Genomic DNA, 139,060 nt, shown 5'->3' with positions numbered 1-139,060 from the left:
TTCCTCCCCTCCTTCACTTCCTTCCTTACACAAATATTGAGAGAGTGCCCTGTGCGCCAGGCACTGCCTGGGCCCTGGTGTTCAAGGCAATCAAGACAAACACTGTTGGGAGTTTACAGTCTATTAAGGAGACCAGCATCAATCACACACAAGTAACCTTATGATTACAAACTGGGCCAAGTGCACCAGCAGATAAGTATGTGTTGATCTGTTGGTTGCCTTTGATTTAAGGCTTCCTGCTGAGAGAGGGAAGAAGGCAAACTTACTTTTTCCTAAAACCAGGGGCCATCCACATTTTCACAAACCTCCGAAATGGATGTATATTATACAGCTAACCAGAAATGGGTATGCTTCCTGCAAGCATTCAGGCTAATTGCATTAAAACAACTCCACTAGTTGACTGCTCTAATAAAACTTTACCAAAAATTTCAGAGGCACGAGTTCCTGAAGGGTTGCAAAGCCAACTGTCCAATTATAGAAGGTGGGGTTTTTACTAGAGCCCCTAGTGTCAAATTCCTATGGAAATGCAGAAGAACAGTGGGACAGGATCTCCAGGAGCTCCTAGAGACCCACTGTCCCTCTTAATGCCCCTGCATTTCAAAATGGAAGAGGCAGGAAGTAATGAATAATGCCTGGTAGTGCCTTACTTTTCTTCCAATCACCCTATTCTAGAGGATTTCTACTAAATGAAAGCTCAAGATGTTGGGGACAGGCAGTGGTCGCTTCAGACGAGACAAAAACTAGGTCAGCAGGAAGCAGGGCGTGGCACTAGCTCTTTGCAGCCATAGTGTCAGGAAACTTTTATGCGACTGTTAATATTCTTCACATGCATTTTGGCAGAGAAAACCTAGAAGCGTGTTATTTTTAAATAACTTTGTATTGAGGGGGAGAATCCTAGAAGGAAAATCTGCCTGTGCCGTTAATATTGGCAATCTGGGTTTCCAATTGCCTACTGATCTTACATCTTTTCACCAATGGCTTTCGTGGTTTCATGTAAGGAGTAAATAAGCCCCCACGAAATTCACCCTGGGACAGGGACAGCGGTCTCTCTGCGTACCTAAGGGTCGGTTAGGCAGACACTCCCTACGAGGCCCAAGCAGCTCATCTTCCTTCCCCTCGGCCCCTCTCCTGCCCTGGCCTGAATATCCTAGCTCTTACCAATTTTTACTTCCCGCAGAGGAAAACCTTATTTTGGAAGCTGTGTTTCAGCACACACGCACACACGCACACACGCACACGCATATTTCACAGCACACTCTTTTCGGGTTTGGGGCAGGCGTCCCAGGTTGGCGAGCGCAATGGGAGGCGGCTCGCCCTGGAACTGGTTTCCAGCCCCTCGGTGTCCTGAGGCCGCACTCGGGCCCAGCCTGGCCTGGCCACTGTGAACGAGCTGCCACCTACCTGCCCAGCCACACACACACTGCTGTGGCCCACCTGCTCCTCCCTCGCCACCCTGCGCCATGTAGCCACCTGTGATGCGCTTCCTCTAAGTCACCTACGAACTGCCAAGCATGGGTGGGTTGTTTTGTTTTTTTGCAGGATTTGGGAAAACATCAAACACCAGAAAAGAATGTCTAAGCGAGACTCTCCTGTCTCCAGAGCATCTTTTGTCCGATGAGCCTGTCACTTTTTATAAACCTTTTAAATGCCCCCAAGCAGGGAGTGAGTACTAAACAGGTGACCAACCTGGTCAAGGCCCAGGCAGAGTCGAGGAGAAACTGGGCTCCCGGTGAGGCTGCTGATGCTCGGGGACTTTACCCCCAGCCCACTGCCACCGCCACCAACACCCCTACTGCTACTACTGCCCCACGACTGCCACGCCCGTCACTACTCCTAGTACCACTAATTCCCCACCCCCGACCTCGTTATCATCATCACGGGCCTGTCATCATTAAGCGCTTTTTAAGCTTGTGGCTCTGCTGCCGTGGGGATGTGTCTGGCCTGCTGCCTCCCACCTTCACACATTTATAAATGAGGGTGGTAGCGTGGCCCCCTCAGAGAGCTGGCGCATCTGCAGTGCTCCCCCCAGCGCTAGGCACAAAGACGGGGTGCAATAAATGCGGCTCTCCCCAACTCCTCGTTAACATTTTCCCTCACGTAGTTTTTATCATCCTCTTGGGCTCCACGCAAATGCCTCCTCCCCACTGAAGCATCACAGACTGACCCCCAAGTCAAAAGTGATCACTCTCCCTTTTCACCCCGCAGGCAAGAGTTAGGCTGTGCTGTGAGTGCCCCTTTCCTTCAGCCTGATGCTGCTCATGTTCTTTGCACACCCGCTCGCCAGCCCCGCGAGGCTGCCGGTATGTTTGGGCGACACTGCTCTGTGCTTCATCTCTGGGCTTCATCCCCATCTTTGAAAACGGGGGACAGTAACTGTACTACACTCATGGAGTTGGCATAAGAATTAAATAAAATGCTACCTGTCAACACATAACAGTCTCTAGCATGGAAGAAGCAATCTCACACAGCACATGCCCAGAAAAATGTTTGTGGGTGATCGTCATGGCAGCAGACGGAGCTTCGTGCTGAGGAGCAGGCGTGCGGGTGAGAAGGTCTCAGCTTGGAGCTGCACAGTGTGTCTGTGGTGAATGCAGTCAGCAGATGTGAGGGCCACAGAGAGCTGTAACTGTCCCCACTTACGGTGGGCGAGTCTGCGGCCACACAGACGCTACTGTCTGCACAGGCCTGCGGCCCAGAGCAGGGTGCTTGCTCGCCGCAGGGCCCGCTGTTCCTGGGAAAGCCACCTCTGCGCCCGGGCCCTGACGCCGTGTGTGCCCCTGCCCCAGCACGCGTTGCCGGCTGCTCGAAGGCACAAGCGTCGCAGTTCTCCCAGCAACACCTCTGCAAGGGAACCCAACTGCCTCTAAGAGGTCAGGGCCAGCTGAACTTTGAGCAGATTCGGGGCGCGTACATGGGGAGAGAAAACCAGCCATTCCCGTGCGCGTCAAGGAAGCCTCAGCCTGCCCAGGCCCTGCTCACTGTCGTTCAAAGAAACACATTCACACACCTCCTCTGACGCGCTCATTTTCTCCAAGGTCAGCCTTTTTTTTTTTTTTTTTTTTACTTTTCGTTTGGACAATTTTAAACTTACAGAAAAGCTGCAAGAACAAGAATAGTACAAAGAATACTTATTTATTCTTTACCTATTATTACCATTTATCCTATTTGCTCTCTCATTCTCTCTCTAGATATATAGGTAGACACGCACTTATTTTTTGAAACATTTGAGTCAGTATGTTTGTACGTCCTGTTCCTTCACCCGTAAATACTTCATCGTACATTTCCCAAGAACAGGGATATCCTCTCACAAACCAAACCCATACTCCAGTTGACAACGTCGGTCAGTTCGACATCGATATTAATACTTTTATCAAATCCACTGTCCTGTTTCAATGTTGTCAAGAGGGTCAGTCCTGTTGAAATTCTCTTCGGAATAAAAAAGATGAAAGTCTTGGAGACCTATTTAATTCAAAACCCTTAGCTTTCGAAGTAAATTTTAAAACACACACAACTGACAGGGCTTGAAGCAGCCCGCCTAGGTTTGCCCGAGACCCCTCTAAGCTTCTGGGACTGTTGAGAGAGACTGCTTCAGAGTCCTGTCTGTTCGGTAGGCTGGCGTCACAGGTGGTGTAGGAAGAGAGCCCTGGCAGGTAACTGATGCCTCCGGAAATGACCGACGTGGACTGGGGTCTGCCTGAGCCTGGAGCACGCTGCAGACACAACTAAGATGGTCTCCGCCCTGAGCCTGCTCACGTGGCGGGCAAGAGCACACACTGAAAAGCAGCAGCCCGGGCGCACTGACTCGTCTTGGACTTGGGCGGGTACTGAGCGCTGAGCCTCTGTCTCGAGCTGCGAACAGGGGGAACAGTGAAAGCGACCTCGGAGGGTTGCTGCGATGACCCAATGAGAACGTCAGTCTGGTGCTGGCACCGTGCGTGGCACGTGAAAGTCCTCACTAAGGGCCAGCCAGTGCGACCGGCTGAGGAGACAGGCACAGGCAGCCAATCTTAATACAACCAACCAAATGCTCTACTGGCAGTCTAGACCGCGGAGATGTCCTCGGAGGAGGCACTTAAACCGAGACTGGAAAGGTGACACGGAAGCTGACGGAAGCGGGTGTGGAGGCTGCCAAGGGAAGGAAGCGGGAGGGAAAGGGAGGTGTCCCGCCTCCCACGCAGAGGAAACTGCACGCATAAAGCATAGTTGACCAAGAGACCACCAATCACTCCGCCGTGGCTGGCCTCAGAGCCAGGGGGCGGGGGGCTGGTAGGTGATGAGGCTGGAAAAATACCAGCGACAACCATGGCACGAGCGACCTTGCAGGTCAAATTCCTACGAATGATTGCACACCAGTGCCATGAGCCGCGCTACCTGGTGTCACTCGCGCATTATCAGGCACAGGCCGCCAGGTGAGGCGAGACCAGAGCCACCTGAGCTGTGTGTGCAGGTCGGCCTGCCCCTCCCTCTAAACTAGCAAAAAACATCCAGATGCGTTTTTAAGAAAGACACTTTTTCTGATTGTAAAATTAATAATGCTCACTATAGGTCATTTTGAAAATAGTTTTTTAAACATCTCTCCTCCCACTGTCGATTCAGAAACGCGCTCGGTAACGGCTTTGTTATCTGTCACGTTAACTAAAAGGCGGGTGAGCGGGGTACTGTCACTGGACTCCCCGTCCCGTCCCCCCTCCCTCCTATCACCTGAGCGTGCTGAGGAAACCTGTCCCCCTCCTCTGTCCTAGCACCACTTCTCACCCCCGTTTTCTTCCCAGCGTGTAGAGTCTCACTGTGGTGTGTAACTGGCTGGTTTCCCCAAAGGGGGCCCGGTGAGAAAGCCACGGGCTTGGCTGAATGTAAAACCCCAAGCTTTTAGATAAGACCCATTAGCCGGTGCTTCTTAACCCGAACTGGCAGTGGAGTGCCTGGGAACTTTTCCCTCCCACAGACATCCCCTCCTCTGCCACCTGCTTCGAGAAGACTGGGGGAGGGGCTGGGCCTGTGTTGGGGGCTATGGCTCTCCTGGAGATCACTGATGGGCAGCCCTGGTTAAGAACCTCCCCATCAGAGGCTGCTTATTCACCTCACAGTCAGTGGAGAGGGACCCCGGAGAGAGCTAGTCACTCCAAAGCCCAAAGCTGGAGTCCCCTCATTAGAGCTCTACTCAGCCCATTGTTCCTTTAAATAGCACAGTCCCCTGGAGCTTTTAAAAGTTTATTTTCTCAAAGTAACTGCATGCTCCTTCTCTTCCAGATTTGCTAAGTGAGGTAAAGTGGGTCTCTAAACCTGGCCTTGAATTGGCTCTGACAGCAATTAGTGAAAACAGCATGAAGCAGAAATCTGATTCATCCAGATTACTTGTCCTGTTAACTCTGTCTTTTAAAAATATATATATTTTTGCTTTTCTGATTGTAAACATAGTATTATATACAAATGCTAATGAAGGGGTTGTGTTCTACTTCACAAAGGGATTTTAAGAATATATAAGAGGAGAGTGCAGGTTCCCCCAAAGCTGTGGAAATCAGATGCAGTTTACACACACTGGTTTTTACATGGAATTCTTGGGGAACGCAGCACATGCATCGGAGAGGCACGGCTGCCATAGACGGGGCCTGGGTGTCCCACACGCTCCACAGTCCACCTCGTGGCACAAATGTATAGGAAGCTACAGCCTGTCCCGACAGCTCTGCCCAGCGCCTCCTCCTCTCCCCGTCCACGCCTCTTGTCCCAGACCTGGGACACAACCAGGCCTTACTGTCAGACACGCACATCTCTCTGCCTCCTTCTGATATATGTGAAATATTAACATAGAAATCAAACGTTCTCGAGAAACGTCTGACTGAATTCTTAAGAGGAATGAGAAAAAAACTCTCTTTCCCCGACTTTGTGTTGTTATGTTTAGTGCTATTTGTGGTTTCTTCATGGCAATGTACCGGAGAAAGCTCCTCTAGAATCTGTAGGCATCTAACAAGGTGCGATATCATATCCTCTGCAAACGATGACACTGCTGTCTCTTTCCAATACCCTATTCCTCTTGTTTTTCATGTCCGATTACATCGTCTGGTCTTCGTGTTGCTTCAAACAGCCAAGCCATTCTGACAAGCTCAGATGCTTTCTAAATTAACAGGTCAGCAGTAACAAGCTGGAAATGGACAGAGGAACGTTCCAACAGCAATAGAAAGTGGCGCCCGACAGCCTGAAAGGTCCTAAGGGGAGAGCTCAGTAAACGAGAAGTCGGTAGAGGTCTGGGAGGACGGACGGCGCTGCGCACCTCAAGGTCTCGAGGGCTTTACTATGAGACCACGCTGTGCATTCATCTCACCTTTTACCAAGTCCCTACTCAAGGCCAGGCTCTTTGTATATTAGTTACCTACTGCTTTTGGCTGCTAGTTACAGAGACCCAAAATAAGAGTGAGTTAAGCAAGCCCTAGGGGATATTTTTCTCTCACACATAAACAGGAAACCCAAAGGTAGGGAGTCCAAGACAGTTATGGTGACTTCCTGATTTCATTAGCGACCTTCCTTCCATCTTTCTCCTTCATCATTCTTAGCACGCTCAAAATTGCCTCACGATCACAAGATGGCTGCTGCAATTCCAATCATCACAACTAAATTCCAGTCAGCATGGAGGAAGACAGGGAAATGGCAAAAAAGGCATACTTTCCTTCTGAATCGGCCTCTTTCAGGTAGCTTCGATGGAAGCTTCACCCAGTTTTGCTTACATCTCATCAACCACCTCTATGTGCAAGAAGAATGGAAAACGTAAGTTTTCACTACAGCTCCCAGTAATACAGAGGTTCTGTTACTGAGGAAGAAAACGAGGTATTGGGAAGACAATTATCACACCTGGGCAGCACAGGTGATGCTGAGATTAAGACATAGCTCTGTATTCAAGGACCTCAGGCTTCAGAAAGAATAATTTTCTTCCAAACTGGTTAAAATAATAATTATGTCTTGAGACATAAACTTTCATCTTGATGAAGAGACTCCATAATTTAGGGCAGCACTTTCCCAGAAGACTCTAGACTGCAGAGACTTTTGCTGAGTTTAATTCTGTAAGAATTACATTTCTGCCTACAAAATCTGCGTGGACCCTGCTTCTGCCTACCCAGCGCTTACACTCCTTATAACTCTATGGTAGGAAATGAGAGAATTTCTGGCTAATAGCAAATGTCCACAGAATTTTTTTCAGATTCCCATGGAAGACAAATGACAAGGGCCACAGAAGGCACTGTATTCCTGTCTGCCCCCTCCTGCACCCTAAGCTTATCCCAGTCTTATTCAGGTTGTGGTTACGACGGCTGTGGCACCTTCATCAGAGAGGAATCCGCTATATGGGGCGTGAACCCTCTGACCACGCGTTACGTGGCTGTAACTCTAGACTCAGGGGACACGTGCTCTTCTATTTCATTCTGAACAAATCTGATATTTTCTTAGTGAATGTGGTAGGTTCTGATGGTTTTCTGCCCCAGGGAGCGGGGTAGATTCCGAGGTTTCCTCCATTTTGATCTTGGCCAGGGGCGGGGATTTCCCTTAGGCCAGAAACAGAGGAAACCGGCTTAGACTCCTCCCTGAGGCGGAAGCCGGCGGGTGAGCACTCCACGGCGGGCGCACCTTACCTCTGCCATTCGCCTGTCCCACCTGCCCACCAGCTGCTCAGAGGCAACCCACAGGCTCAGTGGTAGGTGCGAGTGTCACGAGGCGGGTGACCCTGAGAGGGTGGAGCACCACAGATGGCCTTGGGGAGTACGCAGAAGTGGGGCCGGAGAGACAGGAAGAGCATGGGCGGGGTCTAACCAGGTGCTGGAACCACCTTGAGAATGAGTCACCCATCAGTGGAGGTGTGTCCAAACTAGTTGCCATCTATTCGTTACTCACGGAGAGCATGCCTTCTGCTGGGCACGACACGAGGCACCAGACACGCCGAGTCCCTGCCCTAGTGAGTGGGCAGTACAGGTGCATGGAGAGCACCGTGGAAGCTCGAGGAGAAGCCCCCATATCGGGCTGCGGGGCCCAGGAGGCTTCCTGGAAAAGGATGCCCAAACTGAGTTTCTAAGGATGGGTCAGGCAAGCAGACATGGGAGCAAGGCGGAGGGGGAGGGACTCGCTGAGCTCGGCTGAAGCTGCCCACCCACGGGGAGGGGTGCCAGGTGAGGCTGGGCAAGACTGGATGGGAAAGGTGGTGGGGGCCGAGGTCATGGGGGACCCTGTAAGGATGGGGGCCTCGAGCCCCAATGGACTTCAAGTAAGGAAAGGCCAAGGTCTGTGTGGCTGGGCACAGGGCAGCTGTGGAGTGGGGCCTGCCCGGCAGCCAGGCAGTGGTCTAGGAAGCTGTCACTGTCACCTGTGCAGGGAAGGAGGGCCTGAACTCAGGCTTGTCAGGGCCCAGAGGCGAGGGGACCAATGAGCAGGCTGCTGAAGAGATGAAATCAACACCCACTGGTGAGAGAGGGGGTGTCAGGGGTAAGGAGTGGGGAGGACAGCCAGGTTGAGGCTGCAGGAACCTCTGTCCCGGCCTCACGTCGTGTCCAGGGTGCAGAGTTCAAAGTCTTACTGAGTGCAGGGTTTTGTGGGTCGGCTCACGGAGCCCTCTCTCCGGTGAGCTCTGGGGATGTGGCTGTGGGCATCCAGAGTGTCCAGGACACGCAGCAAGCCCACCTCTGTGGCTGCGCCCCACAGCTCTGAAGATGAAATGCAGCTGTCCCTGTGATTAATACGTAAGGCTCCCCTCGTGAACATAAGCCGGGGGTGGGCATCGGTACAGGGTCCTCTCATTACTTACACCAGGGGACACATCATTTCAGATACATCTCTTCGGAAAACCCCGACAGGTGAGTACTAGAATTACCTCCATTTGACTCGTAATGAAGCAGAGGATCAGAAATGGACAGCGACTTGCTCAGCATGACCCAGCCAATTAGCAACACACATGGAAGCAGGGCCCAGGTCTGCTGCCTCTTGGGTCTGCTGCCTCTTGGGTCAGACCCGGTGGTTAGCGCCTGGGCTTGGGGTTAGGCAGGCGGAGTCCTGAGTCTCACTTCTGGGCCTCCACCTGTGAGTTGAGGACAAGGGGCCACCTCCTTGCAGGGCCCTGTGAGGTATGCATGCCGTCACGCACGCCCCTACTGCACCTCACACTGTGCCTGGTGCCCGGAGCATCGATTACTGTCGCTGTCACTTAGTCAGGCACCTGGGGCGGTGGGGGGGGCTCTGTTTCACGGTGGATCGCAGAGCCTGACACGAAGCCTGGCAGTCAGAGGCAGCCAGTCGATGGAGCTGGGACGTGAATGTCAACCGGGCCGCTTTCCTCACCCCCTTGGATCAAAAAGCTGGGTTCGTCCTCCCTCCAAAGCCAAATGCAGGCCAGGGTCTGGGGGTTTGGGGGAGACATGAAAACCCACCCTGCTGGTACGGCTGACTCTCACCTGTGCAGCACCTGACACTCCTGGCAGACACAAGCCAGGCTCCCCCACACGCCCGCTGGGCTCGGCACTCCGGCCACACTCCCCATCCCAGCTCCCCCTGCTCGCTCTCTGCACAGTCCTCCCCACCGGCCCCAGGAATCAGACTCCATGGAGTCGGGCCCAGGAGTGGGGCGGCCCTGGGCCCTGACCACGGCTCCGGCCTCAGGCGGGGGCACGGGCGGGGCGGGCAGCGAGGGCAGGAGCGGCGTCACTTTGGGCTCTGCCTTCTGTGCCAGGGCCAGGGCAAGCAGAAGACCTGACTCAGCCCCGTGTCCTCGGCTGGATCCCTAGTCACATGTTTGTGGTCAGGACCACAGGCCCCAGCGACGACGGCGTTCAACCATGAGCAACACAGCCGACGACCCTCTCTTCCATTTCTGGTAGGGCGCCACAGGATTTCTTAAAATCTTGTTCCTGTGGTTGCTATGGACCAGACGCTTTTAGTTCTAAAGTTCATATATAGCCTTTTCTTTTCAAAAGAAAGTCAGCCACAATTCAAAGTAAACTTTCTTTCTATAAAAAGGAAAATACTAGTACTTAAAAAGAAAAGACCAAGCCCCAATGGAAACATTTAAATATGAGATGCTATACAAATATGCGCACGCTCAGAAAAACAGAGTGGTTTAGGGTTCCGTCGTTCTCTTCCTTCATTGACTATCATGGAACACCCACCAAAAGGCAGGCTGCGGAGAGCAGCGCCAAGTCAACACCGGTCACACCTCCCCTACTGTGGCAGACAACTGTTAACACAGGGGACGGATCACAGAGCTGCTCACGGCTGCGGTTTGTAGCTGCGAAACGTGTCCAGCTACCCATTCCCATTACCTGGCGGGAGGCGGGAGGCGGGAGGCGGGAGGCGGGAGGCGGGAGGCACACCTCCACAGCCCCAGACAGAGCCGGAGGATGGAGAGCAGCCTGAAGGAGCCAGTGCCCAAGGGTGCACGGGGACGACTTCAAACAGGGGGACCGTGGGGAAGGCGTGGCGTCCTGTGCCCCTCAAGGAGGCGCCTGCTCCAGGCAGACACTGAGGAAGTGTCTCCTCGAGGGCGAGGCAGCCACGCTGTGTGGGGAAGGCCTGGGTTCGAGGCCTGCTCTGCTCAGTACCTAACGCCCCTGAGTCTCTCTAAACGAGAATGACCACATCTATCCAAAGGTGTGATGCAGAGACAGATGAAAACATGCTCATCCGGCTGGGAAGAAATGTGGGCAGCCACTGGGTCACCCACTGGGTCACCCACAGGAGAGGCATTTATTTTTCTTCCTGACATCAAAGAGCTGAGAACAGGACCAAGAACAGCCAAGAACAGGAACGAACAGGAGGAGAGCGAGAGCGAGCGGGCATGCATGCGCGCCCCCTGCACCTAGCAGGCCCTCAGCGCGCCCTCGCTGCTGTTCCGTTGTGGCTCTCAGGGCGCTGGAAGGACACGGGGCAGTGCCGCTCCATGTGCCGTCTGTGTGTCTGCCCCCTTGCTGACGATCGGCCCTCGTGGGGAACGACGAAGCCACCGTTCACTAATTAGCACCTCCAGAAAACATCTGTTGTTCTTTCTGGCGGATATTTGGAAATAGAAACCACTGAGCAGCTAAACTGATCATGTGTGTGTTGGCGGGGTGGGGAGTGGGCGAGCAGGGAGGCAGCCAAGAGCAGCGGCATTTCAGATCTCCCTGCCACCCGCGTCTCACCGCCTGGCCCAAGGCCGCTGGCGTAGGGCGGGGACAGTGGTTAGGAGCGGCTGACAGGTCGGGGTGGGAGATGGCAGGGGACAAATGCCGACATGTCCGTGCTGCGCGATTTCTTTGGTGGCAGCGTGAAGGATGACAGAGGGGTCTGGGGGCCTTCGAGCACCCAGGGTGGGTTCCAGGGGCTGGTGCTGGGGCAGGAGGCGGCTGAGGGGGACTCAGGGTAGATGAAGGTGGAGACAAGCCCTTGAAGTGAGGCAAAAATGGGGGAGAGGGCAGGGATTGGGGGAGAGGGTGAGGGGGCTGAGTGAGGGGGTGTCTGTGGCCCTAGGAGCCAAGCAGAAACTCCAGCTGTGGTCTTCCCAGCCCTCTACACAGCCTGCATTTGTCACAGGTCCTGCTGGTCCAAGCCCTTTCTTCTCTCCAGCCGAGGCCTCCCGCAGCTCCCTGTGTCCCTAAGGACGTTGCACACGGACTGGCTGCCTGGCCAGGGCCCTTGTTCGGCCAGCAATCCAGTTGTCAGCAGCAGCAAGGCAGAACCACAGAGATCAGCTGACACAGTCTCGAGAGAGAACAAAGCTGGAAGCATCGCACTTCCTGATTTCAAACTATACTACAAAGCGATAGTAATCGAAACGGTATCATACTGGCAGAAAAAGACACACAGACCAACAGAACAGAATCTAGAGCCCAGAAACGAACCCACGCACACAGGGCCAATTCCTGCTTGACGAGGGAGCCAGGAATACTCAATGGAGGCAGGATGGTCTCTATGACAAACGGTGCTGGGAGAACTGGATATTTACACGCAAAAAAAGAAACTGGACTCACGTCTCTCTGACTGGGCTCCTGGGCAGCAGGAGCACGGCAGCCGAGACAGCCCCGGGGGTGAGCGGTGGCCCTCTCCTTCCTCCTCCTACCCAGCAGGGCGGCACTAACCATCGCAGAAGTCTGCTCCTGAGACAAGCAAAGGAGCTCTCCAGCCCACGAGTAAACCTTCCTCTCCCAAGTGCAGGGGGGAGAATTACATGATGCTTTATGAAGTGGATCCTCGAGTTACATTTTTTTTTAAAACCATCACTTAGGACACTTGTTTTTGTCCTTGCAGGTGCTGAAAAAAAAAAAAAAAAAAAAGCTGGAGTCTTCGGAATCATTGCTAAGGCTGCTTTTCTGGGAGAGAAAACAGGGTACCTTTCAGAATAGTAATCCAGTCAGCAATCCCGGTGTGTTTCGTGTTTCGGAAGGAGAACCTGAGATTCAAAGAGTAGACAAAACCGTCCACGGGCCACGCAGCTAGTAAGAGACAAAGCCTGAACTGGATCCCAAGTTGGCCTGACTCCAGAGTCCTCGGTCCTGGAGTTACTGAACCCCAGAATGATGCCAGAATCACCCTGAGAATGGGGAACGTGCTGAGGCTGCTGTCACGGTCCTCAGTGTCAGCCACCGACCAGAAAAGCTGGATTTACCAGGAAGCTGATGAAATTAAGCTGCAGGGCCCCCAACCTGCCCAGGCCCTTCCCAAGGCTGTGCCATTTTGAATTTGCAAATTCAAGTTTGTTTTCCTAAAGAGGACCCTCAAATATGAGCTCCGGATCCTACGAAACCTGGATTCATCTCCACTGACCAGTAACCACTTAGAGGGAGTTGAATCTCACAAGGAGAAGCTCCCAAAGCATCATCTCCGAAGTCCCCTCTGGAGTGACTCATGTTGGGACAGGGCACAGAGGACACGGCACGGATGGACAGGGCTATGGGGACAAAGAGGCTTTCCCAGAGCAGCTGTAAGGACCCCTGATGCCTGCCATCTGAATACCCAGTCTATAAATGCATCTGAAATAGCTTCCCTCTTTGCTTAACGGGGGGAGAGCTTTCCCATCTTCATTTAGGACGTTCCAGACTCAGAATCCCATCGGGATAAGCCATGTCCACGGACGGCATCCTCCCATCCGATCCGGTCTCTCGGACCAAGGAAAGAGGGCCAGGGGACAGGGCGGCGGCAGCGGGGGTGGGAACACATTAGAGGAAGACGTGTCTAAAACTCTGGAGGCTGGAGATCACCACACGTCATGGACACCGGGACTAATTCGATGCGACAGATACTGACCCAAAAATAAGTCTGAAAACCCTACAAGATCGAGCGCAACTGCTTATCCCTGAAAGCTCACGCTCTTGAGATTTTTTTGTTTGTATACATGTAGAAACCAAAATGTCAGGCGAGAGATGCAAACTGCCAAAAATGGAACACCCAGCGCTGTGCAGAGGGCCCTGCCCCCCGGCCCCCGCTCCTGCCTCCTGTCATCTGACCAGCTTCCCAGGTGCTCCCTCCGGCTAAGTCCCCTGTGGAAGCTCCGATCAGTCCCCCGCTGGAAGCCAGGCTCCTCACACGGTTCTCAGAGCTGCTTGCCAGACCCCAGCTATGCGGTTGTTGGTGGGAAGGGCTGAATTCTTTCCAGCCTCATGATGGAATTTAAAAAAAATAATGCGAGACCTTCGCAGATAACTGCACATTCACCACCACAAATGGTAGCATCACAAAGACAAATATGTAACATTTCAGAATTTGGGAAAACAGCCCAGGAGTGACCCATGCTAAGAATGGGAGCAGTCTGGCTGATATATGGCCATCCTGTGATCCAGCAGAGGGAAAAAAACAAAGTTTCTAATTACCCAGCCACAATACTGTATTTTGATGTTAAAGAGAGGAAAGAGCTGAAGTCTCTTCTAGTCACAGACGTGTCAAGGAGCCGAGTGAAAGCTTTCTGCCCAGACCACGGCTGAGCCCGCGCTGGCCACTGGCCCCGGCTGCCCCGGCTCATGCTCCTCAGATGAACCTCCAGAAGCCGACAGCACCCCCCACACCCTCATTTTGCGGCGGCACCGGCAGCGATTTCCTCCTCAAAGCTCTGTCATCCTCTTTGGTGGGGCCGGGGAGCTCAAGCGACAGCCCATCGACTCAGTAATAAACCAGTCGTAGCTCATCCGCGGGTGCCCTTCTGGTTGGGCCTCCCCTTCCTCCTTCAGTCTGTGCTCTCCTGAAGCTCCGACACATCCTTTACCTGCTTCGCCGCGTCTGAATAGCCATGAGGTCGGCCAAGACCTCCTCTGCCACTGGGCTGTGACAGTAGCACAGTCCAGATTCAGTCATGAGATATTTAGGACACGACTAATACTGCTTCTTGAGAATCTGTCGCAAGCCTCAGCACACAGTCTGGCACGAATGGACGCCTGCTTCCCAAGAATGGCCCCCCTGCGTGGGAAGCCCGTCGCTGTATCTCTGTGTCCCCTGGAACCCCCTGCGCCGGAGGGGCTGGAACCTAAGAGGACTTGCGCACGATGATCATTATTCCGCCCACTGCTGGTGAAGCCCTGGTGGAAAGTGCACTCGCACGGCTGCTGCCACGATCGTGAACTCTCTCTCTCTCGGAAAAGCAACACAGCAGAATCCGTCGGACTAACCAGTCGGCGTCCACTGTGCTGGAGGGACAGGACTCTGCACGAGGAGGAAGGGTGTGACGTCTGGGCGTTGGCTTGGCAACCCCACGGCAGGAGGAAGGCAGGGTCTTCCAATACGGGCTCCACCGCGCTTTCATGTACGTGACCCAGCCCCACCTGGGAGCAGCTTCCTCTGAAGCACTGGGGTGGGGCTGGGGTGCTATGGGGCTGGGGTGCTGCACTCCTCAGCCCAATAGCTTGGATCAAGGACAGGACGCAGCCCTACCGAAGCCCTGGGCTGGTGGGAATCAGGCCCCAGGCCCCGGACAGATGGGCCCAGCTGTGCTCAGAGCTGTGCCCTTCCCAGAGACTCTTCGTTTGCTCCCAAGCCAGGCTGTCACTGACCTGGCCACGGCTGGTCCCAGAGGTGAGAGATGTTGATGTGGGCAGGTGGGGAGAGGTGGGAGTGGAGGTTCCTTGTTAGCATAACATCCCTTCCCGAGCTGGCGTGCTCGCCGCCGCCCCTGCTGGCAACTCTGAGGACCGCACGGGGCTCTCCGCAGTCAGGTCTTGACCTCCGAAGCCCGGCAGGAGCTGAGAGCACTTCTCTTCCTAGTGCTTTGGCCCAGCTACCTCTTTATTTTGGTGGAAGCAGCACACAGATCATCTCGGCTCCGCCACTCATGCATTCTCAGGAAGCCCCTTAAACCCTCACCGCCCTGTAGCAGCCACCTCACGACGATCAGAAACATAGTGTCTAGTAAGGGCCTGGCACGGGACGGGGACTCAATAGTATTGTTTTCTCCCTTTCCTTATTTTCATTCCACCAAATTAGCGGGGACACCTCTGTGTGGTCTTCATTTTATATGATAAGGCCCTCCTCGTTTGGGCTCTACCCTCCGTCGCATTTGTCTTACAGGGACACAAACGCTGGACCTGGCCTCGTGGCCCCAGTCTCCAGCTTGCGGGTCCACCAGGGTGGGCAGGGCAGTGTGGCCGGGCTCCCCCCGAGGGAGGCAGAGAGTGGGATCCACAGGCTCGGCTGGGGCTGAGGCTGCGGCCGCACACGGGCTCTGTCATTAGAAGCTGAAGGTTTGGGGTTATGAGCTGGTGTCACCACACTGAAGACTTGAGGGGCAGGGACCTAGCCGAGGGGGAGCCCAGCGTGGCTCTTAGACTGAAGAGGAAGTCCTTCCACAGAGGAGACCAGAAGAAACCCTCTCAGGGGGAGGAATAATAGCTGCTATTAATTGAAATAAGGATATCACTAGGCGGAATCTTAAACCACTGTTTTCCCCGCGTTAAATGTAGTGCCAAACCCAGTAGCCTCAGGTCACACAGCTTCCTCCAGCACAGGGATACCCCAGCACCACGGGCTTCAGGACTTGGGGAGAGAGCAGGGCACTGTGCACAGGAGACTCCTCCGGGCAGGAAGAGGAAATGGAGATCCTGTTGTTTCCCCTTGGTGCACCATGGAGGAAGAGAGGCGGGGAAGTGATGCGTCAGACACACGGTGACACTTCCCTCTCCAGCGCCAACCCCAGGATGTGGCGGGGGCGGGGCGCGCCTGTGCTCTGCCTCTGGGCGAGGACTCTGGGAAGGGACTTCCTTGCAGTGAGCCCTTGGCTGCCACACGCAGCCACCACACACAGTGAAAACGAGACCTGGCGGGTGAGCCGGAGGGAAGGCCTGAGTTAGAGGCCCTGGGCTCCTCGGCTGGAGAAACCAGAGAGCCCTGAGTGGAGCCCTAGGGGTCAGCCGTGCTGGGAGCCGAGGGGACGCCCCCGTGAAGGCCACAGGGTCAGGCAGAGGCCGTGTGGAGCCTCGAAAGGCACCATGAAGAGCTGAGGTAGGGGCAGGTCAACAAGGGCGAACCGCGAGGCTCCAAGCCAGCCAAGACGACAAACTCCGAGTTAGTGTCCAGTGTTCATACCGGGAGGCTGGCCCGCGGAGCAGGGTCCCACCTCCACTTCTGCGTGCCTCTCCCGCTCTGGCCTCTCCTGCGCCCCCTCCACCGCAGCCACCCGGCCCTCAGGCCGTGTTCCTTCCAGCTGCAGGGCCTCTGCACACCCCTTCTCTCCGCCTCCAAACTCAGCTTCCTGGCCCAGTCGCTTTCCTCTCTTCCACACTTCATTTCGTGACTTTTGTCATTTTATGTGGCTGCAATTTCACATTCCTCCTTGCACCTCTTTGACTGACGATTGCTTTCCCAAGATTACAGCTCCACGGGCAAAGGACCGGGTCCGTTTCCACTCACGATTTCACACCCAGCACCCAGCACAGACGCGGGCAAATGACAGACCCTCAATCGGCATGTGCTGAGTGACTGGCTAAGCAAAACAGGCTGAATGAACGAAGGATCTGCCACAGTTTCTCTACGTGACAACAACTTCTCCCCACTTTCACAAGATAAAACTAAGGCAAGAAGTCAGCGGCCCAGCACGGAAGTCCAGGGGAGGCAGGACAGCAGGGGTGCAGGCCTGTGCTCAGGCCACACTTGCTTCTTCCTTTACCTCCAAGTCAGAGCATTATTTTCTTTTTCAGACAAGGAACCTAAGGATTTGTGGGGTCTTTTGGTTTGGGCTTTGGTTTTGCTTCTTCTTATGAAAATTTTCAGCATACAAGAAAATTAAGAAGTGTAATATCCTTCAGAGAGAAAATATTTTTAAAATAAATTATGGACTTTATGACAAGGTAATGTCGAATACTTCCATTTGCATCTCTATAAAACAAGGACGCTTCCCTAACTTAACCGAGATACTGTATTCACACCTAACTAAATGAACTGTAATTTCTTATTACCATCAAATACTCAGGCGTTTTCAGATTTCCCCAGTGGCCTCCAAAATGTCTTCTGCACTCGGTTTCCTGGGTCCAGGATCCAATTAAAGTCCTCACGCAGGGCAGCACGTTTTGAAAATCATCTCACAGTGTCTAATTCAGACCATACGCTTGCCCACGTGCCACACGGGCCCAGACGTCGCCCACGCGCATTTCGGCAACTTGTCCTTTCCCGACGCCGCCTGGCACTGGACAGCATGCGCGTCCGGGGCTGGATGGCCGCAGAGCTGACGGGGCTCGGCGGGCCTTGCAGAGCCAAGGCAGCCACAGAGACGACGCGCGGCCACACCACGGAGGAGCAGGGGGATGAGCCACCGGCCAAGTATTTCCCTTTCCCAAGCACCGCCAAGCCCGCCCGGGAAATCGTGACACCACCCCTGCCGGCACAGCCCCACGGGCAGGTCCAGGGGCGCAGCTGTGAGGTGAACCCCTGAAAAGTCATCCACTCGGGGAACAAAAGCACTTTCTCCAGTTCTCGGTTCTAGTGCGGCCAGCCTGCAGGCTGGCCAGAGAGGCTGCACACAGGTGCTGTCCCCAACATGTCTGGGGGTAGAGCTGGGGGGTCTGTGCAGGACTTGGCTATGCCGGTGAGATGTTTTAATCTTAATGAGAACTTTGTGGTTTTCACATTGTCCCAGGACAACAGAACTTTGGTCCACAGTCCCCCAAGTGTGTGGCTGTTAACTGTCCTGCAGCTGAACCTCTCAGGTTTCCAAGTCATACCTCTTCCCATGGCAGCTGAGGGAGCGCAGCTTGCCCCTGCCCCTTCCCTCGGCCCACAACGAGGTAGATGCTGGGAGGTTCGGCCCAGGTGGAGGTTCCCCCAACCTTCCCCCACGACAGTGGGGTTTGGACCGAGTGACATACGGGACACTTCTCAGTCCCTCTGTCCGCTCCAGAAAAGCTGGGGGCGGACTGGACACATCCTAACTGCCCGCCACAGCCTCACTCGCCAGGTGAGTGCAGATGTGGCCATTCGCAAGCCGCGCTCACCACTCTGCCCTCCAGTGCGGCCTGCGCCCTGGGTGCCATCCGGCCCATCCCCTAACACCCTCCCTGCCACCAGGCCAGGCTGCCGGTACCAGCCAGGGAGCAGTGGCGCTCAGTCGGGGTGGGGAAGCCTCCTGCTCCCTTTCTCCCTCCCGTCCCACTCAGGTTTGGGTTCTTATTTGCTATGGGGCTTGTCCTGGGAGCTGCAGGATGTGTAACAGCATCCCCGGCCTCTACCCACAGGTGCCGGTTATGTCACCAGACATCGCCCAATCTCCCCTTGGGGCTCAAACCATCCCCAGCTGAGAACCCCCGTTCTATGTCCTAAACAAGAAACTTGTTTAAAAAACCAGGAGAGTTCCAGAACTGTGTGCGCCGGCTAAGAGTTTCACAGCGTCTGGAGAGCCTCCAGCCAGGCACCCCAGTTGTCCTGCACGAGGCAGGCAGGAAGCGGCGGCCAGGCCAGGTCTAGTCCCTCCTGCATGTCCACTCGCGCTGGGGAAGCTGCCAGAGCCGTGCACATGGCCCACGGGAGACACGCCACCCCTGGGAGCGTGACTGGGGCACCCCCACTCCTCCATTCCTCCTCCGCTCTCACACCCACCCCCACAACCTAGACCCAGGCCTTGACTGTCAGCTCCTGAGCGTGGCCTCACGCCAGTCGGCTTCTCTGGCCACAGCTGGAGCGGCCGTGAGCTGCACAGTCTGACAACACATTTTCCTACTTGGTGAAAGGTGAGGGGCCCTAAAGGCAGTAATCACAGGAGGAGAGGTGCAAGGCCAGGCTGTGTACGGCTGAGGCCCCCGAAACCATCGGGATTCCAGCATTCATGCCGCCAGCCAGTCTGGCCACAGCCATGACGTGAAGCAGCGGGAGAGACGAGCCCAGCTGACGAGAGGTAGGGTCAGGCACCCGCCATGCTCGCGAGGGCCGTCCGTGGCGGAAGAACGTGACCAAGGAGACATTCCCGGTCCCTGCTAATTTACATACACCAACACGTGTGCGACGCCGAACAAGTCCCCGGCCCAACTGTGCCTTGGTCTTCCACCTACCGGAAGGGGCTGCCTGGGAGTTACGGTGATGTTTGACGGAGGGAATACTCATAAAGTGCCGAGAAATGGATTCTGGCGCATGGTGGGAGCTCAAAAAATAAAGTTTCGTGGCTTGTTTTTATATTCCCGTACGTCTTGGGTTTCTGTCGTTAAATAAAGATCTTCCAGCTCTCTGATGGCTGTAAAACACACCAGTTTAATTACGCAGCTCCTCACTGACGGGCGTCGGGCCTTCCCTCGGGGGCGGCTGTACGCAGCCACGCTGGGTACCTGTGCGCGAGCGTGAAGTCTGGAGCAGAGTTCCACGAGGCCGTCTTGGCTACAGTGTATGAGCAGTTGACGTGTTGACACACTGCACACTGGGCAGGGCCACTGCTCAACGCTGCTCCTCTGTGCAGGGCTCCACAACTACCAAAGAACACCCACGTCTGCCCAAGCTCCCTGCCATCACGGCCAGTCAGCGAGTCTCAGGCTGCTGCCACCACGGACGGACTCAGTGGGGATTCGGCCACCGCTGCCGAGATGTTATAACAGCAGTGGGGGTCTCCGCAGGAGGAGCTCTGGGCATGGCAAGGAGACAGATCAAACTGTTCGCGGGGGATTAGGAGAAAACTCCTGGGAGAGGAACACACTACAGGAAGAAGGCGGCAAACACAACTGGTTGAGTAACAGACGGAGTAAGAGTCTGAGTACAGTGAGTGACGGCCATTTGAATCCATCCCAGACTAGGCCTTGGGGGTACCTCCCTAGTCTTATGGAGAGCAGAGCGTCAGGGAGCTGATTCACTCAAAACTCCAAGGAACCCCAAGACCCAAGGCCCCACTGCTTAGAGACCTTTCTGAAGAAACATGAAGAGGAAGAGACCAAAAACGAAATTCCATCTCCGCAACCCTGGCAGGAGCATGGCTTCATGAACAGTGAGCAGCTGGCAGGGGACCAGGGTGCAGGTAATGAAGCGACAGCTGCAGAGGAGAGGGGACCATGGTGCCCCACAGGGCAGTGCCCACAGGAAGGAGATCTGATCCTGGCCCTACGTGAGATGCCCGGGGAACCTCCTGCAGCATTACTGGGAGGGTGGAGCAGCTGGAGGTTCCGCATGAGCAGGGCCAGGAGCAGAGAGGTCCCTTCAGGCTGAGTGAATTCAAGTGACCTCAGTAAGGCTCCGCACACATAAGAAATATTAACCTTTTCTGGGGAATGGAATTAGGGTTCCACTGGGGAGCGTCTGACTTGAGGACACAGTCGCCTTCTTCAGAGAAACATCTGACCAGTAAGCACCACTTTTTCTGTATCAGACACCATTCCAAATGCTAAATCCTATTTATTCTGAAAGATCGAGGAGGTAGTGGTAGCAATTTAAAAACACTTCAAAGCCTCTGAAAATAGCCAAATGAATGGGCCTCTAATTGACATTCTCGAAAGTGAAGTTGTTTTAATAAAAGAAAATATCTTTGGAAAGGGTGGCATGTAAAATGAAGTGTGTATTTTCAATGATCTTATATGAAATGTGTAACAGAAAAATCTCCCAGCTCTGATTTTTCTGGACACTCTCAAAAAAAGTAAATAAATAAATAATTAACAAACAAACAAAACAAAATAAAAAAAGATAAAAGAAGGGGAGTAAACATTTATAACTAGACATCTCCTAAGGTCACTTTTTTTGAATCAGGGCAAATAGAGAAACATCTCACGCGGATGCCCAACAGCCCCGGGCAGTTTGGTCCACTCCTCTCCCCTTCAAGGACACTCAGCAGCTCCCCAGATCTCCGTGCTGCTGCCCCCCTTCCTTGCTCCCACCGCGTCTGAAAGGCCATCACTTGTTCCTCCCCCCATCACCGTTCTGTCCAGAACGAACGAGACACGGATGCTGTTGCGACTTAAACTTTTTGTTTTCTCCTTTGACCTTTAGTCTCCAACCCTAAAATAATAGTGTACACATTTAAAAACACTTGAGAATTTCTTTATCTACTGTAAGGTGGAAGGAACTTAATTATCCAATGAGGCTTTGCAGATTTTACTTAAAATTACACCCAAAATGAATAGTATGCATTGTCATGTGTATATCACGAAGCCATTGATAATTTCAAGACATAAAAACTATAATTATAAATAAATGTCAACCAAAATCACCCAAATCTCTGCGAGTGGTTCTCACACTTGAATCTGCATTAGCATCACGCGGACGGCTTGCTGAGACAGCTTGCGGGGCCGAGCCCAGTCTGACTCAGGAGATCTGAGTGGGGCAGAGAATTCGCGTTTCCCACAAGCTTCCAGGTGATGCGGATGTTACTGGTCTGGGGACCGCACTCTGAGAACCACTGCTCTAAAACGTGTTCATTCCACAAAGACTTCTCTCGCGCTAAGGAGTACGGCATTCCAGACGCCCTGGAATGACAGCCAGGACACCTGTGTCCTCGACGTGGCTCTCTACCTGACAGAATGTATACTCTCAGCCTATTCCCTGCATTTGCACCAGGATTACTGGGCATCTACACGTGCGGGCACACAGGGCATAAACAATCGTTACCCTAGAGCAGCTTTCGGGGAAGTAAATGGGGCAGGATCTGCGCATGGACCACTGGCACACTTACCAGAGCATCCTGGCGCCGTGAAAGACACACACCGTCATAGGCCTCAAAAAACATAAGCTCATTTGTCTGGCAACGAGGAAGGCAACGTTCTAATAGAAATGGCACTGGACACTGGCTTTAAGATGGAAAAGATGTGGGACGGGTGTGGGGACGATGGGGACATTTCGGGGCAGGAAGTGGCACGATGCAAGATGATGTCAGGACTCTTGGTTGCTTGTACTTTAAACTCAAACTGACTTCAACAACAACAAAAAAGGAGGGGACGTACTGCCTCATGTAACTGACAAGTCAGGGCTAGCTCTGGTTTAAGGAACAGAATTCAGATGCTCAAAACTGTAGAAATGGGTCTCCTCGCCTGCCAGCTCTGCACTCGCGCACTAGCTCGATTCTCTGGCAGGTGGAGCCGTGTGGAGACAAGGGTGGCACAGCAGCCCCAGGTTTATGCTTTACCAGCAGAGCCACCCTAATCAAAGACGCTGCCCTTTCATCGAAAGCCCGGCAGTTGGCTCTCAGTGGACCCTCTTGGGTCACACGTCCGTTCCAAGGAGGCAGAAGGACTTGACACACTGACTGTCCCGGCCTGGATCACACGCAGGTGTGGGATGGTCGAACCCGCTCAAACCTCACGGACTGAGTGGAGATGGGGTGGTTTTCCAGAAGAGAGGCAGGGCGCTCTTTCCCAAAGGGTCCCGGGCAGGAGGACGCACTCACGACCGGCATAGATTTAAGGGCCCAGCGCTGGGCTCCTACTGGTAACCATCACCGCAGACCCGAAATAACAAAACATCCCTACCTACCTCTCGAGTCCTTTGCCAATGGCCTCGGTACGACTTGCTTCAGTCGCAGGCTGGTCTAGGGCAGTGCCCTGGTCCTGTCTCCTCTGCCTATAGCTTCTCTTCTTTACGGCAGCAGGCACCCTGCAGGGGGAACCGTTCGGCTCAGGGGGTGTGGTGGTGACTGCAGTGGAGGATCCTCTAGACCAGGTCTCTGGTTGACACGTGGTCTCCCAGTGTCTCATCAGGGAGGCTCAGTTCAGCCCCCATGCAGCTTTCTCCTACGGCTTAGGGGTCCACTGCCACTTTCCTACAGGGCTCTGGGCCCTCCCTGTCCCTGTGGCTGCCGCTGTGAGCTACTGGCCAGAGCTGGAGCCACCGCTGCTCATCGAGTTCCTCCTGCTGCGCCTGATTCCACTGGGCGCCGGGCTGCAGGCGCTGTCCCCGGGGAGCAGCACCGGCCCTTGCCACCTCGGCACCAACTGTTCTGCTCCTTGAGACGGGGCAGAGACGGCCCACCGGCCTGAGCAATCAGAGCAGGCGGAGGGCTGGCTGAGTGAGCCTGGGCTCCCGCAGTGAGGGCGTGCAGGTCTGTGCAGGGACAGCTGTGTTTGGTGGATGTGGCTGTGTAAAAAGGGCTTTAAAATTGGGCATTAAAGCTGCTTCCTTCAGAGAAATGACGAAATCTGGGACAGCAGAATTAGAGCTGTTACACTTTTTGCCACGAACCCAAGTCAGACGAAATCACTTTAGCCAAATCCAAAGCCCTGGCAGAAATATGCATATCCCGAGGCTGACAAAGTCAACCCTGACTACAACGCTCCAGCCCTGGGAGGCCCAGGTGAGCAGGGGACGGGCCTGTGGGGTGGAGAACAATTGCTGGCCCTCAGGGAATTTCTCAGGAAGGTCCAGAGCAAGGCAACAGTGGGTTGGAAGTAACTCATCTCCATTGCTCAAGATCAAGTCTTTGCCCTGCCAGCTCTGGGCCAGCAGTGTTCCAGTCGGGAGGCCCTAGCCCCCTCATTTCAGCCCTCCAGGGAGCCCCTACTGCTGCTCTGCCCCTCACACCCTCCTGTAAGACTTCTGAAGGAGCCACACTGCCTCCTTAAAGTCTGCTGCCCACAGCTGTGCTTGAGACCCGCAGGGCAGATACGCCCCAGGGTTAGAGCGCGTCCTACTCCCCATTCCTAAGTCCCTGGAAGATGCTCCCTAGGCCACAGGGTCCACGCCTGGAGGCCCAGGATCGCAGGAAACCCTCAGCCCTCCCACGTCCCCTGCGTGTGTTTGGGTTCACATTCATAATCTTGTTTTTAGAATCGGACTTTTTAAAATGTTCTTTGCCTTCAAACGAAAGATTAGTTTAACTGTTTCACAATGGAACCCTCCTAATTCTGAGTTAATACCCCATTCACCTGAAGGGCTCTCGAGCCTTATTTGGTCATGAGACAGGAGAGAAGAGAGTGTTCAAACCCAGTTCCCTAGTCTCAGTTCCAGGTGCACAGGTCAACCTAATTTCTGAAATCAATTACTTTCCTAAAGTCACCAGCCATAAATCTGAGCCAGTATAATGATTTTCAGTCTTGGACAGTGGGAGCATACCTAAGTCTGAGGCTCAGAACGTAAACATCATAAACATAACGACGCCCAAGTCCTCGCCTCTGCAGAGTGAAGATTCAGCTTCTGATGACTTCTCTGACCCTAACACAAGCCAGGCGGCAATGTCTGAAATCCCGCGTGCACTCGGGATTTGGTTAGCAGGACTAACCAAAGGGGTATGACTAAACGGGAAACGGGACCTGGGCTGTGAACTTGGATTTCCTCATCCCCATTTCATACCACATGTGTGAGAATCAAACAATTCTCTCCCTCTCCATCCCTGTCTCTCTCCCTCTGTGTACCACCTACCCACCCACCCATCTACCTATGCACCTACCTCTGCGTATCACACATAGTCATAAGAGGGTCATCATAGGAACAGTGTCTCTCTCCTCAGGTCTGTGGACACTCTGACCCAGGCAACAGCCCCCTGCCCCACCCGTGCTCCATGCTGGCCGGGAAAAGGAATTGTGTTGTTGTTGCCTATGCCTGTCCCCGAGGACAGCTGCCTCTGGCCTTCGATGCAATGAGTCCTCCAGGAGGGGGTTTTGGTTTTGTGGCTTCCTCGCTGCCCGAGGCCTGCCTATCAGTGACTGTAAGAAGCCACCCCCACTAAGAACAGAAAGCCTCGCATCCCACGCTGGGACTGAGCATTTCTGCGCTCACTTCCACTGAACTCGACACTCAGGCTATGGTCAGGGCATGGCACTGGGACAGAGGGAAGACGGTTTTCCTAGGCTGTCACACACGGATGGGTTCAGTGACTGGGGTCCCATCACAAATTACACGACAGGGTAGGTTACTCACATGGCAGATTAGCTATATCCCTTGGCCTGCCTCCTCGTGGTCATTTTACTGCTCATTATTGTCTCTCCTAAACATGGAGAAGGAAGAGAGGCATCTATCAACTTGACATGTCACTCCTCCCACACGAGCACATCTGGCAGGGCCCAACAGAACTGTAAAAAGAGCTCCAACTCTTTCTGGGCTCTGCCTCTTTTCTCCACAAAGCGTAGAGTCTAAGAATACTTTTTACAGCACATCTGGCAGTTTGAATGACGTTATTTACAAAAAGCGATAAATCGATGTGCTAGCTTTTCCTATGTTATCAAAGCTTTCGGATAAAGCAATACGTGGTACCAATACTCTCCTAATTCAGATGTCAAAATTAATTTAGACTTATACAGAGTGAGTTATCTAGCCACACTTTTCCTAGAGTCTGGGTCAATTAGATTTGACCAGTTACCCAGGGCTCTAAAGATTAAAGATAAAACACAACTAATATTAAGAATGACCTAGTTTATTGGGGGAAAAAAAAAACAACAAAAAACCATTAAAAGCAATTCAAAAACAAGGTCCGGTATGATAATTTTATGAGTTTTGAAAAAAAAAAATCCTTTTTTTTAACGGCTATAAAAATGATTAGCGTAACATCAAAACTTACGAAATCTATTTTTGACTAAATTGTATGTGTTCCTCATGTGGGGCTCTCCCTGAATGAGGCAACTGAGGTTTCAGAAAAAAATGTACAATATAGGCAATAACCTCATCACATTAGAGAACATCCCTTGAGTGAGGAAGGCTAAGAGGAAATAGCAAAGAAACTTGTAAAAAAAAAAAATTTTTTTAAAGCTAAACATATCGGGCATAACTTCCATTGAAACTTATTCAAACACGAGTGATGTGATTCATGAGTGTAAACACAGAAGGTTTAAAGGCCAACGAGTGAGCATTACGTCGATTCGCTTGACAAAGAAACCGTAAGATGAATCAGCTACTGAGAGTGACTTGGCTGAACTAACTGGAAGGTGGCTGGTCTCAAGCATGTGGTGTCTCCAAACAATGTGGAATGCTGTGATTCAGTGATCAACTACGAAGCGCGTCTAAGTGGAGGACGACCGAAGAAGGGTGACACTGTGATGACAGGCAGAGGTGCGGCTGCTCCCCACTGTGGGGTCTGCACGTCGCACCCCACCCCTGAGCTGCACAGGTGCCCCCTCCACGGCACACACCTCACTGCTGGGGTTACGCACAGGGTGGCAGGTAGTGAGTCACCGCTGCGGTACTTAATAACTCTCTGCGTTGCGCCAGAACCAATTAAAAGCTGCTTAGGAACTGTGTTCTCCAAAGTCCCTTTTCAAGTGCTTGCATGGCTTGACTTTATTGAAAGTAAACGCACACAGATAATGCAGCATAAAGAAGTCTTCCAGGATCGAACCCTGGGGGATTCTTCTTAATTTATTAGAAAGAAAAGAATCTGCCAAGAGTAGTTACTTATTTTTGCTGAGGGTTCTCTGCTTTTCTGCGTGCTCCACGATCTTTTCCTCCACGTAGAGACCTTTCCGCTTTCGCACCGCGTTCATGTACTTCCGGGCCTGGTTCTCAGAATCGGCCTTTTCCCCAAAGTGCAGGTATTCTTCCTCAGTGGTTGGCACCCAGAAGGGGTCGCTGGGAATGATCTTGTAAGAGAAGGTGACAGAATATGCGACATCAGGCAAATGTATTTTCATTTAAACGCCAACTCATGTGGTCTTAGGTAAGGAATAAAAGTTAAGCAGTGAGAAGCTACGCTTAGAGAAATAGCGATAAACCCACAGGACGAAGACAGGAGGTGGGGACAAATGGGAGCCGCCCCAACACAACCTGCAACACCTGTTATTCTTTGCCTCACAGAGCCATCACCCACCACCAAGGAACAAAGAGAACTGCTAACTTTGGATAATACAAAAGCTCCCCTTCTCAGCAGGCTACATCTGGGTTTGTGTCTTTCCATTAATTTTGCCTTTGTCCCCAGCGAAGACTAACACGTTAGGTCCGTTCTTGATTACTCTGAGCTTTTGCTCCAAAATCCAGTGGAGCGCCTGGTGAGCAGGACCAAGTGGACCACATGCCCAGACCAGGGGCAGAAACAGCGGCCCCTTTTCTCTGGGCCCACGCCCGTTTACTCTGATGGGAAGAGGCACTCATGTGGAAAAAGGTGTGCCGAGGAGCGTTTCTCCCTGAGGCTACTCTTGTGGGGAAGGGAGAAGGGCAAGGGCTTGGGCAGCGGAAAGCAGCCGGGAAAGGAAACCAGACCGGGCAGACGGGCTTAGCCCCGAGATGACGGGCCAAGTAAAGGCGTCCCAGGAGGTGTCGAACTTGGACACAGTTTCCTGAAGCCCACGACCAAGCGACCGACTTCTAGGACAAGACAGAAGATTGTGCATATGCTGAACACTGCTCCCCATCCTGCTGTGGGAGGGACACCCTTCGATGGTTTCCTTCAGAGTGAGAAAGTGCCACGAGCCTAATGGACACTCCCAGCCTCTCTGTCCTCACCGTGGTTCCCCCTGAGAGTCTGACATCCTCTCCCTCCCCTTCCACTGGAAACGAGCTGCCCACAGGAAGCACAGAGCCTGCTCCAGCCTCTGCCACTCTGCTGAAGGGACAGACGGACCGAGGCCCTCCTCACATAAGGGTCACCTGGGGGCTTCCGCATAACCCTTGTCATCTGCAGACCCACCTGTGGCCCAGGGGTTCAACTCGCCCATGTGACCCAGTTGGTAGGTGGTGTGTGCATTCACCTGGAGTGAGGCCGCCTCTGGACTCCCCGAACCCCAGCTCCTACGCCCTCTGCTCCCGCCATGGGCTTTTGCTGTGGTTTTGCCGCAGGAAGATACAAATGACTGTTTTTCTTGGAGAACAGGCATCCTTAGTGTATGCTTGATAAATGTATGTTGAGAATGAACTGCTGCATACCTGCCTTGATTACAGAAAGCTCAGCTTATTATTAAGATGGGCATTTTCTCCCCTTCTTCCTGAGTACTTGACACCTGTACAAGCAGACGAAGAGACTGGAGGCCCCTCAGAAAAAGATGACAAGGCACCGGAGCAGTGGGCGCTTCTGCCGATCCAGACATTCCCACACCCTGCTGAGCTGACACCAAGGAGCTGAGGGGCTGGCAGGAGCCTGGGGGAAGGACCAGGGCAGACGCAGGCAGGAATCTGGGGGCTGCAGGGCAGCTAAGGCCCTCTTTTTTCCCCACCACGCAGTCGCAGTCAGACTCTCATGGGGAACCCCAGTGAGGAAGGAGAGCAGCTGGGAGTGCTCGTCAGCCTCATGGACGTTTCTCTCCCCCGAGAGAGAAGAAAGGGAATGAACATTTATTCACCTGGGCAGTTGTCCTCGAAGACTGTCTATACTACAAGAAACTAGTTTTAAGCTGGTTACTGGCAACATCCCTTAACCAGCTAGATGATAAACCCACCATAGAATACCCACCATAGAAGCTACACTTTCTTAGCAAGTCTGATGAATAAGGTGACAAATTTTAGAGAGAGAGATAAATGAGGTGCTACTTGAAAGATACCAGACTCGGACTGGTCAACTGAAGACCAAAATCCTTGTTTCAAAAATATGAGACCCAAGAGTTTCGAAAAAGATCCAGTTTCGTCTGGGCCTCCAGAATATAGCTCCGGAATTTGCTCCGTCTATTTCCCGAGACTCCGGCACTCTCTCCACACTCAGCTCCACCATCCTGGGGCTCCCCGGAGACCAGCTGGAGATCCGCTCCAGACCACCCTGCCCGTGGTCCTCCGGCCTCCACAGGCGCTGTTTCTACCTCACGGCTCCTATATCTATGTGGACATGTTGACGTCTCTTGTCTCGACACGCCCAACGCACTCTCAGAATGAGGGAGACAAGTAACCCCCGACCTCGTCAGGCTCATTTTAGATCTCCTCAGCGGGGCACGCACGAGGCCACCCCGAAGTCGTTCGGGTTGTGTGCTGTGCAGAAAGGCCCAGCGAGGCCACAGAGCAGCTTTCTATCAATGTGAGAGAAAAGGTGCTTTTTTCTAACTGGCTTATTCAGAATTCATCTGCCTACAGTGAGAACATATTCTTGGCAACTCCGCAGCCTAACGGAGATGCCATACGGTAATTCACAGAAAGCAAGGCACCCAAGTGCTAGCTGTTGCCCTGGGCATTAAAAAAAAAAAAAAAAGCCTAGAAGGAAAAAGCTTTGGGAGCCCCATTTCAATTTTTTTGACCAATTTTCACCATGACTATAGCCGACAGGTGGGAAACACCACATTGAAAACACTTCTCTGGGGCCAGCGTAATCACTTCTTCCTCACCCCGCACGACCTTCAGCCAACCCTCAGGGTACTGGCAGTAGCGAATGATGCGTCTGCAGGTTATGCTGACATACATGCGCCACAGCACTGGCTGGGAATGTTTCTCTATGACTGTTATTAGCTCCTTTTTTTCCTTTTTCACAGAAGGGAAAAACATAGAAAAAGAAATTATGAGATTGCTGACTTCAAAGGTTTCCTCATGGAAAATGCCTGTAATTTTATTTTCTCTATTTTTTTGAAGCACTTTCTCTCAAAAGCTCTTGATTGTAAATTATATGGTGTGGCTGAACACAAATGGAAAAAAGTGCCTTGGAGGGAGAAGGCAGATCTCAACAACTGTGTTATTTCTAAACCTAACGATGGTGGAAAAACTGAGACAGCCAAAAACTATCAGTTCAATGACATTTAATTATAACATAGTTTTCAAGACGTTCGGAGACGTGAAGCTTTTGGGAGCAAGACCATGACAGGTGGCTGAAGACGACAGGACGGCACGGAACTGGAGCAAACTCTTCTCGACCACATTTTTCTCTGAAGTTATTAAGAGAATGATTTTTAATAACAAATTGTAACTAAGCCAGAAGCTAGTAACTTAAAAAAAATCTACTAAGTATATAAAAATCATTTTCAGCTTTTATTTTAATTTTGAAAGAGAAAGGAGACTTAAAAACCATCATGGTTTTCAAATAACAAAAATTGCCTATTTGGTAAAAACTTGCTGTTTTTAAGTTAGATATTCCTAACTATCCTTTCTCTCCTTTTTCTTGGTGGACATACAGGCCACCTGGGCTTGGGAGAAGCTGGGAGAGGGGGTAGGTATACTTTCTGTATAAAGAGCCGGACAGCAAATATTTTAGATGGTAGGCCAATGGTCTCTGAAGCAACTACTCAGCTCCACTTGAAAGCGGCACAGGAAACATGTAAATAAAGGGGCACGGCCACCGTCCACTAAATTTCATTCACCAGAGCAGGTAATGAATGGGGCACCGTCTGCTGACCTCTGATGAGACTACATTTCTCGGCGTCCTTGTCAGGTGGGACCTTGTTGGATGTGGCTACAGGATTGGTTCAGGGCAATGGCATGAGGTGCCGTGACTTGTGAACACCCATTCCGTGTCCTTAAAGGAAAAGCAGATGCCCTCCTCTTCCCAATCCCCGTTCTTACTGGTGGAATGCACATGTGACGGTGGGAGGTGGAGCAGCCACTCTGGGCCATCAGTGGAAGCCGGGCGCTGAGAAAGGGAGCTGTCCAGAGGAGCCCGCGCTCCCGCGACAGTGAACCTCACACCCGCGCTGCACCGTTGCCCAGATGCAAAGCGAAGCTTCTGCTTTATCTGAGCCACTCTGTTTCAAGATCCCTTTGATAGAGCAGCTTTACCTGTTTCCTAACCAACAGGGGTGCCAACGAGGAAACGAGAACTTAAATTTATAGATTTTTTTAATGTGCTTTATAAAATCACTTTCAAGGATAAGACTGACTAAAATGATGAGGTATTTTACGAATTCAAATATATAATTCTTCCAATAGTGACGCCACTACCACTCCTGCTATTTCTCACTGGCTTATGTTCTTATGTGAAAGGTGAATGCCTAAAATCAAAACCAAAAAAACCCCAAAAAACTAAAAGTCTGAATAAGTTGGAAATTACTACCCATAAGCTTGGGGATTAACAAACAACTAAATATTTTGGAGCTACTGTATTCCAAATAATGAAATACAGCAATGATATCAATTCACGTGTAAGCCAATAAAACCATCAAAACATCGTTTAGTTTCTAGACAAAGATACAAAACACAAGAAAAATTACATAGTAAATCACTGTTAAAATGTAGTTTGTACTGAAAAAAAAAATGTAACCTAAATCAGAACATTAATTTTGATTCCGTTAAACATTAAAAATGTGACTTTTTTTAAGGCGAAGCAGACACGACTGACTTAACTAGAACTTCACTCGTATTGATTTAGATGATATGAATGTGCCCAAGTAAAATTAAATTTGCCCTGTCCAAAGTCACATTTTCTGAAGTGTCACCTTTCTTTACTATAACGATTCACTTAACTACAAAATTCATTTTAGAAAGAAAGCTCGCTCTCAATTACTCCCACCCCCTTTATTATCTAAATTTAAACAGTTCATTTTAGTGTTCTAAAGAAAGAGGGACCCATCTGGCTAAAGAAAGTGAAATAAATAAGAGCTCACTGAACCTAACCCGTGAGTTTTGTTTGAATGGACTTTAAGGGAAAACCCTGCAGTGCCTCTGAGAAGCCCAGTGCGATGCCACACTGCTGAGAGCCGGGATGCCCTAAGAAAGCCAGCAAGAAAACCCGCTCGCGGGAACGGCACCAGGCTAGGTATCGACATGCTTTATCTCAGGGGTGACGCAGACTCAGGGAGGTTCCAGAATCTGTCCACATAAGTGGCAGAACTGGTATCCGCAACCAGGACTCCCTGACACCAAAGCCAATGTTCCTTCAGCTGACCAGCAAACCTCCAGTAACCGTGAAGGATGTGAAGTTTAGATTCCCTATAAACAGTGACAACAAAAACTGCTTCCTCCAAACCTTTTTAGTTACATCCTACAGTTTAAAAATTCTATTCCTGACCTCAGGCTTTGTCTTGAAACATAACCGATTGTTCTCTGCACACACCCTGCGGTCCTCCTCCCTGGCCTTCCATCACGTGGCACCTCCGACTCAACACCCTTCTCCTCCGTAGCTATTGGCTTCTTCTTTGCCTTTACGAATTGTTCAGGAAGGCTGGCCTGACCTCCCTGTCCTTCCGTTATTATTTCTCCCCTAAATTAAAAAAACCATCTTTTCTTCTCTCCCCAGCAATGTGTATCTGTGAAGTTTTCATTTTGATTACCGATAAGGTTCCCCCTCTAAATGCTAGAACTACTTTTCCCCAGAAGAAAAGTTCCTTAAAGTTTTACTTTCAAAAATGTCTGTGCTTTTCTTTTAAAAATCTACGATATATCTTTAGAGGGGGGAAAAGGAATTAAATGTTCTATGCCTTAACCTTTACATCAAATAAAAAGAATGAACGTGTGTATTCTAAGCCACGTTTGCTCTAAGGCTCACTCGATCCAGACGGATAAAGACCATGTGCTTTCCCCCCTGTCCCTCTGGCTAAGCAGGGCCACCAGGAGGCCAAATGGCACAGAGACCTTTGCTTGCTACTCTCGGTGTCAGCCATAGGAAGCACATCCATAGGTGAAAAGGCAGGCGTGAGGGTTTGGGTTTTTACCTCCCAATGGCTGAATACGAGCTGTGGGCTGGCCAGGCCACTCGTTCTCTTCCTGATCTCGTCGGCAAAGCCAAAGCTCTCGGCGACGGGCAGCACGGCCTTGATGATGAACACGTCCGTCCCCTCTTTCATCTCTTCTTGCAGCACCCGACCTTCTCTCTTTGACACTACGGCATAGACCCGACCTGCAAAGCCAGAAATCTTTTAAATCCACTGACATGTCTCGAGCCACACAAAGTCACGATGACTCATACACCCTGTAACAATCTACTAATAAGTAACTCTGTTCCCAAAAGTATGGAAATTTTGAAGTGCTTATTTAAAAAGCAAAGCACAATTATAGGAAAAGAACAAAAAGTGCAATCACTCCAAATTGTATTACCCAGATACAATCCTCTCAGCACGGCGTAAGAAGCAGGAGACTTTCAAAAACCTTTCGATACAATTTCACCCAGGAGCTGTTTTGGGGTACAAAATCCAATGTGATGAGTGTGGCTGGACTTTGTCAATATTAAAATATTTTAATAATTACGAGACATTATTAAAGCAACTGGCACAATGACACTTTTATACTCAAAATTAAAACCACACACAAATCAATGTTTGCTCATATATTTTTTAAACTATTTAAGTGGCACAATTTTAAGAGTTTTATTCCCTGAAAACTGATCGTCTTTGTAATTAACACCTGATACCAATTTCTACCACATCACCGGTTCTAGCGAACTCTCTTGGCTAACAGTTTTGTTTCATCTTTAGGCACAATTCTGCGGCCCTATCCTCAGGAGGGAGACATGTCTGACTGGCTACCATGTGAGTGGCTGCCCCTGGGTGCTCAGAGCACTCCTTCAACTAGTGAGCAGAACAGAGATAAACTGAAAATCACAGACAATTGTGAGGAGCTTTCTATACCAGTAGATACTCTCACAAAAGCCGCCTCTTTCCAGTAACACTTAGAAAAAACCATTTTAATTACTAAAGTCATCTATGCATACAGAACCCTTCAAAACGTACGACAGTGCAGTTCAGCAGAGCGAGAGTTCCCCGACTGCCACAATGAGACCAGGACTCCTTCCTCTTAAGTAACAGGGTGATGATGTGGTGTCTCCCACACACTTCTATTTATTTTTAAAACTGAGAACTCAGGACACAGAGCAAAAGTACCTGAAACCCAAACTTTTTCCCCTGACTCAGATTTCCCCCTGGTGGTGGCGATTAGGAAGATAAGGGAAGAAAGGGACAGTAAACGCCTGGTGTCACAAGATCTTAAGAATAAAAAAACCTTAACAACTCTGCTGAGCCTTCCTCATCTCTAGGTTTAGCTTAAAAACAAAGAAATCAAAAATTGCATCAGTGATGAAGGCACCACTTTCACTCTGGGCTACTCTGAACAAACGCTCCCCTCAGAGCGTCAACTCATTTATCATTTGTTTTAAATTATTAATTTTATGCCAGGGACTCCTGAGACTGTTTCTAAGCCCGGTCTCTCGCTTGACCTCCAATCCCACATTTATCACATTCAATGAAGGCAGGGGCCTCACCACGGCGGAGCCCAACTTCCTCCGAAGCTCAACAGGTCTAAGACAGAACACATTTCGCAATGCGAAAGGCAACACCACGCCCCCAATTCTAAACAGTCACTTGCCCAGTCGTCCACACGAGAAATCGCAGTTACAGCGGGTTAGCAGGGAACTTAAGGGTCGGCAAGTTCTAGGCCAGCAGTCACTTGAAATTTGCTCGTACACTTCTAAAACTCACTTCCTCTCAGGGAGCCCGCTTCATTTTCGGACAGCACTAAACGGTAAACAGTTCCTGAGCCCCAAATCTGTCCCCTTGAAGTTTCTAACCATCAGTCCAAGTTTTTATCACATGGGACACGCTCAGCCCTTTGATTCATCCACAGATCAGCCTTTAAACGCCTCAGAGGCAGCTCTCCAGCCTTCTCTCTTCCAGCCCGAACACTTCAGTCTTCCTGTGACGAGACCTTTCTTTCTCGCTACAGCCTGACCACTCTCCCACTTGAACTGTGATTTATTTACATTCTCTTGGTGCCTAACACTGAAACCAGCACTTCAGGTACAATGTCTGAAAAGCTCTCAGAACAGCAGAACAACTATTATCTTTCCTGAGATTTATATATTATTATTTGCCTGAGATTTATATGAGAAAAAAAATTTACTATAATAGCATGCATGAACGAGTAATCTTTACTCTGCGATCTCATTCTAAGAATAGGTCTAAGGTGATTTATGGAAGCAAATACAAAACAAGGTGTGGAGGGAGAAAGACTATGTAAATTGGGGTAAATGGACCATGAAAAGGTGGGCAGGAGGCCAGCTGCAGAGGCCAGCAGCTCCTCCCCTTCCTTCATGGGTCATGCCAGTAAGCTCGGATCAATAATTATAATTGAAACTGAATGTAATTAGTCATATAATTTTGAGCCATTCAATTTTAATTCCACGAAAAATAAACCCTAAAACTGTGGCATAGTGTTGGATCATCGAACGTAAGAAAACGGCTATAACGGAGCCTTCCGAATACATCTGACTCTCATGACAGGTCTGTCCAGTGCCAGGATGCATTGGGAGACCCTCTGACCTGCCGCTGTTATCACTGAGAAACTAGCGTAGCTGTATCAACAAGGACTTTCGATCATATGGTCTCGGACCGCGAATATCCCGATGCCCCTTCAGCGGAGTGTCTGTTCCATCACACCCCAGTCGTCTGTTCACCTGCTCAAAGACCACCATGTGTCCTGCTTTACGCAAGGCACCAGGGAAGAGGGACCCACCAGGGAAAAAAGGACGACACAAAGGTGAATTGACTGCAACCTTTGTGACCTGACTCCACTTTGAAGGACTACACTATAAATACCTCGGCCTGCACTCAAGGCCCTTTAGGACCGGGCAGGCGCCCACCACTTCAGGCCCCCGGGACTACCAGAGCATAAAGACTCAGAGCGGACTGTGCTCTAAGCCGAGGTGAGCCACTCACTGCCCACAGGACACATCTGAGGCTTTTCCACTCTGGGCTCAGTCTCTTCAACCTACAATACGCTTGGCCCAACTCGACAGTCAAATCCCTTTCATCATTTTAAGGCCATTCAAAACCCACTTGCCCCATAAAGTCTTCTGAGATCCCCAAATTAAAATAATCTCTTCGTCATTCTTCAACAAACCTAACATGTTCTTTTATGGCAGGCATTATAGATTCTTGTACATACATCTTCTTCCATTGTGAGCAGTAAGATTGGTCTACAGATTCTACTATCTTTAGACTTAGAAGTTTGGCAATTAAAGGTATAGTTGTTTTTGTTTTTCCAGAATTTAGGGAAGGAAACAGTTGCTCCAGAAATGTTTTCTCTAATAGTAAACAAATAGGAAACAATGTGAATTTCCAATTTGAGAATGACAGTAAGGAAATTATAGCATATCAAACTGATGACATATTATCCAGACTAAAATGAACATTATGAATACTGAATAGCCAAATGGAAGCATGCTTATAAAATAAATAATAAAAGTAAAAAGCGAAACATTAAACTGCTTCTACCACAAGGTTATAGTCATGCAAAATATACTATCATAGACAAAGACTATAAAAGAAAATGGAAAATGACAGGTGGATTTCCAAGGAGAAAGACCTTTCTTTCATCTTGTGGTTTCCGTTGTTGTTGGTAACACTGCAGTGTAACTCCAGTTAAAAACACACAAAAAGAACATGGTGGGCACTTCCTATTCTTACAAACCAGGTCAGACTAACCTCTCATCCTTCTGTCACAGAGTAACCATACTGCTAAATCGAGCAAGTGTGGCCGACAGGATGCAGATGGGCTTCAACCAAATATGAGATAAAGTAAGTTACGGACATAATGGGGCACGTGGGCTGCTTGCTATTATATACACAATTCAGTTAAAGATTTATAGGAAATGAATGTCAACAAGGTGCCCCGACCCTGGAATGATGTCTTTCCTTTGTGAAATGTCAGTGCTCTGTGTCCTTACTAAGATGCTCAGCGACTTAAAGATTCAGAGGGTATATCAAACCCACGGTTGGCATGAACCTGGTAGGGAAATAAATGCTGGGGCAGAATCGGGATGACCAGGTAGGGGCTCGATTTAACGAGACACAAGTTAGCATGAGTAAACGCAAGATTTTATAGCTGGGTTCGCCCAACCAAGCGTCAAGGATGAGAAAGGAAATGCTGAGCGGCAGTTCCTGCAAAACCGATGAGGGCTGAGTTTACGAAGAAAGCCAACTGAATACTTAGTTGCTGAATCCAAAATTATTCCATCCATCCAAGCCCATTTCAAGGTACAAAAACTTTCAAAAAGATCTACCCTGTTTCAAATTTTGCTAATTCCAATTTCTCATAAAATTTCACCGGAAAACCATATTTATTCATTAAAGTTACTATTTTACTTTCTAATCGTTTTTACATAATTATGCTTTGTCACTTTAACTCATGTCTCAAGGCAGAAATCACGTGTAACACAGTGTTGGCATATAGTTCCATAATTTTTTTGTTGAACTACGAAATGCTGGTAAAATGTAAGAAGAACCCCAACTTTAGAATAAGAAATGGTTTGAAAAAGTAAACAGTGCTACTTATTAAGAATGTTTCTGATATTAAGGCATCTGTGTTTCTAACAGCATATGTATTTATCTTTATATGTAAAAGCAGATAGAAGAACTACAGTAATCACAGCTATGATGAAAACTCTAACACTGCTTAACAGAAAAAGTTATTTTTTTATGTGAACTTATTGCCAAAGATAAAAACAATGAAGAACATGAATGAAAAGTTAAAAGGCTAGAAAAAGAAATACGAAAACAGACAATTTTCTAATCACATAAAATAAAAAACACAAACTAATTCAAGCCCATTAAAGGCAAATTTCATGGGTAAAAAATGATAATCAAACCACATCTTTAAGAAAGTAGATTTTACAAGTAAAGAAGGTCATTTCTTTGGGATTATTTCTCTAGATAAAATGATTTTGAGATGATTATTTTTCTACAAAATTTCCCATTCTGACCATAAGTAACTCATGCATTTACAGAAGGATTTCTTGTTTTAACAATCTGTGTAGAAAGAACTAAGTTTTTAAAAAAGACTAAGGAAACTCATTTCGCTAAATAAAAAAGACCTTAACTTGTCTAATTGTCTTATACCAATCGCTGGAGAAGTAAAGCAACTGTCAGCAAAGTCTGAGGTTTTCTCAGAAGATCTCTGAGCATCATTTACCAGACCTTTCATCGCAGAAAAGTCTATTTGTTGCTAAAGCTCTTTAGTAGTCAAGTCCCCCCTCCAACCTCATGCCAAGATTTTAACATTTATGGCCTCTGGCTTTCGAACACCTTAGAGCCTTAGTAAATGAAATGGTAATGGAGCTCCTGCGAAACAGTATAAAACGAACTTCCGTCCCAGCCTAGGAGACCCCTGCTACTCAGAGCGCCCCTCCCTCACTGCCTCAACCTCCCCTTCCTCCTCACCGAGAACATCGCCGGTAGCCATGATGTCACACGTGTACATCGCTGCCATCAGGCGCTGAGGTTTCACCTGCAGTGCATAGCGACATGCTTCCTTCATGGTGGCGATCAGCTGCCCTGACAAGGGTCCGTAGCAGTCGGCGAGTGACGACTCTCCTCTCCGGGAAGGCCCCTTCTCAGAGGGCTGGGAGCCGCCGTCCTGGAGCTCCTGGTTTCCGTCTCTGCTGGGGCAGCTTTCACCTCCCCTCCGCTCCTCTTTGACCACATCGCTTTGTTCTTCATTCTGCTTATCACCTGTTCCTTGTTCCTCAAATTCACTTAGGTCCCATTTTTCCAGAACAAAACAGACACCCATGAGAGGCTCCTCACACATGGGTCCAGAGAGAGCTGCTAGCTGGAAGCCATTGACGATGCTATTGCCCATATCTCGGTACCTACTGGCTTCTTTTGAAGCTGTGCCAGCCGGGCCTGTCCATACAGAGTTCTGAAAATCTTCATCTTTATTTACTAATATGTTGGGCCCACATTTTCTTGGGCCAAATGACCAGATTTGGTCAACAATGTTCCTCCATTTTCTCCCTGTTAGGTGTCGCTCAAGTTTTCTTTTGAATTCCCAAATTTTCTCTTGGGTCTTCTGGTGAATCATCTGAGTATTTTTGCCCTCATTCAAAGATGATGTCAACTGTTCCATAGAACGAATCAAATCACTGTTTTCTTCTAAAATCTGAGTGACTTCTTCCGGAAGGGGCATGGCCCGCACACTGAGCGTGGCCAGTTTATTGGGAGTTGTCATGGTGATCAGGCCCTCGGAGTCTACCTGGACTCCCTCAGGGATTCTGCTTTGCTCGTCTTTCATTTGGTGTATGACTGCAACTTTCTGCTGTTTGCCTATTTCTTCATTGACCATGTCCACTTTGGGGGGTTTTGTGATTGTCTCTCTGAATGGAATAATGGGTTCAGATACACTGATCTGAATCTTCGCAAACCTACGGACAAATGCAAGAGAAATAACAGAAGATAATAATCGAAATGGTCTCAAAACTCCCATAAAATATTCCACAATTGAGATTCTGAAAAATACACAGAAACATAAGAATTATTTTACTACAAAAGATCACTAACTTACATTGTATCAGAATTCAAAAACTGTTTTCATTTCAGATCGAAAAGACTACCTCTGATGGGAACACACCTTCAGGGAGGTCTTTGCATGTAGAAGAATTTCACTGCTTTGTTCATTCTCAAAACAAATAAACCATCTATTTAGATTAAGAATTTTTGAATGAAAAATAAATGTTTTAATAAGATTTGACATGTGAGTTCTTTAAAATACTATTTGCCAATTTAAATGTCTGGAGAAGAAAAGCCTAATGATCGTAATTCTAACAGACAAAGAACCACAGCAGCTGAGGACATCGAGTCAAATTGTGACCATGGATTTGGCTTTGATAATGAGGCTCATAGCAAGGCAAGCATGATCTAGCAGTTTGTCTGGGGCAGTTTCTGCAGTGATGAAAAGGTTCTATATATGCGCTCTGTTACTGAGCACTTGACACACAGCCAGTGCTCAGTAACCACAGCGCATATATAAAACTTAATGTTATTTAATTTTAATTAAATTTAAATAGCCACACATATCTAAGGAGCATTTGAAATGTGGTTGGTATGACTGACGAACTGAATTTATTTAAGTTCGATTAATTTAATTTTAAATAGCCACACGCAGGTAGTGGCTACTGTACTGGAAAGCACAAATCTTGAACTTCAGTCTGGAACCAAATTCAGAAAGCCCCTTCCTCACATGCTATCGAGTTTAGTTTCACGTCGTATTTCCTTCCAAACGTGTTTTAAGCACACAGAGGGTGGATTCTGGACACTGGTGCCGACTGATTCTGATGACAATGAAATGTGGTCTTCCTTTTTCTCTTACTTTCTGTCTCCCTCATTCCCAGGTGACACCGAAGCTTTGGTCTATATGGATATATGTATAAATGTACGTACACGTATGCGTGTGGGTACACATATATACTACGTGAAATTTTGGGATCTTGGAACAGTATTTTTCCCTGGGAAATATTATTCAATAAGGGAACTAAATACTAAAGGTTTCTGAAATACTTTCATATGAGTCTATATTTGTTTCTGCTTTCTATATTTTGTGGGTGACAGGTATTTGAATTATCTGATTTTATACATTTTGATAAATCTGAAAACTCAGTCAATGGGTGATTTTCTAAGAATGTTACCAAAACTGATGTTAGACTATAGAACCTGAAGAGACAGTAATGTGTGAAAGAAAATAAAAACGTCATGAAAAAAAATTATTTCCAAGAAAGGTTCTGGTTTTGCCAGTGAGCCTGTTCACTTTCAAGGATTAGCTTATTTCAAATGCTACATAAATTCCTGTATCTAATGTATTAATTTAAAATTACTGTGATGCCCAAACCTGTCAAAGAAAGCATATAGAGACAAAACTGTAATTCAAACTTACCTAAAAATTCAGATATAAAATCTAAGATAAAATAATAACGAAAAAAAGGGATAGATGTGTCTTCATTTATTTACTAATCGTTTATGTATGAGACACTGCGCTAAGTGTTTTACATATAGCTTTTCCTTAGTAATTGTATTATTATCCTCGTTTTGTAGAGAAAAAACCAGGTAAGAAAGATTATCTTCTCCAAAGACACAGAGTTAGTAAGTGGGAAAGCTAGGGTTAAATCTGAGGTCAGAATTCACCATTTATGGCTTTGCCTTTCATATTTTAATACAATACACCTAGAATAAATTTCTGAGTACGGCATAACATGAGAGGTCAAGTTTCACTTCTTTCTATGTGGATATCCAACTCGTGGGCAACCATTCATTAAAAAGTCTGTCCCTTTCTAATCTCTCTGCAGTGCCACCTATTCCTGAACTCTCTATTCCGGTCCATTCATCTGTCTGTCCATCCTTGTGTCAATTCCATAGTCACTTACTATAGCTTTAAAACATTTAAGCTTTGATTTCCAGCACAGTAAGACCTTCCACCTTGTTCTACCTCTTAATAGGTTTTGGCTATTACTGGCCTTTTGCATTTCCACAAAAACATACATGTAAAGTTAATAAGATTTTGACTGGGATTGCTCTGAACATATCATCAGTTTGGGGAAAACTGACATTATAATACTGAATTTTTCAAACCATAGAAAAGGTGTATTAACTTCTTGTATATCTTTTAGTTTTTGCACAGAGGGTCTATAAACATGAATATATTTTTATTTTGAGATATTTGATATTTTTATCATAAATGGTAACCTTAAGTAATTTTCATTTTCTATTTGTTAATGGCACATAGAAATGCAATAGACTTTACATATGAATTTGAATACAGCAACCTTGCTGAATTTACTTACTAATTCTAATAGTTTCTACAGATTCTTCTGGATTATTAGTACGCAATGACATCATCCACAAATGATGTTTATAATTTTTCCTTTTCAATTTTCATAGCTTCCATTTTGTGTTCTTCATAATGCTGCCCAAGACCTACCTCAGAATGCTAAACAGAGCCTGTGACGGGGGCGCCCTTGCCTTGCTCCCGGTCACAAAAGGAAAGCTTTCAAAAATTTCACCAGTAAGTACACATTTGCTCAAGTTGTTCTGAATATAACTCATCGGTTTAATGAAATTCCCTTCTACTTCTAATTTGCTGAGTTTTGATCGTACACAAATGTTGAATTTTATCAAATGCTTTTCCTCTGTTCACTGAGGTGATTTCTTTTTGCTATGAACCTGGTAATTGTACGTTGATTGGTATTTTTAATATTATTCGACTGAATTCCTTTGGTAGTTACAGGACTATCAGGTTTTCCATTTCTTCTTGGGTCAGATTTTTCTAGAAATCTTTTAATTTCCTTTACAATTTAGTGCTATAAAACTTCCTAATATTCTCTTACCTTTCTTGGCCCAGGACAAGCTACCTAGTACCTAACCCAATTCATTAAGATGCCTGAAACTGCTACATGACACCGGGGTACTTGCAAAGGCCTTTTGTCAATACCACCTGACCCAGCTTCCTCAGGGTTCCAAGACAGCACCTAAAAGTCTGCTGCCTGGGCGCCCTGTGGAGCTCTCCCCTCTGCTCCCCGCACCTGGTCCACCGGACTCCTCTGCCGACAGCCCAGACAGGTAGAAGAGGGAGACCCTGCCCTTCCTGCGCTCCAGTTAGTCTCCGAGCTCCGACAAGAACACTAACTGAGCTCCAGCTACTCCTCCTTCACGCCAGCCCCAGTGCGGAGGAATCCTTTTTTAGTGGGAGGTGTCATTGCTTTCAGAGATTGGAATTTTAGAAAAAGCAGTTAAATACTCCAGAACTTGTAAAGTATCTTATTAAAGCAGTATATATGTTTTGAAAAACAAATGTGTTATTTTTATTATTTTCAATCAATCAAAATTATTTTTAGATATTTAGATATAGTTTCTAATAAAAAGTTTACATAGAATGTTTTCCATAATGAGTTATTTATTAACACATTTTAATGTCATGTTAGGGGCATATTTCTAGAAAACTAATTTCTCTTATTATATAGTTTTTCTTCTCCTGAGATTAAAAAGTACCCATGATGAAAACCACGAGATAAAAATGAAAAAAGTCTAAACAAAGAAACAAATAAGTAATTCAATTAAAATCAGTTTCAGGCTTAAGGAGGGGAGGGAGTATTACTTGAAATGTCATTCTAAGTACCAAAATAAATTATTTTTCAAGCTAATGGCCCGAGAAATATAGGGTTAATTAACATGGATTTTAATTGGCAGCAAAGAGTGTGAAGAGAAAAGAATTTAGTTCAAAGACCCCCCCGAAAATAATGTTTAAAGTTTTTTTTAAAAACCTGAGTTTTTATTTTAAAATCTTTATGCATTATGATTTATCCAATTAGCATTACTCTCTAACCAACATTAGAACCTTCAGAAATGCTAATACAATGGTAATGACAAGAAGGAGATGGAAGATCTGCCTTCTGATTTTGTACTAATTACAGCTATGAAAACGTTTCGAGGAGGAAAAGCCAGACCCCGCACTGACACTGAGGAACGGAAACGGCCAGTCCGGCAGGAGTGTGGACACCACCGCGACTGACGGCGCCAGCGCTGGGTGATGCTCGCCGGTCTGCCACGGCCACAGCATCGCTGGCGCCCCCTGCTCCTCCCACCGACTTCACTGGGTTGTTTCAAGGGTTCAGTGAGACCGTGCTCAATGCAGTGGCCCACAGGAAATATTTCGTATATAAGTACATTAATTATTTATAATTCTTATTTTAGCTATGATTATTGGAGTCCCAGAAATTCTAAAAATAAAAAGAAAGAGGGCTGTTACAGGACAATTCATTAAAGGAGAACTACTGATGGCCAGTAAACACACACAATAAATCTCAGTATCATTAGTAAGCACAGAAAGTGTATATTAACGATGAAGTGCCACCTTTGGAGCCAGCAATAATACTTCCAGAAGTTTATCTTAACCAGTCAGAGCTGCGTATACCGTATCTGCAGACACCTGCATGTGTGTAGAACAGGCGAGGGATTTGCGAACCCAGATATAATGGCGGTTCTCTCCACATGCTAAATGAATGACGCTTCCTATTCTTCTGTAGTTTCTTAATGGCTACAATACACATACTTTTCTTTGGAATAAACAGGAAAAGTGATTTTGGACGCTGATGTTATGGCATGTACAAATCCCCGTGACAGAGGAATATCAAGAATTCCTGACAGTTCACACTGCAGAGACCACACAATGAGGAAAGAAGTCAGCCCTAACCACACCTAAGTTTACAAAAAATCATTGTGTTTTGCTGTCCTGATGTGCTGTGTGTGTACCTAAAGTAAAATACACATATGTGAAAATATTTTTGGACTCAAGCTAAAAATGTAAAATTATTCGAGTACAGATAGAAGTGAATGCTATTTGTCATTCATTAAAAATTAAATCTATGATCCAATAACTAGTAACAGCTCATGTTTCAGGGCATTCCATTTTTCTTCAAAAACAAACTAGAGTCTACATTCAAATGGTTTAGGAAACACAAAAACATCCATCTCTACCACCAGCTAACCTTTCTTTCAAGTCATCCAGGCACCGCTGAAGGTGGACCTCCCCTGCTGTGACTAAGACGTGCTCTCCCGTTTCCTGGATCAGAATCTGGACACAGGGGTCAGCTTGGTTCAACAGTTTCATTCCTTTGACCAGCTGAGGCATTTCACCTAGGTTCACAAAAGGAAATACTGATTAAATATAACGCAAGGACTAATACAATCTAAAGACAATTCCATGGCCGCCAAAGGGAAAAGAACATCAAATAAGCTTTTAAAATAACAGTTTTATTTTCCTTCCAAATAACGCGGTGATGTGAAGAAAACAGCCTTCTGGTAATTTATTTGTACAGAGAGCTAATGTGAGAAGTTCATCACCAAGACACTCAGCTCTGGGCTGTGCACTTCTTCAGAGACTCAACACATATGAACTACCACCATATACTTGTGAATCCACCTAAACCTTATTATAAATGCACATAGTACACGCCCAGAAATGTAACAGAATTCTACTCCAAACAGTACCTACATAAAATTAGCCAAAAAAAGCATCTGATATGATAATCAACTCAAGAAACGGCTCCAAAGCCTTATATTTAATTATTTGTGAAACTGCTGACAGAAGTGTGGGCTTCAGGATGAAGCTGCCCTTCGGGTCAGCTGTGACACACTAACTGGCCACCTCACTCAGTGAGTTCTGGCACTGTCTGCATTCTGTTCCGCTTGTGCTCTTGGTACACAATGACTTTTACCCAGACGCTGAGAGTGGAGGTGTGGATGGGGCTTCTGATCCACATTTTGGGTGCGGCTGCTTTTTCTCCCCTTTCCATAGGTTCGGCAGCTCACGGTAAGTCAGTATGAAAAGGGCCCTGGGATACGCATCCCGTTCAGAAGTAAACAACACATCTGTCCAGCACTTCTCAGGAGCAGTATTACTGGGGAGCCTTGGGACAGGAGGGCGGAACATCGCAAAGTCATTAGAGCCACAATCGAGGAGTGAGGGGCTATTGCCCAAGGTAAGGATGGGCCTAAGAAACTAGGGCAAAGAGTAAACACATGGTAAATGTCCTCTGAGGGCCCATGGGAATGAGGGCAGCATAAGAGAAGCAGTCCCAGACACCCTAAGCGTAAAAGAAGATGCCGACACTGTAACAACCAGGATGACCGAAAAATGAGTGTAAAAATTCAGACACTGAAATACGGGAATGGGGCACTTCAGTGACACGATTAGGAATATTCATGGTCAATCAGGAAAAACAATATCCAGGATGGCAAAAAGTAGCAGCACTCTCTTTAAAATTAGGAAAAAAAACTGTGTGTCCCTTCTAAGCATTTTAGTTTATCTTTTACCAAGATCAGAAAAAATCTAATGAAACACATATAAGGAAATAAATGCTGGCATCCAGATTGATAATCCTAAATAATCAGATTACCTGATTTACAAAAACAGAGTCTGCTGCAGGACAGGAAGTAGCTGGGAACAGGGACCCCTCACCTCATGAAGCTAACGCTGCACAGAAGCTGGTTCTGCTGCCCTTTAAGGCTGGGCTTTTACTCAGCTTGGATAACAGCATGGAGTAGCACACAACCATCAACCAGATGTCAAAAAGTAGAAATTTCTATTAAAACATTATGGCTTAAATGATCATTAATTCCTATTTCAAAAATTTAGATCCAAATGGAATAGAGAACAATTAAGAAATTAAGATATAAATGCTAGAAACACATAAGAATAGACTATGGATACCAGACTCAAATGGCACAACTTCCTTACACTACATGCTTTAGGGCTGGAGGCAACTGACAATGGCCAGAGCCAGCCCAACAAGCAGAATAAAGAACAAGCCAGGAGGGTCCAGGATCCAGACAAGCCCGCAAAGAGGAAGCAAGCACAACACAGAGTGGCGTAAACTGTGTCGCACCCAAGGCACCGCCAGCCCAGCGGCCACCCGGGAAGGAGGCCTGTCTCTCAGCCCCAGGCACAAAGGCTGTTTACCAGGCCCGAGCCCGTGAGTCGGAGACGCAGTCCTGGAGTATCTGTTCTAGCGCCCGGGGCTCCACAAGGGCTAGGCATGTGTCTCAGAACTCGAGGCAGAGACAAGCTTTCGGAAGGCCCCGGCTCTGGGGAGAAGAGGGACATACAGGTGCTGGGGCAACAAGGCCATTATACACCTCAACGGAAAACTACCGTTTCTACACTTGGTCGCTGGTTCCTTCAGACGTTCTTCACTGACTACCACGAAGCACTGAGAACAGCAGAGTCGCAGGGGACAAGGGGTTAGTGGGAGTCATGGAAGTGAAATCCAAGAGCTAACGAGGCCTGGCCAGGCAAATGGTATAAACCAAAGACTAAGCCTCAGTCACTACAGGGTCTGGCATGTGAGTGTCACATACCAGGAGGAGATGTCCAGGAAAAGCTCAGTGTCCAGATACTGTAGCAGACCTGGAGGGAAGAGACAGATGATGGATTCTGAACCAAGGAGTTTGAGCTAAGATGCTAAGGACCAATCACACAGAACACGAGCTCTGCTGAGGTGCCGCCCTATGCCAGGGCTCTGGGGGATGCAGACAACCCTGTCTCTGCCATCGAGAAGAATGTGCTCTCCCTGGAGAACAAAGGCGTCTAAACATGCCATGTTCCTGAGACAGGGATTGGACTTCCTCGGAAGAGCTGGTGGTCTGTATGGCTCCTTGGCTGGGAACACTCCTTCTATTATATATCTGCATGAAAATTCACAGTATACTGCTGCCACGAACTCTGAGGAACCGAGTCTCAAATGCAGGCATTTAAAAAGTATCGTGAACGTCACATGCTTTTAAAAACAAGGTGATCTTACTTGGGTGTTTTGGTTCAACAGCAACCCTCACAATAGGCGCGGCTTCAAAGCTGAGCGGTATGAATGGCGGGCAGGACGGCAAGCTGCACAGCGTTGCAGATTTCAGCACGAAGTCTTGAAGGCCCCCTATTCCTGCAGGGAGGCAGAGATCCATGGGGTCAATAAAAGATGATAAATCTGAACTTACATTAGAAAAACAATAGCATCGACCCAGCATGCACGTCACAAGAGAAAGGAGCATGGATCGGCGTTCTTCTTTCACAGAGAAACAATTAAGGAGAGGAAACCGCTTTGCTGCCTCCAGCTGACACATGGGTGTACAGGAGCAGGGGCGCTGGGATGCCGCACAACTGACCTTCGGCCCGGCGGGGGGAGCAGAGGCTTCCGACACACACACTCGGAGGCGGTCGAAAGGTTTCTTTTTACCTAACCACACGGTGTGGCACCCCCTGACGCCCGTACCCGAATGCATTCAGAATTCACCATCTCAGACGTGAAGGGGCAGCTCCAACTGTAAGGAAATCTTCCTCCCATTATGCTAAGACCTGTTTTCTCCATCTTTACACATTCTTAATTCGGTTCTCCAAAGGGCCTCAGAAAACGTGCTGCTTCTACTTTGCCAATTACCCTTTGGATTGTGAAGGCATCTGTCACATCCGTTTAACCTTTCTCTGCCTCACACTAAATATCATTAGGTCCTTTAACTGCTCAGCTTTTTAGACCTTTTGATTACTTGACCTTTCGTGCGCAGGAGACCCTCTTCAGACTGAAGTCTCCGAGGTACTAAATCCAGTCCCTGAGCCTCCACAGTACTGATCTGGTCATGGTCTAAGTTTATTACCAAAGCTGGTGGCCCAAGACACAGAAAGGTCTGTACCTGGCCACAGCATCTTGTTAACCGGCCCCGCTGGTACCACAATGCAACAGATCCAGGTCTGCCCACGTTTCTACCAAGTCAATTAGAAATAGCATCGCCCGTGAGGCCAGGCATTTGGGAAAACCCCACAATAAATACTCTCCTTCAAAACCTCAGCCCTCCTGCTTCTGACCTCTGAGCAGCATACATTTCCTTCCTGCACACACAGCACACGGTTCCAGTGAAAAGCCGTTCTCTCTGTGCCACCGGGGACACAGGCTGCAGATGGTCAGCAGACTCTGAACGTTGTCTCTTTGAGCTCCTGGTTTACACTTTGCTGTTCAAATTACTAAATCCGCTCTTGCTATTTAGATATGCCCAGATTTGTGAACACGATTATAATTCCCCTCAAAACAATAAAAGAACAAAGTCAACACCGCAGTATTCTTAGTCAAGATTAAAAATTTATGGAAAAAGCAATGCTCCAAAGAATCAAAAACTCACTACCTGCACTACATGCCACCATTTTACTACTTTAAAAATATAATTTTAAAATCTAGGAAAGAGCTCATTAGGATTTTTGGGTGAATCATCAATGGTGATTTAAAAATCACTTTGAGAATTTCTCGATACAGTATCGGACAATTAATAAGTGTACAACTTGGTATTATACAAAACAGTTTAAAACAAGGTTTTTGTTTTAAAAATGGTATCGAATACAATTAAAAAAACAAAAACAGTATCCCCATAATCACACTTTTAATAATGCCACTACTTTCATTTTGATGTTTCCCCTTTTTCTCTCCTCCTATTGGCATAGTTAACAGATTATATACAACGTCCACACGACGTTTCATCCTCTCACTTTTACCTCGGTTGCTTTATAACTTTTATAATTGAGGAGGAATAATTCCTTCATGTAAAGTAGATTTGCTATAGTATCTGTCCACTGGGACTGGGGAGTGAAGGGCATGTTCCCTCAAGGGAATCATTTCAGACTTTATGGGACAGAAGTGATAGTTCAGGAAAAAAGAGAAATCCAAAATTAGCATGGCACTGATTTGTTTCAAGGATTAAAGAGGGTGTAGGCTTTTTATTAATGTTTATCAAATAAGGGCATGTGGCTTAAGTGAGAGAAAACAGGTTGAGAAAACAGGAATATGGTGTGACAGCAACTTACTAAACACCAAGAAATCTAGCTTGTTTTATATAAACACCAGTCGCTGTTGTCTGAAGATAAATGACCCAAGTCCTCTCTGGTCCCGATTCTTCTCTACACAAGTACAATTTGACACACTAGTGTGTGGACTCCAGCTCAAACACTGGAGAACAAATGACAATACCCGAGTAAACGCTGAGTTCTCCCACTGGGCACAGGCCCTTCAAATGCTTCTTAATAAAAAATCCGCATTGTACAAACAAAGCCAGGCCAAAATCTTTTCCCAGCTCGCCCTAGTGTCTCCCTGCAAGGAGCATCTTTTACATTTCATCTTTTACAATATGAGACTGAAAAACTGTGTGGGGCCTGAGAGATAGATGGCTTCCTACTGACAACTTCTTTCTATTCTTAATAACTTCCAGTTGAATCGATCTAGGATGAGGTCACGCTGGCAGGCAGAAAGGTGGCAGAATTGTTACTGCATTCCAACACTACTTCCTGGGGACAAGCCTGTTTGCTATCTGGACAGAGAACAGCATCACCATCTTCAGCAAAGCTTGGATTCGTAAAGTGTACTTTCATTGCTGGCATAAAAACATTACTGGAATAAAAAAAAAAAAACTATGGGAAAATATGAGAACGCTCTAGCTAGAATATGGTCTCCTAAGCACTGAAGTTGTACTTCAAACCAACTTTAACACTGCTATACCCAGCAACCATCGACCATCAACCGTTCCGCTTAATCTGTTTAATAAGCCTGAATTAGTGAATTCCTGTAAACCTTCACAGCAGATGAAGTTACATGTCATGGACATCTACAGAGCCTTAGGCCTGTGACAGCATGAACACGACTTTGGTGGGGACAAGAGGATTCAGACGAGTATAACACGTTTTTTTTTTAAAGTACAGGTCCTCAGGGTGGTAGGAATCTGGAACCCTTGGTGTTGGAAGATCACCATCTGTTCTAGGACCTTCTGTCTTTGCATACCAAAGAAGCCCCTGTCCACTGCCCTTAATTTTATGCCCTTATTCTGTATCTTTCACCGAAACTCAGATTCTGCTGTCTTTGACTCGACTACAAAGGGTACTGGGGAATCCACACACTTTATAACTCTCGTCACAGAGTCAGGCAGGCAGGTAGGTACATAAATGTAAAACAGGCCTTTCCAAGCCTGCTTGGCCAGCATCCCCAAGTAGACTGGAGCTGCTTAGCTAAAGTTTTCAGATGATTGGGTCAATCTGTCTGGGATGCTAAACAAGTCCATTAAATCAACAGCCCTTTAGCCTCTCAGTGTTATAGGAGGCCCTAGGGAAAAGTCTTGCCACGATGACATCACTACGTCAGATTTTTTCTTCTTCTCAGAGGAACAGATGGAGCTCATAACAGTTAATAATGGTTCTTAAGCAAGTTACATTAAGATCTGGGGCCCCTTTCTCAGAAAACAGACCACAGAATATGAGAAAAAGTAACACCTGAAGAATAAAAAAAAATTTTTTTTTTTTACATATGCGTAGGCTTGATATCTTTGTCTATACCCAAGAAAAGGCAGAAACTTGCCCTTCTGTGTCCTGAACCAGGTAAGTTATAATGGTGTCATTCTGGGGTCTCCGTTATGCCGCAAGAAACGATCGTAAGGGAGTCAGAGCACCTCCATTTCTGCGAGAACAGACTGACGTGACAGCGCCCGGCTCTCGCCAAGGGAGTCACACAGCCAGGGCTCTAAGACTGAATCAGTGGAGGAAACTCCATGTTGGCCTGGAAGCAGAGCAGAGCACCTGCATGTGCTGCAATGTTCATCTCAAAGCAAATGAGAGGGTGGTGAGTTCAAAACACCTTCTGGCTGCCCCTCGCTGCGTCACAGCGGGACAAAAAGAATCCACAGCGGCGAGTCCAGGGGAAAGGAGGTAGCACATAATTAAAATATTTAAACACAATGTTTTCTATCAGAACAGAAAGAGATGTGAAGAACGGACAGGAGTAAGTCCTATAATGTGGGGAAGGGAATGCTGGGCCAGGGACACAGCAGTACAGAGCCCTGGAGCGTCTGGGAACCCGAAGTAGTTCGGAACACCTAGGACAGAGTACGACCGAGGGGCCAGGAACACGTGAGGCTGACGGTAAAACGGCGAGGTTACTAAGACTTGCATACCATGCTAAGCTGAGACTTTACTCAGAAGGCTGTCAGGGTGGTGGGGTGCAGATGCATTAGGAACAACTGAGGTAGAGCTGTCAAGTCTTGGTGGCTACTCAGGAGTTGGAAAGAGGGGACAAGAACAAGAAGAAAATGCAGATTTCCGACAGAGGAAACTAAGCAGATGATTACTTATTCAAAATGGTTCTCTACTCTTCTTTCGGGTTTATATTTTTTCCCTATCATTTGTATTAGTTCTTTATGTTAATAACACTTTCATTCCTATCAGACTTTTCCTCCACGTTATAGTTCCCCTTTTTATCCTGTAACTATTATTTCTCTCTAGTATCTTTTTGAGCCTTTTCTACTTGGTGTCTAAGCTTAAAAGCTTAGAAAGTCATGCCTTCAAAGAACTGATAAATATTTACTCAACTTCCTGTCAGTTTTCCAATGATTTAGTTTTAAGGCAAATAGGCACTTCACAAACTTTCTTCAATAAACAAGAGAACATAACACAGTCATGTCTCCAGAACTTAAACTCTGGAGAGAAACAAAGGCAGATAAACAGGCAATGGTAACATGCTGAACAGTATAATGGGGGAGCACACGGTTTGTCTATGTGGAGAGAGGAAGTGAGAGGTTCCAGGCTCCTGGAGAAGCTGACGTGCAGACAGGCGCACGGGGCTGCCTACGCCCACGTGGGAGGGCGCAGCGGTGGGGAGCGGCACCCCTGGAGGCCCAAGTGAGAACCCACAGTCCGTCTACAGCCACAGCGCGGGGCGCGAGGCAGGAAGGAAAGGACATTTATTTCCATCCCACTCATTTCCGCTTCCCTGGAACCCTGCAACTGCCATCACTTCTTTTCTTTGTCGTGCATTTCTGTGACCTTCCATATGGAATCTGAGGAAACAAACCTAATTACAGCGCCACCCAACGCCAGCTCCCTAACTTCTCCCAAGTTTTAGTGTACACATATATCCCACGCAAGGAAACACATGCTACTTTCACAGGATTACAGGAAGACAGTCACAGAGCGGGTGCTAAGTCAATGGCACTGGTGGAGAGACAGTCATGGTACTAGTAGTAGTTGTTTTACTACTAGATATGGTAATCAACTTAGAGTGTTCTCAGCGTATGATATGAATTGCATATTATATTTTTTATACATAATATTAACTAGTTAACTGTAAAGAAGGTTGTAATAACTGCTCTGAGGCACGAATTCATATTCATAATCATATCCAACTGTGAACTTTGTATCCTAGCCCACTGACCTAAATTTGTATTTTATGTAATAACACGTGGTTTTAAATGATGCTCCTTCGAGATGTGCATTCCAACTCAAATGATTTAAATAGATGAGAAACATGCAAAGTTTAGCAGCTAAGAAGCATAAAATGCCTAGTATAGTTTAAAGTAATCCTGGAAATTTGTTTTAAGATTTAAAAAAGAAAAGAGATATGGCTTTACACAACCAGGAAAGTAGAACTAGATTTCTTCTACCTTTAAACTTGAAATATTTCCAATTAAAAATAGGAAGGAGAGTCACTTCTGGATGAAATGGAACTTCATCACAGGTACACAAAACATTCTGACTGAAATGATCAAAGAATGAAAATTGAGAAAAATCTGAATGAATACTAAAACTGGAGAATGACACTTCAAACTATGAACTACTTCTGTTAGCTATGTATCAGATTAAAGAAAAATAGCAAGGGTCACAACTCCTTTCTTGAGAATGTAACAAAACTTAAGAAAAAAACAAAGCGAAAAGTGTAGTAATGGTGGCTGTTTGAAAACAGACCCGTGGAAAGGAACAAAGAGCCCAGAAACACACATGTGGGATACGGGAACAAGAGAGGGGCGACATAACAAAATATAAAGTTAAAAATTACAGAACAGACATTTTCAATGCTTAAAGGAGACAAAAGATTAGTAAGCATAATATGTAAAGAACTGGTACAAATCAATGAAAAAAATGCAACCCAAGGGGAATACAGGCAAAGAATACAAGCAGTTCCCAGAATACATTAAAAGGGACACAAGCAGTCAAAAATCAAACAAGCAAACGACAAAAAATCTTCATCTCATTAATAAGGTGAATGTAAATAAAATAACGAGATGATACTTCACACCAGTACTACTGGCGGAAGCCGGAAGAAACCACGTGCTGGCAAGCACGTGCAGGAAAGGTCGATCTGCACGGAGATGGGAGTGGGCATCTACAACCACGAGGGAGAACTAGCCCGCGATTCCGGCAGAGCCCCCAGACTGCCGACTCACCAGCCCGCGTTCCAGCCGGACACGCCGGCAGTCCCGAGAACAGGCACGACAGTGTATCAACAGTGTCCCACAACCACAGCACAACTCCTACAGTACCACCTCAGCAAGCGCCAGCTAGAGGGGCATTTCTGACTGGGACCCGCCACTGGCGTTGAGTGGGCAGGGCCAGGGACCAGAGCCTTACAGCATGTGGAAATGTCCCTCACACGGAATTTTCCCAAGTTGCACAGTTGTATTCTGCTGGACAAAACTGTTTATAATGATCTGAGCTTAAATTCAACTCTATTTTAATAACGAAGTATTTTTTTGCACAGTTTAATATACACTGAATCTTCAGGAATTTTGTTCTGAAAATTAGCTATTCATTTTCCTAACGGCCACCCATGGCTGCTGAGTCATCAGTACTCTATGTCTACATCCAACTGCATCTGTAGCTGTCCCATTTATGGTGGCTTCAAGTATCCGACTTGATTACGCCAGCCAGTGTAGCAAACTGGAACATTTACATACTGCAACAAACGATTCGATTATAAATTTTTCCCTTTTATGTATCCCTGATATCAGTTAAGCTACTGTATTGATGTTTTCAAAATTAGGCTGGCAGGTAAATTTATTTTTCAATTTCATTTCTAGGTGGATATTCATGATATTATATACTATTGTGATCATTATAAACAAACTTAAAAAACGGTCCTTCCGTGGCTTGTGCCTTGAATGCTCTCATTGTTTGAATTACCACTCAGCAACAAACCCTGGGATTACGCTGTAAACGCACTACGTTCGCATTCATCAGTTTAGAAACTGAAGCTGTGCTCTCCACTCTGAACTGCCAGGCTTGGATTCCCCGGGGCCTGTTGTCCGCACTGGGAGTCTTGGATTCCTATCTGATAGGGAGCTGGAATGTTTCTTGAGGTGAATCAAGGTCCTGAGACTGAGCAGTCTGGAAGCCTTCGACTGAAGGTCCTGTTCAATCTTAGTTTCACAGAAAAACTCGAATCTCCAGACCCACTCACAGGCCATCCCAGCATTAGTTGGGCCTGAGTCACCTGACGCTATCGCTGTGTCACTGATCATTTACCACTGCAAAGGCTGGTATTTTCGTCAAAGTCGACTCAGGAATTACAAAATCTAGAGGGTCCTATAGAACCTTATAGTCTGATATACCGTGTTTTATTTGAGAAGACGGCTCAAAGCAACTGGTGAAGAAATATTTCATAAAATCGGTGCTTTTTTGGATGTTACCAAATATCTACTGACCACCTCTGTTTAAGGGTCTGTGCTGAGCACTGAGAAGGAGATGGCGACGAAGGTCGCCAAGACTGCACACTCCGCCTCCTCACGCGGTTGCTGTCAGTGCTCCCAGAGCTTTCCCACGACTCGGTCACATCGCTGCTGTAAGGTCTTCCAACTCCTGAGCCTCGAAGAGCTTGACATTTTTAAGACTATGACCACATGTCTCTTGATGTGGCACAGTTACTAGGGCACAGACACAGCTTATGCAGTACTACAACTTACTGAAGAAATATAATTCCTAAAGGGAAAGAGTAACATTAGGTTGTTAACTAAATTTTTAAGCGAACATTGGTCATTTGAATTCAAGCCAACATTCTTCCCAATACATGCCTTACTTCCCTGTGAGAAGCAGCAACTTTCAAAGCAGTTCTGTTATTGTGGATTGAACACTTCATAGATCAGTGAAATAAGAGTGAGAACTATAGGTTGAATTTATGTTACTATCACTTTACATATTAGTGGTGTTTTACATCACAGTAGTGATGGGTCCTGAAAGCACAGTTGGTGAGTACTGGTATTTTAAACTAACCAAGCCCCGTTATAAAGTACAAAAGGATCGGTACTAGAGGGTTAGATGAATGGAGATGCCGATTAAAGATGGGGCCCCAATGGGTAAATCCATTCTCATGTGCTACCCACCCTCTTGTTAAATGACAGATCGATAAATTTCTATGAGATAGCAGTTTTCATCACTAAGAACATCCTAAATGCTAGCAACAGAGGACTGGCTAACTAAATATGCTATACCCGTCAATGAAATACCATTCATATAGCCCTAATAATTTACATTTAAACACAGATAAAGCAGACTACAAAATACCATGTAGATAAAACTATATAAAGAGAAATATAACTAAAACTGAAAATTGTAAAAGTGTTAATATTGAGGTTATGAATGATATTATAAAAAAAATTGTAATTTTTACCATAAAAAGGTATTAGACACAAACTACAGGAACTTTTGAGTTTTTTAAGAGCTACCACTAACAAAATCAAATGACTGTAAGCTACATAAACTGATACATGGCAAAGGGGACACTGCAGTGATAATGACTAACTCAACGGTATATCCGCACAGAAAGAAACAGTCTGCTTCCCACCTTACAGCACTGGAAAACCAGTTCAGGTGGATTACAGGCCTAAATCTCCTAAGTAAAACAGAAAGCTCACAGAAGAATATCACAGAACTTTATGACTTTGGGGTAAGCAGAGTTCTTCAATGAGACACAAAAAGCACTAATCATTAAAATAAATGATAATTAAACTATACTGAAATTAAGAACTGCTATTCATCAAAAGATACCATTAGAGAGCAGAAAGGTAACTCATCTGTCATAATTATATCCAACCAGGGACTTTTATGAAGAATATATAAAAAATGTCTACAAATCAATACAAAAAAGGCAGAGAACAGTGGACAAAGACTTAACAGGCATTTCATAAATGAGTAAAAATCAATGGTCAATAAACACAGGAAAAGCAGCTTAACATCACTATCTTCAGGGAAACAACTAAGATACTACTCCATACACATCAAAATGGTGTGACAAAAACAGAAACAAGTGTCGGCAGAGATGTGGCACGCTGGGACTTTCAGACACTCCTGGCCGCAGCACGCACTGGTACATTCCCTAAGCTCGACCATACACTGACCCTCCAACACAGAAACTGTTGTTCCAACAGCAATGTGCACAAATAGGCAGCAAAAGACATCTACGAGAAGAGTCAAAGCAACAATATTCCTAACAGCCAAATACTGAACGTAGAACAATGTCCACTCACAGAAGAGTGGGTAAATTGGGACAGTCACACAATACCGCAATGAGAATGACTGGTCGCAACCCTGTGCAGTGACACCGATGAATTTCACAAGAACGCTGGACAGAAGAAGCCACACACAAGCAAATGTATGTGCTCTATGATTCAGTTTATACGAAACTTAAAAACAGGTGAAATTAAGCTGAGATGTTGGAAGCCAGGAGAGCTGCTACCCTTAGGGATGGGGCGTGCAGGCAGCAGTACCTGGAAACGTGCTCAGCTTCCGGGATGCTGGTAATGTTGCTTCTGGATCTGGAGGCTGGCCACACTGGCTCGTGTGCCGTTTATGAAAACCTACCAAGCTATGGTTTAAGATTTGTATGCTTTTCTACATGCCTATTGCGCATCAATAAAAATGTTTAAAATGTTATTTGACACAAATTACATGGGTAATTAAAGTGCGTCTGAGTCTTTCAGAGACACCATTAACTGCGAATTAAAGATAAACAAGTTCAGAGCCTTGAAAAAAGAACTGGCAACGAAAGGAAGAGAACGTGGTCCGCCTCCTTCCATCTTTCCCTCCGCATCACCCAATGACTAACAAAACGTGCCTCTCCACACCTCCTTCCGACACGTCTGTCCTCAGGCAAATCACTTCCTTACTCGCACGGGCGTAGCCAGCCTCCCCCGGCTGCTTGCTTCAGTCTGCCCTCTCTGGTCCCTGACGCTGCACTTCACTCAGAGGTTGGTCCTTCTAAATTCCCACCGGAAGATGCTTAAAAGGGTTTCTTGGTTTTTGGTCTGTTCCACTTTTCGGGAAAACAAAGCAGCCCCCAGCAAACATCACACTACTCTACTGCTATCTTTACTTAGAAACAACATCCAGCATATTACCCGAAATATTTCCAAGTGTCTCCTCCAGGTTTAGCAGCTCAAACTACTGAAACCCGACACCCACGAGAGGAAAATCACCTCAGCTCACATCATGGGAAACGTTCCTTCAGCTCTAAGAACAGAGAAAAGTGCTGCAAAGAGCAGGTCAGCAAAATGCCGTGCAAGTCGTTCAGGCTGACTGTGTCCATGCACGGTCCAGGGAGGCCTGCGCACGTGAGTCTCTGCGCAAACACCCAGGAGACCTGTGAGGTGAGACGATCGCTTCTAACTGGCCCCAAATGAGAGACCCATGAGGGGATGTCAGGAGAACCTCCTTCACTCCACCGGGGCACTGGGTGTTTCCTCAAACAAACTCTGTCCCCAGTGAAAACTGTTACGAAGTAAAGAATTCCACTGTAACACGAAACAGAAATGCTGACGGGGCATCTGTGAAGAAGCCTTCATCTGACAGACTAACGCAAACCACTGGTCAAGGCTCCCCAGCCCACGCCCACTAGTGGAGTTAGATAACAATAACCAACCCCAATAACTCTGTCCCCACAAGTTCATAGAGGGCCTGATTTTGAAACCTGTCCATCACATTCTCTGGGCTGATCCCAATGAGCCCAGGAGGCATTGTTATGGTGCCAAAACTGTATCAAGGTTCCTGAAGTAGGAGAAATGCTTCTCCCACATGCTAGACTCTTATCAGAGAGGGTGAGACACTACTGGTGACCCAGTGTCCTACGGGGGTCAACTTTTCTAGGTTTCACTCGTCTTCCAAAGGTCCTGGATATGGGAGCATCGGGGTTGAGCCAAAAGGCAAATTGAGTGACAGGTATCATCACACCAGTCTGCCCTCTGCAGACTACGCTCGGCTATCGGATTTTTCTGTCGCATCTGGGTTCCTGTCCTCAGAGGTTGTTCCCTTGCAGGAGGCACCCTCAATCACCTTCAGGGCCTGTTCTGCCAATTCCCTGGACATGCCCCACACCTGAACCCGGACGATGCAGCCAGGCTCACGCTGACCCTGAGTACTCTGACTTGGTAGTCTACGTTAAGAAATGGCTCCGGAAGAGGGAGCAGTGCCACTCCCGAGTACACTAGGGTAGCGGGAAAAGCCTTCAGGGGGATACGGAGGCAGCCAGGTTTTCAGACCCAATACCATATCAGGTTTGTAAACACATTATCTGGAAAATAAAATCATCTCCAAACCAATCTGTTTTAGTTAACATCAAGGGATTTATTTAAAGCTTTGCAAACGTTTATAGCTTTCTTGTACAATAGCCCTGTCCCTGATTTAATGACAGAAACACAAAACGTCAAGTCCTCAGAGCTCATCCATTTTACAGATGAGGAACCCAAGGGGTACAGTGGGGAAAGATGTATCCCGCGTCACACAATCCCTGGCAGTTCTGGAGAGAGCTCTGTTTTCCTAATGCTCAGCCATTCCATCCATGCTTCCGCAGTGCAGTCCAGATAAGTCATATTTTTCCAAGACCAATAAATAATCCTAAGAGTTCTGCTCCTTTCCAGAATCACTGAAATCTCATTCACATGCCTTTCCTCCACTGAAGGAAAAGTGAAAATGCCAGTTCAGGTAGAGAGGAGAGAAGAGGAAGAACTGGGGGCCACGGAGAGGCAGTGGGTGACCCTTTCCCCTGCGGAGCCGGTCAGCACACAGGAGCAGGGTGTGCCCGGTGGAGGGGATGAAGCAGTAATCCCTGCAGACCCCAGAGTCTATGCCCAGGCTGATCCTCAGAAGAGGGACAAAAGGTCAGGGAAGTGAATTCCGGGTGCCCTGCCCACAGTTACCTTCAAACTGGTGGAAAAGGTTTATTTAAAATGAACATCAACTGGACCTTCAAGGGACAAAGAGGGGGAACGTGCCTTGGGAGCCTAAATGGGATCACGTGAAGAAATGGGGAGAGAGCACTAGCTGTGTTCTATCCCAGCCCCGACTCCTCCACGGGCGACACTCAGAATCTGAGGTACCACTGATTTTTCCTTTTTCTCTTTTATTTCTTTTAGGTATTTTGAAGCTGGATTTTTTTGGTTAGCAACTTTATTTTCTGTCTTTTCGTTTAAGAAGATAGGCATTATAATGAATTAAGCACATCAGCAGTGTATAGAGAAAAGTTAATAGTTCTTTCTCCTGACAAATATCTTCACTAGTGTTTAGGGTGTGTTGCTTATACAAACAAAAATGCATACATATGTCACTTCTTAATCCCTCTTGATCTTCATTGCAGCTTACCATGTTAAGGTAGACCTGTAATGCCAGCTTTATTTTTTTATTTTCAAAAATAGGTGACCTAATGTCCAACCCCATGAATGAGGCGCCCGCACACACACACACACACACACATCACGCTCAAGAATTACGTGTGTTCTGGATGGGGCAGTATCTACGTTGTGACTTCAACTCGTAGTCAGAACTCACACTGGCTTTGTCTCTGAGAGGTCACTGTGGCCAGAGACAGATTTAAAGGGAGATTTCTTTTCCTTCACTGGCCCACCTGCTCCATGTTAGCACAGGCTGGGGAAATGGCAGCCTCCTAATTTTTTAGCTAAACGGTGAAATTATATTATTCACCCTACTCTTTAAGTTGTTCTTGTCCCAACGTCCTCAAATGAGAAAATCTGATAATTCTTTGTTTTTATGATCACAGAAATTTTGGCTATAGACTGTTTCGCCCCATTTTATCCAATAACCCTTCTTCTGCCAACCTCCGAGTAAACTGGGAGTTAGGAATTTTCATCCTCTTCCTTATGATCTCCTCACCTTCCATTTTTCCCGAACGTCGGGAAAACTGCCCACATCACATGCGGGACACAAAGCGCTGGAGACACCGCGGCAGGCACGAGCACCAGTGCCCACCTGCGCCCGCTCGCACAGCTCCCTTTCCATCCCTTTTACGATGAGGGTTTAGTGTGCGTGGGGTCAGTCCAACTGGGGGGTAGGACTGGGCTCTGACTTAGAGTCCCGTGTGACTTAGCGAGCAGCAGGACAGGTCCTTCTCAGGGAGAAGCACGCCGTGGTCATGAACTCCCACCTCCAGCAGGATACTGAGCTCAGTGGGTCACAGGTCAATCCGATTGCAGGGTTTTGCCCTTTCCAGGTTAGAATAACTTTTTTGAAGCTGACCACTGCTCCTAAACCGCCCTCCGAGGTGGCTGTGCATGTGTGTTAGCAGTCACAGTCACGGTTCGCACCTTCCTGATGTTCCTGCCGTGTCCTGTGGGCACCAGTGGCTACTATTCTGCACCCCGCACATCGCAATGGCCCGTGTCCTGCACGGTAACAGAAGATCAGCCCCCTCCCAGATGAGCACTCACGACGCCTTTCCTAACCATCAAAGGCAGAGTAACCAGACTACGAAGAATTATTAACCACTGACTGCTATGAGCTGTAAGCTTGAGTCACTTTTCTTAGCCACTGTTCTAGCCTGCTTCCCATCTCTCCTCACCTCGGAAGTCCTAGAATGCCACCGTCCCACAGAGAGTAAACCCAAACCATGGGGATGACAGCCCAACCGGCTCTAGCCACCCTTGAAAGGTGAGCCCTGCATTAATACTGCTACTGCTGGAGTGTTTTGCTCTTGGACTCCTAAAATCACCTGACATTGCTCCTCCGGGCAGACTTCCAGTTCTTAGGGAATCCTGTGCTTGGTTTTGTTTTAACACTGGCTGCAGTAACTCCCTAAGAAACTTAACCAGCTGCCAACTGACCCTATTCACAAACAGAGAACACAAAGGCCTATTGTAAATCCAGTGATAATATTCAAAATGGCTAAAAATCCAGCGCCTCAGAGCTACAGAATAAATTTTGCTGGACCATGCCCAGAACCTTTGTTATTACATTTCTTCCAGGTCCTTCCATCAGATTTAGGGAAGGTAGGTGCACACTTATCACTCAACCTGTCCTCTTCAACTGGTTTCTTACAAGAAGTCTGTTTCAAACAGTCCTGTTGCTTTTGTTTGAAAAGCTGTTGTTTTTCTTTTAAAATGCTGTATCTTTCTATATGTCCACTGAGTCCCTCTGCATTGATCCAAGAGAGGCAAGTGTGCACGTTTGTTCTGTGAGTGACAAGGAGCTGTGCTGGAGAGCACGAAGGCTTCTGTTCAAGTCTTAAGTCTTCACAAAAAGGAGGGGGAAGATTTTAGATTTACTGTAAATTTCTTTGCTGCTGGGGCAACAGTCATCTATACATCATTAGGCAGTGTCGGCAGGCAGTCTCAGGCCTCACTTCTGTCTCAAGTTGAGTGAGTTGGTTTTTAACACCGATTTAATCGTGTGGGTGTGTGTGTATGTGCAGATTATTTTTAATGTGTGTGGAACATTTTTAAAAGACATATTAGGTCAGAAGCAAAATCTCAATAAAGTCTCCAAAACAGATACGGCTCAGCTACTATTTTATTTTATGACTCTCCATAATCTTTTCCACCCTAGTCTGCACCCCTACTGTGATCAGAAAAAGAGGAATTTTTCTGTCATGAAAGTTATTTAAAATTCGCTTCCACCATTTTAGGTATTTAAGGAAAACGGAAAGTTTTCTTTGCATCATCTTTTCTCCTTGGCATGTCCACATCTTTCCGTACATGTATTATTATTCATTATCCACATCTCAGTATACCTATTTATTATAAAAATAAAGAAGAAAAACAGCGACAATAACCAATGAGTTGAAATCTCTGGGGCTGTTAATCTCTAAGATTAGTTGAAGCAGTAAAGTTTTCCTTTATAGAAAAGAAAGTTTAAAATTTCATCATTCAAATATAGCCTATCTAAAACACCTGGAAATGATTTCAAAGTTTTCAAAGTCACTATTCTAATAGTATTACTTCCAACCTAACCATTACTGGCCTTTGAAATATAGAAGCTAAAAGCAGACTGGACAGATCAAATACTACAGATAAAAGCATTTTGAAAAGCATACAGTGCTATAAAAACATAAGGTGGTAGTATTAAAAATGGATTTGGACGTGAAATCCCAAACTCATTCATTTCAATGACTCCCTTAAATCTTGGAGAGCAGAAAACGGTGAGACTTTAATCCACATCCAGTTCTGCATCTTACTGGGATCATTTCAGGCCAGTTCACTGTAATCGAATTACACTCCACACAGGATTAGAAACAAACTGAGAAGTTCTGGGCAAGTGCCACAGCTTTTCATGCAAAGCCATCGTGCGCACTTTCTTAGAGGACATTTGGAAAGTATGTGATCAAATTTGAAAGTAACTTCTCAAGAGCTGCACGTAGTAGTCTTTCCGACAAAGAAGAGTTTTATATTTGTGGCAAAGTCAAAATCTCTGGCTGCAGCGAACTAGTGGCAAGTTGGTGATAAAACAGTCCCAAGGACAATGGGAAGCCCTCATGTGAACTGATAAAGGGAATAACAACAGTAATGAATTTGAAACTGTGTCAGAAGAAACTGATAAATCGCCCAAGGGCAGAGATTATAGGCACCCACGGGTGCGTGGGCACACAGCACCTCCCAGTGCGCTGTGAGCAGAGCTCAAGGCACAGCTGTTGAACTGCACCGAGCTCATAACATATTTAATACCAATTTTATAAAACAAAGGAAAGAGGCAAAAATTGTGTGCACGTATGTGCTGTATAAGGAAAACCTATGGAAGGATACATGCCACTTTGTTATCAACGGTTACAGCGAAGAAGTGGTTGACAGTTCTGTATTGTTTGGATTTGTACTATAAGCATGTATTACTTTTGAAATCCGAGTGAATGGAATCAAAATAACAACACACTATTTAATTTGCCAACAAAGAATATTATTTTTAAAACAAAGAACAACTCAAATTCTATGTATATGTGTGTTTATACATGTATATGTACTTTTTCCAAATAAAAGAAAAAAGAAAACATCCTAGGATTATGCTATGGTTTGTAATTAACTACTGGATCCTGAAAATGGAAGAGTGAACATAATGACCAAATATACTTGGAGGAAAAAAATATAGACAGATTCAACTAATTTTTACTGAGCATTAATCACATGCTCAGTAGTTATCAAATAACTTTGGATTTAGAGAATATTTGCCCTCAATTTATCCATAGCCTTCCTTATTTACACCCATTTATAGCCCCTTCTAGCTCCGCAGATAGCAACCCTTACATTCTGAACATAAAGTCAAAGATTACTTTCTCATTATCAAAGGTTTTTATTCATGAGAATGTACTATTACATGCACTACTGCATGTAAGAACACTTAAGTTGTCCATATTCTGCTTAACTTTGGAGGCGTTTAGCCAGAGTAAAATTTGGCAAAGCCTTTTAAAACAGACTAATTTTCCTGGTGCTGTAAAACTACTTATCAAAGTGCAAGGGTATATTTTGCAACTTAAACTAAAAAATGGGCATTCTTCCTGCCTCTGGCTGTTATCAAATACACCTTCCTTTCAAATTAAGAAGCCAAACCTATTCTTCAGAAATACACATGGCTCAATCAACTGAACACGCTCATAAAAATGTTTGGCCTCTTCCAACTCCTGCCACGGCTCTCCAACTCTTGTCCTACTTGGTCTCCCCACTCTCTTAGCCCCAGACACAGCTGTCACCAACACTGCTGGCAGCCTCAGTGGCTGAATCAAGCTACTTTCTCTCTGCCAGGACACTGGAAAACTCTTGCCTTTATATTTAGTAGCAATGCAATCTTTGAGAAAGAACTTTAATTGACAAAGAGTTTACTGAAAACTTGTTTGGGAGTCCCTAGGTAACAAAACAAGATAAGTGGACTTTCTTCCAAAATTGGGTTTGGTTAGCGGTGCTGTGGGGGCCAAATGGATGCTCAGCCTCCAGCTCGATCCCAGCTCCCTCACCTGAAATACCCTACACTATTCTCAGACTAGATCAATTTCACCTTCATTCTGTAAGGCTGAACTATGTCCTACGATTGTTCCATAAACATTTCTTGAGCATTTATTTAGTTCAAAGCATGTTACTAGACATTGTCAGAGATACAAAGATGAATCGGGTAAAATTCATTCTGAAAGAATTGAGTCTAAGTCTTAATCTGGTGGGATACATAGGATAACATTTCAGCGTTGACTCTTTTTTTTTTTTTTTCAAACGCCTACAGCACCTTGTATTCCTAGGTGGTCTCCCATCCAAATACTAACCCAATGTTGACTCTTAAATGTTTAAAGAATAATTTGAAAACATGATAGACAGCCATTAACAGGATTAAAAATAGGAGATGCCTTCCAAAAGATCAGAGAATCTAAAAATACAGAAAAATATAGTTTAAAACATGCACTAAAGAAGCATTAAAATCAAAGCATAAAATAAAATAATCAAGAGAAAAATATATCAGTTGAAACTAGAGTGACCACAGAAATCATCACCCAAACTCGAGTTTTCAGGAGGAAGAGGGGCACTAGTAACACCTTCCAAAATGACAGGCATACAGCATACACCAGGATGTAGTGAGCAAGCAGGCCGTGAGGTCTTCCTAGTTATAAAAATAGATCGTTCCCTTTATTAAGAAAGGTGGAGTTAATGGGTTCAAATGCTCATCTTCCTCTCCACTTCCCTAGAGCCTTGTTTTCAGAATCTAAAAATCGATAAGGCACACTGAAGAAAATGGAAAAAAAGAATAGGATATACAAAAAATATTCCATGGTGTATGCAAAGAACAAAGCAACAGATGTTACATTTTAAAATAAATTTAAATTTAGTCGTAACGTTTGAGTTTTGCAAATATTTTTTATATCATTCATAGTTAAAATCAATAAATTCAAATTACCTATAGCTATATCAGTAAATTAAGATCTTTTACTTGTTTGGACTTTTTTTTTTTTAAGGCAATTTTATACTTTAATACCTGGTTTCAGTTATAAACTTGTCTAACCTCATAAAGGGAAGTGTTTTTCAAATTTAGTATCCAAAACACAATAGATATATTAGACTTATGTAGAAAATCAGACTTTTATGGTCCAAATTCAGAAAACACTCAAAGTTACTCCAAAAAATGAGATTTTGAAAGATCTGAGTAAGACCAATGTTATATTACTTGGAAACACGTGCAGCACTAAGATATCCGGCTGTGGACAGCCCTATGGTATCTCACATCTGGGAGAATATCTCTACACATAAAAGACACACAGCCACATGTGCGCACACACATCCAGCCTAGCTATCTACTCCAATATCTGTACTCAGATATAGGCCGTCGGGAGAAATTAATTCCTGGTGAACACAATGAACATCAGAAGCAACAAAGGAGCAAAGCAGAAGCACATGACTGGTGATCATATGCTGGAAATTCAAGTTCCTAGTACAAGCTGGACCTCCATTCTCCCTTTCTGATCTGTACTCTCTCAATTTTCTCATATATAATCTAGAAGCCAAACACCAGCAAGCTGATGAGTAACTGTAACGATACCTCCTAGAACTTCCATACTCTTTCTCCTGCTAACAATTCCGTTCCACCTCTGTGCTCAGAAGGAGCACCTGGGAGGGAAGTACACAGTCATGCATCTATCCCCTCGCACCGGCACTGGAACACGTGTCCTGGTAACATGCTCACTGGGTAAGGGGCCTGGCTTCAACACCAGATATGCCCGAAGAATGACGATCCCTGCCCTGGAGCTGAGAGACACCAACGGAAAGCACGACCAATGCGATGGAATCCATGTTCTAAGATAAATGGATTAAGAGTATAGAAGAAACTCAGAGGAAGGAGCCAGAAGTCTGTGCCTCAGAGCAGCTGGGGAAGCCTTGGAAGAGGGGCGCTGGGGCTGCGTTCTGAGCCCGACGTGGCCGGGCAGAATGCGGAAGAAGAACGCTTGAGCAGAAGAGTCAGTGTGCGCTGAAACAGTGTGAAAACCCTGGAGCAGCCACTGCTGAAAGCCACTTGGAGCTTCCTCAAGTAATAAAACAAGAGCTACCATGCGCCTCAGAGATTCTACCTCTCCGTGCACACGGAATGCAGGGTTTCCAAGAGGTGCATGCACTCCAGTGCTCACTACGACATTCTCCGCAACAGCCAAGATAGGGAAACAAGTAAGGTGTCTGCCAACGATGAACGTATAAAAGACCTGTAACGTGTACACACGTACACACAGTGGAATATTATTCAACCATGAGAAAGGAGGAAATCCTGCCATGTGAGATACACGGATGGACCTTAATTGAGTTGAGTCAGACAGAACAAGACAAACACTGAGTGATATCACTTGTACACGAAATCTAAAAGAGCCCAATCTATAGAAAGAGAGTAGAAGAGTGGTTACCAGAGGTTTTGGGGCGGGAAATTGAGGATGTGTTGTTTTAAGGTACTAAATTACAAACTAGGAGATAAACAAGTCCTGGAGAGCGAATGGCACAGCAAAGTGATTATAGACAATACTGTATTATAAACATCGAAGTCGCTAAAAGACTAAATCTTAATTGTTCCCACAACAAAAAAGCGATAATTATTTGATATGATAGAGGTGTTAGGTAACACTAGTGTTAATGATATTACAATATATATCAAATCAACATGCCCACCTTAAACTTACACAGTGTTCTATGTCAATTATATCTCAATAAAAATAATTTTTTAAGAATCCTGATGTATTCAAGAGTGGTGAGAAGTGAAGCAGAGGTGGGGAGAAGCTGCACACGAAACCAGTCTAAACTACAATATGACATCAGCGGTGAGGAAGTCTAAGGAGCTACTGGAAAACCTTTCTCCCTGGGAATGAGATTGGGGGTGGGGGTGTCTCTCATTCTCTCTCTAGAGTGTCTTTTTTTTTTCAAACTGGATAAAATTAACAAATTCTCATTGTTCAGCTTCTCTCTTCTCCCTTTTGAGAGCAGCTAAGCTATTTCCTCTCCAGTCCTTCCCGAGTCCTCTGCCCACCCACCCCGCCTCCCCACCATTGCCCAGAAAAGACCAGGGTTCTGGTTTCAACTCTCACAATTCAGGCTCAGAGAAGACCCAGTCTCTCTCAGAGTCTCAGATTCCCTTTATATAGAAGTGGACTTCATGAACTATGAAATTCAGGGCCTCCATAAGCAGAACGTCAAAAATCACAGCATATTTTCATTTTAACAATCATAGAAAGGGAGGGGAATCAGTAGAGAAGCATTTAAAGGAATCTCAGCTATACAGTTGTATAGAAAACAAAATCTAGTTAATAAGGGATGGTTAGAATAGTGCAATTAGTTGTCCAAGTCAAAACCTCCTCAGTCTCAGTGTTCTTGTCTGCAAAATGAAGATAAGTTTACTACTAAATTTGTTCTGAGTATTAAATAAGAAACATAAACAAAAGCAACTCACTGAACACGTAGAACGCAATAGGTGCTAAGTAAACTTTGGTTAAATCTAGTTTGCTATCTCTCTCAAATGCATTTATAAATGTGGCATCTCTTAGTTTAACAAAAGACATGCAAGTATTATGACGTTACGTAAACTGTTCAGAAAACGGAATTTTACAATTGTCATTTTGGAAAAATTGAAGGCCTGTGGCTTTGAACAACTATTATACAATAAATCTAATAACTGCTGCTTCTGTAGAGACCTAAAAGAAAAATGTTCCTCTCTCTACCCACTCCCATTCCCAGAAGACAGGGTCTTTGCCTTTGATTTTCAAAGCATATCTGATTTCTTCCAGCCATTACAGAGTCAAATAATAAGACGGGTTTAGATACAACAGTGAAGGAATAACAACTCTTTCTTCGATTCTGTACTTAAGACCCAAATCCTTTGAAATATGATCATCAATGCAATTATGCACTGAACTGCGGTAAGTTAACAGTCATCTGGGAAACATAAAACCAGTGACAATGTGCTTCTAACTACATGGGAGATCAGGATATTAGTGATATTTTATATTCTGCTTCACTGCCCACTAAGCAGCATATATTTTCATAATAATACTCTTTCCAAGTAGAAACAACTCAAGGAGTCATAACTCAATTTCCAAGATGAAGAGGAAACCGAAGGGAAAAAACATACGCGTGAAACAATGCCTCTAGTATTTGAAGACGTAGGAGGGGCAAGAGAAAGAGAGGTCCAAAATACATTTAAATGACTCTCTGAAATCATTCTTCAGGTTTAAACAGCATGCTAAACTCATCTCGACTTCTGTTTTAATGACTCAGACATCTCTGAACGTCCGATAAAAAAAAAACCACACGCCTGCCTGCCATGTGCAGGACTCTGGGCTGGACAAAAGAGTAGTTTTTAGTACCTCCACAGAGGAATACTGCTGTGTGAATAAACTTCGGCCCAGCAAAGCACACAACCCCCTCAGCACTCATACGCCTTCGCCCAACAGCTGAGAACCTTTACGAACAGAGTTAAAGGTTACTAATTTCACACGTGGGCTCCGGTGCGGAGCACAGGCTCCTGCAGGCGAGCAGACACCCAGTCTTTGTTCCAGTTTTCAGACAGGATGGAAACCCACGGCAAAGGCTGCCCCCTTGTGTTCTCAGCGTTGCCGTGGCCCTCGCTAGAGCTGAAACAACTGTCTGCACAGTAAGCCTGAACAGCCTGTGATGGCTCGGAGGGCAGACCCAACCTCTGCCCAGAAATCGAGGCCGCTTACGCCTTCAAAGAACACTCTGAGAATGTGGCAATGGTCGAGCTGGCTCAAGTCTGAGAAAGCCGTCTGGACCTCTCAAGACACAGCCATGTGTGGCTCGCTGGTCCTTGCACATCCACTCAGAATGAGGACTGCTTTTTTAAAGCTCCTGCTTACGAGAAAAGATCTCTAAGGGTTGGAATTCCTTTCTGTCCAATGCCCTCTGGGCCTCCGGCTTTCTAAAGGTTACCTGCAGCAAGCCGTAGGTACAGGGGCAGGGAGGAGGGCACTGAGAACAGCAACGAAAGGAAGCAGTACAGCACAACGAAAGGCAGTACAGAAAGTTCTTAGAAAACCGAACAAGAGAGAAGGAAAGGCCACAGAGGTCACCTGACCCAACCTTACTTTATAAGCATATCGAGTCAGGTCTGGAAGTCCCCACAAAAGTGGCCAACTTGCCGGAAGTCTCACCTGGCAAACCCAGTGCTGTTTCTCTCATAAGAGGCTACCTTACTGGTTAGTTTGGGATCAAAACTATGATGGACTGAGAAATAACCTAGAAGATTAAACTGAAGTAGCCAGCATGAGAACTCTAACCTAGTGGGTAGTATAGAACCAAACACATAATCAGCGCGACATGCATGTATGTGAGAGTGATTAAGTTATAAAAGTAAGCACGCAAGGCCTGTCTTTTCAGAGCAAGTAATAGTTCATTACATGTAAAAAGAAGAAAAAAACCCTGCATTTTTTGTTTCTTTTGAGAGACTGGAGCCTGAGAAAGGAAGGCTTACTAAAGACATTGATATCCCTTCCTCCTTTCTCCAAATCCTCCACCCCTAAATCTCAAGCAAAATGTCCAAAGAAAGGTAAAAATTAAGACAAGGCCATGTCAACACAGGAAAAGGTCTCATCCAAATGCCAGAAACTTTGAAAAATGGAACCAGATTAAAGTTCACCCGGTCAAACTAGAATTAACTTATGCCACTGAGAACAGCTGGTCTCTCCAGGAGAGCCCCCAGACCTCCTGAACACCCCAGAGTAAGAAGGGAAAGGGCAGAAGTCTTGGAAGATCCTGCAGCAGAACAAGTAACTCTGGCTGCTGCCAGAGGCTCAGTTTTGAGACAGCTAGGCCTGGGGCTACAACCAAGGACCTTGTACGAAAACCAGAAGGCCTTCTCCCCAGAAGAGACTACTGCTGGTCTAATTTAGTTGTTTGAAATCATTTGGTAATGGTAAAGCCAGAAGGCAAGGACAACACAGTGCTGGTTTAAGTCCATCCCTTTCTTAAGCTCCCTTACACTAGAAATGGCTCAATACAGAAAAGATGCAGATTCTTCCTAAGTGAACTTATAAATTCACACAAATAAAATCGTCTTACTACGGGAACACATGTTATGTATGAATGCGTGTTTACACATGGATAGAAATTTGGAAGAACATACGTTACACTGGTAACACCTACAGTAATTAACCGTAAGAAGGTCTCTTACCTATTTTTTTCCTACATTATTGGGTTTATAGTAATAGAGAGTGATCATGATTTACTTGTATTAGTAAAATAAAATGTCTTAACATAGATATTTCATGTACTAGAATAAGATAAAATGATATCAAGATAATATGGAAGAATAAATGTCTAAGAACAGCCAACTATTGAAATGAATAGTGATAAATAAAACTTAAAAATGAGTTATTGAAACCACCAGAACCAAGCAACATAAAATGGCAAATACATCAAAAATGAAAACAGAGCCCAGCAACAAACTAGTATTTGTAGACATCTGCAATGACAAAAGTGGTGACAAAACGGGGGGTGGGAGGAGGTTTACTTGATAAACTGTGCTGCCACGACAGCTATGCATCTGGGGGAAAAAATGAACCTAACTATCTATACCTTCCAGGTAACCTGGTCCATGCCCTAGAACAGCTTAGATGAGCCCATGAGGTCTACATAACATAAAACATTCAAAGAACAAACAAATGCCAAAGCACGTAATCGAGAATAAGAGAACTGACAGAAAAAAAAAAAAATGGTCGGTGGAGCTTAAGTCCCTAACCTCACACCTCAGATGACAACAACTGGGGCAGTTAACTCTCTAACTAGGAGGCAACTGAGCCCTGCCTTCCCTTGGGAGCACCCTTAGCTCAGAAGACCAGAAAGGGGCTTCAAGTGACTCCTGGGGGCAACTCTGGCCTTAGGAAGCCTAGGATAAAGCTCTCCTCATGAATGAACCAAGACTAAGAAAAAAGAGCTCAGACTCAGCATAGCTGTGCTTTTCCGACATCACACAGCCTTGCCTTTTTCAGCCCAGGATTCACCTGCGTGCCTCCAGAACACCTGGGACACACTGAGAGGAGGAGAGAGCGATTCGTTTCCGTGTACTGCGTGTAAGCAAAGAATTCCAAGGGGTAAAAATTGCCTTTGCTCTGGGGGCCTAGATAATCTTATCACCTTAAAATGTCACTATCTTGATATCCTTTAATAAGAACTGTTCAGACTAAGAAAGAATTTTGCTCATCTATGAAATTCCAAAATATTCATAATGAAAAGCAAATGTGTTTACTTCTAAAAAAAGTGTTTTCCGCACTTTCTAACTTCCTTTTCTACCTGAGAATAGTTTAAACTATGAAGAAATAAATGGTGAACACTAAGGCGCTCTGGCTGTTCATGTGTTCTCCCAACCTAAGCTCTGTGCTCTTACTAACTGATTGATTCGTTCAACCAATACTCACTGAGCGCCCAAAGGATCTTCATGAGGAGCAATGAAATGTAAAGACTTCCGAGGTAAAATCTCATTTGCAAGAAGGAGATAAGGTGACCGCTCCTGAATAAACACTAGTAGTCTGGCACACAGGCAGACACTATTTGATGTCATTATTATAACCAATACCAATACCAGGCTCCAAGCAAATGAACTGAATAATCAATCTGAAATCTATGATTATCTACGAGAGCACGTAGTACCAAAATCAACATAAGGAACAGTAAAAAGAACCTTGAAGGGATAACAAATGATAACAGTAACTAACAATTGATAATGTTATCAAATCACAACCTGGACAACAAGCCAGGGATATAGCTGGTTTCATGGCTGTTAACACCAAATTTTTTAAGGACCAGAAAATTCCTGTGCCATTTAAATGTTCCACAGAATAAAAAACAATGAAAACCACCCCTTAATTCGTTATTTATTTCATGAAACTAGTATAATGCTGATACCTAAATTCCACAAACAAATTTATCAACATGAAAAATCTGGATAACAGAAAATCGAATCTAACAGTGTATGAAGAGAATATGCAATGATCAAGTGATGTCCTTCTCCCCCTAGGAATGCAAGGATAGCTAAATAATCAGGAAATAATTAAATATAATTCAGGACATGAATTATAACAAGGAGGAAAGCTCTACGACTTTGGCTTCAGATGCTGAGATCGCATCAATAAAATTCAGTATCTATTCCCGAATTTAAAAAGTTTCCTAGCATAATAAGCAAGCACTATGAATCAACAGGCAAATCACTCAGCAAACCTGAAACTAAAATACTAGGAATATTTTCATTAAAGTCAGGAAGAAACCAGACAGAATAGCAGCTACAATTATTATTATCAGCCATATTTTTATAGGCAATATAACAATAAAAAGTCACATATCTATTAGGAAATATAAGACTAAAATCATGATCATCTGTAAAAGAAAAATTATTAAAATCAGTTGAAACTAAATGTTTAGAAGGGACTACTTATTTACTGACTAAAATAGACTCTTTCCAAATTGAAATACTGATAACAAAGTATATTTAAAAGAAATTCATTAGTAACTAAAAGTTTTACATAAGTACCACAAAAGGCTTAAGAATCACAAACTTTTGAAATTTCCCTTGAAATAAATCAAATTAAATATGCTAGTAAAACTCTTCAAAGACTTCTGACCCCTCAGGTAACCCACATTACTAGGAAACACACACACTCTCTCATTCAAACCACACCGACTTCCTATCCACCCAGCAGTCAACCATGGCGGAACTAAAACCAGTTCAGATAAAAGCTAAATATCATTTTCCTCATGTTGTAAAAAGAGGAATATCATATCTCTTCTTATAATATATCCCTGAAATTTTAAAGATTTAACCATATGGAAGAGATCTGAAAGTGTATTAAGAAAAGGCTAAAGATTTAGAATCCTAATTCAATTTCCCCTCACATTTTAACAGGAGCCTGTAGCAAACATTTACTTTCAGAGAGATTCTCAGTAGAAAACTGAACAAAAGGCTATTGTGTGTTAAACATGTGAGGACTTTCTGGCCCCGTCTATGCCAACTTTTCAAATATCACACTGGAATTAAATTACCTTAAACTTTAAATCAACTGTTTCTAGACCACAAAATCTATTCCACACGTATTAGTGTGAGTTCTCCAAGTGAGTAATAGCTGAGTTCAAAAGGGAAATACACATTTTTCAGGTGCCAGTGCAAGTGCTTCCCTTCAGACCTTGCCTATATTCACTGACTTGTTCAAGAACGCCATGAGCCTTCACCTCCTCCCCCGACAAGAGTTCCTCTCTGCATTAGATAAATCTGATTCTATCATTTCTGATGAAAAACACATGGGTATCAGTCACACCATTCTCTACTTTTTTCCTATCAAATAGGAATTACAACGTTTTCTCTAAGTTAACAGTTAAAAAAGATGAAATTTACAGGCCTGTCCTGGTCACTATAAACATCACTATGTTTTAATTTGTAATTTGTGTCTTATCACGGGCCTACTAAAATATAAAAGGAAATGAGAGATTATAATTAGTGGTATAGTTGTTTTAAACCATGTCCACAAATTCTTTGACATGTCTCCATCAAAAGGTGGCGTCAGTCCCCTCCCTCTGGATATGGGCCTGCCCTAGTGACTCACTTCTAATAAAGAGAATGTGGCAGAAGTGAGGCTGAAGGCTTTGGAGCTGATAGAGCTTCCTCCGGCCTCTTCCCCCTGGGATGCTCACGTGCAGAACCCAGCCACCAGGCCGTGAGGAAGCCAAGCAGCCATATGGAAGGCCACACGTTCCAGCCCCAGTCACACTCTCAACCAAGGTCCCAGCAGACAGCACCAACTGTCAAACACGAGTGAAAAGAGCCTTCATATAATTCTAGCACTTTAGCTGTCCCACCAAACCACTCCCAATTACAGATTCATGAGAAAACAAAAGGTGTCTCTGTAGTAAGCCACTAGGCTTTGGGTGGTCTGTTATGCAGCAACAGATAACTGGAACATATAAATTAGTTCAACCAAATTCAGCCACCCATCTTATGCTTCCCTCTCATTTCAACACCCACCTCCAAAGGAAGCAAAACTGTTTTAAGTTTAAAAACAAAACACCCAAAAAACAAAAACCCAAACTGTGCTGACATACCTGGGGCCTCAGACAAGTCAGCGGAGCAGCCTAATGGCTGGAATGCCAGCCTCCATTACCCTCAGCGGCCAGCTGGCTTTCTCTCGAGCTCTTTGCTTTTCACTTAGTAACAAACCAAAATCCTTGGCCTTCTCCTCCATTCTGCCTTAAACTTACTGCTAGCTTTGAAAAGTTGCTTTCATTAAATACCTGGTTTATGAGATTATTGCTACTGCTACATATGCTCCAGTTTTGAAATCAAGAAACAAGTGAAATGTGTCTAAAATGGTAACTCTGACTCTAAGGCTAAAGGAACCCCAGCTTTGAGTGGAGATGACTTGAGGAGTATTTTCTTTTAAAACAGAACTACTATAATTCACAGCAAGTTACTGATCTATGTGCTAATTACTCAAATGCATGAAGTTAACATCTAAGAACACGAGAAAAGAAGACCCCAGTCATTTCCTTCAGAGATTTCACTACGGTTGTGACCAGTCACGTAACCCCTCAGGATGGAGTACACATGTGACACACAGCACCACCCTACCTAGCACGTTTCCTGGAGGCACCTCTTCTAGGTCTTCCAGTTCCCTGCCCATCAGAAGGTACAGGTGTTCCAGAGTGCAGCATGCCATGTGGGGGACGGAGGGCAGGTCGTCCAGTGGAGCTGAGAAGCCTAATGGTACCTGGGCAAAGAAAAATGGCTGAAGGTAAGTTAGGAGGCATTAAATGAAAACATTAAATAATATCTATAGCATTATTAATCTTCATTAGTAAGACAGGCTGCAGTCACATTTCATGTCAACCTGAAACACACAAATCTGAATTGGTGTTACATAAAAATACATCTAACATTAAAATCTGAACTAGTAAAATTTCTCAAATATTTAAAAATTATCAGGAATCCCACACAATCATGAGCTTTATGGCGAAGTAACATAAATTCTGTTGTAACCTGGTAGCACCGCATAAGCTAATAAACAAAAACCCATGTCACCCCTTGCTAGGATTCACGCGAATCATGTCACACACTAGTTCTGGTGACAACTATGCTATTATTTCAACACTCATTACTATTATCATTTAAATTGATTTAACCTCCTTGTGATGCTCTTCAAGCATTCAAGAGGAGCTGGAGCTCTCGTGCTGGTAACGTGAAAATGAGCACTCTGGAGGAGCATTAAATGTCGACACGCTACAGGATGACACATTTCTGAGCTCCCCGGCATCACATTTATTCTTGAGGAGATATCGTCTCGAAATACTCAAGTTTTGTCGAGAATTATTCAATACCTTGAAAAATATTCAAGATATTTTCTTGAATTATTCAGTGACCTCCACATAAATGCTAGTGCCCTGAAAGCATTTCAATCACCAACTTATCTTTGGGACCCACAGGCCCAAGGCACTGTGCTCGTGCTATGCGGAGGAAAAAAATGTTAGGATATAACATATATGAAGATAACTAACATCACAAACATAAAGTGAGTGACAAAAAGCAATGCAGGCAGGTAAATTCATTAAAGCTCAGAGGAGGGAGAAGCTGTTACGTTAGGTTAAACATGAAAATGATGGCCTTGCAGGCATATATTACATTTAAGTGTATAACTTCTGATTCAATGACAATTCTGCAGGGTGCTCTAGAGATAGGTTAGGAAGAAATAAAAAATAGAAAGTTTAAACAGGAAGAGAAAAATCATCCATATGCAATATGACCATCCATCCACTTAGAACAAACTGTAAATTATGAGTAAGACAGTTCAACAAGGTGGCCAGACACAAGATCAATATAAAAAAGTTAACTGTCTGTAGATCAGCAAAAAAAAAAACCCCATTTTTTAAAAACAGTAATGTTTAGGTGTATCTATTCATTTCTTTAGGTTATTTCAAATGTTTTTCATTGAAGTTTTATAATTTTCTCTTAGATTTTGTTGCTATTCTAATACATTCATGGATAGAAAGATTTCTGTATTGCAAAATGTTGACTCATGCCAAATACACGTACTGATTTAAAGTGATACCAAACAGTGTCTCAATGGAGCTTTTCACAGAACCTGACAGGTAAATCCTTTCTTACTGCTTCTTGCTGAACCTGACTGGCAACCTGAACCTCTGGCATGTTCATCCTCCTATGACCTTCATGACCTAATTACTACGTATGCACCTTGCTTATGTCTGAAATGCTCTGTGACAGCTGTAGCCTGTGGTCTCCCTTTGCCCTTTGGGTCAAGCATATTTAGATGCTGGCCGTTCTATGCTTATAGACCCTCCTGATCAATTTTGAGGATCTGCCTGTCATGTGACTGCTGCATGTCACCTGCTCACTGCCCATGCCTTTAGCCAGTGACACTAATTTTTTGGACCTCCCTATTTCTTGAAGATCTGCCACTGTCCTGGCTCTAGCAGGACATCTGTTGTTCCCAGTTCCTTTCTCTAGCCTTGAAGAGAAAAACCTTAAAATTAATTAAATAAGGCCTGGAAGCTGTGCTCAGATACTGGTTTAGTTTCCTAAATGCTACTAAGTAAAACAGGGTACCAAATGTTACCAAAAAAACACAAGAGAATATATGAATTCAGCCAAATGTGCCTTCCTAGAGACAAAAATAAATCTACCAATAAGGTAATAACCAACTTCGACAATTTGAAAACTACTGAAACCTTGAAACAATATGCTGATGTTTTATTTCCAACTCTTACCCGCTGCAAAAACTCAACAGGACTATATTTAGGCCCCAAGACAAAAATTTTCTTTCCTCTTCGAGCCACACCACTGAATACCCGAGCAAATGCAATGAAAGTCTCTTGGCTGTTTCCTTCCTGTGGCACAGGTGTCGGGGTCATACTCTCCACTTGTTGCTCATCACCTGCCAGAAACAAAAGGATAATGAATGCCAAGAATGCTCTCTCCACTCCAAGAACTGCCAGGAAACAGGGAACAGTGAATAGGATATAAATTTGGCCCAGTCTCAGGAAAGAGACACCAAGAATGAAAGGATACTGATAAAACCTACAATTAAAGCTAGAAGCTGGAGTGCTAAAGGATGAGTGTCCCACATTAAGTAACAACTATTTTGCACCAAAGCCTACGTAAGAAAGATGTACCTTTTGGGTCCTCTCCCTCTGGACTTGTTGCAAGGGCACCCCCATCTGGGGCGGACTCCACAGGCACCTGGCCCTGCGCTGCTGCGAGCTTCTCCGCGTGCCTCTGTCTTGCACGCTCACGCCTCTGAGCAATTTCTTCTTGTGTGAGAGGTCTACAGGATACCACAAACGTGTTAACATCTGGCAACATCAGGCATCTCAGTCCACTCACACAGAGAAACAGCAGTTATTAATGTGGCTGGGTAAGACAGCGGGTGGTCCCAGGTCCCTTCACTGAGGTTTCTCCAAGTCCTCTCCCTAACTGTGGCAACAGGAGAGACGGCCTATCGGGCTTTCTCTGAGGATGCTGTGTCCCCAGCTATTCTGAATTATGAACCGACATGCAAGAGCCAATATCTCCACAATGCGCCTTACACAACAGCACGGACCTTTCTCAGATACCCACACTTCCAATGCACCCCCACCAAACATAAGCCATTTCCCCAGGCCAGCCCAACTTCCCCCACGCCCTTACCTTGGCTTGTTCTGAGGCAAAGCCTTAGCGTCAACTGCGAACATTTTGGAAACAAAGATAATAACTGGAGCAGTATCTTCACTTCCACATTTCATGAAAGCTGAACGAGCGGGAAGAGAAATGTCACTTTCCCCCCATTATTAAAAATCCATTTTTCTACAAAACAATTAGATGTTTAGACAATGACATCACTTAAATATATAAGCAGCCTATAATCTTTTACAACCACGATAAAAATTCCATTTAAAAAAGTATAAAATTGCCAGAATAGAGCAAGAGCAAGCAAAACTGGCAGAAATGAGGAAAGAAAAGCAAAATTAACAGGGTGAGAGGAGGGCTGGGGCAACCCCTAAATAGAGCTGCAGCAAGGAAACAGGGTGCCCACCCCGCAAGCCCTCACAGATTTCCCCTGGACCCAGTGGAAGGGACAGAACTGAGGAATGTTATCAAAGGTCAGGGGTCAACAGGCAGCACTTGAACAAAATAGATAAAAATCAATAGCTTTTTCCCATCCCCACAATAACAAGTCAGAAAACAAAACAGGCAAAAATATCTTACCATGACAGTAATGACAAATCTTAGAATTAAAATCCATTATTACAAAGACATCGATTTTCCCTAAATCTATAAATTTTACACAACTTCATAGCGACACACTGACACTTTTCTTAACCTACACTGGAGGTACAGAAGTATTCCTTAGTAATTTTTTAAAACTGCCATGTCAAAAAATTGTTATGTAAGTTAAAGAATTCATCAGTAAAATCTGAACCAGAAAAAACATTCTGGAAGTCAGAATTAAACATGTACCAGAAGTCTTGCCTGGGAAAGCTCTGAAAGGTTTTGAGGAACAGAATGACACATCCAACCTTACACGTGAACAGATCGCTCTGGCTGCAGGGCTGACAAAACACTGAAGGGGAATCCAGAGCAGAAGCTTGACTTTTCTGTCTGAAAGCTATTATAATGACAGAGAGGCGGAAGTGGAAATGCTGAGAAGTAGCTGAACTGTGGATATATTTCAAGGGAAAAATAACAGGATTTGCAGATGGACTGGATGCAGGCCTGCGAGATGAGCCATGGATGACTCCGAGGCTTTTGGACTGAGCCAATGAAAGACTGGAGGTCCCTAGAGCTGAGATGGAATAACCAGAAACAGGCTGGGGGAGAAGACAAGAAGCCCAGCTTGGGATAGGTTGTTTGCCATGCTTCTTAGCCGCGTGGAGAGAGGGAGTGTGCAACCGGACAAAAGAGTGTGGAGTTCAGGGAACACATCTGCACTGGAGACACAGATGTGGGGATTATGAACACAGCCTTGTCATGTGAAGCCTAGAGATTGGATAAGATCACCTGGAGAGTGGATGCAGATAGAAAACAGGTAAGGTCAAAACACTGAACCTTGCTTGGGGACATCTCAGTTAACAAGTCAGGGAGATGGAGAGGAACCGGAAAGAGATTAAGAATAAGCGGACAGGGAGAAAAGTAGAAGCACGTGGAAGCCTGGAAGTCGAGGGAAGAGTCTCAAGAAAGGAGTGACCAGTTGTGTCGAATGCTTCTGACAGATCTGGTCAGGTGATTTAACAAGGACACTAAACAGTGGCCCCGAGAACAGGAGCGCAGTGGTTCTGGGGGTGGAACACCAAATTCAGCAGAATGGGTGAAGTGGAAACAGTGAGTGCACACAGGTGAGTACCGTGGAGCTTACAGAGGCTGGAATGGGAGGCACCCCTCTCCAGGGAGCATATGCGCAGGCCTTCTAAGGAGCCACACAGCCCCTGGAACCCTAAGGACACAGCCATGGCGGCGACGCAGCAGCTCACGGACACGGTCCTGGCTGTTTAGGAGTATGAAATATAGCATCATGATGAGATTATGAAATGAGATCAGCGCAGAAAGGAGTCTCAGAGTTTCTGGTCTCCCACCCCACTAGTGGAAAACAAATGGCTATAGAAAAAAATAAAACCTTTGGAGAAAAACCGGTGAAAGGGTCATTTGTAAAACTTTATCTGTGGAGGTGGACATGTGACAACTTATCGTTCAGCAGACTGGCAGTCCACAAACTGGTCTAGAGCAGCCTTGCTTAGGACAATCAAAAAGAGGATGCATGCTATGCTCATCTTTACCTCACCTGCTTTGAGTGCCTGGGTTTCCGGTGGAAGAGAGTCAAATGTGTGTGATCCTGTACACATCAGTTTCTCCACTCTCTCAGCAGTAATATCGAGGGGACTAGGAAGTTTCTGACACACCATAGCTGAAGTCTGTTGTTAAGAATTCAAAACCTTGAGCAAGGGCCCTCCACCAAGGTACAGATCCACAGTGTGCACTAAACATCGAGGGAACAACGTATGTCTACGGAAAACATCTGGGCTGTAAGGCAACGTTACTGTATGTGTCATGTCTCAAAATGGATATAATTCCAGGAACTTCATGGACTCCCTAAAGCCCAGGAAGGATTCTTACAATAGCTATCCTAATATGCTGATGGCCCACGAAACAAGAGATGACAACAAAGCTTACTAGCTTAGCTACCTGTGACCATGAAATCCTGATAATTTTTCATATGGTTTCAGTCTATATACTTTTATAGAACCAACGGCCACAAGCTACGATACAAGAAAGTCCCCTACCAGAGCAAGTGTCACTGTAGGGGTAGGTGTCCATCAGAGCTCTGGGCTGAGCTACCACAACTGGTCCACTCCCAGGACACTGAACCCCGCCCCCCCCGCTCCTATGCACCCCATGGACATTGCCTGTACACAAAGATCAATGAAGATCATTTAAACTCATGTGTTCAAATACTTGGGTTACATTAACTGTAATCAAGTATTTTTGTGATCACTAACATGATGGGAAACAGTAACGTACTGACACTAGATGAAATGGTGATCTAATGCAAACATCTAAATTCTCTAATATATAAATCTTAGTAATATAAAATTTCTATTTTCACAGCTAATGAAACAAAAATAAAGGAAAATATGTTCTTAAAAGAATATTCTTTTAGACTGGTATTGGTATGACTACTAATAAGTATTAATACATTAATTTTTAAAGCATTAAAGTTTCATAGGAGAATGCTAAATAACCACAGAAAACTTACTTTGGACTAGAATGCATTATTTCCAGACAATTTCCTGGCTGCCAATCACATGTTCCTTTTTCTTGTTTTGTCAAAACTACTTCACTAAAAGCCATTGAAATAAAGGATACCAAGAACAGCGTGCGCTATAGGCAGCCACTGACTGCAGATGGCACTGAGCTGGACTTTAGGGTCTGAATGTCGTGCTTCCCGGGCTCCCATCTTCAATCCTAAAGAAGTCACTATTTTATCAATTTTTTCTTTGTCCCTACAGTAAACACACAAGATTGGGGGAGGGGTCACACAGGTGTGAAGGAGCAGCACAAAAAAAGAATGCAACATCAATACATCTATTCCTGATGCACTACTTTTTCTACGGAAAAATCAACAGAAACGATCAAAAGGGGCTCCTGCTACTACATTAGAGGACCGCTCAATCTCTGCTCTTATGCTGTCAAATGAGCCTTTAAAACTTCCCATAAAGCACCATTAAACAAATGATGTCAAATGGTGACACGGTTTTACAAATAAAATGCTTAAAAGGCATTATTCCAACTCTGGTAAAACACAGAAAGTAAATTTACTAAAGCAAACTTTCTTTTCCACTTGTATCAGGCAAGTTTTCTCCCAAGTTCCTCATTAATGATCACAGGTATCAAGAACGTTTTTTTGTTTGTTTGTTTTTTTTAACTATGATTACTATTTTATTTTAAACTAGCTTTATAAAAGCAAAGGTCCAATGTTTCTCTGTCCTTTTATCTGTTCCCCTCGGCACTCTGTAACATTGCTGTTTTGTCTCTCCTGTTACCTTTGACTTGGGCTACACATACCCCTGTAAACTGTCTCCAGCTCCTGAAATCGACTCAACTGTAAAGGCTTTCTTCACTTTCCCTGTCTACGTCAGCTTTCCCAAGTGTGATTCACTAAAATAGGAAGTGAGGCAAATTATCCTGTCCAAAGATAAAGTTTTATAACAGTCTTACTTTTTTAAGACAGCATCATATAAACTCCATATATTTTCCAGGATTAGCTGTACAAATAATGGTTTCTTTCCTTTTGCCTATAAAAAAGAATATACATGCATAAGTTTCCAAGTATTTAACAGGTATCTTAAATATTCATTCTTATATTTTATTACCAGTCTCATTTCTACCAGAAAATATTTATCCAACAGTAAAGAGGAGGAAAGTAGTTATAATAACCCACTGTTCTCTTACTGTGGGAACTATGGACTTCACAAATGATGAAACCATTTGGGGGACTTATCACTGCAGCTGCCCCGTCACTGACATTAAAGGAACACACAGTACCGAAGCTGAGGGCTAAAACTTCCCTCTGCGTGTGCAGGCCTTTCCCTGGACTAAAGGCTAATGATGTTCTTAAATAGGAAAAACACTTAACTTCAAGAAAGAGGCTATTAAATAAACAAAAAACCGACCGGTTCTCTTAAACTATGCTAAATAAGAGCAAGAGCACCCCGAGATGGATTCTCTCAGAGACATGAGATGGAACACGAACCGATACTGCCCTTCTCAAGAGCCACCGCTAAGTAGTAGGAAATTACGTCGTTACCTTTGAATGCTTGGTTTCAAAAAAAGTCATCAAGAAGCCATAAAAACTTATGCACAAACATGCCCACCATAGCTTTACTTTTAATACCAAAACATTTAAAAGACAAAAACAAAAACTATGTCTCCAATCTTAGGAGAGTGATTCCATGAAGCACTCACAAAACAAAATAACAACAAGGTACTTATTATGTGACAGGAACTGTTCTCAAGACTTTTCTCAGATGGTTTCATATAATCACAACCAGAGGTAAGTACGACGACCTCCATTTTGCAAATGAAAAACCTAGATACAGGTCACAAAGCTAGTGAATGCTGCAGCTGAGATTTAAGCAGAGTCCGAATCTCAAATCAGCTCTTTCCCACTTCACACTGGCTCCTTTTTAAATACACTGTTTATAAAAAGATTTCTCAGGCAAGGGAAGATATTCATGATTTTTTTTTTTTTAATTTAGATATAACATCAAGCGAAAAAGCAGCTACGTTATATAAACAGCATAATATCAACTGAGGGATATATGCATCTATCCAAAAAGAAAAAAAATAAATTAAAACCATAGCATTAGCATTGTTGGCTTCTGATTTTTTCTTTCCTGTGCTTTTATAATACTTTCTAAAAGGAACATATATGCTCTTTAATGAGAATAATATACAAAATCCTGAATTTTACATTAAAAGTGTCAAGAAAAGTATCATTTGAGGCTACGTGACTCAGCGGTCAGTCCTACATTGCCTCTACCTACAGAAGGAAGGGTTCCAGGGAGCCCCTGCTTCTCCCCATTACCACTCATGGTGACTGGCATTAGTAAGAGATGCCTCAGCTGAGACTAGGAATACACTGTGGGCCATACGGTGGTGTGTAAAAGAGACGTCTCCTTAACGGTGAAAGGGACACACAAATGCATGATGCAAAATGTGTGCCTTCGAGTGACCAGGACGAGAATTTTGCTACCCCCCAATAATAATTATTTATTATCTATATTTAAAGAACTCTACTTAAGCAATACTTGGATCTGACTCATGAGCTTTAACCAAATATATACAGTTAAAAAGTCCTTCAGGAACTGACACCAAAGCCAAATTACATCCTATTAAGTGTGACAGTAAAGATTTTCTTGGGGCAAGAGCGTAACCGACATTCAAAAGGAAGGTATGCACATTACCTGATCAACCTTCATGATCTTCTTAGCCTTCATATTTATATAATAATCTCCCCACAATGTTTTCAAAAGAACTTCCTTTTTGATGCCAATTTTTTGACTGTAGATCTTGGCAAAGTGCTCAATTCTGAAACGAAAGCAAGCGTTAGGTTATTAATAACAACAATAAGTATGGGTATAGCTGACACTGGAGTGTTTCTGTGCCAGATACTGTTCAAAGTGCTTCAGATGTATTACTAACATAATAATTTCAACTCACCTACAAGGCAGGTACAAATTATCTCCTGTTTTACAGAAAAGGATAGAGAAGCACATAGATATTCATAGGTCATAAGTGAAGCTGGGCTTCAAACCCGAGCATCTGACCCGAGCCTGTGTTCTTGTCCAATCATCTCTACATGCACATGAATCAGACCCCACGTTACAGCTCCCATTCTTAACTGCATGTGTAAACACGGGAGGAGGGACAATGGCCAAAGAAATCCAGGCTCTAGTTGCCCATTGCAACTGTGCCAACAAAAACGGCTTCAGCCATTCACTGCTATAGCTGTCTGTTCACAAAGAGAATGAAATCTAGCCAGAACCTGCCAAAAAGGGTTTTTCAGCATCCACAATTAAACCCCAAACGCATGCACTTAACTCCCTCAGCTCCTAGAGAAACCAGTTAGCGCCAGCTCTGCTCTCAACCATGGGAGGGCAGTCACCTGACAAACATGGGTGCTGCTGTACGTAGTGTCTGCGTTGTCTGGATAAAGGACCTAAAGGAAATCTTTTCTGCAGGGAACAGTATGTTTAACCAAAGGTTTGAGTCCAACTCTCAAAGCACCAGCATCTGAAAAGATGCAGTTGCTACTTTATCCACTGCAGAAGGAATCCAAAGTTAACATACTCTAGACCGTTCTTTACACATCAGTCAGCAACTGTGGTACTGCTGGAATCCAGAAGTTAACTACGACTCAGTCCAACGAGCTGACACTCTCTGATGAGACTGGAAGCCTGGTGAGGGTGATAAGCTGAAGGAGCAGGAGTTAATAATTATGGTTGGAAGCAAGAATGTGAAGAGCATCAGGCAGCAGCGTAGAAGCAAAAGCAGGCAATGCAGAAACTGCTAACGATAAATATCCAAGTCCCCTTTCAGTGAGGGCCAAGGGACAAAAAAATACCCACTCAAGAATCAAAATTCAGATTACACAGTAACAGGCTGTTGACACTGTGGAGCTGGCCTCAAGGGTCCGTTACTTTCAAAATAACTCACTATGGTAAACTTTATTTCCCATTTGATCCAACAGTAATTTATTTAGCAGAGCGACTTTTTAAATTTTCCAAAACTTTACTTCCTATTACTTAATAATTATTATGTATAAACAAATGACACAAATCACAAATTACACATTATTCCTACAATAACTTATGTAATCATGAGTTATGTTATTATTACTACATTATCTATAATCCTTTTGTCCTTCTGAAGAGAGAACCCGTCTTCTCTGCACAGGTTCTCGGCTCGCTCCACTGTCTGACAGCTCTCCCAGCACAGAGGGCTGAAAGGGCACGCCTGGTCTCGCGCCCACTTCAGTCACTACTCCACAGTGAGGACGGGGCCAACGGCCGACACTCACTGGGCAGAGCTCCTGGGCCTCAAAAAGAAAGCAGGTCTTGTCCCGCTGACGACTCCAGGGGTTAGTAAATCGAGAACTCTGTATTTTTTCTTACAATTGTCGTGCAGCTACTATAACCTCAAAATAAAAAGTTCAATTTAAAAAATCAGTTGCAACTTCTGAGGGAAAACGTTCGTTCCAGTTTGTTCTGGGTTGTATAGCTTGCCTTCACCCAAGGTTCCAAATAACTTGCTCTGGGGAGAGAAGAGGAGCTTTGCATAACTTGTTGGCTGCTGACCAAACTTTTGGGTCCCTTTTGGCAGGGGGAGTTGGCAAAGTGATACTATTTTTAGAAGGTAAGTAACTGCCCTGTAGAGGAAATCGAACGGTAGGAGAGGGTGGAAACGTAAATTCCCAGGCAGAACTGCAGACTCTTAACAACCGGTGGAGCAATGGAGTGTCCCACTGCCCGGTGTCCAGTGGGATTTATGAGCAACTGCAGAAGGCACTGAGCACGGGCAGCTCTGTGACGACAGCACAGTCCACGGGCCTGGGAGGCCCAGAGACCCTTCCAGAAGGCCTATGAAGTGAAAAACTGTCATAATGAAACTAAGACGATGCCTTGCCTTTTGCACCATTCTCAAGTAAACTGGGTTGTCTAACTACATAACTGAACGAACAGAAAGCAGAAACCCTTGAGAATCTAGGTGTCTTTATTAAAGATGTCCACTTCTGATGTATTTATGAATTATAATAATGATAACCATATAAAAAACCACTTGTGTATCAAATCCACAGAGATGTAACAGATGCAAACAGACTCACCCGAAGCCCCACCCGTCGACTGCACTTGTGAATACCACATTCCCCTGGTCTGGAGAGAAGTAAAGGTGGGAATCATCCGTGTCCTCCAAGCCAGCACTCCAGTCGTACACTTGCTCTCCCGGGTCAGAATTTGGGTTCCCCTGGGATTCGGTCTCTCTCTCTGCTCTTTCTTCTAGGACTTTAGAAGTAAAAAGAGTTCCTGTGAGCGCATTAATCTAGAAGAGATGGTGATACGGCAGACTGTCATTCAATGCTTAGCATGCCCACGGTGAGAGACACCCTGCCTAACCATTAAGCCAAGAGCCATCTGTCAGTCACGGTCTGGGCTCATATTAATAGTAATATGACATTTATAATAATTAACTTACAAGTTATCAGCCCATTCTTTCTCGACCCAACAAAAGTAAAATCATTTTTGTGATTATTCGTCTAGTGCAAACACTGTTAAAGTCACAACTTTAACTCCAGGCCTGGTGTCACTAGGAACTCAGTTTCCACCCCGACAACCCTAGTTTACAGCCTTAGTCAAGTCCCTGGCCACTTCACACACCAGCTGTTTGAACTTTTCACCACTCTCTCCGGGCCTTCTTCCCAAACTCCAACTCTCAAGTAAGTAATCTTATTTCCTACCTGAGAGAGAAAACAGAGCCTATTATCCAGAAATCCTGCAAACTCCCCATATTCCAACCCGTCAGCCTGTCTGTATCTGCAAACCCACCGGCCCTGCTCCTTCCACTGCGAGGCAGGGGCATTTCGCCTGTGTCCGTCTCTGTCTGTCTCTACAGGGAACGAGACCCACTGATCCACTTTTTCCACTGCTCTGCCTTCATCATTCCCTCCCTTCGGCAAATACATTTTAAGTTGGTCTCATCAATGGTGCTCCACTTTCTTGAAGAAGAGTTCGAGCTCAATGCACGGCATAGAGGCTCACCACACGCTAAGGCCTGGCTGCCTTCCTGCTCATACCTCCTGGCCCTGCTCACTGTGCTCTAATCTGTTGGCTGTAAAAGACAATCTGCACCTCTCTGGGTGAAACACTGTGCTGTGTTTTCTCGCCTTTATGACTTTGTGCATCCTGTCCCTTCTCTCTCAAACGCCTCTGCCATAATTCTCTACCTGCATACACTACCTTCTGTTGCAAGACTTTTCCTAACTCTCTCCTCCCTCTCACCTGGTCTGGGTGAGGTGGTCCTCACCTGTGTTCTCGAATCACACCAGGGCTTATCTCACTGTTCTCCAAATGTCTCCTTTAACTGTTTGTCTCCCCTACTACACTGTGAGATTTTGAAAATAAAGACTCTGACCTGTCTGCCCTTACATTCGTAATACCCAGCACACGACAAATATCCAAGAATTCATTTATTCAACATATAGCTATATAAATGTTTCCTGAATAAATAAATTTAAAAATACTTGGGTAAAATTCCATTTAAAGACAGGTCATAAAAAAAAAAAAGTCTCCTATCATCATTCCATTTTGGAACCAAACTACAAGGTTTAAACCAGAGAGCATTAAAACCTACTGTCTAAGTTTCATAGTCGAGAAGGTTTCCAGGGTAGGGGGGCTCCTGAAAGGATGCCTGTCCTGTTGCCTGTGTTGTAGTATAACTGTAATACATATGAATCTTAAGCGGAAAAGTTCTAAATAAGAATTTTCTATAGCAATGCCACACACACAACTTAGCAACTTCCTTACAATGATACCTCCTTGAGCCCCAATTTTTAAAATACTGATGTAAAGGGTAATACCTGCTCTAAAATATTCTTGAGGTGAGAATACGCCTCCTGTGGGGTGAATTTCAGTTCCACTATCAAGCGATCTATCTTATTAATCACTAAAACTGGACGGATGTTTTCGAGCCAGGCTTGTCGTAGAACTGCCTGTGTCTGATTAAAAGAGAAAGGAAAATATGAAACTCATGATTCGAAAAAATTAAAGCATATTGGAATATTATGAATCAGTTAATTTCCTTCATCACAACTGAGACTACACAAGAAATCATCCTTGCCTTTATGGAACTGGGAAGAGAGACAGACAGACAGAGACAGACACACACACACACACTTCACTGAATAATTAAAAAATAAACACTTATGTTGACGACACACAGGTCAAAAACAGAACATGCCCCCAAAGTCCCGTGTATACTTTCCCAACCATAACCCCATCTCTTAGAGCTAACCACTGTTGTGCTATATGGAAATCAGGTGTGTTAATTTCACTTAGGACACCTAGGACACTACAGACCAAGGATGCGCTTCTTAAGCTGAGATGCCTGTTGTGCCTTTAGGGGAAATCGGAGGAGAAGGTATTTGATAATTATAGCACATCTTCTTGGAATTACCAACTTTCCTCCATTTGAGTCATTAAACCTTTTATTATTCTTTTTATGAAACAAACAAGGGTATATTAAGAAGTAGAGCAGAAATAGAATGAAAAAGGTGACAACATGTTAAAGATAAAACATAAGGTTTCAAGAAAAATTGTTAACAGAGCTGAGCTTCAAGAGCCACTCTGAGCTCCATACCCACTGGAGCAAAATGCTCACTCTAGCCTTAGGAATGAACTTTTTCAGCTTTGATGGAAAAGATGAGAAACACTAGATTAAGGATATAGAAGTGTAGGAGAGGGAAGAAGGGGAAGGGAGAGGACAAGTGCAGATTAAGAAGTGAACAGAGGAAGACGTCTGTTGTCTCGGGGAAAACTAGCCCAGGATTTTGCTATAAACAACCTCTCTCAGTACAGAAACCCTTTCCATTGGATTAAAACCACCAGATCGTCCCCAAATTCTTTTCTCCCATTTCTGCTGAGTCCTTCCGTAAAAGGATATCAGAGGCATTTCAAAGTATCTAAAGTCACCCTAAGATCCCTTCAAAACTCAGGTGATTTAACTCTATCACCGACTGGAATATTATCAAATGTGAAATGGCAAATCAATGTCTGATCATTAGTGAAATATCTGAAAAGGCACATAGTAAGCAAGTCAGCTCCTCCTCTTTCCCCACCTTCCCTAACCAGTTAAATGTTTTCACACCGCAGCCCACACTACCTGTGGACAGACCCCTTCCACAGCATCGACCACAATGATGCATCCATCGCAGATGCGAACAGCCGTTGACACTTCTGAGGAGAAATCCACGTGTCCTGGGGAGTCTATGAGATTAATCAGGTACTCCTCCTTACCTGAAATGAAATTTGAGGACACAGATTGTCAGTTGTGCAGTATATAATACTGTTCCTCGAGCACTCCAGAACAAGAAAGCATCTAAGAAATTACTGTAAAGCTAAAGGAGGTGAAGGCTCAGTCAGCAGCTGCCATTCTAACTTAGGCTGTCATTCCAACCCTCATTAATGAGCTACTGATTCCAAACAGCATCTACATAAAACGATCAAAGACTTCATTATTCTATCAGTTACCACTTATCGAGGCCTACTGTGAGCCAAGCACTGTGCTAAATACTTTTAATGTGCCAATCACATTACTGAGTCCCTGCAATGACCCTATTAGATAAATTATTACTATACTCATTTGACAGATTAGCAAGTTGAGACTACAAGAAGCCAATAACAAAGAGGGAAAGCTGTATAAGGGGGCCAAAACAGGAAATAACAACTTGAAAAGACACAGAGCAGTTGGCCAAATTCTTCCCTACAACTTCTCAAAGAGCAGGCATGAATCTGCTCAATCGAAATGCAGGTTCAATTCTGTAAAAATCTGAGTATTACTATGTGCCAAGCCGTGCTCTGTGCTCTTTCACACACGTTATCTCCTTCAATCCTCGCAACAGAAGAATGAAGCTCACAGCAGGGTGACCACTCACACTGATCTGTCTTGCTTTAGCGCTGGAAGTCCCACACCCCACTAACCCTAAGTCAGTGCCAGGCAAACCAGAACAACTGGCCACCCCAGGGTACAGAGACTTTACATTAAAACATGAGTAAGTACACCACGCAGAAAAACAGTAATTCGGTAGATTTCTACGCTCACTCCTCCATTTACTGCTAATTTGATATAATTCTCTTATAAATGCAAAATAATTATTTGAACGCTCAAACACCTGCATATATACTTTATGTCTGCTCCTCCTCTTGGCCCAGTGTTTCTCACCTTCTGTGGGCTCCAGAACTACCACAGGGATGATCATAATAACATGGCTCGTTTAAGGGATTTTCCCCATTGTAATTTTTATGACTTGAGGATGTGACCTGTGCCCTAGGTCATACTGGTAACGATAAAGCCACCACCGCCACCAAGGACAGAGTTCAGATCTGTGGACTGCCTGTGTGTGCCTGGATTGTTTTAAGTGTATTATATACATTATCTAATGCCTACTCACAGCAACCATCTGCAGTATTTACTACCATTAGCCCGATTTTACAGAGCAGGACATCAGGGCACAGAAGTACCTTTCTCAGAGACATTCCAGCTAGAACCCGATTCTGAGGTAAACTGTCTAAGATCAAATAATTCAAAATGGTAGAGAGGAAGTTCAAACCCATCTAATTCCAAAGACATACCTTTAACCACTACAGTTAAGATGGCATGAATTTCATCTCACAAGCCAAGAGGCCACTGGCAGTGAACTTCTGAACACTAGTTTAAGGGGTTCCAAAGTGCATAGGTGGGAGGCGGGGGGAGCAGGTGTGAACTGCCAGTTGTTCTGCCCACAGGTCAGCCACACGTCCCCAGCTGCAACCACGTCTGGATAGCCTGACTGACAACAGATCATTTGGAGAAGCCAGACTGCTATTTGTGGAACACGAAGCCAAGAAACTAAGGCATGCATTTAAGGCAGGAAAAGAAACAAGAACATGCAAGATTCAAAATTGTTCTTCTTTAAAACACAAGTTGGTTTACCTTTTGCATAAAGCAGTGAAATGGCACTAGATTTCATAGTGATACCTCGGACCTGTTCATCTTCTCTGCTATCCATGTACCGTAACTGCAAAAATGCAAAGTATGCACCCTTAATTCCCAATGAATTAAAATGTAACATTAAAATAAACTGATTTGGACTTTTGTTTTAAATACTCACATTATAAACTAAAAAATGATTCACATTTTTCTAAAGGGGGAGGCACTGGAGAGGGAAGTTGTCATGGGGAAGAGAACATAGACAAATTGAAAGACATTACCACTTTCTAAATCTATTCAAGCATGCATATCCTCTCCAGAGAGCTGCTCATTCAAATTTCAGCCATGATTGATTGGGTAGTCCATGAACAATTCACAGAAGGTAATAACAGGGGGAATCCTTCTTCATCAAGAACACCCACTGTTTTCCTATTCACAGGCTTTCTGACAAAAGTCTGAGCAGAGATTCAAACAGAAGGTCTCTCTAGAGGCAAGAGAAGCCTTCACTCCCTTTCCCAAATTAGCAGATTTTAAATACACTCTCAAAAACAGAACTGTAGGGTACAAGATATTTCTAACATTACCACTTAGCTTTGGCTTTCACAAAGCGTTAATGCCAACAGACAAGGACCTGCATCTTTTTCCAGGCTTTGCACTGACAGTGGCTTCACTTAACTGGAAAACCTAGCTCCTCAAACCGAAGCACCTCACTAACCTCCCTCCTCCCTCTGCAGAATGCTCTGCCTTACTTCTCCCTGCCATCAAACCTACATTTACTCATTTCCTTCATTCGAGAGCCTTAAGGATAATTTATTGACATGGGATGGCCACATTTATTCATCCTACACTAATTCCTTAATTGTCAGAAAGGCTTCCATTTCCATAGCTCTGGCAAAACCAGACTTCTAAAAGCTACCGATGGCTTCTGGCCAAACACAATAATCTTTTCCAATCCTCACTCTTCTTGATTTGTGTGGTATTAAGCATAGTTAACAACCCTTTGTACACACATGTGCTCACATGCATATGTGAAATTTCCAGGAGTCTAAAATCTCCTGGCTTCCTTCCTATCTCTCCTTAGATCCCACTGCTGGCTCCCCCTTCACTTCTCCAACCTCCCAGAAAGGCATTCTGCTATTCTTCTATACACGTTTCTTCTTTCAGTCACCTATGTGTTTTTTCATTCAATTTTGCTTCTCCATGTCCTCTCTCTGTCCCCAGTCACCTGATAGTGCTGATTATGTCCTGAATTCATCGAGGGAAGGAATATCTCTATTTCTCTCCTGCAAGTAAATTATCCAAGGCTTTTTAAAGCACAGCTAGAAACAAAAACCTCAACTTCATTTCCTATAAGACACGATTTTCGTCGTGCCCCTCAGGCTTCAGAAGCCTTCCTGTGGTACGCAGGCTAGCCTTCGAGGTCTCCCATGAGCTGGCAGAGCCTCTCTATCTGCGTGTTCTATCCCAGCAGTCTCTTGACATAAGCCCCTCTCAAACCAAGCACAACTCACAAATTAGCCCTGTCCCCCTTTATCCATATTATTTCCCCCTAACGGTTTCTCTACCTTCTCACCCAAGTCACTCACCTGGGGAGAATCTTTTCCTCTCTGAAAATTTCCACAATTGTGCCAGGATATCATCTGACTACTTACACTTATATTAGTATCAGGTAAAATGGATTGGCAGCTTCTTAGATGCATGAACTATGCTTTACACTTTTTTTTTTTGGCTTTCTAAGAACACAACAAATCGTTCATCACATTGTAGATAGCTAACACCTACTGAAATGTAACAAGTATTTACCATATACAACAACATACCTTGCCTGCCAGGCGGCTGGAGATGATTCCATTGCTAGATATGAGACAGTCAGCAAGAGTAGTTTTTCCTGTTAAAATAACAGCAGTAATTGAAATCTACCTCTTTTTTAAGGAGAAATGGATTTTATCTACAGATTTAACATCTAACCATAAAAGTTGGTTTAGCAACGGTCTCCTATTTACATATACTGAGTGAAGAATACATTAACAGGCATGTTAAAAAGTGCAATTAGACTTCTGAAGAGAACATCTGGAAGGACACAGATTCTAGCACTCTATAGTGCTGACCGTGCATCTCTAACTCCGTAATCCCATCAACCTCAACTCAAAAGTTGCAGAGCCACTTTTTTTTTTAGAGTGCAAAACTTTTTGGAATTGAAGCTAATTTACACAGAATAAAATGCAGTTAAGGGCTGACACAAAACCATGCCAATCAAAATATAGAACACCTGACAAACTTTCACTAAAGTTTGTAGTTACTAAAATCTGTCCTACAAGAATTTGACCAAGTTTATTCTAATTATGATTTTAACCATCTGATATGTGTAACAGTGACCTTGCCTCTAAACCTAAACCTTTGATAGCTCAGAAAGACAAAAGGATAGCACAGCAATAACTTAGTTCTTTGAAGGGTATACCAAGTAAAGCAAGACTACAGACAAAGCCATTTCAAAAATTCTTATTTTAATGAAATCTCAAGTTCTCACTTAAGAAAACGATGCAATTTTACAAGAATGCTAATCACTAGTTAGCTGTCTTTATTTTAAATGTTTAACAGCGAGCTGCTCTGACATCAAAATTTTAAAGGAAATAAGAGTTGCTTTTTAGCGAGCATCACTGTCAACTGCCCACAGCGTCACTCCACGGACACAGGTGGAGTCACACCTTTAATTACTTAAAATAAGCCACTTAAAAAGAATTCTTACCATGGTCTACATGAGCCAAAACACAGATATTCCTGATGTTAGCAGTGTTTTTCTGGAGTTGAATCATCTTATCCAAACTATTGAGCACCATGGCTGCTTATTCCCTGTAAATAAGAATTGCGATGTATTAGGAAGGGCACAAGGGCCGAAGGGCGGGGTTTGTTAAATGCCGGGAGCTGACAAGACTCTGCTAGGGAGCCGCGAACCGAGAACCCGGCGAACGTGTCCGGACGGGATCCGCCCGCCGGGCCCAAGTCCCAGGGGAGCGCCTGAGTCAACACCGTGTCACGGCCGGCCCCGAGGAGCTCGCTCAACCCTCGGGCGGGACGGGCGCGATGGGCCATGCAGCGCCAGGGATGGGGGCACGGACGAGCGCTCGGGCCACTTCTCCAGGGCTACGACCACAGGGAGGACGGGTGGCAGATGGGAGGGTGGCGTGGGGGGGACGCCGACGGCCCTCCCCTCCCCCCGCGGTCTCCCCCGAGTCTCCCCTTGCACCCCGCTCCCGCGCCTCCCCCGAGGTGACGTGCCCGGCTCGTTACCGCTCAGAGCCCGAGTAAAGTCGGGGCCCTGAGCTCCGCCATTCCCCGCCGAGAAGAAAACACCTCAGCCCCACGTTCGTTCCTTCGCCGCTCTCCGTGGGGTCCCGGGTCTGCACCCAGTGGCCGTTCCCAGCCCCGCTTGCCCCTGCCGACGGCGGCGCCCCGCTTCCCCACCCCGCTCAGAGCCGACCCACCGGGCCCCCGGCGCGGCCCGCACTCACCCGCCGGGACGCCGCACCCCGCCACACACCCGCTTCTGAGGCGCCCAGAACTCAGCCGGTCCGGAACGCCGGCGCGCGGGGCGGGGCCGTGGACGCATGACCTCTGACCCAGACGCGCGTGATGACGTCACCGGAAGCCGGCGCCGCGTCCGTCTCCTGGGAGCCCGCGTTGCCTGGACGACGGCGGCGCGCGGGACCCGGAGCTGCGGACGTTCGGAGGCGCCGCAGAGCGGACTCTGCGGACGGAGAGCATGAGGACCCGGTGCCTGTGTCAGATCTGCACCTGCGGGTGAGCCGCGGCCGGGGGCGGCGGGCGGAGCCCCGAAGGCCGCCCGGGGAGGACGGTGCCCACGTTTCTGCCGTGCAGACGCCCCGTCTCGCCGGGCGGGAGTAAATGAGCACCGGCGACCGGATTCAGACTGGCGAGTGGTGCGATCTGATCCGACTGGGAGCTGGGATGCTCTACGAATAAATTAAAAAAAAAAAAAAAGGAAGGAAAAGGAATAAGACAGAGAACGGTGTGCAAGCCCATGAGTTCCCAGCACGTGTTACGGTCCCTTCCATCTCCAGTTTTCCGTCCCAGCCCGACGGACAGCCTGTTCCCATTCGCACCCAGGAAGCGCCCCTGGGGGGCCGAGTGACGGAAAAGGCAGTAGTCTCCACCCTGAACCCCAGAATTGGCCTGTGAGCCCTGCCTGACAACCTCTCACCCCTACCTATAAACAGTCTTCTTCCTTAGCTTCTCTGTTGACCCAGGGATTAGATCGATACTTGCTAAAGAAATATGAATCTCTCAGTCGGTTTGTATTCGATCCCGTCCAAAGGAAAATCACTTGCATGTTGAAAGCATTCCCCCCTCCTAGTTTCACGATAAACGTTTCTTATAATAATTAGATGTAGATTAAACGATAAATTAACATTTGAGGTATGAATCTGAAAACTAATGTGCAAAAATTGATTAATTTTTTTCTATAACATATCCAACCCAAGTTCCTGTCCCGTCCAGCTGTCAGGAAATTCAGTCTTCATTATTCCAGAGGCTTAATTCCAGAGGCTTAGTGATCCAGGGAGCTGAGGCATTGCCAGTGTAGGGGTCTCCTCTGCACTTCGAGCATTGGGGGTGCTTCTTATGGAAACATCTCTTGCTGAAGCTCACGTGATCCCTTCAAGACCGGTGCCGCCCCCACTTTCAGGTTTATGTTGGAGGCACAGGTATTTGTGGCACAGCTGGGAGCCACTACTGTAGGGTTCCATTTAGCCAGCTCTTTTAGAATCTCATCTTTTACCACCTTCCTTTCTCTGGAGAAATCCATCTCTCTCCCCTCCTGTTCAGTCTAGGACATATCTTTCCCCTAGGGACCCTAAAAGACAAGTTACCTTTCATCAATCGTCTCTTTCATGGATTTTTTTAAAAGACAGGAAAATGTGTTGACTTCGCACAGCTTCTGTTCTCTGCCATCCAGCTTCCTCCAAGCAAACTGATTTCTCTTGCATTCTTCCTGGGGGCTCGTGAAGTCCAGATATCTCAGGGGGTCCCGATTCTCTACAGATTACTTTTCTTCGCCTTTCCCTGGGCTTGCGTTATCAGCCCTTAGCACATAGCCTGGGAGCCCCAAATGGTACCAGACCTGAGAAACTGAATTCGTATTTCAGAACTTGTGAGTTTTACTTTTTTTGTTTGCTTGGGTTTTTTGTTAACAGTTTTATCTCTTTTTTTTTTCCTGATTATAAATATACATGAGGCATAGTATAAAATTCAAGTAAGAAAATCTATAATACAGTGAAAAACCTTCATAATCCTATTCCCCACAGATTTCATATGTTAAGATTTCTACATTCGCACTCTTTGAGAGAGAAAGAGAGAAGCTACGATACATAATGTTCTACAGCCCGCTTTTTCACTGCTTACAATCTTCCATCTTCCAATAGCATTCATAAAGATCAACTTCATTCTCTTTAACAACTACACACTATTATTGTGCACTGGTCAGGGTTGTCAGTTATGGACAAGTTACTCTGGCTCGTTTAGGCATAAAAGAATCTATTAAAGAGTATATACAGCTCACAGAATTGTTGGAAAAACCAAAGAAACAGTTGTCAAACTAAGCTTTCAGGAACAATTCCCAAAAATCTCCCCTCAGTCCTGGGCTTTGCCAAGGGAGCCACTGCCCCTGCCACAATGGGGAAACTGCAGCAAAGCTGTAGGCTTCAGAGCCACTCATCACTGCCAAGGTCGAGAAGCTGCCAAGTCAGGAAGCCACCTTGCAAACCAGGACGCTGCCGAACCAGTGCTGGCTCCAAACTCTGTGCCTCTACCACAACCCATGCAAGCAAAATGGATGTGCCCTACCCCTCCCCCTAGTGCTCTCACGTGAGCACTAGGTGAAAAGAAATTGTGTGTAGAACCTGCCTGCAAGGGGCCCAGGAAATTCGCGTGTTAGCTTTTTGGTTTCCGTAGTATAATGAGACACCCTACATAGTTGTCAGAGCGAAGCCAGAGTTTTCACCACATAAGATAGACCATAATTTATTCATTGCTTTTGTGAACACCACTGCAGAGAAAACAGAGGGTTTGTGTTTTTTTAGCAAAGCTACTCTTCAACTGAGAGATTCTGAGTATATCGAAGGTCTCTGAAACGCAATTATCACGCATATGTTTTGGAAGGTGTAAATCTTTCAGTTTGTTTATGTTTGCACAGGCGACATCGTTGTCCACAGGGGACCACCAGGATTTATGAACATTCTGGCGTGTACTGCCCCACAACTGAGTATTTGGAAAAATATCCTACATATGGCAGTGTTCTTCCGGCTCAGAGTCTTAAACCCAAGCAAGAATTTCGAGGATACCGTGCTAAAATGGAAGGAATAACAACATTTAAGTAAATATTGAGAAACTTTTTGCTCTACTTACTTTTCTCCCAACTCTCTGGTCTTAATAAAGTTTTTTAACTCTTTAAACTGAACTCTTAGTGGATTTAAGTTGAACCAACCCAAGAAGCAAGAAACTAGTTGAGTCGCAATTTGAGAAAAACGAAGACGAGAAGTTAGAATGACAAAAAGTGAAAAGAAAAAAGATGCTAAGTTCTATTGATATATATATATACACACACACACATATATATATAAATTCAATAGAATATATTTGTGTGTGTACATATATATATATATATATATTTTTTTTTTTTTTTTTTTTAACCTAAGTCTCTTACACTTACCTGCTTCCCATGTTGCCAGGGCCTAGAGGAATGCCTAATTGTATCTGCACCCCCTCTGGTTTTTGCACCTCTGGTCTGCTTTCTCTACTTTAGCCTGCCAAGAGGGTCTTTTTAAAATGCAAACCTAATGCCGTGGCCTCCCCACCTAAAACACTCTGATGCTGTCCTACCGTATTTAATACACACCAAAAGCCTCGCCAAAATCCCTTCGCGATTTGGTCCTTACCTGCTTCTCTCGCTGATTCTCACCGCAATGCCCTTTGTCCTTTTGCGTGTATATCCCACGGGACGTTTTTCATTTCTCAACAGGTTTCTCTTTTCACAGACCCTGCCCAGATACTGTTTCACCCGTCTGAAATGTCCCCTCCTTCCTACCCTACTTAATGCCCTTCCAACCGGTAGGTCTTAACTCAGTCGTCACCGTGAAAAGCCTCTGACACCACCTCACCCAGTGTTCAGACCAGGTCAAAGCCCCTGATGTGAGCTCAAAGCATCTTTCCATTATTTATCATTAGGTGAGTTTCAGTGCTCCATGAAAGCAGGAACTATGTCTAGTCTTATCTTGGCATTCTGCTCCCAGAGTCCCAGGACAATGCCTACCAGCTCATGGTAGGCCCTAGGTATTTATTCAGTGGATAATAGATTAAAAAAAAAAAAAAAGTCTTCCTAAGCCTAAACTTTTCATATGGACTTAGCTTTTCTGATCTCTTTGTATCTTTGTCAACGCAATGGGTTAATTCTTTTCTTAATTCTGTTAACATGCACAAACATCCAAGGCCTTTTTAGGTATCAGGCGTAAAAAGATCAATGAATAGAGAGGTTCCTGCTTTCAAGGAACTCATACATCAGATTTCCATAATTTAGAGTTCAAAAAAAACTCTCTACCCAACTTTAATTTTTAGTGTTATCCATTTTCATTTCATTTCAGATAGAGCTCATCTGCTTACACAGCATAGACCATGGTCAGAGGCGGCAGGAACTCTGCCCTGAGAGAGAGTATGACTCTGGATATGTCAGATGTTTGGGGACATATCAGACGAATGAAAGTGCATGTACCCTTTATGACTTTTTTTTTTCCCCTTAAGAATTTTATAAGATTTTGAGCCAAACTGACAACAATTGCCGGGAAGCAAGATCTCAAATGCTGCTTCGCTACTTCTGTGTCGAAAGTCACGTTGGGTTTGGAGGTATACTTTCCTACACTTTGCCTGACTAGAGAAACCTGGACGTCTAAGCTTGCTCTCTGTCCTCTCCCTGGTCCTTCCACTCCCCATACGTGTTCTAGCCTGTTCCCCTCTAGCTGCTACTTGGGAAGAGCAAAGAACAACTCAGATGTCTTGAGAAGCAGAGGTATGTGACTTCTACAACTCTTCATCCCCTAAATAGTAGTTATTAAGCCTTTATTGTCAGGCACTGTGCTAGGCACCTGGGATACAGGCATGAGCAGAAACGGCCATGATCCCTGTGCTCACGGACGTTGCACCTAGTGAGGTGGCAATCAGAAACATCTCTCGAAGTAAGTATAAAGTTGCAGCCGTGATAAGATCTAAGGAGGATACGTACGAGGTAACTTGAGAGCCAGAGCAATTTATCAGGGACATGAGAAGAATGAACTAAAACAGGAAGGATAGGAAACAATGGGATTAAGCAGGTAAAGAAGTGCATTCCAGGCAAAGGGAGCCACGGGCAGCAGCAGCATGGGGAGAAGGACATTCTCAAAAGCCAGCAGTCATTGCGAGCCCTCCAGCCGCATCAGAGGAGCGAGGCTGCTGGACACCAGGCTGAAGAGGCTGACAGGTGGGCAATGGAGTCACAGCATGAAAAGGATAGGGATTCAGGGAGTTTTCGTTTTGTTTTCTGATGCTCACGGCATACACAGAACATGCGGCTTCAGCAAGGTTTAAGCCAATCATAAAATGATTGACACAGTTGATAGAGTCCAGAAAGGAAAAAAAGCAATTTTGAAGACTTGTGGTAATAATAGTAGTTGCTACCACAGTGTCCTTACTACATATCAAGCACTGGTGTGGGTGTGTGTGTGTGTGTCACTCCTTAAAACAACCCTATGAGATAGATGACATTATTGTCCTATTTCATATACAAGGAAACTGGGGCATAGACAGGGCACCTAAGATTCCACTCATGCGCCTACCAATGACCGAGCCGGGATTCGGACCTGGGCAAGTCCGTCTGGTCAGAGGCCGTGGTCTCTTCCTCGCCACCAGACCGCCTCGGCGTCTGCAGTCCCAGCTCCGTCACACAGCGTATAGCACCCAGCATAGCTGGGTTCCGGCGTGGCTCCTGGCCACGGCAAGGGCTTCCAGGGGACCCAAGAAGGGGTAGGACTCACATTCACACTCTGAGTGTGACTTCTGTCTGAAGGCCGGGGTTTGTTCTTGACGACGAGCTGGAAGACAGCGTGACTTCAGGAAGAGGGAAGCACGCCCGAGCAGGTGACCGGGGTCTTATGAGCAGGACGGACGAGGATTTTGACGAAGCGGACCTGGGGCACACACTTAAAACTTTTTTTATGTTCGTTAAATTTTTCACTTGAGGTTTCCTTCTGGGTTAGGAAAAAATTCAATTACTGGGGGACTTTATTTACGTAACATCCAGTTAACTAAGAATCCAGGGTAATGATGTTTTGAAACCAGGATTTTTGACACATTTATTTTCTTTGAGGTATTTAGTCACTGGATAGGACACAAGGGAATTCAGTTATGTCTTTCAAGTAGTTCATCAACTATCACCATTTGATTTTCTTCTTAAACTTTTCAAGTAAAAACAGCTTGAAAATTTCAATATGGCACTGAAATAATTAGAAACGAAAGAACCCGCGAGGCTATATTTCAACTTTATCTATTCCAGGTCAGATTATCGTCCTTATGAAATAACCCCACAGCCTCACCATGTACCGGAAAAATATAAACCGAAACAGGGGGACATGGACCTTGGCACTACCTACAAACGGGATTTTAATCCTCATAAAACGCAGCCTGTGGCAATCGTCCGACCTTTGGAGAGACGACGAGTTAAAAAAGGGAAGCTGGACACTGTCCCAACCTATAAAGGTAACTGGCTGTTTTAAACACGAAGGAGCCAAAAAACCAGAACTCACTTCCAGCTTTGACGTTCAACTTCAAATCATTCTTTTGGTGTGTTGCCAAACTGAGCCCTCACGGCTTAGGAAAAAAACTTTTTTCTCATTGGTCAAAATAGCACTGTATAATGCGGGGGAAGGGTGGCGGAAGACCAATTGCCTGATTGAATGTTAAGAGACCTGGATTCTTGTCCAAATCCAGCCACTTAGTTTTCTCAGTCTCAAAATATATAAAAAGAAAGGAAGCCATCGAATGAGCATTATGTCACATTTGTCACATCTGTGACATTGGTTAGCACTGTTCCTTTCCTTCCATCCCAGAATGAATTTAAACTCCACCAAGCGTACATACAGGAGTCTTTGAGAAGGTCAGATAAATAGCAACCTTCTTCAAAACCAACAAGCTATAGATTTTAACTCAACCCTGTCAATAATTACATTAAAGGAGAATGATCTAAGTATCACTTAAAACAGAGATTGTCGAGGTACATGAGGAAGAAGAACCAGTTCTGTCCGTCTGCACAAAACGTATGTTAAACACAAAGCTATAGACAGGCTAAAAGTAAAAGGATGGAAAAATGAATACCCTGTGAACTCTGGCTGAGAGAAAGGATTGTAGGGTTGACCATATTAACACCAGAAAATGTAGCCTTCAGGACAAGGACTATTACCAGGAATAAAGAGGGACATTGCCTAAGGATGGAGAGACCAGTTCGTGTTCCCATTCGCTCCCTCTCCCCTGGTTCATGAGAAGACCATGTTTGACCCAGCTCACCTTTTCCGGCCAGGCTGTCCCACAGGTCTGTGCTAGCCTTTAGATGGCCTGCTCCTGGCTCAGGTGTCCACTCTCACCCAAACGTCAGCAGCTTGAGGTGGGAGTCACCGTTTGGCCCCAAGACGGTCATCTTGGCAGAAACGTCTACGGATGAGGAATTTTTCTCTTCAAAGGCGAGGTATCCGCATGATAAGCCTTCGAGTCGTGGCCTTTCCAGTGAGCACTGCATGGACTTCAGTCTAGATGCTAATACTTTACCTTGCATAACTTCACAAGTTAATTTGTTGTTTAAAAATACGTATTTGGGGGTGAAGTGAATTCTATAGTACGTCTCAGCTTTCTGCCTTTCTCCCCTAGAAACTGAAAACCCAAATCACCCTCAGTTGAAACGTAAGCCCTTCGGTTCGCTCCATGGTGTAGGCAAGCGGCGAGCAGCAGACTTAAGGCACTGAACACCCCATCTCAGGCTGAGCGCGCTGCTCCCCTTCTGCACGGCACATAGCGTCCCTGACACCCACGAAAGCGCTCCGCCTGGGCCCCGTCCTCTAGGCAGGAATGCCTCGAGGTCATTTCCCGAGGAGGAGAGTTGAAGCCAGGGACCTTTCTGGGACAGGATATGTCACCCCGTGCCTTTGCTCAGGGGACCCTGCAACCTTCCTCTCAGATGCACGTTGGAGTTGACATTCTCTCCCCCGTGAAGAGTCTCTCTAAGAGCGAGGAGTAATCCCCACGTCACTTCTGCCCACATATCAAGGCCCACAGTTTCACAAGAAACCCTAAGTATTAGGGTTCACTTTAGCGTTTTACGAGTTACAGTGAATATCCCAACCAGTTCCTGGGGGCACGAGCATCATCTCCCAAACTCTGTCTCCACAAAAACAGCTTTTTGGGCTTTGGACTCTCGCCAGTCAGGGTCAGAGGTTCCACTCCCTCGTGGTGTAGTCAGGTGAATCTGGACGTGGAAAGTTCCACGTATTGAAGAGGGCAGATGGGAAGAGCAAGGTAGAGAGAAAAAAAACCCGTCTGACCGGCATCGGGAACTTCATACTTGATTATGTTCCAATTTCTAAAGGCAACGGATTTTTGGCAGTGAGAGAAGTCATGATTTTGAAAAGATGGTTGTTTTCTTTGGTATGTAAAATTGCTCTTTTCTCTCCCCCAAGATGATTATAGGGCTTGGGACGTTCCGAAAAGTGAACTGTATAAACCAGAACAAAGTTACTATCCCCCTACCGTGAAATTTGGAAATTCAACTACATTTCAGGATGACTTTGTTCCTCAGAAGATACAGCCGAGGCAAAGCTTCAAACCCAGCTCCGTGGTGGAACGTTCCCCAGTCCCTTTTCATGCCGACACAAGCCACCGCCTCGATTATGTGCCTCACCAGCTAGATTCCAAGTCCCCACGGCCCAAAGAAGTCTACAGGCCGGCCGAGCAGCCCTTCGACGACCTCACCACACACCGACGTGACTTCCAGGGTCTTGCTGGTGAAAGCACAAAGAGCTGCAGGCCCACCGACGCCGGGGTGACTCGCCACGCTCGGTTTGAAGGAAGCACTGAGTTCCGCGACAGCTTTCAGCCCTGGGAGATCCCACCGCCCAGGGCCCGGGAAGTGCATGCGCACATCCCCCCCACAGGGACCATGCAGCTGCACAGCACCAGCCACCTGGACTACGTTCCCTATCAGGCCAGACGTGTCGTCCCTGTCAGGCCCATTTCTCACCGAAGAATCAACCACCTTCCTTTCCAAGGGAAAAGCACCACGAAGGAAGATTTTCCGGCTTGGGAGAGTTGTCGTCCGGGGCTCATTAAAAAGCAACCACAGATCCCCAACCCATCTGGAAAATTCGATGGTCTGAGCACGTTCCGGTGCCACTACGTACCACATGCACTGATCCCCACGGAGAGCTGCAAGCCCTCACAGGCTCCTTTCCGGAGCACTGGCCCGCTGGACACCGTAACCACGTACGCTGCGGAGTTCGCGCCGAAGCAGCAGGAAGTCTGCCCGGCCAGCTATGCTTGCCCGCCGGGTCACGTCTTTGAAAACACAAATTCCCAAGGTCACAAATTCTTCCGTGAGATCGTGCCTGCAGCCAAGGCCTTCTAACCAGCACCTCGCGCTGGCTTTCCAAGGGCGAAACCAATTGCTTATAGAAGGAAAAAAAATTATGAGATCTAAAACAAATCGTGTTAAAATTTTTAATCAAGGAAATTGGAAAACTTGTTATAGGGGATCATGTTCTTCAAATCCATTTTGCATCGCTATGCTAACCAAGATGGCTCTTTAATGCGCATTTCTAGAAGCTGAATAGTGTACGTTCCCACTGGAACCCTTTTAATCTCCAACGTACCGTTCGGTAGCTTGCCTCCAACCTACCACCATTCATACCTGTGTGCATGACGATGGCCCCTGTACCGTGAGTCACGAACCAGTCGCCATTTACCAAGCGTGCTAGAGCCGTCTACGCAGCACCGAAAATGGCACAGGGACCCCTCCTCCAAGGAAGCAGCGATCTTTCCCTCAGCCTGCAAGGCCCCTGCAGTGGCCGCCGAGTTGGGTTTTGGGGGAAGGCGGCCACACAGCCCCTCACGTGCTCGAGCGGGGAACAGCCACTGCGCCGTGTGGCACAGAGAGGCTCCGCAGGCCGGGAATCCAGGGATCTGGGTCCAAGTTCCAGCGACATTGGTTTGTACTAGTGCCACCCCGGGCAGGTGACTCGTGTCGGGGTCTCAGCGTCTTCATCTGTACGAGGGTGTCCGCCCTGCCTACCTCGTGTACAGTGCGCCTCGCACATGAGCTCACGCGACACGTTCACCACCACCCAAAAGGTCAAAGTGCTAAACACATGTCAGGGACTGTCAAGAATTCACTTCCTACCTCTCGTCCCTGCTTTTCCCTTCTTCTAATCAAGGTATTCACCTACTCAGTGATCGCTTCTGTGGTTCAAGGGTTGCAAAAGAAACTGATTTGCTTCGAGCTTATGAGTAGGATGACTTCGGAGACGTCGTGCCCGATTAAGCGTCACCAGCACCTGTTACAGAGGATGGAGAACTGGGACTGGGGGGGAATCGCACATTTTGAACGACGTTCTTTCCAGACGGGAAATAATGAGTTGTTTTAGGAATGACTGAGGGCTCTGAAGAAACCTCCCAGGTGACCTCGGGTAACTGTGCACCTGATCGCCACGCCCAGAGTCACGATTCAGGAGCTCGGGGCCCAGGTGGGGGCATAACGATGCCCTCCTCATCCCCTCATCCCCATGAAAAAGAGAGAACAAACTGCATCTACGAGTGCTGAACCTTTCCTAATGAATTGTGTGCTGTTTTCCCTTTGATAAATGATTGCATCATGGGAGAACGTGATTTATCAAAAAGTTTAGTCTTTTGTACTTTTAGATTTGTTTCAAACTGTACACTGAATTGAGAATAAGTCCATTTAGATAACATATTTTTAATTATTCGAAAATAGTTTCTTTTTATTTACATTTGTATTTATCAGTGAAAATCATGTAGGATTTTATATGTCTATGCGACATTAATAAAGCATTGATAAAAGGAATGAATTTTCATGAAATCGTTTCTGTACCTAAATTTCTCCAGAAAATCGAGCTACTTAATAAAGTCTTATCTAGGTTAACCTGTACCTAATTAGACATTCTTACCTTTTTAACAGAAAATATTATTATATACGTAAGATAAAAAATTAAGGAATACTACAACACTGTCATCCTGGCCCATTTTCTGATGATCTGATGGGATTGGTCTCCTCTCTGGACAGAGGTCAGCCACAGTAAGACACCTATCGGGGTTTCCAGAGGTAGTTTGCCTTGAGCCGAGGACACACCAAAGAATAATGGTGTCTCCCTGAAATCTAACACTCAATAGGACAGGTGTGAACATAGAGATTGGAACAGTATACATGGGACATTTAGTCTAAGAGTTCAGGACAGGCTTCCTCAAGGCGGGGACAGCTGAGCTGAATCATGAAAGGCAAGCGGGGACAAGCAAAGTGGGGAGGTGAGCATGGCAAGAATACAGGTACAGACGGACCCATCTCTCTGCGCAAGCGTTAATGAGACTTCTAAGACGTGGAAGTGGAAAGCTAGTGACCGATTCACCATCTCCTTGGGTCTCCTTGAAACACACACACACACACACACACACACACACACACACACACACACACACACACACACACACACACACATTCCAACGGCACCTGAAACTAGGAATATCACTTAACGGCCTGCCAGACTCTAGAAGGAATTTCCACCAAGCCGGAGCTGGATGCGTCTGATGAGAAAAGGGGAACAATTCAGGGAGAGAAAGCAGCAGGACACTTCCACCCCGCCCCGCCTCATCCCCCAGACACCCACACATTCTCGCTTCGGAAAATAAGACCAGACTCAGAGATTAGAAAGACAGACTTTGTGGTTTATGAAAACTGCACCGACAGCTCGAAGAGGGAACCCCAACAGTGATGTGGGCTCTGGGTGACGATGACGTCAGTGTAGACCCACCGATGGTAACAGAGACGCCCTCTGGTGCAGGCTGGGGGCACAGAGCAACTCTCTATTTCCCATCCAATTCAGCTGTGAACCCAGAGCTGCTCTAAAAAGACCATCAGAAACAAAAATCGTACAGCAGGAAGAAAGGAGGGGAGCGCTCGCCAGTCACAGGTTGGGGATCCCACACCCCAGCTTCTCGGTACATCAGATTTGCAGACTCTTGTATAAAACCGATACCCAATGCCCATTCTGAGGTCCGCTGTGTGAGGAGCCTCGTAATCCAAGGGGTTCACGAGGGTGAACCTCGTAATCGTAGTTAGCAAACTTCAAAAGGGCTGTTTAAAAAGGGTGCTGACGACACACTCTCGAAAGGGTCACTGGGTCCCATAAAACCACAAGAATCGTCAGCTTCGTTAAGGTTTCAGCTTTTTCCCTCCCCGCCCCCCACCCCTCGGATGATCTTTTATGCGGATGGGTTCTCACCGCAGGTCACAGACAGAGCACTCTCATCAATGACAGCCCTCCCCAACCCGCCCACCAGCACGGCAGCTTGACAGCTGCTCTCCAGGGCAGCCAGGGCTACTTCGCTGTTGCCTCCCTCCCATATCCCTATTGCTATTTCGTGCGTAGCCCCTGCAGAATATAACGAGGCGGCATGGCGAGGAGGGGCTCGCGGCCAGTCGGCATTGAAAGACGCCGAGTCTGGAAGAGCAAAGGGAACTGTCTCTTCCTCCACAGACAGATGAGTACGTGACCTTGTGCAAATCACTGTCCCTCTCTGAGCCCTGTGTCTGCATCTATGAAACAGACTTCAAAGGATATGTATTCAGAACATATCAAGAACTTTCAAGACCCAACAAGAGGGAGAAAAGAATGGGTAAAAGATCTAAATAGGTACTTCCCCAAAGAGTACAGACAGATGGTAGGTACTACTGCTAAGGCTGCTGGAACAAAGTGCCACAAGCTGGGTGGCTTGAAAATGCAGAAACGTACCGTCTCAGGCCTGGGGCGAGAAGTCTGAGATCGGGGTGTCGGCAGAGCTGGTTCCTCCTGAGGCCATGAGGGTGCGTCTGCTCCACGCCTCCCTCCTGGCTTCTGGAGTCCCGCTGGCCATCTCTGGGGCTCCTTGGCTTGTCCATCTCTGCCTTCATCTTCCATGGCATGCTCCCTGTGTACACACACAACTGTGTCCAAATTTGTAACAGTTAATATCACTCGCATTGGCATTCACAGACATAGGACGTTCACCAACATCCTCCACCCTAACAATTGATGGCATCTTAACGTGACCACCCGCGAAGACCCATTTCCACATAAGGTCTCAGTTTGTGAGTGAGACATTTTGGAGGGGACACAATTCGACCCATACAGTCCACATCATTAGTCATTCCAGAAATTTCTCCCAGTTGGAAATGAGTTGCTAACTTTTCCTCTCTCTCCTGATGATGCTCCACTCTCAGGCGGGACTTGCGGGGGAAGGGAGGATGAAGGAAGAAAGAAGGACGAATGTGTGCTTTCCCACCCATCCCAATACTCCTCACAGGGCACAGAATGAAAGGGTATTAGCACCTCCTGCTCGCCCAGCTACCACCTGCTTTGGGCCGTCCATTTGGGACTTCTTTCCACCGCTCATGCCCTCGACATTCTTTTAACTCTGATTCACGGGGCGTAAATGATGGGGATAAGGGACTCGGAGAAATCTCTGTGTGATCTGCCATGAATCTTGTCACCCCCGCTCCAAAGGACAGTCCAGGGCATCAGACCCATCTGGGTTGCTCCTGGACTCACAAGGAGATGGTCAAGGTGACAAGACCCAAGGCTCGCAAAAACATAACACGAGTAAGCCACCCACATTTATAAGGATGCCACTGAATAATTGGTCGATTTATTTCTGAATTACTTAAAGGTCATGAAAGAGAAACAGTACTCTTACGTTATAGAAACAGTAGTGAAATACAGTACACAGGAATGTCGTTTGAATAAGACAAAAAAAGTACAATAGCAAACGAAAAACAGCAACTTTAAATACAAGAGTGAATCGACTTAATAAAAAAATTTTGTTAATAAGAAAAATATATGTCCCATGTCTTTATTACACACTGTACAAAATAAAATATTGCACCTTTAAGTCATATAAGTATCTACAAAGAGTATTTTACAAACGATCTTTCCTTTAATTTAAAAACCTCCAACGATCAAGTGTCGGTTGATGATCAGTAACTGACGGGCTGGTGTGTCCTCTTCACGTCACCCCACTCGTTCCCAACCAGCACCCCCTCTACTTACAGTAGTGCTCATCCCAGCGTCAGCGAGGGCGAGGTCGGACAGGACGGCTGGTGCTCCGAACGTGGTAGAGACGCGGCAAGCTTGTCCGCAGACAAATCTGAGGCCAAATGCATGGTCCGCTTATGAGTGACCAGGGACGAGGTCCAGCATGACCTACTTCAGGTAACTCTGTGGCCAACAGGCCACAGGCAGCCTGGGTACAGGCAGCTGGGACACCGAATGAAGAAGCAGGACCGCTTCTTCTGGGCTGTGTGACTTCCAAAGCCGTGAGTGGCAGCATGGAAGGGGCAGAGCCCCACAATCAAATCGGCTTTAGAATTTGCAATTTCGGACCAGCCCCAAACTCCTTCAGCAGCAATATTTACTCCACACGGACCCTCCGCCCTGACACTATCACTGACACCGGCACTGGCTCCATCTAAACCCGACCCAATTCTCATCTAACCCGGCCCAAACCCAAACTCCCAAAGCCAACGTGAGCCTTAACCCTCACTCAACTTCTGTTCTCACCTGAACCCAACCCTGTAACTGAAACCAACCCCAAACGTATCCACCCAATCCCAACTCTATCCCTCGTCCTAGCTGTAACTTCCAGACTAACCCTAATTCGCTTTGGATTTACTGAAAAATAGGTTCCAATTAAAACAATTGTTTACCATAAACAATTTTTTTTTTTGACAACCGTGTTTCATATTTAGGTCACTTTCTTATAATTCTCCCAAAATAAAAATCCCTAGGAATACAATTTTATGCATAAATTAGATCTAATAAGGCTTCGATTTTGCTGTTTGTGTGCAAGAAAATAGTGCTTAGGAAAAGTTTCATTCACAGCTCTTAAAAGCAAGCTTCGAATATACTTCAAAATCAGTAGAAAAGGTTAACTTTCCTTCGCCTTCGATTCCCAAGATGCCTCCCTCCCTTGGTCACAGACAGACTTCCGCGGTTGTGAAAATGGCGGCGACATTTACACTGCGTGTTCGTTCTCGGGTTCTCTGAGGGCGAGGTCGAGATGCCCCCCTCCCACGACCCTCGGAGCGGTGAGCGTTACAAGCCTGTCCGAAACGACCGACTCTTTTTCACAGACTGAACTTAAGGACCCATGACGACGCATTAGTGCCAACCTATTAGCAACTACCGGCCAGAGCATCCAAAATGTAAAATGCCTTCTAAACCTGTGGAGACCCTAAAGCTTGAGGGAAGAGGAAGTCGTCAGTTGCTGTGATTCCCAAGTCTTCAAGGCGTGCTGCTCTACGCTAGCCCAGCCATGGCGGGAAGCGGCGGCACGTGACGACGCGCTGGCCATCCTGGCAATCTTCTGATTATGAGGTCCCGAGAGCCATGGCGTGCCCGCTCGTCGTGTTGTTGTCAGTCCTGGAGTCTGTCGTGTCGAAGAGCTGGAATTAAAAACCGGCCACGGGAAAACGACAGTACATAATATCGACGGCGATGCTTCTGCAGCGACCTCTGCCTGATGGCGGAATCTAGAGCTCACGAAGAAGGACACGTTTCTGCACCAGCTACGTTTGGGAAAGGAGCTTCTACACGATTTCGTCTTCACAGCAGCAATGAGGACCCCCTCCAAAAGTTTACCCTTCACGACACGACTGGCAGCATCGCTGTTTGTAGAGGTCCAGGGAACACAAATTAAGATGCTTTACGGACGCGCAGTAGTGAGTTGTGTCTGCGCATTCTCCTGCGAAAACAAGCGGAGAAAGCCCACATCCGTTTAACACGTGGCTCGTCAGTGACCTCGTCACAAATTCATTCGATTTCGCGGAACCTATCAGTTGAGACCACAGAGGGAAGGGAGGAAAGGGGGCTTGGGTTGGGGCCAGCACTCTACACGACTCAGAAGCGTGCTGGACTCGGTTCTCAGCTAGGCCAGGTGGCCTCTCACTGCTCTCTGGGGACCTCACAGCCCTTCTGGCCCACGCTGCTCCTCTCGGTGCTGAGAGCACGGACCCCCCGCAAAACTGATGGAAGCTACGGGCCTGCTCCCTAGAAAAACACGCGTACGATTAAACTTTACGTATCGCTTCCGGATATTTGCTACCTGCACCATCCCGCCCACAAGCACCTGTCCAGCGGAGGTGAGCACCAGGCAGAAGGGGAGTCTGCCGAAAGAGGTGTCCGGTGCTTGCTGGCAGACGGTCCCCAAGGCCCCTGACACCTTACTGATTCAACGTGTTTCTCTCCACAGACTGAGTTGCGCCCACATCAAAGCAGCTCGTTTCCTAGTATCCCAAGATACCACATCCATCCTGACTGGCCCCTCGGACACGAGGCTGACGAGGCGGGCGCCACGGGGATCTGACACCTGGGACAGTCGTGATACCTGAGAAGGGTACATACTGTCACAGGAAGGCCCGACGCAGTGCTGCCAGGAAGACGGCTTCGCGTCCCGCGCACAGTGCCTGTCGGCCACCGGCCGGCAGCTGCTCGTGTGGACGCATTCGACCTTCCGGGACTGGAAGCCCCTGCCACAGGCTGCCGTGCAGGGCCTCCACGGGCCCGTGCGCCAACACGCGTCACAGGCCCCCGACGAGCAGTTTCTCCTTAGGGCGGGTCTGAATTGGACAAAACAAAAAACGGGAGAAGAGGGTGTCATTTCTGGCTGGGATCAAGCCTTTCACCGTATGTCCTACATTTTTGATGTATTAAAGGTGCGATGGTCAGAACCCTGTTCACCGGGCAATGGATCTGCATTGTTCACGGTCGACGGCACAAAGTGACAGTGTAGCCGTGAACACAACAGAGGTGGCAAACCGTGAGCTTCCACTAGCTTCCAGCGCCAAGGCAAGGCACACGCCTCAGAGGACGAGCCGTCCTTATGATCCGGAGCTCATCCATTAAGGCCAGGGAGAGAAAGGCATCTCCCAAGAAACCACGTCAGATTTGTCAACAGACTTGAAGGCTTGATCGCACGAACGGCTGAAATGGACTCATGTGTGACCAGGAACTTGAACGGGGGCCATCTCGTCTGCCAAGAGTAACGCTCTTACATTTATACTCAGGCCACGGCATGGCTCATGGTCAGACCTGACAAAGCCTCCACTCGAGAAGAGGAATCTCTGTCTGGTTCCTCGTCCTTTAAAACAGAACAGAAAGTGAACGCCCTCTGATATTTGAAGGGACATTTAGGCTGGAGGGTAGAGTCATCGTAGAGGGGCCGCTTTGGGGTATGTGCCCTTGTTCCCTAGGGCAGAGCTCCTGGATAATATATTTGCACCCCAGGAGAATGTCTCCCCACCCTCATAGACGACTGGGAGAGCACCGTCATTTGACCTCGTTCAAAACCTGTCCTCCCAGGATTTTTGAAGTGGCTGGAACAAGACACGCGACACCAAAGGCTGGGGTAGCGGTGGCCATATTCTGTCACATGGGCCGGAGAGGTGGGAAAAAAAAATAATACTCAGAAAGAACAAAGAATGAAGCAGGAACACACAGAGCAGCAAAAATGAGTGAAGATAAAGAAAAAAACAGTGCTTTCTCATTGCTTGTTTACGGTCCTTCCGGAAGTCATTCTCGCTTTGGATTCCTGAGACATGTGCGTACGCCCATGAAAGGCTCCTTACCGGGGCACGTATTCTATAAGGAGTGATGAGACTACACTGGAAATGTAGTAAGATGGAGAAAATTAGGATCATCTGGACTTTACTAACGGGTACTGTGCAGTCGGAAGCAATTCCTGGAATAGCCAGTAGGGGGAGTCTCCATCCAAGGGTTCACTTAATCCTGTCACGACGACCTGTTTTAGGATTGGTAAATCAGAGGTAGGGGAGGTTTCATTTTCCCCAGTGGGTATGAATTTTAGGGGCTTTGGACAACAAGGCAGAGACCACGTGCTCGTCAGCTGTCCCCCTACACAAAGACCAGCTTTTCTACTGGAAAAGGTTAAACGATAATTCAAAAATACTCAAAAAACATTTTTAAAAGGATACCAAACTGTTGTGCACAAGTGTTGGGTGGTCCTGCCTTGATAAGAAATCTCCCACCCTCTCTGCATAAATCATTCGGAGTCACCTTTCGCTGCCTCCAGTCTCAAGGACCTTCACCAACATGGCCAACTCTGCTCCGATCGAAGGCAGGGCCAGTGGGAAGTCGGACGGAACCACTGAGCTTCCTAAACACAAGACGAGAGGGGCACAGGGGGCTCAGAGCAACCAGGAGCTGAAGCCCAAGGGGCTGGTCACTGATGACCCAGAGAAAGGATGCAGGTCGGTCCAGCACAGGGCATCGCTTTTTCCCAGATTGGGGACAGGGATGCCTGAGCGAGGGGGACAGTCCGGGTATCAGACTGTGTAAAACATGAAAGCAGAAATGGCAGCCAAAGTCACAGAGTAACCATGTTCCTGCGAGTCTTTCTCCATTTCTCGTCCCTAGTCAGGCTGGCCCCACCCCCAGCTCCGAGAAGCCCTCTCACCATGAGGTCCATCGATCAGAGGGGGCGACTGATTCGGTCCGGGCCCAGCTTTAAAAAGATGCAGCTTGCCGGGCTCCACTTCCAAAGACTCTGACTCACTAAGTCTGAGTTGAGGCCCAGGAATCTTTCCAGAAATGTCCCAGGTATTTCTGACTCTCGACTAAGGCGGGGGCCACTGCCTTGAGGAACAAGCTCTGTGTCCTCGGACATTCCCTCAAGTCCCCACGCAGCCTCCTTGCCCCCAGTGTGCACTGGCTCCACCCCAAAAATTCTCTCTCCCTCTGAAACTCTTTTCAGTGGAGACTGCAGCTCCCCATCCCTCCCCGGGGCCCGCGGAGGCGGTGAGCAGACAGCCTGCTCACCACCGATCTTCCCCCCATGGCCACCAACAACGTCACTCCCTGTAAAACACCCTCTGACGTTTACTGAGGCCCTGCTGTGGCCACTGGCAGTGTCCAGTCTGCCCCTGTTCCTTCTCCAGGCAGTGTCAAGGGAGATCTGATACCCCACCTACCTCCAGCCAGCCCACAGTCAGCAGCAGGGGTGCATGGGGAAAATGGGACTAGAAACCCACAAAAGACCCACGGGAGCTCGCTCAACTAACTGAGTTCTTCATGCACCACCGGATATTTGAGGACAGAGAGCAGCATGAAAGGAAAGGCCAGGGAATCAAAGCAGGACAGCCAGCCCTGGAGGAAGCAGAAACAAGAGAGAAAGTGAAGGACAACTTGACCGCTCCCCGCCGAGCCCCCGTCCCCCCCCTGACCTCCCCCCACCCATTCTAGGCATTTTCCTTCTATTACTTCTTTTTAAAATGCCCATCGTTTTCTCCAGCAAGAGGAGCAAGAATGAATGACATACGGAGGCTGCTCTTCCATGCCCCAGGCTGCTTAAGCTACGGAAGCAGAACTGCCCGACCCCTAACTTCCCGAGGACCACACATCACACCCACTTTGCGGGTTAGGAGGGCTGGTAGTCCAAGGTCACACAAGGGCATGGAGGACGCCAAACTGCCTCTCAGTGTGCCCTGCAGGCTCTGTCCTCACTTTCTGCCGGCCGGGGCACCCCCTGGGGACGGTGGAGTCACCAGATGGAAAGAGGCTGGGTCTCTGGGTTGAGCTCTTGGAGCAAAGCACTTCTCTCCCTAAACCATTGATTGGCTCGGACAATTAGACAAGAGAAAAGCAAACTCCTGTCTGTCCGAGCCCCTTAAGAAGATACAAGCTTGTTTTATTCTCTGCTAAGCCACCGTGCCAATATCTTAATCGAACCAGTTTCTAGACAGAAGCATAAAGCAGCTCGCTAAAAACATCAGAAGATTGACTCTATAAACCTAAATGAACTATAATGAGGCTTCACCAATTCTGAATCCCAAGGGAACAATATCCGTCTGGTGCTCAATGCTTCTGCTTCTCTTGGTGGGGCGGAGGGGGTGACCTCTCTGAATATGATCGATACCCAAACGATGTGTGATTATCAATAGGTCCCATTCGTTCATATTTCGGTCCAACGCACACTGCTGAGGGGGGGCACTAAGGCACTACAAGAAATCGTAGGAACTGTCGGTTCTGAAAGGTGGGAGAGAGGAGAAGCCACGTCATGCCCAGGGCGGAGCTGGTACCTCCTTCCATCACTGCAGCCAGAGTCGGCACCGTCGTGGTGGCGGCAAACCGCACGATGCGTCTGGTTCGTCACGGCGCGGCCCAGGCAGCGTCCAGGACACTGGAACGGAAGCACAGGGCACCGTGAGGGACTCGTGCGCCCCAGCGCACGGCCTACGGGCTGGGCAAGGAGGCCCCGTCAGCAGAATCGCCTGCTGGCACCCCGACCTAACTTCCAGCCTCCACGAAAATAAATTCCACGGCTTCGGCCACCTACCGGTGGCCTTCTGTTATGGCGGGCGGCCCTAGCAGACGAGCAGAGGCTCCCTCGCATCGATTTAAAATTTCTTCCCCAAGATTTTTATTACAATGTTATCTCAGGGGGCTCTGGGGACGTTGGTTCTGAGCCGTTTGTGGACACATCACTAGTGTGTTTTGTTTCTTTCCTTGAAGGCTGTTCTCATTGCCACCGCCCCCAAGCAGTCTACCTGGAGCTCGGTGCTACTGCAATGACCTGACCTTCGTATGAAAAGACAGAGACACCACGACATCCAAATGTAATCCCTGAGGTCAGACCCATACATTCATGTTAGAGACCAATCAGATTTTTCCCCCCGAAATTAAAAAAAAAAAAAGTATTCGAAACCAGGGGGAATCAATGACAGCACTGTCAAGACACGAGATCCGTGAGCTTTACCTGGCCCCCTGGTTCCACGACCCACTGGACACACGGATGGCCGGGACACGGCCTTCGTCCCCGAGGCCTGTCTCTGGAGGCACACGCTCTGGGAGGCATCCCCTGCACGGCACCGCTGGCTTTCGTGCGTTTGCACGTCACCTGCCGACTCTGGAACCCTTCACCGCAGGACACAGAGCACTCTGACCACGGACTCGTGAACCACCTAGGGACAAAAAACTACAGGCGCTTAGTAAGGACTGGGTGTCAGGCCAGCGCCGTGTAACGGGGAGGGCCCGCAAAGGAAGCGCCGGTCCCCGTGCCGTTCGGAGGGCCGTCACATGCCCGTCTGAGAAGGGCTGGCAGCATGGACGACGCACAGTCTTGTCCTCAGACTTCCGTTCACTCTGGGGAGCAGCAGAGTCACCGCACAGAGACAACGAACACAGGGGGCAGGGGAGAGCCATCTGCAAGAGCTGTCACCTGTGCGGCCCCCCCAGGGGAGAGAGCGAGGGCAAGATGAGGTGGACATTTCAAAAAGGTGCATTTCGACTCACGGAAACCAAAGAGGAGAAAACGTTTTGGAAGCTTCTATGCGCTGTTTGTTACAGGGTCTCACCATGTTCTCATGTTCTCTCATTCTTATAGAGAAGAAACCAGTGTCCATGGGGTTAAGTCACTTGGCTGTGGTCACAGAACTAGCAATGTAGGCCACGAAACACGGCGGTGATTTTTGTCATGTACAGAAATCCCAGACATTTTCACCTGCCATCGCGATTGTGGCAGGCACCTCCAAATATGATTTATATTCATCGTCAGTTCAAAATGAGTGTGCTGTGGGATCCCAGTACTCGATGTGCTAACAGAGAAGCGTGATGCCATGCGATTTTTAATATTTCAGTGACGGGATTTGATATACTTGGTTTTCTTTGTCATCAAGGACATTTTATTTTACAGAGTTAAAACCCTTCTTCCGAGAAGGGGTCTGCAGGCTTCTCCAGACTACCGGGGGGGTCCATGACTCAGAAATGTGAAGACCACCCCCCACCAACCGCGCAGAGGGACCTAGGGCCGGATGAGCTCGACCATCTCTGCTGAGATGAAAGATATGACTCTGATCATTCTAGGAGTGTGCTAAGCCTTGAGACCATTTCATAAACAAGGCTGCTGAAAAATCTCCCAACGGGGAATCTTTCCACTTTGTGAAAACCAAGAATGGACATAAAGCAGCTTTCCTGGACCAAGTCCCCCCCCACCTCCATCACAGCACCAGTCTGCTGCTTCCTGGGGTGCACACGACTCTTGGCATGAGGCCGCCCTCTGATGAATATCCTGGGGACTGAGACACATGTCAGTCAGGGTGCCTGTGACACCCAGGGCCCTCTGAGGACATGTTCCAGGGCACCTGTTTTGTTTCCCAGTGTGACCCTGACTTCCACTCTCCTTCAAGGCAGAGGTCACTGGACCTAGTGCGGCATCTCACAAGGGCAGTGAGTGGAAAGGAGAGGGAACAGAATGTGTTAAGGCTCTGAGTCAGGAGAGTGAATGGCGTGTCTAAGGGACAAAAAGACCAGTGTGGATGGAGATCAGACAACCAGGCTGGGGGAGAAGCACTGAGACGCAAAGGTGGCCTGAGGCCCATGCACGGAGGGACCTCTAGTCTTTCAGTCATGTATTTCACCAGGCAGCAAATATTGACTGAGTACCTAGTATGTGCGAAGCACTATTTTAGACATGGGGGTGATAAAAGGAACAATGCCCCAATGCTAGGGATTCTGGCCTTTGTCCTAAGAACAACGAGAAGTCATCGAAGGCTTTTAAATAGAGGCGCATCATCATGAAAATCAGGAGTCCCCTGGAAGAGCCCAAGTGAGAAATGATGAAGGCCGGGAACGGCAGGGTAACCATGGAAACGGACAAGGGCGGGTGGGGGTACTGACCCACACAAAAAGGCTGATAACGGGCTCCGCTCCAGGGGTGGACTCTAGGGACCTGAGGTTTTAACTCAGGCCCCTAGTGATCGCGGCCCACTGACTCACCACCCTGGAAATGCTGAAGTCAGCTTCGCTCCATCGGTAAGGAGCAGGCGGTGCTGTGAGTGCCGGAGGCAGATACGGGGGTCGATGGTAAGCAGGGCCTCTGAGCTCTGTTCCCACCTGTCAGACAACACCGACTTCATCGGTGCTGCAACATGATCCGCACACAGTGCCTAGTGGAATGCCTGGTCTGGGGTACGCGCTCAATAAACCCCCGATTGCATTAAGTCCAAGGGACGGGGCCTTTCAAAACGACCAGAAACCTGGCACCGATGAGACCAGCCGAGCGAGGCACGTACCTCGGGGGGCAGTCCTGGATGCCACAGGGCTGAGACCTGGCTGGCGGCTTCTGGAGGTGACCACAGAGGGCCTCGCTCACTTCCTGCCCGTTGGCCATCACACACTGGGGTCTCCGAAGTCGAGCTCCCAAGTGGCCACAGGTGGCAGAACAATGTGTCCAGTCCCCCAGCTTCCAGAAAGGACCTGTGGAGAGGAAATGCAACATCATAACATCCCCCAGGGAGAAACGATCCCGGGCTGGCAAGGACTCTGCTGATGACCGCCACACGCTGCTGCCCGGTGAGCCGCCTGTCCGGTCTTTGCGTAGCTATCACAGAGGGCAACAGGGTCCTTTAAATCTCACTGACCCTCAGCTAACTCACTGCAATGCCTGGCGGGGACGGCGGCCTTGGATCACAGCCCGGGCAGAGGGCTATGGGAAGCCAGCTCGGGTTGCCAGAAAAGTCCCAGAGAGAGGGAGGAGGGATTCTGGGCAGCGTCCTCAGCATCCTTCGCTCAGAGCCAAGAGGACGAGAGAGGGAGGCCTCTCCGGGGAGGGGCTCGGATGGGTTCCATTTCTCAAAAGAGGATCAGGCAGAGAAACAAAAGATGACTTAGCGAGGACCACAGCTTCAGCAAGAGGTTAGAGATGCATTTCCATTCCATTCTTACTTTTCCACTACTTCTTTCTCTAAACTGCAGATTAGCCCAGCAACTGCACAAATAATTTGCCAAGGAGACAGCTGGAAAGGTAAAAGTGGGCACTTCCTTTGGAGAACGTGAAGCCAACCACCTCCAGCAGCCACAGCATTTGTATCTCAGTCCCCATCCCAAATGGCCTGTCCTTCCCCTTTGACACTTGGTAAAAAGATGAGGCAGAATGTGACGATGACAGCTTTGTGTATGATCACAGAAGGGGCCAGATTTTCTTGTAGTAATCACAAGTATAATTGATAGCTACCAGCTGTGTCCACACACTCTCTTGCATAGCAGAGTGATTTCTTCAACTTGTTTTCCAGTTTTTCCTTCTGATTTTTGCATTTTTTTGTCTTAAGTTGCACATGGCATCATTTGAAAAGCAGAATGGTATATATGTTTAGTTGCCTTCACCCCCGGGATTATAGTTTATCAAAAACCATTTTTATAAATAGCCAAGTTTATTCAGGACCTTGCAGGTGACAGGTACTAAGTTAAGCACTTTAACCCTAATTTTTCATTTAATCCTTATGGTCATCTACTGAATCGGATTATTTCTATTTACAGAAGTGGAAATCGAAACAAAGCTAAGTGACTTGCCCAAGGTCCTCCATCTGTCAGCTGGACTGGAACCCAAGCATGTCTGACTCCATAGCTAACTCTTTCTACTATGTCACATTTCACAAAGACACCTTGACAGTTCAAGGCAGGACACACATGCGTTTCTTCCAAAAAAAACACGTATTTTTTTAAATTGAGGTATAAACATGCATATATAAAAAGCTCAGATATCAGGTGTGCAGTTTTATGAGTTCTTTTATGAGGGAAAAGCTGGCCATATGAAATGTTATTTACCTTATACATACAGTAGTATGAGGTAAATGTTATTTTACCTCATACTACTCCTGCCCATTTTCAATCAATAACATTTACCTCATACTACTCCTGTCCATTTTTAATCAATTCTCCTCCCCTCCCAGGCAACCGCTGGCTCATTTCTTTCAGTATATATTATTTCTACCTGTTCCTGGACTTCACACAGTATGTACAGCTGACCCCCAGCACAGAGGTTAAGAGGGCTCACCCCCTGCACAGCAGAAAATCCACGTATAACTTCTGACTCCCCCAAAACTTAACTACTAAAAGCCTACTGTTGTCCAGAAGACTTACCAATAACATACATCACTGGAGGAATAGAAATTTTGTATGTTATGTGTTTTATATACTGTATTCCTACAATAAAGTAGGCAAGAGAAAAGAAAATGTTACCGAGAAAATCATAAAGTTCGTATGCAAGTGTTTTCCAATCGTCTCAACTCTCTAAAACCTTTTCCAATATATTTATTGAAAAAAAAATCTGTGGATAAGTGAGTCTGCACAGTTCAAACCTACATCATTTGACGGTCACCTATACTCTTTTGCATTTGGCTTCTTCGACCAACGTAAGGTCTTCGAGATGCACCAGGTCTTTGTGTGCATCAGCAGTTCATCTTCACTGCTGAATAATATTCCACTGCATGAGAGGCACTTGCTCAATAGTCAAAAGGTTGAAATGGTGTAGCCACTATTGTTCCTAAGTAGTGCATACAATACAGCACGAGGTCCAATGGCAGTGTCTGCGTGTCCTCCTGTGATCTGTCCATTTTTGAGCTACAAAGAGTTGAGATCGTCAGTGCTGGTTTCCTGTGATTCTAGCACTGCTGACTTTCTTAATGTTCCTTCTCTCTCTGGGTCTCCTGAAGAGTTGTGCAAGCTCGGAGTATTTCGATTAAGTTCTCCTGATAAAGCCCTGATGTTGACAACAAAGTTAGCACGTACGGGGAAAAATTGTGACAAGAGAAAAATGAAAGCGTCGATTCCAGAATTCTCAGCCAATCTTCCCTCTATTAATACCAGCAACAGCTCTGAAACTGGGAAACCAATACCCTGTGTTATCACAATAATGATGCACGCTTGGGATATGAGTTCTGTGGGCTTCCTAAGGAGAGCATTTTCTTTTTCAAAAAATGTTTCAATATGGAAAGAACAAATCGAACCACAGAAGATTGAAGGGCCAGGGAAAAGCTGGCCGTACGATTAGAAACAATTTTACCTATTGCAAAGCAAAACACGGAGGGTCTTTTCACTAAATCCTTTTCCTTGCACATAATAAATTCCAAATAATAGATTCCAAAAAAGTCAAAATCCCAAACCTGGCAGCAGGGCTTCTCCCGTCAGGTCACTGCTGTTGATTCCGGTGTTGGGTGTCTGGAGCACATGTTTTTTACGGTCCTTGGGAAATACAGTTTTATTGTCTGACCATCTTTGTTCTGAGAAAAAATTAAAAGGATCACTTGTTTACCCATTAGAGCTTACATAATTCTAGCTTGCTGTTCTTAAAGAGGACAACAACCAGGAAATGTGCCCTTTCCCTTCGCACGCACTGCCCCCGGGTGCTCAGGCTCACACACCTGGGAGCTTCGTGTGGGTCAGGTGTGTGGGATGCTACAGGCTTCAGCAAGAGTTGCTACCTGTGCTAATATGTGGGGTCTCTGCATGTTGTCAGGGTTTACAGCCTAACTCATTAGATGGAGAAACGTATTTACCAGATTCCAAAAGGAACTGGAGAAGCAGCTGGGTCTGACAGAGCTCCCCATCCCTACGAGAGGATGCGTGGGGCAGGAGCGGTGATGTTTCACGGGGCCTCCCATGGTGAGGGGTGAGGGCTTTTAGGAAGGGGGCGAAGCCTCAGTGTGTCAGCAGAGGGGTGGTGGAGGAAGGCCGTGGACGGTGTGGCATAAGACTGCCTCGATTCCTCAGTCACGCTCCCAAAGTCACGAGCTGCTTGGCCGGAGGAATTTTGAAGAGAAGAGGCACAAAGCTGACCCATGAGTGCCCAGGGGAGAGGCCAGGAATGAGGCTGGGACTTCTCGGGGAGCCAGGGGAAGGCACATTAGTTTAGGCTGGGGTTGGGATCAGGAATTCAACAGACGCAGAGGCAGAACAGGAAGGGTCTTGATTCCGGGCGGAAGGGTTTACAACCCCGTGTAGGTTCTTAGGCAGAAAGTCACAACCTTCTAAGAGAAGAATCGTTAGGACAGAGTGTTGGACTCAGTGCCCGTGTGGAAGAGGACCGTGGCGGCAAAGCTTAAAACCAACGCGTGTCTATCTTGCTGACTCCTCAACTCCCGAACCAACACACTGGGTGGCCCTGCTCGGTGCATCTGATGGGACGCACCTGGAAAACGACCAGGACCGGACACCTACCCAGCAAGCGCAGTACGGACGAAGCCACGGCCTCTCCAAGAGCATTGGTGGCTGTGCAGACGTAGGTCCCTTCGTTTTCAAGAGAAACACTCTGCAACAACAGGGATCCATTGAAAAGCAAGGAAATATTGTCACTCAGAGGTCCTCCTCTCTTCACCCAAGAAACAGTAGGCTGAGGGACACCTTTGGAATAAAAACAAATACGACAAAGGCAGATTCCTTTAAGAGCAGGGCCACAGAACCAGATGACAAATACCACTTAGCAGGTTGACCATAGTCAGCAAATGGATTTAATCCCATGTGGTGGGGAAAATGGCTATTTCTACTTGTATAGCTTTCCTACGGCAGGTGGAACATCCTCATGAAGCAAAGGGCTTTGGTGTAGTGAGCACCTGATCGGCCCGTGTATACAAGTCAAGGAGCCGGACCCCAAAAGGACGAGGTTTCTCTGTCTGGGGAAGGGGGAGGCGGAAGGAGGAGCAGTGAAGTCCGGTGAATGTGGAGGCAGAGACAGCAAATCCCAGTGCTCACGTGTCATAAAGAAGTCTTCGGGAAACAAAAATATCTAATATGGGTCTTTACGCTGTTCGCTGTTTACGTGCCATGACATGTTCTTCCTTCAGGATGAATATAAACGTTCCTCCTTTGGCGAAATAGGTTTCGTTCATTAATGCTTTTGTAAAAGAGGATAACTTCAAGGAACAAAACCAAATGTTGACTTTCAAGTCTGGGTCGATGTTGGGAGGTGCCGGGACTTTAAGTAACATCTCCGGACACCAAGGGGAACATGAGGAAAGAATTTCTTCCCCTAGATCTTGAGAAGCCTTAGCATTTTGGGGGCTGTAGAATGCAAAACTCAGACTGTCATTTGGTTTAGAGCTGGGGCATCCCAGACTTCTGAGGATGTCCTCTACTTCTGCAGGGCTCTGGTTAGAGAGAATGTGGCAGACAGGGCAAGCCTTTCCAACAACAAAAGAGACGTTACCACTATAAGTACGACGTTTGTGACGCACCACACAGTCAGCAAAACGCATGCTCCACAAACACAGTGACACTTTGATTTTCACAGTTACTTCCAGCCTCTTTCTTAAAGATGAGGAAGCCCATCGAGTCAAACTCACCCCGGGACCTAAATACCCAGAGCAGCGCTAACCACATGTGCATATGGCTTTAGTTGTTTCTTCTACAAATACACACACAAGAGAGATTAAACTTTCCTAAGGTCAACCGCCAGTAAACACTGGAGCCAAGATGGACACCCACACAGTATATTCTAGAACGGATTTCTCAACCACATGTAGGTGGTAGGTCTTACATGTTTCTCCATAAATTTATCACTAGGCATTTAATAGTTTTTACTGCCATAGTAAGCAGGTTCTTTAAACACATATTTTATAGCTGTTTATTGCTGACAATTAGAAAGACCACGAACACATATATTTATCTTGTATCTAGTCATCTTACCAAACTTTATTATTTTCAAGAACTCTCAATTGTGTTTTAAGCCAAATGACTGTAACTGCACATAATGTTAATTTCACCTTTTCTTTTACAGCATTTAAACCTATGATTTCTATTGCGCTGTATTAACTAATATCTCTAGAACAATGCTGAGTATTGACAGTTCAGCAGGCATATCTGTCGTTGACAGCTTTAAAGGGAATATTACTAATGTTTTACCCTTAAGAATGATGTTTATTTTGGTTTCTGACAGTTATTATCAAATCAAAAATATTTCCTTCTATTTCTATCTTACATAGAAATTTTAAAGTCTTTGAGTTAACGTCTAATTTGCTTATTTTAAAGTTAAAAGATTTTAAGGCTATTAATTTTCTTTTGAGTACAGCTTTGACTGCGCATCTGATTCTTTGAAATGCAATACAACCGCTGCCATTATTTCATTCATTCAAAATGTGTAAACGAAGTGCCTACTACGCGTGAGACACTATGCTGGTGCTAAGGAAATGATGGTGAACCAAGTTCCTCAAGAAACTTCATTTTTTTTTTTTTTTTTTTTTTTTGGTGGGGGCGCTTTGGAGGGAAACGGGTGATCGCAATAAAAGGAGTTAAGGGCTTATGATAAAGGGTGACAGGGGCTACCACTGGTACACGGCAGCTGTATTGACTGCAGACTTCATAGATGGTGAAGATTCCCACGAGAAGGAGCATCTAAGCTAATTCGTTAGGACAAGTAGGAGCAGCAACTCATCAAGTGAAGGGTGGCGGTGGGGAGACTGCTTTAAGTGGAGGAAACGGTGTGTAAATAGTCCTAGGCACAAAGGAAAACACATGTGGGAAAACATAAATTGTTTTTTTATGACTGGAGCTTAAAGTACATGGAGAAGGAGTAAGAGGAACTAAAGAGGTAAGCAGGTGCCCCTCAAATGAAAATTTACTATCCATAGGAAGGAGTTTAGTTGAATTTACTCCAAGGGAAAGAGAAAATGGCTTAACGATTTTTACGCAGTGGTGAAAATACCGGCTTGGTGCCTTAGAAACCTCAGTCTGGCTGGGTGTAAAATGGGGAAGAGGCGGCGGAGGCAGGTGGTTCCTGAGGCAGCTGAGATGAGAGACGAAAGGGGGCAGTGGGTCTAAAGATGAACTTAGTAAATATTAAAGAGGAAAAACTATCAGGACTTAGCGGCAGACGTTACATTAGGGAGTGAGGGAGAGCTGAGATGCAGAGCTGGGCTGCTGGTGTGAGCCGTGCTCGGGGAAGCCTGAAGTTTGTCCCAGCACAACTTCACTGCTCATCAGAAATTAAAAAGGAGAAAAGGAAGGAGGGAAAGGAAGAGGGAGATTGGAAAAAAGAAAGAGAAAGACTCCCCAAGATGATTTTTTGAGTCCATTTTGGCCACCTGCTATTCTGATGCTCTATTACGTAAGTGCTTTAAGTCTCTCGAGCTTCTGCTTACAGCACTTGGTGTACCTCGAACACGGAGAGAAGAATTAGGGATTCCCACGGCAATCCAAGGAGTTAGGGGTGAGGAGGTTAGGTGATGGGTGCCTTTGCCGTGATTCTCGAAGCTTTGGCCTTGCTTTAAAAAATGTGCCAAACGCTTGGTGTTAATGGGTGTCTTGCTAGGAGTAGAAACCAGTCGAAGAACTGAGTTCTCCATGTTGGTTGATGGAGGGCGAAAGAGAGGCCACAACAGGTCAGTCCAAAAGGGGGCCAGAGGCAGAGGGCCCAGGCCAGGGCAAGCCCCCAGAACTGGCACAAGCCTATTCCAGAAGGCTTTGTAGGTTCAAAACTCTGGAACGGACAGAGGTCAGAGACTATTACACTTAAACCTAAACCCGAGAATGGCAAGGCTATGCTGCTGAGTTTGCACAGACAGCAATATTCTACCCGAACAAGGAATGTCAGAAAGCGACACAAACTTTGTCAAGTTTTTAGACGTAAAAGGGGAGACAAAGGTCTCCATAAAACCAACCCTGTGACTCAGCACCTAGAATCACTGTCACACATGTGAACTTTCTCTAAGCACTGCAGGGGCCAGAGGAAACTCACATGCGAGCCTTCAAAACACTGCTCTTCATGGCCTTTCCAAACTGCAAATGTTTGCTCTGGTGAAGCAGCTTTAAAATGTCAGGAATAGTTTAAACTTATTTTTCTAACCTCAAAGATAGGCTATTTCTCCCAAGACAGCTCTGAAATATTCAATGTTCCGTTTTTCAGAATGCTGAAATTGTTTTTGGAAGGCCAAAGCTGTGAGGAAAAGTTCAGACCTGGAGGGGCTCTGACACATGTGCTGCAAAGAGTCTGTCCCTCTGGGGTGTCTTTAAAGAGTCACTATTTAAAAACTAATTTCCTCCATCCTTGAAGGGCCCGTGAAATCTCCTACACTCTAAAACCCTTGGCCTACTCAGACCTCTCTAAAATGCTCGGGGTTTTTTGTTTGTTTGTTTGTTTTAATCCACGTGCCATGTAGTTTTCTTCCCGCACGTTTTTGCTTGTTTGTTTGTTTCCCTCGGCCACACAACACTCCTACGATCGTCTGTATTTTTTCTTTTCACATGTGACAACGGAGAGTATATGCTGCCCTTGGTTATCTCGGAGGCACGTGGCATTGCCAATTGATAAGATGCGAGGCAAACCGAAGACAGGGCCAGCCAACCACAAAAGGGGGTCGTCGCCAAAGAATGAAGCAAATGAACAAGAGTTCAGTTTCAGTGACGGAGAAAACATCTCAAAGCCACTAGCGCACTGAGTGTGCTCATGACACCACCATCCATGTGCAGGACGCAATGATCTGTGTGAGGAGCTCTACTCTTTTGGCCATCGATACGCTATCGATACTTTTTAGGTACGAAGGACGATCCATCCGTGATGCCACATCCAGAAGCACCTCCGCATGTGGCCTTTATCGTTCACAGAATTCTCTTGAAGAGCCATTGACGCGCTCTTCTCCGATAAAACGATGCTAAGAGGTTGGCCTCATCAGGTCCCCAAGCAGCTTGGTCTGAGGTGTTAGGGACAGTCTGGGTCACAACGTCATTGGTCCCCAATTCCACAGCCAGGAGCCTCTCCCCAAAGGCTTTCAAAACATGTTTCCTCTGACATGGAGGAAGTCGTCCTCCTCGCTGACACAAGTCCCCTTCCCGGAGTGGTCATCCCTGACCCCTCAGGAGCCCTGGACTGCTGTCTTGCTTGGGACAGGGTGGTTCTCTTAACTCTGGCAGCCACAGGTTGTGAGCACCGCACAGCTCACTGCTGGACTGGCCTCCAAGGTCTCATGCAGAGGCTGGCAAGGGCCTGTGAGCGATATTCCACATTTGGTCTCTAAATCAAGAACCTCCCGTGGTTCCTTGAAGAATAAGGCTCGAAGCCAAAGCAGGTGCAAATCCAGCCCAGACACATGTGGGAGCTACACACGTGGCGTGAACCGTGACTCTGGCATGGAGAATTTGCAAATGATGGCCCATGTGGAGACAACCTGATGAACAGCAACCTCGGTCACCTATCAGCATAACCCCGGGACGTGGAGGAGCAAACGGCTGTGTCACTCAAACGCTACACTAAATGAATCACTTCCTCGGCCGTCAGGCTCCATGGCCTTCGAGTTGGTCCTGCTGCCATCACCACCAAACCCCGGAGGACACACATGGGCTGCTGTCAGTGGAGCTGTTCAGGTGACCGCTCCTTCTGTTAAATCACTGACTCGTCTCCTGTTTCTCCGAGCTGCCCTTGCCTACTTTCTAGGTGGTTCTTTTCTCCTTAGGAACGGTGGGGAGGCTCATCCTCCTGGCTCCGTGGCTCTCTCCTTGGAGGAGGAAAGCGAGATGACCCTTCCATTTTACCGGCACCGCCACTGACAGGCGCTCACCCCGCCAACGACCCAGGAGCCTCACCGCCTGTAACGCTAGGCTCTCCTGCATGCTGCTCCCTGAGACCCCTCTCCCACGACCCTCTATGACACTGAAGTGGGTTCCCCCTCTGGGAGACTTGGGACACCGAGGAGTCGGTTGCTGATGTACCTGGTTCCACCTTCAGGATGGCGTGGGGTGGGAGGTGACCCCGAGGCCTGAACAGACACCATCCATGATAATAAAATGATGTCAGTATAATATGTGTCAGTCACGAAAATGAATACGTGAGTGTTGAATTATCAAATACATAACTAGGAGGAGGAAATGAATGAAAAGATGGGAAAAGACAGTGGGGCCCCATCTGACCAAATGGCTGCAGCCAGGAAACCCTTGGCCTAACACCTGGGCTAGCAGGAGGCCGGGTCTGCTTCTCCACCTGGGTCCTAGCTCTCACACCGCAGGGCAGTCTTCCAGGTGAGGTCAGGCCCCGGCTGTTGCCTATACCTGAGCTCCCGACACCGTGTCCCCAAGCGGGGCCACTTCCTAAGTCCTAACTTGGACCTTTCAACCTTCTCTCCAGTTAGACCCCTTAGCTTCCCATTCTGCTCTCTCCAGCCCGGTCTCTTTCTCCATCCAGTGCTTTCGGAGTCACACGGATCTGGGGCTAAATCCTAGCTCACACACTGGTAAGATACATAACCCCGGGTATGGAACCAGCTGCAGGTTTACTCATCAGCAAAACAAAGATAACGATAATATCCTCCTCGAAGGCCGTTCAGACCAACACGTATTAGGTGCTTGAGTTGTTACCTTTGGATTTTGAGTTTTGATGGTTTTTCAGTAGGTTCCTTACTGAGATGCTGCCTGTCAGCATACACACCTTGGCTCTTTCCACATTTAACTCGACCTCTAAATGTCAACACCCCAGCCCTAGCCTGGGGACAATGATGTCCCAGATCTTCAATTCATGACACATCCATTGCTCAATGCCAGAAATGCCTGCTCTCTTGGGTAAATCAGAGACATGGAATCTTAACTTAGTAACTTGAGTGAATGGCCCGACCATCCAACCGTTGGCCATGGATGCGATTTCACTGCGATTTATAACTTTCTGCAGTTTCTTTTCCCCTCTAACTTTTTCCATCCACGCCGGAGGCAGAATGCGCCTTCTAACACACAAACCGGCTCACACTGTCGCTCCGCTTAAAACTCTTCTCGTCTCTCCACTGCCAATAACACGAAGTCCGGGGTTTGAGGATGACATTAAAAGCCCTTCACAGTCCGGTCCCCACTGATACTTCCAGACCCACCTCTTCCCACCCTCCCTCGACCCTCTGTTCCAGGTCGGGCGGATCTGCTTGTGGTTGTGCAAGAAGCTGAGGGCTCTCGGGGTTCTATGCTTTGGCACATGTGCCATTCTTTTCGCTGCGAATGGCCTTCTTTTTCGTCCCAAGCGGCAGATTGTCATATCGTCTATTCCACAGACCTCCTCTCACCCTGCAGAAGCCTGCACCCGTCTCTCTTCTCTGGGGCCGATGTGCTTTATGAACGTTTATATTTTTTGCGCTGGTTATATCACAGTTTCCTTGTTCGACAGCTACAGAAACCGGATTTTACTCACATCCGTTCACTAAAACACTAGATGGGGCTTAGCGAGTGGGAAGTGGAGACTGGGGAGGTGGAAGGAATTTCCAACCGTCTACGACTGATCATCTGACCGAACGTAGGGCTAAGAGAGGTGGTTGTTGGGGAGATTCCTGTACTACAGGCAAGAGTGAAAAATAACAAACAAACCGTGACAACAAAGGGCAGGAGCGTAGCCTTTTCGAGTGGGAGAAGACGTTTGAAATATGTTTAAAGATAATCTGAGCTATTTCCAGGATTGTATATGGTTCAGAAAAAGAGAAAGACAGTAAAGAAGAGAGGACACACTTCAAAAATCACAGATTAAGAAAAATAAATGAGCTTTCATTTAAAATATGGTCAAAAGCACCACCAAAATGTCCAGCTCATAAAAACAGGAGTAAGCAGATTACTCTCGGATTTTCTTTTTAAATATTCCAAAAATTATATGCAACCTCTTGTGGGCAAATGTGTTTTCTGGAGAACTGGTTCTTTTTGGGGGAGGGGCGGGGTGTGGTCAAAGGGATTTGGGACAAAGATGTTAAATCACCACCATGATACTCCATGCTACATCATATAAACCAACAGTCGGCAGTGGGAAAATCACTGTCAGAGAGATGAGGCTACGTTTAGGAATTTAACCACATAATCTTGCTGGACCACAAAAATTTTCTCCAAGTCCTCCCCTGTAAGGGAAATTATTAAACCCAGGAGAAAAAGCCAATCATTCAGCGAGACACAACAAGAACCCTTCGGAGGTGATCTGCCCTTCCAAGGAGCTCAAGGGACAAGAAACACAAGTGACACAGAATACACGTGCAACGAAAAACTGTGGGATAAATAGTGCTCCCACTGAGCATTAACACAAGAGGAAAAAACCAAAAACGACTGATGCTTTGCTAGTCAGTTTCCTCAGATGAGCAATTCCCTTTCTCACCAGAAGGTGGCAGTGAAGGTGCAGTTGAAAAAATATTTTTCCCTCCTGTTTTTAGAAGAAACTTCTTTTTTTTTTTTAAAAGCAAGACAAAAAATTCTTGCAACTGAGAACTTTTAACCTTTAGAAATACAGATTTTTCGAGTTCTGTTATTGAATGCAGTTATTAGAAATATCATGTCAGAATGACTAAGGACGGTCAGTACAGATTTCTATACTACAGGGGTTAAGGGGTTAAATAAAGCACATCTGATGATATCGAAGAACTATAAAGCTGTCTAAAAGGTATGAGCTCATTATCATTGGGAGAAAATATCTGAAGGGTAATTGGAAAATAAAAAGAAAACTTACACATGCCTCTGATGGACAGAAACCATCTCAAGGCACCATACGAAAACTCAATTTCGTATAGCAGGATTTAAGTTTGCAAATGTGACAATGCCCTCATCCATGCAATAAAAAGTCCCTTCTCCCACTAAAATAGAATATTTCCTATTTGAGAGATGATCATAGGGGGCACACATGACTCACCTAGGGTCCTACACAAGCTCGTGACAGAACTGTCTGCAAAACACGTTTCCTGACCTTCTATCAGCTTCACTACCTGCCTTTGAAAAGATGGATCTCCATTAAGAAGTCAAGCTAGCTAGGGCTTCTGCCCATAGGAAAACACAGTAAGTTCACGACAGGTTTATTTAAAATGGCTCAGAACTTAAAACGAGGAGGGTTTATTTTGAAAAGGGGAAAAAAAAAAACCTGATGTGTTCCTGGGGTCCAGTCCACAGGGACGCCTGCCAGGTAAAGGAGACCGAATGGGACCATTTCCCACAAGAGCTGAGTGGGGAGTGGGGAGGAGGGGGAAGAGTACCCCAACACGGAGCCCCATCGAGGCCCTGGGCAGCACGGTCAGGGGGAGGACCGAGATGCCCCACACGCCGGGCCGACCAAGAGGAGACCGACGTTTTGTGGTCTGTGCTGGAGGTGTCGCTAACAGAAACAGTTTGCCCTGAATCCTGCCCCCGCCGACTTACGATGGCAAAGAACACGCCACCGCCGTTTCCAGGGTTCAGCCCCCCGACCCTAAACCATCGTGGGAGTGAGCAATGGAGGAACGATGTTAGGAGCTGAGGTTTCTCTCAAGAGAAGTCGGGTCTGTTCTGCAGGCTGCTGTGCAGGTGTAGGGCTGTAGCAACTGGGAAGTCCGCAACTTGGCAGCTGCAAAGTTCAGCCCGCCCTCCTCCTGGCCCGGCCAGAGAAAGCCGGCCCCTCGGTGACGGAGCTGCGTTCTGCCAGAAAACTCACATAGTTGTGGGTGGGGTCAGCTGGGAGGCTGGAGATATTTGTTCTTTTTTTTTTTTTCAAAAAGTCTGTGTAAAGACTTCCAAGGGGTGGAAAATAATACCTCGGGGGTTAGCGAATTTCCACTGTTTGTGGAGCCAAAGGCACACTCTGGGAACGTGGCCCTGGGGTGGAGGACGGCCCGCCGGCTGGCTGGGCGGGCGTGTCCCCAGAGCCCGCCGGTACCTGCGCCTGCGCCATGTGACCGGGCACAGCCGCGAAGGCCTCACCCTGGGACTCTCTGGGTCACGGCCCAGGCAAGACTCGACTGAAGTGGCTGCAATGGCAGCTTCGCCAGTAGAACATGGAAGTACACCACGGGCCCACGCGGGGCGCCGGCAAAGGGCAGACCTTACTTCTGAGAAGCCCACAGTGCCTCTGAGAAGCAGATCGAAGCCGTTTCCACAGCTCCCTCCCCGGCCCTGTGCAACAGACGCGTGTGTGTGTGTGTGTGTGTGTGTGTGTGTCGGTGACATGCTACCTCAGTTTGGGGAACACCATGGGGCCGAGCTAGGACTTAAGACTCCATGTCTTAAAAAGGCAGAACAGCCAGAGATTAAAGCCAGGTCACAGGAAGGTCAGGCTGAGGTCTAGGCATCTCTGGCAACACCGGGCTGGCCACGTGCTGCCCCACTGGAAGTGACCACACTCACCTTTTACAGGACATCGGATCGTCACGTTTGCTCGCGGGGCTGCCTCCACGGTGCCTCCGACCACGACAGACAGATGGTCGTGCTGTGGTCCGCTGATGTGTCTTTCCGTGGCCAGGATGATGGGCGCCTCTTAATTGAAATGGACAGGAAGGTCTGTTAGGTTCAGGCTTCAGGTCCTGGTAAACCGGGTTGCATCTGGTCAACTCTGATGAGCTCTCCGAGAGCAGGAGCAGAGGCCTGGCTCCCTGGACCCTCATGGGAGGGACAGGCCTGGAGGCGCTCAGTGGACAGATGGACAGACGGACGGACGGATGGATGGATGGACGGACGGATGAAGGGATACGGTCAAAGAGATAGCTACAAAGGTACATTGCGACAACCACGACGGATGATGAGGATATTCTGGTGATTTGAAAAAGATGGCATTCGATGTCTTGAAAAAGAAGGAATTCTTATGATAATTTGAAAAAGGAGGGATTCAGAAGTTTGCGAGAAGCAAAGAAGGCGTGGCGGGGCAAGAGCGGGAGCGGGTTAAAGCAGGACGAACACCAGAGGCACGTGGGGCTCGGGGAAGGCGACACCCCAGAGAGGATGTGGGGGACATCCCTCTTCCAGGCTGGTCTCCCGACCCCACTGCGAGCAGGAGACCTCCCGGAGCAGGAGGTCACCCTTCCAGCTTCATCGCTCACGCGCAGAGTGGGAACAACCACGTTTGGCGTGCTGCTCGGTTACCGTGTATTCTGGGGACGAGAACTGGGGACCCATCCTGCCTGGGTGACCCACGGCCCATTCGCTTCTGGGGGAGGGCCTGGGGCAGTGACAAGCTATCCTAAGATTTGAGAAGCTAGGGAGGGACTCGGCCTGGGGAACGGCAGCTGCTGTCACAGCACGTCCCCAGGCCCCTGTGGACCTGGCGTCACCTCTCCCAGGACTCTGGATGGTTCTGGGATGAACGTCAGGGGAGATGTGCGCCTTGCGAGGGGGACCGATGTTCCTCGCAGGAGTTCCAGAGCCTGGGGACCGATGTTTTCTGGAAAGAGGGTGAGGCTCACAGGCAAGCACGACCCAGGAAGAACAAAGCCTGAGGGCCGCACGCATCGGGAACACAGCCAGGGGCGGGACCTGAGTCTGCCACATGGATTCCACCCCGCCTTGCCCCACGGCCCACCCTCGTCCATTTGGGCCACTGACACCAGAAACCACTGCACAGGCTGGAGGCGGACGGCTCTCCTGTCTCGTTTTGAACCCCAGAACGTATGCCTGGCACAAGGCAGCACAGCTTACAGCTTCACCACCTAAAACACTCCTTCATGATAAAAGCACATTTTAATATTGAAATGGCATTGCCCCTCCCCGCAGAAGACACATGGCAATAGCGACAGCTGTTTTCTGAGGACCGGTGCAAACGCCACTGGCAGGTATGCACCAACCTGGAGGGGACGCTTATTCTCGTCCCTCGGCTGCTGGCACTTTATAAATGAAACCTCCATACTAGCGACACTGTTAATTAAACCTTGTCTCATTAACTCCCGATTCTTAGAGAGCTCTCGCGGTTTTCAAAGAGTGGCCCTCAGGCCAACAGCATCGGCTTAACCTGGGAACATGTTAAAAATGCAAATCCGTCTATGGCCATGCCACCCCGAACGCGCCCGATCCCGTCTGATCTCGGAAGCTAAGCAGGGTCGGGCCTGGTTAGTACTTGGATGGGAGACCACCTAGGAAGACCAGGTGCCGTAGGCGCGAAAAATAAAAAATAAGGGATTGTAAGCTGACCAGGTCCTTGCAACCTGTGAGGTCAACCAAGGGTTGCCTCGCCTAAAAAAATTTTAAAAAGAAAATAAAATAAAAAGGCAAATCTTCGGACTCCTTCCTAAACCTACTGGGTCAGAACCTCTGGGAAGGGGGTCTAGAAATCTGTGTTTTAACAAACCCCACCAGGTGATTCCATGCACACTGAAGCGTGAGAGCTTCCGCTCTAGGGTTTAATGTAAAAAACAAAAACAAAGACAAACAAAACCCCAAACCAGGCCATCCAGGTTCCAACAACGGGCGTTACCTGCATAGAGCACGGGAGAAGTCTCCACGTCCGAGCCGAGACTGTTGGCTACCGAGCATCCATACAGGCCCTGCTCCTTCTTTGTGGGGTTCCGTATCTGAATCTTCCCCGTTCCAGACCAAATTATTCTGCAGAACAGAGAGAAAGGGGATGCCGTCACGTGAAACATTTGACTGCTCTAGGACCACAGCAGGTCTCGGAAAAAGGAGACTAAAAGATTTGACGCTGGGCTGGCAGAGGTCCCAAAATACGACCTTGCCAAGTGTCCCGCTGACAGGCAGAAAGACACGTAGAGCAGAGGCTGAAACGCCTTGCCTCTGGGCGGAAACTCACAGGAATGGTAGACAGAGCTGGCCAGCGCTCGGACATCCAGTCTCTTTCTCTCACTTTGCATGAGAACAGACGTTTCTGGGTGGACGTCAAGCTTCGTCTACCACACTTTTCAAAAGACGCATTTGCCACCCTTGGTCTGCTGGGTGTCGACCCCTCATTTTCTGCCTAAACCCTTCCTGACAAACTGCGGCCGAGGGTTTTTCCCACTGGGCAAGCTGGCGGGCTTCCTGCGAGGTTGGCCTGGCGATGGTCGCTGTATGGATGCTAATGATGTGCGGGTAACGATGCTAAGGCTACACGAGACTGGGTCTCGACTGGGCTGTTCAGAACCAGGGCCGACTACAGGAGTTCCCCATGGTCCCGAAGTTATTGATATTCATGAATACGTAACTACCAGCTTCAGAACGCGAGTCGGTCTGGGGCACACGAACAGACCAGGTAGTCACTCACGGAATGGGGGAAGGGCAGGGGAGCCTGTTCTACTGTTATTGTAATCCTTTCTCTAGACCTTCTGGGCCAGGTACTACTTCCTCCCCTGCCCCATAACGCTTTACAGGGACTGTTCTGATGGCTCAATGCTGTATGTTTCTTCACGAACTCGGCTGGGCCACGTCTTCATTTCCTGTCACTTCACGCTGCCTACTCTATGCTCCAGCCAGAATGAACTTCTAACAGTTTCCAGAACGTTCCACGATCTTTCATCACCCCGAGCGTTTGCATATGTTGTTCACTTCATCTGGAACGTCCTTCCCCGTCTCTGGCAAAGTGCAGCCTACCCACTGAGTCCTGGATCACATGCTAATTTCCCCTGCAAAGCTTTCCCCAATCCTCCTAGAGTTATCTTCTGCTCCCTCTGGGCTCTTTCTGCTCTGGTTCATATATTTAGTTGATGAAATATCTCTTTCTTCCCACTAGATTGTGATCTTTTCAAGAGCAGAGACCAAATCGTATTCACAGCTGTGCATTCTCCGTGCTTAGCGCAGTGACTTTATACAGCAAGTTCTCACAAACCTTGGATGACTAAATGCATGAATAATCAGAATAGAACAGAATAATGACACAGAATCAATGTGCTGGGAGGAGTCAAAGCCCCTGCAACACACATAGGAAATACATAAAAGTGCCTGGAAATCAAAGCAGCTGAACTGCCCAGCACAAAAGCGGGAATGTGGCTGAACTCCATGTCCATTTTCAAGTCCCGAGTAAGAGACGGTTCATTAAGAACAAAAACAGAACTAATAACTGAACTTGACAAATAAACGCATCACGAAGTCGTAAGTTATTTCGTGTATATGTTTGCGTGATTTAGCAAGTCCCAAACCCTCTCTTCGGTGAGCAGGTCTCAATTTAACAGCACAAGGAGACGTCACTGACAGAGAAACGGATGAGCACACGTGAGCCTGCGCTGCCAGGTGGAGCCGCCCACGCATCTGGCCTCGATCAGCCCCTGGGCTGGACAACTGGCAGGTAGAGTTCCTCCGGGGGTCTCGGCTTGGGCTCTGCTCCATGACCTCGCTCCCAACAGAGCCGATCTTTCCACAGGCACCACGCCCCTGAACCCGCCCACAGCCTTCCCTCCCTGGCTCACATCCCGACTCAGCGGGCTCCCCGATGCGACTCCGGGCCCACGTGACTTCCTCCACCGCACGGCAGCATCATTCTCAGAAACATGATTCCACTCCCAAGTTACTCGGATTAAAAAGATTTGTGAGATTCTGAAAATATACGAAAGATGCGGCACGGCGACTCTGCATAGCACGTTCTCAAAAACCAGAGGCGAGAAACCTTCGTCGGGTAAAGGAAATTAGACATAAGTTGAACAAATTGATGAGGTACGTTTTTGTTTTTTGGTTTTTTTTTTTTAAAATGGAAATAAAAATAAATCTGACTCTTTCAAGAGCAAGCTATAATTTGCCATTTTCACCGTGTCAGTGTTTGCGCCGAGAGCAGACGCCGTGGTGGGTAAAACTGCTGGCCCCTTAGTGGGAACCAAAGCCGTGACACCACCGTGTAGCAGTCGTCACCGTATTCCTGACTACCAGCAACCTGCCATGAAAACAGAACACCAGTGTCCCTCACAGACGTCTCTAATGAAGTGGGGAAACTTATTCATTTTATGATGCTTGAGCATGCGCATTTTTAATATTCTGTTTCTGCATGCTGAAGCTTAGAGCGGCGTGTGTGTGTGTGTGTGTGTGTGCGTGTGTGTGTGGTGTGTGTGTAAAAGAACGCTTACATGAACTAGCTGCGTTCATCATGGATACCACTTTTCTTGAGAGAATGACGGACGGGCAGACCATGATGATTCTTCCTTGGGTATCTGGCAGATAGGCTTTTTAAATGAATAAAAATGAGGTGCCTGATTCAAGGAAAATGACGGGACGGTGTTTGTTGCCGATGATAAAAATCGAACTTTCAAGTGAAAATCAGAATTTCGGAAAACTAGTCTTCTCCCTTGTGACAGCTTCCCAAAGCTCAAAGACTTTCCTGATGACATCGATGGGAGGTGACGTTAAAGAATGAGTATTTTTTTAAATATTTTTAGTGAAACGTGTCAACATGTGGGAGATCTATATGAAGCAGTGAGCCAATTTTTCCCAAATGACCAATGTGTGATATTATGAAATCTTGTGTTGGTAATAGATCCACTCCAAGTACAAGATCAGTCAAAAGGTTTCCTCATGAGTGAGTACCAAAATTCCATTAATATGGTTTTAGATTCCACCTTTAACTAACCTTTAAGAAACTACCACCTGTCCAGTTTAAGTGTAACATCCAAGAATAGACACGATCATCTAAAAGGACTAGAAAACTCTTCCTTCTTTTTCCCACTGACTTACTGTAAGAAGCCAAATTTCCTCTAGAAGCTTCGATTCAAACAACGTATCACCACAGATGGAATGCAGACACGCATGTGAAAGTCCATGAGAATTTTCCTCAGACAGAAGAGAGATTTGCAAAGACGTAAAACAATGCCCCTGTTATCAGTAATTTTTTTAAATATCACTTTAAAAACTTATGTTATTTATGTGAACACGTGAAGGATTTAGTGTTATTTCTAAATGGATAAATAAACAGATATTTTAAATGTTTCTTGGTTTTACTTTCTAATATGGTAAACATCAATAGATACAACCCACATTAACCAAAGCTCTTGGGGATCCTCAACCATTTAAAGGGGTCCTAAGACCAAAAGATTTCAAACTCCTAAGCTAGTGGATCTGAGAGGTTTATCCCACTTCTAAAATTTCATCATATGCCTTGTGTTCAGAGCTCCGGAGCGAAAAATTAAAAATAAATAAATTTGTTCTACCTTTTCACTCTAAGACAGCCTAATGACGCAGTATCAAAAAAAAAACTGAATTTTACCTCAATTTCTTCTGACGTTTCAAGTATTAGGCTCCATGCACAAAAGACGCGATAAAAATAAAACTTGCATTTTTAAAGTACCTCATCATCTGCAAAACAGCTTAACATCTGCCGCTTTGTTTGCTGCATAATAATCCCCAGAGGCCGATAAGATGCAGCCTGAGCTCTTAAATGCAAATTTTAGAAAAGCAAAAGGTCTATAATCGTACATGTACAAACAGCAAAATCTGGAGACAGTAAAAGATGCGAAAGTGCATTAGTAGTTCTGTTAGTCTCTGTTATTTTATGTAAACCGAGTGAAAAGTGATATCTTTGCATGGACCGATCACAATAAAATCTGACTTCAGATTTTGTTTTGAAGATCTCCAAAAAATTTGATCCGTATCAGCTTATCCTTTTGGGTGAGATGCCCTCCCTGCCAGACTCATGAGACTGATGATGTGAGCTCAAATGAGATTCCACGTGTCCTAGATACGGAGGGGCACTGTGAATTCTGAGTTGCAGCTCCTACACAAAACAAGATAACTGCACATTTCCTTACTTGTCTGATAGCCTTTTATCGACTATTTTTAACTGTTAAGCGCTCTGCGGAGAACACATACATGTTAAACTCAGTCTAACCACATCCAGTCTCGTTATTATGCCTATTGCACTTGAGATAACACGGTTTAATTTAAAAAAAATTCCAGTGCCTACGTGGAAAACACGTCCTCACATTTTTGAGGGTTTTTTTTTTCCTAAAGCATCCTGCCGGAAACACATCTCTAGGAGAGAAAATTTGAAAATGTCCTCCAGAAAACTGGAATGACCCTTAAGAAGATATTGCGAACGCTGAATTCTCACTCCACTTACTTGTCGGAGGCCTGTAACGACGCTCCGTCCTTGGTCCACGTGTATGCGGCCTCACCGGGGGTAACGAGCTCGCACAGTATATTGATGACTGCTGTCCTTTTCGTAATGTACACTGTATTGCCGATCCTTGAATTGACCGTTTTATTAAATGAGATCGCGGGGGGCTGGCTTTGCCTCACGAGAACTGGTCCCTTTGGCTTGAAGGTCAGCTTGCCTGAGGTTTTCGCACTGGCGCGTTGGGGGGCACTTCCTGTTTCCCCTCTCAGCTGAGCGGTAGGAGGCGTCTCTTCCCGGATGCCCCCCAACGGCATGCGTGCCGGCTGTGCCTTCGCTAACTCTGCCACCAGCTGATATATCACCTGGGACGCAAGGTCATCGCTGACCTCCCCAGTCTCCATGAGCTGACTCATGTTTCTTATCAGTTCGTCGAACTGGGCCGTGTCCATGCTGTAGGCTCCCTGCTGAAGCGCTGCTTCAAACTGCTCATGCTTCACGCCCCAGGAGTTGGGGTTTCCTGGAGAATTTCGGCAGTGACCCAACAGCGCTCTCAGGAAAGGCTGGTTATGAACGTGGCCGTCATCCGGGTAGAGCTCATTTTTATCAGTCCACATCTGTCTCATTTTGTGCCACGTGGTCCCCAAACGGTCCATCTCAGGGTGCTCCCTCGAGTGGTCCCTCAGGGCCGGGGGTGCGATGAGCCGGTTGTCGGTTCCGATGAGCTTAAGGACGAGGGTGTCCTGGGCGGAGCCTGCGACGCACCGGTACACGCCGCTGTCGGCCGCTGCCAGGCTGTGGATTTTCAGCGAGCCTGACCTGGTGATGCCCAGTCGTCGGGAGTTCTGCAGACAATGGCCATCCTTCTCCCACTGGATCAGGGACTTCTGGAACCGCCGTACGGGGCATTTCATAATCACGGACGTGTTGGGCAGCAGGTAGGCCCTGCTGCCGACGGTCAGCTGAATACGCTTCTCTTCCCTTGTCTGAATATAGACTCGCTGGACACCCAGGATCAGAGGGCCCTGCTCTTCAGCTTCCGCCTTCACCTCTGGCTTGATTTCTGCACCAAAAAAAAAAAAAAAAA

General features: G+C 46.5%; 3 protein-coding genes and 1 non-coding gene across 10 annotated transcripts in view; 2 read left to right on the top strand and 2 right to left on the bottom strand.

Moving 5' to 3' along the window:
- Positions 1-26,551: 26,551 nt before the first annotated feature.
- On the bottom strand, positions 26,552-94,798 carry EFL1 (elongation factor like GTPase 1). The gene is made up of 20 exons (XM_039858269.1): positions 94,671-94,798; positions 93,908-94,011; positions 92,982-93,049; positions 91,165-91,249; positions 89,356-89,489; positions 88,055-88,192; positions 86,306-86,520; positions 83,886-84,009; positions 82,138-82,214; positions 81,286-81,422; positions 80,204-80,326; positions 78,076-78,175; positions 77,562-77,713; positions 77,157-77,323; positions 75,007-75,145; positions 47,186-47,317; positions 44,372-44,519; positions 38,280-39,262; positions 32,784-32,968; positions 26,552-26,876 (listed from the first exon to the last, which is right to left on the bottom strand). The coding sequence occupies exons 2-20, from the start codon at positions 93,996-93,998 to the stop codon at positions 26,688-26,690; spliced, it is 3,387 nt and encodes a 1,128-aa protein (XP_039714203.1). The 5' UTR covers positions 93,999-94,011; positions 94,671-94,798; the 3' UTR covers positions 26,552-26,687.
- A 3-nt stretch (positions 94,799-94,801) lies between these two features.
- SAXO2 (stabilizer of axonemal microtubules 2) lies at positions 94,802-105,326 on the top strand. Of its 3 annotated transcripts, none has more exons than XM_039858273.1 (4): positions 94,802-94,959; positions 97,370-97,549; positions 100,754-100,956; positions 102,924-105,326. In XM_039858273.1, exons 1-4 carry the CDS (start codon positions 94,922-94,924, stop codon positions 103,865-103,867), a joined length of 1,365 nt encoding a protein of 454 aa, XP_039714207.1. In that variant the 5' UTR covers positions 94,802-94,921; the 3' UTR covers positions 103,868-105,326. The 3 variants fall into 3 exon arrangements, with proteins under 3 accessions (XP_039714207.1, XP_039714209.1, XP_039714208.1); XM_039858275.1 differs by lacking the exon at positions 94,802-94,959 and adding an exon at positions 98,971-99,072 and having other exon boundaries at positions 97,419-97,549; XM_039858274.1 differs by lacking the exon at positions 94,802-94,959 and adding an exon at positions 98,971-99,235 and having other exon boundaries at positions 97,419-97,549.
- A 2,795-nt stretch (positions 105,327-108,121) lies between these two features.
- The window catches only part of ADAMTSL3 (ADAMTS like 3), a 171,978-nt gene continuing 141,039 nt past the window's right edge, over positions 108,122-139,060 (bottom strand). For 4 of the 5 annotated variants that reach the window (XM_039858472.1, XM_039858474.1, XM_039858475.1 and 1 more), the window contains 10 exons: positions 137,980-139,036; positions 133,426-133,553; positions 131,370-131,498; positions 121,512-121,694; positions 120,458-120,574; positions 117,590-117,773; positions 115,276-115,480; positions 114,599-114,699; positions 110,907-111,121; positions 108,122-110,247 (listed from right to left, as the gene is read on the bottom strand). In XM_039858472.1, the coding sequence (XP_039714406.1) occupies positions 110,141-110,247; positions 110,907-111,121; positions 114,599-114,699; positions 115,276-115,480; positions 117,590-117,773; positions 120,458-120,574; positions 121,512-121,694; positions 131,370-131,498; positions 133,426-133,553; positions 137,980-139,036 (2,426 nt within the window). In that variant the 3' untranslated portion in view covers positions 108,122-110,140. Of the gene's footprint in view, positions 110,248-110,889; positions 111,122-114,598; positions 114,700-115,275; positions 115,481-117,589; positions 117,774-120,457; positions 120,575-121,511; positions 121,695-131,369; positions 131,499-133,425; positions 133,554-137,979; positions 139,037-139,060 lie in introns of all 5 variants that reach the window. The other variant, XM_039858473.1, reaches the window with a different exon arrangement.
- On the top strand, positions 132,991-133,109 carry LOC120599421 (5S ribosomal RNA). The gene has a single exon (XR_005651903.1). It is a non-coding gene; the product is annotated as a 5S ribosomal RNA (ribosomal RNA).

This window comes from Pteropus medius, unplaced genomic scaffold (assembly GCF_902729225.1).
Source record: "Pteropus medius unplaced genomic scaffold, Ma_sr-lr_union100, whole genome shotgun sequence".
Lineage (NCBI taxonomy): Eukaryota > Metazoa > Chordata > Mammalia > Chiroptera > Pteropodidae > Pteropus > Pteropus medius.
The sequence above is the reverse complement of the archived record's forward strand: the minus strand, read 5'-3'. Positions and strand labels throughout refer to the sequence as shown.

Coding starts and splice junctions, on each gene's coding strand:
- EFL1 (XM_039858269.1), bottom strand. CDS start 93,998: ATGGTGCTCAATAGTTTGGATAAGATGATTCAACTCCAGAAAAACACT. Junction 78,176..80,203: donor AACCCAGGCACTCAAAGCAG/GTGAGGTAAAGA, acceptor CCGCTCGTTCAG/CTTTCATGAAATGTGGAAGT. Junction 75,146..77,156: donor CTGTTGAGTTTTTGCAGCGG/GTAAGAGTTGGA, acceptor TTCTTTGCCCAG/GTACCATTAGGCTTCTCAGC.
- SAXO2 (XM_039858273.1), top strand. CDS start 94,922: ATGAGGACCCGGTGCCTGTGTCAGATCTGCACCTGCGG. Junction 94,960..97,369: donor TGTCAGATCTGCACCTGCGG/GTGAGCCGCGGC, acceptor ATGTTTGCACAG/GCGACATCGTTGTCCACAGG. Junction 100,957..102,923: donor CACTGTCCCAACCTATAAAG/GTAACTGGCTGT, acceptor CTCTCCCCCAAG/ATGATTATAGGGCTTGGGAC.